Source organism: Podarcis gaigeae (genome assembly GCF_964106915.1).
Source record: "Podarcis gaigeae genome assembly, chromosome: 4".
NCBI classification, from domain to species: Eukaryota; Metazoa; Chordata; class Lepidosauria; order Squamata; family Lacertidae; genus Podarcis; species Podarcis gaigeae.
The window spans coordinates 98,890,989-99,034,483 of NC_139677.1; the positions used below are offsets into that span (position 1 = coordinate 98,890,989).

General features: G+C 46.9%; 2 protein-coding genes across 16 annotated transcripts; one reads left to right on the forward strand and one right to left on the reverse strand.

Annotated features, from left to right (window-relative positions):
• Window positions 1-8,410: 8,410 nt before the first annotated feature.
• On the reverse strand, window positions 8,411-54,392 carry EMSY (EMSY transcriptional repressor, BRCA2 interacting). 15 transcript variants are annotated; one of them, XR_014563558.1, is made up of 24 exons: window positions 54,242-54,392; window positions 46,356-46,464; window positions 44,910-45,009; window positions 43,471-43,545; window positions 41,856-42,037; window positions 40,233-40,385; window positions 38,480-38,739; window positions 36,933-37,227; window positions 34,107-34,412; window positions 33,641-33,790; window positions 32,511-32,684; window positions 31,213-31,248; window positions 30,513-30,649; window positions 29,610-29,783; window positions 28,186-28,384; window positions 24,361-24,525; window positions 23,053-23,208; window positions 20,972-21,031; window positions 18,945-19,091; window positions 18,083-18,237; window positions 16,101-16,682; window positions 13,228-13,325; window positions 12,211-12,717; window positions 8,411-10,196 (listed from the first exon to the last, which is right to left on the reverse strand). XR_014563558.1 is itself a non-coding variant. In XM_083736044.1 (24 exons), exons 3-24 carry the CDS (start codon window positions 46,423-46,425, stop codon window positions 10,005-10,007), a joined length of 4,275 nt encoding a protein of 1,424 aa, XP_083592170.1. In that variant the 5' UTR covers window positions 46,426-46,464; window positions 47,863-47,992; window positions 54,242-54,366; the 3' UTR covers window positions 8,411-10,004. The 15 variants fall into 15 exon arrangements, 10 of the variants coding, with proteins under 10 accessions (XP_083592170.1, XP_083592171.1, XP_083592168.1 ...); XM_083736044.1 differs by lacking the exon at window positions 13,228-13,325 and adding an exon at window positions 47,863-47,992 and having other exon boundaries at window positions 54,242-54,366; XR_014563555.1 differs by lacking the exon at window positions 18,945-19,091 and having other exon boundaries at window positions 41,862-42,037.
• A 7,529-nt stretch (window positions 54,393-61,921) lies between these two features.
• On the forward strand, window positions 61,922-79,666 carry THAP12 (THAP domain containing 12). Its single transcript, XM_083736524.1, has 5 exons — window positions 61,922-62,190; window positions 69,186-69,306; window positions 72,108-72,215; window positions 74,377-74,413; window positions 76,513-79,666. Exons 1-5 carry the CDS (start codon window positions 62,102-62,104, stop codon window positions 78,450-78,452), a joined length of 2,295 nt encoding a protein of 764 aa, XP_083592650.1. The 5' UTR covers window positions 61,922-62,101; the 3' UTR covers window positions 78,453-79,666.
• The last annotated feature ends 63,829 nt before the right edge of the window (window positions 79,667-143,495 follow it).

The following is a 143,495-nucleotide window of genomic DNA, read 5'->3' on the forward strand; positions in this document are numbered from 1 at the left end:
TCTACTTGCACTGGCATGCTTTCAAACTGCTAAGTTGGCAGTAGCTGGGACAGAGCAACGGGAGCTCACAACTACTTACATATAAGCTCTCAACGGGAGCTTATATGTAAGTAAAAAGGTAAAGAGACCCCTGACCATTAGGTCCAGTTGTGACTGACTCTGGGGTTGTAGCACTCATCTCACTTTATTGGACGAGGGAGCTGGCATACAGCTTCCGGGTCATGTGGCCGGCATGACTAAGCCACTTCTGGCGAACCAGAGCAGCGCACGGAAACGCCGTTTACCTTCCCGCCAGAGTGGTACCTATTTATCTACTTGCACTTTGACGTGCTTTCAAACTGCTAGGTTGGCAGGAGCAGGGACTGAGCAACAGGAGCTCCCTCTGTTGCGGGGATTCGAACCGCCGACCTTCTGATTGGCAAGTCCTAGACTCTGTGGTTTAACCCACAGCGCCACCCGTGTCCCTAATGCTATTTCCCATACCGGGAGTCGAACCCAGGCCACCTGGGTGAAAACCAGGAATCCTAACTGCTAGACCATATGGGAGACTATGTGCTGGTACTGCGCCCCAAGTTTAGTCACTTTACTTCTGCAAGAAAATGGATTGTTTGCAAACTGATTACTTCTGGAACCAATTAACATGAAAATGAGCTCAAACAAATTATGGGAATTAACCATCAGGTAAATGTCAGGGAAATGGAATAAACTGTCGTGGGAATGCAGCCACAGTGCATCCTGCAAGCCTGAAATCTGCCTGCCCCTGGTCTACAGTACACTGAATGACAGCAGCTGTCTGGGGCCTTTCCCAGTGCTAAGCAGAGAAGGCAGGACTAGAACTCGCGACCCTCTGCATGCAAAGCAGATGTCTGCCTCTGGGCTAAAGCGGGGGTGCAGACACATAAATGTGTAGAATAATCTTGTATATAACCACACTCCTTCCTTTAGTTTTGTCATGAGGTTAATTGGGTTGTCTTCGCTTTTGAAATCCCATCAAAGCCTTCAAGCTGCAAAGCCCATAAAAACAACCAAGCCAAAGAGATTGTTTAGACTCCGTATAAATGCAAACCATTTGTTCCAGGCATGTGATCCTTCTGTTTGTTAACCAGGGTGAAGCATTCCCCCTGCTCCGCTCCTAATCTCTGTGCGCTGCAAGACCCCCAGTCTTTGCAAAAATAGATGTGATTTTTAGCTAAGCTTGGGCATATACCTGCTAAGGTTTCTCCAAGAGCCTCCCATTAAGTAGATCAAAAAGCTTCTGTTTTCCCAGAGATGAAGGCTCCTTAAGAAAAGAAGCATGACTTAACATCACTTTTGCCAAACATAACAGCCGATGCAAAAGTTCTCCCAGATGTGCAATTTTCACAAATAAGAAACGAAGTGCTGTTTTGACAACAGACTCTCCTCAAAGTGTTACAATCAACTTCAATATATATTCAAAAGGCATGGGGGGGGGGGGAAGGAAGGTTTTCCAGGTGTAAATGGATCAAAGCTGCCAACATGAGGATGAGTTGTATGTTGTTGGCACCTGTCTGTCTTGAGAGACAATGGAGTGTGTTTCCAGGGGTGAACTCAGACTGCAGCACTGAAGGTGCAAATCTGGATGTCATGGGTCTAGCATGAGAATCTGGGTGGGTGAACCTCTCAACATCGGTTTCTACATTTTTGCAACCACAAAGTTCAGTTCTCCGCAATTCCACATCATTTTGTGTTTTCTTAAAAAAATATTTTAAAGGGCTTGGAGAAGTCCATCAGATTTTTTAAGTGTGAATTTCTCCTAACATATATGTTTTTGCAAACCATTTTTCCTAATGTATTTTCACATTACTTTCACCAACATATGAAAGTATGCCTTTTAAAAAGCACACCTAACCCTAGACCAGCCTTTCTCAACCTGTGGGTCCCCAGATGTTGTTGAACTATAACTTCCATCACCCCTAGCTAGTAAGGCCAGAGCTCAGGGATGATGGGAGTTGTAGTCCAACAACGTCTGGGGACCCACAGGTTGAGAAAGGCTGGTCTAGAACATGGGTAGGCAAACTAAGGCCCAGGGGCCGGATCTGGCCCAATCGCCTTCTAAATCCTGCCCGCGGACAGTCCAGGAATCAGCGTGTTTTTACATGAGTAGAATGTGTCCGTTTATTTGTGGGGCATAGGAATTTGTTGCTCTTTTTCAAAATATAGTCCGGCTAACCCACAAGGTCTGGACGACAGTGGACTGGTCCCCTGCTGAAAAAGTTTGCTGACCCCTGCCCTAGAATATGCCAGTTTGTATACATCGCCAGGTTGCAGAACCAGACTGCAAAATTTGAAGGATGTCTGTATTCTGTGTTCTACCCAACTTTGCTTCAATTTTTGCAAGCCTCCTCGAGTCCAGATTCTGGGGAGAAGAGCAGGGTATAAATAAATTAGGGTTGCCATACATTTCCAGAATTTCAAAGGCGGAATTGATGTCTGGGGGGGGGATTTCCAAAAGTTGGTGCTCTGTCCTAGATCTTAGGCTGGTCAATCTATTTTATTTTTCTGGTGTTTTTGTAAAAAAAAAAAAACAAAAAAAAAAAACCCAGCTCAACAGCTCTCATGTTTTCCTTTTAAAAAAACTCAACTATATTGGGGGTTCCTTTAAAAAGTTCAACAATTTTGGGGGCTTCCTAAAAAAAAAGTTCAACAACTTTCGGGGTGTCCTGGCTTTTACTTTTTGAAATGTGGAAAAATAGGAAGAGGAGAGGGGAGATTTAAAGTTCTGTATCATTTGGGGAAAGGGACGCGGGTGGTGCTGTTGGTTAAACCACAGAGCCCAGGACTTGCCGATCAGAAGGTCAGCGGTTCGAATCCCCACGACGGGGTGAGCTCCCGTTGCTCAGTCCCTGCTCCTGCCCACCTAGCAGTTCGAAAGCATGTCAAAATGCAAGTAGATCAATAGGTACCGCTCCGGCAGGAAGGTAAACGGCATTTCCGTGCGCTGCTCTGGTTCGCCAGAAGCGGCTTAGTCATGCTGGCCACATGACCCGGAAGCTGTACGCCGGCTCCCTCGTCCAATAAAGCGAGATGAGCGCCACAACCCCAGAGTCGGTCACGGCTGGACCTAATGGTCAGGGGTCCCTTTACCCTTTACCTTTATCATTTGGGGAAATGTGACTGAGGCAGGCTCACTTCTAAACATTAAGCGAACAGAATCCCCCACCCCGGGGATGTCAAAAGATGTCAAACCTGTGACAGCCCCGCTGCACAATCTAGAGGGTGAGAAAAAGAGCAGAAATGAAAGCCAGGCGAGCATATGAGACTACTTCAGTGGAGGCGAGGTGTTCAAGGAAGGCTTGGAGAAAGTGGAAGCACCCCTAAAGTGTGACAACATCATAAGGCCCAGGGAGGAAATTGCAGCGGCTGCTATAATTAGATGCATAGCTGTCAACTTTTCCCTTTTCTTGCGAGGAATCCTATTCAGAATAAGGGAATTTCCCTTTAAAAAAAGGGAAATGTTGACAGCTACGATTAGATGCTGCGGAGGGGATGCAGGTTCTCAAATTAGGAACCACGCGACTGAAAGCTCTCCGTGGCGGGGGAAATAATGTTGGATTTCCCCCAAAAGAGAGCGACGGTTCCATGTGGCAGAAATTCCCCGCAGTTAAGCGTTTGCCACCTTTCCTGCTGGCCCTGGAACGGCGGCCGGAGAGCCAGAAATCGAACGCGAAGCTTTTCCTTCCTCGCTTTTTACCCGCCAGAGGGGAAAAGCACCGCCGGTCTGATTTCTTTGCAGGAATCTGGTGGGGTTGTTCTAGGGCAAAACTAACCAACAGAGATGGGGCTCTGCAAATATAAGTAACACAAGACAAAGGTTTCAGGAAAGTAAGCCACAATGAAATGAAACAGAATAGGACGGCTATTTAAACACGAGCGTCTAAGTGCATGTGCACGGAATTGCAAAACGCAAACGACAAAATACATTTGCTCCAAACCACAGCCACAATGTGGAGAAGGACTATAGATCAGGGATAAACAATTTGCATGCAGAAAATTCAATCCTCTAGCGCCCCTTGGGAATGCCTAAAATCCTGGACAGTTGTTGCCAATCGGTGTAGACAATACTAAGGTAGATGGATCAATGGTCTGCCTCGGCTTCCTGTGTTTCTATGGCCATGTTGGCATCACACCTTTAAAGCCACTTTAAACAGCCATGGCTCCCCCTCTCCCTAGGAATTATGGGAGCTATAGTTCATTAAGGATGCTAAGACTTGTTAGGAGGGCTCCTATTCTCCTCAAAGAGCTACAATTCCCAGAGCGCTTCAGCCACACTAGGTGCATGCAGCCAGAGCCAATGGCAGGCAGAGAAAACTAAATCGAGCTTTGCCCCCCTGCAGAGTTCTGCAAGGGCAACGCTGAGAGCTCACCCGGATTTGCCCTTGCCCCGTTGTTTCGCTCCAGAGAAAACCGATCTTTATTGCTGAATTGGAGCAAACATCAATGGGTTTTTTCCTCCAGGTTGACATTTGCTCAGATTTATCACTGTTGTTGTTGTTTAGTCATTTAGTCGTGTCCGACTCTTCATGACCCCATGCTGGTAGCTTCAAGAACACTGTCCAACCATCTCGTCCTCTGTCGTCCCCTTCTCCTTGTGCCCTCCATCTTTCCCAACATCAGGGTCTTTTCCAGGGAATCTTCTCTTCTCATGAGGTGGACAAAGTCTTGGAGCCTCAGCTTCAGGATCTGTCCTTCCAGTGAGCACTCGGGGCTGATTTCCTTCAGAATGGAGAGGTTTGACCTTCTTGCAGTCTGTGGGACTCTCAAGAGTCTCCTCCAGCACCATAATTCAAAAGCATCCATTCATCAGCGATCAGCCTTCTTTATGGTCCAGCTCTCACTTCCGTACATCACTACTGGGAAAATCCTAGCTTTAACTATACGGAACTTTGTTGGCAAGGTGATGTCTCTGCTTCTTATCACTAGAGAGCAGGTTTTCCTGAGCGGACTGCTCAGACCTGAGCCTAGAAGGCATGGTAAAAGCAAAAAACCAGTCAGACCCATGCTTTCCAGTCTTGAGACAAACAAACGCATCCCCGTTAACTGCCCGGAAAAGTTGGGACATCCCATTTTTCCCTGCAAGGGAACGGCAACCATTCTTGGGCGCCTTGCTCTAGCAAGATTTCGGAGCGACATCTTGTCCTGAAAAAAGCGTGATTATTTCCGGGTCCATGATCTCGAACAGGTCACGTGACTCACATGGCATTTCAGACCGGGAAGATGGCTTCCCAGATTTGGGCCACATCGTGTTGGAGGGTATGGAAGTGTAGACAGCGCTCCCCCCTAGATTGGTTGAAAGTAAGCAGGCAGGGCAAGTAGGCACTAGCTAAGAGAGACTTAATTTGGCTGTGCCACACTATGAGCCAGACTCTACTGCCTCTTTGTGAGGTGGGGAAGATTGTGATAGTCACTGGTTCCTCTTCTGCAAAACGGTTATTCTGTGGTGCCCGCGACATTTTAAATTTCCAAACTTACCACAGCTCCCAGGCCCGAGAAAGGTTAGAGACTCCTGCAAACCTATTGAACACTCAGCAGCAGAAAACAATTACAGTGGTACCTCGGGTTAAGTACTTAATTCGTTCCGGAGGTCTGTACTTAACCTGAAACTGTTCTTAACCTGAAGCACCACTTTAGCTAATGGGGCCTCCTGCTGCCGCCGGAGCACGATTTGTTCTCATCCTGAAGCAAAGTTCTTAACCTGAAGTACTATTTCTGGGTTAGCAGAGACTGTAACCTGAAGCATATGTAACTTGAAGCGTACGTAACCCAAGGTACCACTGTACAGCTTATTGAACTGCGTCCACACAGGGCGCAAATGAACTTCTCATAGCGCTGCATGGAAGGCGAAGTGCTAAGTGATTTCGGAGCCATCCTTTTAAAAATAAAATAGACGCTGTTTTGCAGCCAGCAGATAAGACGGCTGTTCTTCCTTAAGACGCCTTTTTCCAAGCCTGCCTACACAACTCGGGTTTAACCGTTGCAAGAGTGGAGGGGTTTTCGTTTTGCTTTTGGCTATGCTGATTCTGGTTTCCTGAGAAAGGCTGCAACCGGGGGACAGACAGAAGACAAAAGTCCACGCATCGCGAGGGGCCCTGCGGTGAACAGCGTGGGTGGTGTTGAGAGAAGACACGGATTTAAACGGAGGTAGGAAAACTGGAGTGTCTTTGGCACACCCTGTAGGACAATGAAAGAATTTCAGTCTCAGCAAAAAGTACCTAATACCAGCATGATCGTGTTATTTTAGGATAAGGTGGCCACAACAAACACAGCGCCAAAATAATAATGATGATGATGTTGTTGATGATGATGTATTAGCAGAATACATAAAATCTGCTGTCAGGGGATTGGCTGGGCACTGAGAAGTAATTGCCAGATAGTGAAGAGTGGGTCACTGGAAGAAAGGGGTTTGGAGACCAACTTGGAAAAGGGATCAGGATGAGACACAAGCATCAGCAGTGGGTTCCACCAAGACAGTGGGGCCCTGGCTTCTGCTTAAGGACACCAGGTCCTGCACTGTGGAATCAACTGATCTACACTTTTGATTGAACTAAAGGTAAAGGGACCCCTGACTATTAGGTCCAGTCATGGCCGGCTCTGGGGTTGCGGCGCTCATCTCGCTTTACTGGCCGATGGAGCCGGCGTACAGCTTCCGAGTCATGTGGCCAGCATGACTAAGCCACTTCTGGCGAACCACTTTAGCTAATGGGGCCTCCCGCTGCCGCCGCACAATTTCTGTTCTCATCCTGAAGCAAAGTTCTTAACCTGAGGTACTATTTCTGGGTTAGCGGAGTCTGCAACATGAAGCGTCTGTAACCTGAAGTGTCTGTAACCAGAGGTACCACTGTAACATACATTTTGGTTTTTGTGCATGTGTGTGTGATATACATGGATAGTAAAGGTAAAGGGACCCCTGACCATTAGGTCCAATTGTGGCCGACTCTGGGGTTGCGGCGCTCATCTCGCTTTATTGGCCGAGGGAGCCGGCGTACAGCTTCCAGGTCATGTGGCCAGCATGACTAAGCCACTTCTGGCGAACCAGAGCAGCGCATGGAAACACCATTTAGCTTCCCACCGGAGCGGTACCTATTTATCTACTAGCACTGGCGTGCTTTCAAACTGCTAGGTTGGCAGGAGCAGGGACCGAGCAACAGGATCTCACCCCGTCGCAGGGATTCGAACCGCCAACCTTCTGACAAGCAAGCCCTAGGCTCTGTAGTTTAGACCACAGCGCCACCTGTGTCCATAGACTGAACTAGCCTCCTATTTGAAAAGGTCCACCACATCTCTATTTCCTTTCGCCAATAACCTTTCCCTGCCCGTACATTTCGCAAAGTTTTCACTTTGCCCTTATCCCTCCCTTTCCAGCCCAATCTGTCCTCTAGTTCTTTACATTGGGTTGCCATCCTTTTTAGGCTTACGGGCCAATTTGGGGTTTCAGAGTCCGTCCCCCAAACCCTGCCCGATCGGCCACCCTCCCCCAAGAGACCATGCTGGGTAGATGCATGGGCTTTGATTTTCCGAGGGATCTCCGCAGAAGTGGAATCCGGGAGAACTGATGTGAGCCTCAAAAAGTGAATACAGCTGAAAGAGGAAGTGGGAAGGAGGGCCACTCTCTCCAAACTTCCTCTTTCATCTCTACGTACTTTCAGGGGGAGAACAAAGGTAGCTGCTCTCATGACCAAGGGGGCAGTGAGCGTATGTGCATGTGTGGGTGTTGAGAGCCTTTGTGGGTTCTAGGGGAAGCCTCAACAGCATCTGAAGGAGAAGCTGCAGTTTCTTATTGAAAGAAGCACACCCAGACTGGCCAATCTCTCTTTCATAGGAACATGGGTAGGCAAACTAAGGCCCGGGGCCCGGATCCGGCCCAATCGCCTTCTCAATCCAGCCCGTGGATGGTCCGGGAATCAGCATGTTTTTACATGAGTAGAATGTGTGCTTTTATTTAAAATGCATCTGTGGGTTATTTGTGGGGCCTGCCTGGTGTTTTTACATGAGTGGAATGTGTGCTTTTATTTAAAATGCACCTCTGGGTTATTTGTGGGGCATAGGAATTCGTTCATTTCCCTCCCAAAATATAGTCCGGCCCCCCACAAGGTCTGAGGGACAGTGGACTGGCCCCCTGCTGAAAAAGTTTGCTGGCCCCTGCAGAAGAACATGAGAAGAGCCCCGCAGGATCAGGCAAATGTCCCATCTGTTCCAGAATCCTGTTCTCACAGCGGCCAACCAGATGACTGGGGGGAATGTCACAAGCACGGTTCAAACACGAGCCCTCTCCCCTCCTGTGGTTTCCAGCGGATGTGGATGCAGACATCATGCCTAGCAGACATCAACAGCCCTCTCCCTCTGTGTTCTTCCCCTGTCCTAGAGCAATAAGGAGGATTATCGCAACAGGGGAGAGCGTGGTTGACTTTTTATAGAGATGTTAACAAGGAATGGTCAACAGTGCCACCTGGAGGGGAGGGCCAAGCAATACACACAGATACAAGATGCTTAAATGGACAACAGAGCGTTTTCGGTTATCATACTTCACTTCCCGGAGTGTTCTCTCAAGCGGGCATTTAATTACAAAACACTAAAATCACCATTTAGAAAATATTTGACACAAGTTGTATTAGAGCCTTCAGAGGATATCTACTTGAAGTAGTATTTCAGCACCAAAAAAAAAACAGGGCAGTTCAACTGATATGTATATACAGGATACATCAAAAATGCTTATTTATAATGAAATCTATACAAAAAAAAAATCATCACGTTAAAAAACCAGTTCCTATATACAGTTCTTTCTTTTCTTTTTCTTTTTCTTAAAAAAAGCAACGTCTTCATTACTAAGTTGTACAGACCGTTTCTTACTTTTTACTACGGTTGATTCAGTCGACGCAACACACACACCTTTAAAAAAATTGTATTATTTGTTGTGCAAACAAAAATGGTAAGGCTTGGAAAAGGATCATCTCGGAAACAACAGAAGGTCAGTAATTTTAAGGTGTTTTTTCTTTCTTTGTAAAGTCTCTTAACAGTCATAATTAAATTTCCTCTTTTTTAAAAAGAAAAAAAGCACATAAGAGCAAAAGAAATGTCTGAATGTCACAACCCACAACACAGTTCCTCTCCCGGATTATCAATGCCCTTTGTTCTGTTTTTGAGACGTATTTCTCCCACCCTGCAGCTTAAAGATCAAACCGTTTCTCTTTACAAAAAAGAAAAGAAAGTATTGAGGTTGTTGGGCCTGTTTAACAGGACCAAGGAGCGTGAAGCTGGAATTCTCTCTTCAGGTTTTCCTATTTTGAATAAATAAAAATAACTTTAAATGTGGGACAATCTCATCTATGCCCGGAAGAAATGTGATTTCTTTGTGTCTGATCCAGCAAGAGGATCTCCTCGCAGCGTGTTTTCCCTGTGATCCTGAGTGTTCCTGGACAATACTGCTTTGTGTTTAGAAGTGGCCGATCTTCATAAGCTTACTTGAAAATAAAATGGCACATCAGTGCAGGGAAGCCACAACACACACCAGACAAAATTTCTTAAGTGCTTTCCCAGCACCAAAGGACCTAGGCATGCTACGTTTTTAAAAAATAAAAAAAAATTACAAACATCTTGCGATGGGAGTTTCATTCAACTACAAACGGAGAGCGCTGCTGCTGTTTTCAACTAAGAATGTTTTTAGCAGCCAGTCCAGAACGTCGTAGCAAACGAAAACTTCGGTGACACCTTTAAGAAATAAAAACCGCCGAGTGTTTGTCTTCTTTGCTTGAAAAAAAAAATTACATTCCCACTGTCGTACGGCTAAACCGGCGCGGCAACACCATCTACCTCCAAAATCGTTTCGCGACCACCGCTGTTCTCCGCCAGCGCCCCGATGCTTGGCGAGCCCCCCCAAAAGTGCTTCTGGAGAATACTACAAGGGAGTCTTCGACACCAGCAGCCGAGTCTTTGCTTCGCCTTCCAGGGACCGTCATCCTTTTAAAGTGCACGCCGGCATCCCAGGCACGCTACGAGTGTTCGGAGCTCTGCATTGGGCTGGGCTCGGTCCCGTCCTCGTTGCCGCTGTCGAGGTCCTGTTCCATTGCGGTCTCCTCCTCATCGAGGCGCTGGCTGGTGAAGTTGTTGAGTTCGAGTAGGCCGCTGGGCTCCACAACCACATTGGAGGTGGAATGGCAGGCCACGGAAAACTGAGGGATCGTCTGGAAAAGGAGAAGGGAAACTGTGCATTAACAGCCATACGAGAAATATGTAAAATAATAATAATAATAATAATAATAATAATAATAATAATAATAATAATAATAATTTATTATTTATACCCCGCCCATCTGGCTGGGCGGCTTCCAACAAAATATTAAAATACAGTAATACATCAAACATTAAAAGCTTCCCTAACAGGGCTGCCTTCAGACGTCTTCTAAAAGTCTGGTAGGTGTTGTTCTCTTTGACATCTGGTGGGAGGGCATTCCACAGGGAGGGCGCCACTACCAAGAAGGCCCTCTGCCTGGTTCCCTATAACTTGGCTTCTCTCAGGGAGGGAACCGCCAGAAGGCCCTCGGTGCTGGACCTCAGTGTCCGGGTAGAACGATGGGGGTGGAGACGCTCCTTCAGATATACTGGACCGAGGCTGTTTAGGGCTTTAAAGGTCAGCACCAACACTTTCAATTGTGCTCAGAAACGTACTGGGAGCCAATGTAGGTCTTTTAAGACCGGTGTTATATGGTCTCAGCGGCCGCTCCCACTCACCAGTCTGGCTGCCGCGTTCTGGATTAGTTGTAGTTTCCGGGTCACCTTCAAAGGTAGCCCCACGTAGAGCGCATTGCAGTAGTCCAAGCGGGAGATAACCAGAGCATGCACCAACTAAGCAAGTATTAGACATCACCCCAGAATTGGCCTTACTAAACATCTTCAAAGAGAACAATGCCCATTCACACCACAAATAACTCATAACCCACCTACTTTCAGCAGCCAGAAACACCATAACCAGACACTGGAGAGACCTGTCAGGAGTAAGCATGGACCAATGGTACCAAATAGTCTGGGAAACAGCCCTACTAGAAAAGTTAACCAATAAACTGAAACTGACATGGGGACAAACAGAAGAAGACGCCTTTACCCCGGTATGGCTCCCCTTTATCACATACACAGCCCAACAAGACAATGACAATAATCCACCAACAGCATACAAATCAATATGGCTAACCTGATCCAAAACACCCACCCACCCCACTCACACATGAAAACAATAACCACCACAGCCAATCACAAACAACCAACCACACCCTAGGCTAACCCCAACCTCTCTCACCACCAAAGGAACACAAATGAACAGCAGAGAACCTGCAAGAGGAACGCTGACACCAAACCCTACATACATTAAGCAAAATAGAAACATCGCCACCCAACCCCATCCTCACCCATCTTCCCCCCCCCACCCCTTTTCTTCCTAATGTCTCAACAAGTGAAACTGATTTGTAAAAATGTTACATGGAAAAAATAGGAGAGACATTACATACTTCTGTAAAACAAGAAAACCTTTAATAAAAATTAAAAATTAAAAACATAGCAAAGCTAAAGGGGAGCAAGACAAAGAGAGCTTAAAGGCACTTTTTGTGACAGCTTTCTTTTTTACTTTTTTTAAAAAATTATACTTCTCAGGTACACAGTGGTACCTCTAGTTATGAACTTAATTCGTTCCGGAGGTCCGTTCTTAACCTGAAACTGTTCTTAACTAGAGGTGTGATTTCCCTAATGGGGCCTTTTGCTGCCGCTGGCACACGATTTCCGTTCCCCTCCTGGGGCAAAGTTCTCAACTCGAGATAACTCTTCCAGGTTAGCAGTTTGTAACCTGAATCGTTTGTAACCTGAGGTACTACTGTACAGTGATACCTCGGGTTAAGTACTTAATTCGTTCCGGAGGTCCGTTCTTACCCTGAAACTGTTCTTAACCTGAAGCACCACTTTAGCTAATGGGGCCTCCTGCTGCCGCCACGCCGCTGGAGCACGATTTCTGTTCTCATCCTGAAGCAAAGTTCTTAACCCGAGGTACTATTTCTGGGTTAGCGGAGTCTGTAACCTGAAGCGTATGTAACCCGAGGCACCACTGTATACATTCCACTGATTTTACAATCATTCTGACATTTTAAAATGTGTCTTCCTTCCTCCTCTTTCTGCGGTTCCTTAAATTTTATCTTTTCTCTCCCCCCAGTTTACCTGGATCAAGATCTCCGCAGGAATCTCCTCCACTTTCTTTGGGGCGATGTTCTGGATGCGAATGAAGTGGTTGCCGGCAGCCGGGGTGCCCTGCTTCCTCTCTGGCAAGGGCAGCCTGACAGCAGGGGGGCTCGAGGCAGAGTCCAGGCGCTTGGTCTGCTGGAGGACCGACGCTGCCATCCCGACCGTGGCCACTCTCAGCACCGAGGCGGGCACAGATTCCGCTTCGCCGGGCGGCCCACCAGCAGCGGGGGAGGCCTTGCTGTTTGGCGGGTCCGCCGCCACGCGGTCCACGCTGGTGTCGATCTGGGCTTCCATCATGGACATTTTCAAAATGTCCGCCACCGCTGTCTTTGCGGACACCTGGGCGGGAAAGAGGTTCGGAAGGGGCGGCGCCAGCTTGGGCACCGCGCTGATGCTGGTCACCTTGGAGACGGTGGGCGGCTGGTGGCCTTCAAAGGTTATCTTTGTAACAGAGGATCCTTGGGTTATGATGGGCTGGTGCACCTGGGAATTAAAAGGGGTTTTATGCACGTTACAGGCAGGTTGGCTGCATGGATGGCGCTACTTAAACCTAAATGACAGACACCAGCAACGGGGGCGTGATTTTGAAAGTCAAAAGTGTTGTGAGACAGAATAATCCATAGAAACGTAAGGGGGATAATAAGTTAAGAGGCAGGAGAGGCTTTCAGACTGCGAGGTGCCTTGCTTAGGCATCTACAACCTGAAGTCCCGTATTCCTTTGGGATTTACACCCCCCAAAGCATTTCCCTGCTCAATTCCACCCCTGCCCCCACCTCAAAAGGCTCAGAGAGCCAGTTTTAAAAAGAGAGGAGTGACTTTTTGCCCCTAAGCGTCTATGGCAATCGATACATGTTTTTGTCTGCTGATTCATTTTTCCTTGGTTTCCCCTTCGTGGTTTTGCACCCTTCCCCAAGGAAAAGGAAGTTTGCTCTTCTCAAAGAAAGCAGTTTTTACTAAGCTGAGGGTGATGTAAAACGACAAAGGAAGACGTACAATGGAGGTCCTTAGAGTGCCGCCGGGCCTTCGTCTTTACGTTCCACAGAAATTAACAAAAAAAGGTATTACGGGGACAGAAATCAATAACTTTATACCTAAAAAGAAGAACAAAACAAAAGTGAAAATGAAATAAAATCAGGAAATCGGTCCATGCAATGGCAGTTGCAAAAGATCTGTCTTTAGAAAGCCTCTGAAACTAATAGAAATCACTAGCCTGGCGGGGCTTCTCTTCCTAGCACAGAGAGGGGCCGCTCCTTCCTTGCACCCAGCTCTGACTTTCAAAAAATACAATCCTGGCACAGCATAGCTTAAATGTGAGCTCAATCAAAGCGAAACTATGAAGCTAAATGGGTGGCCTTGGAGCCAGACACTCCTTCAGCCTAAGGGTCACTGCTCAGATCAGCTGCCTTGCATGCCAAAGCTCCCAATTTAAATCCCCAGGTAGCAGCATTCCCAGGTAGGGCTCAGAGATACCTCTGAAACCACGGAGAGCCTCTGTCAAGTCATGTCTGTCAATGCTGAGCTAGGAAGACCCACGGTCTGACTGCATATAAGACAGCTTTCTATGTTCTTCCTATGCTACCTCACAGGGCTGTAGCGAGGATAAAATGGGGACAAGGAGAACCAATAAATCTACCTTGTGCTCCTTGGAGGAGAGAAGTCATCATACATACAGAACGATTGCAACTTATGTGCACTTAACTTGCACAATTTCTACCACTGAAGCCGGGCTGGTTGAAACCGTGCAACTTAAATCCAAGCAAGGTGGAGCATTTAAAAGTTCCTTTGGGCTTCCCTGGCACAGAAAGAGATGTGAAGCTTTCCGCCTTGCTATTGAGGTGGAGGGAGGGCAAAACCCTCTTGGAGCATGGATTATGGGAGGCTCTCAATGTCCCGTAAAGCTATCTGAGATCCGGCAAGATCTCAAATGAGCATCGCTGTGTTACTTTTATTGTTGTTAGCCGCTCTGAGCCCAGCTTCGGCTGGGGAGGGCGGGATATAAAGAAAATATTATTATTATTATTATTATTGCCAGCATTCCAGAGTGGGCACACCGAATAGGCCTTGCCCCCCAAGCATAGAATCGTAGAGTTGGAAGGGACCCCGAGGGTCATCTAGTCCAACCCCCTGCAATGCAGGAATCTCAGCTAAAGCATCTATGGCAGCTGGCCATCTAACCTTTGCTTAAAAACCTGCAAGGAGAGTCCACAACCTCCCAAGAGAAACCGTTCCACTGTCTAACAGCTCTAACTGTTAGAGCAGTTCTTTCTGATGTTTAGTCGGAATCTCCTTTCTTGTAACATGAAGCCATTGGTTCGAGTCCTAACGTCCAGAGCAGGAGAAAACAAGCTGGTTCTCTCTTCCATGTGACAACCCTTTAGCTATTTGAAGATGGCGGATATCCGAAGCAAGGCGGAGAGCTTAAAAGCTCTTTTTGCCCTGGGTTTGCATGGAACGAAAAGAGCGTTTAGCCTCTCTGCTTTGCTTGGAGGGCAAGACCTGCTTGAAAGGCGTGGGCTCTGACAGTGCTGGGCACACTCTCTGTCTCCCACCTGCCCCAAGTTGCCAGACATGAGACGGCTCTAAGGGTCTGAGTTCAGGCGGTTTTGGGGTTTAGTTGGAACCCTTGGACCCAACCCCCTGCGAAAGATGCGACTGTATTGTAATAAAAATTGTAAGAGCAGAAGGAAGGGCGCTTGGGAACGGGAGCACAAGCATGGAAAGCCTCAAAGGCCCTATATATTTGCCATTGATTCTCTGCCCCCTTAGCTCTGTCCTCGCCAAAACCTCAACCTCCTCACAGGCAAATCATAGGAGTGCTACCAAGTGGTATCCATCGACAGGAGGAAACGGTGGCTGCTCTTTTCAACATGGCATTACACAAAAGAAATTACCGTGAAAATCCCTGAAACAAGAAGTAATTGACTATAGAATAGCAAAATTTTTAAAAAAAACAAAACTAGAATTAAACAAAGACTTTACGAGATGCCGGCTACAAAACTCGTTTCACTGAACTAATCAGTTTCCTCAGAAGGAAATAAAGAAACAAACTCAATTTCTTATTACTACTGCTTGGTTCTCTTAAATAAGGTTCATGTTTAAAACTTTTTTGAGTTTCTGCCCTGCTTTTTGAGTTTGTTTGAAACTTTAAAACCTCAATTTCTTATCACTACTGCTGGATTCTCTTAAATAGGGCTATGTTTAAAACTTGTCATTGAGGTTTTTATACCTTTTTTGTAAACTCGAGGAAGCATTTTCAGCCCTGCTCTTGAGCCTGTTTGATCTCACTTAAAATCTTATAATTTCTTTATTTCCTTCTGAGGAAACAGATTAGTTCAGTCAAACGAGTTTTGTAGCCGGCATCTCATAAAGTCTTTGTTTAATTCTAGTCTATTTTTTTATTTTTTTTTGTTATTCTATAGTCGATTACCGTATTTTTTTGCTCTATAAGACTCACTTTTCCCCTCCTTAAAAGTAAGGGGAAATGTGTGTGCGTCTTATGGAGCGAATGCAAGGCTGCACAGCTATCCCAGAAGCCAGAACAGCAAGAGGGATTGCTGCTTTCACTGCGCAGCGATCCCTCTTGCTGTTCTGGCTTCTGAGATTCAGAATATTTTTTCTTCTTGTTTTCCTCCTCCAATAACTAGGTGCATCTTGTGGGCTGGTGCGACTTATAGAGCGAAAAATACGGTACTTCTCGTTTCAGGGATTTTCGTGGTAATTTTTTTTTGCTTTGTGTAATTTCTTGGTTACGTGACTGTCTTTTTTTCCACTGTTCGACATGGCAGCTTCCATGGGGCCCTCAAGGCAAGTGGAATTCTCCCCCCCCCCCACCCCTCGCAGCACCCCCAGTGCCCTGAGTGCTTTACCTGGCTTGCCGGCTGCTTCTCGGGAGGGGTGGAAAGCTGCATCTGTCCCTGGGGCGGCTGGGGCTGGACGTAGATCTTTTGGGCGGTGGGCGCCTGCTGCAGTTTAGGCAGCTGCTGGGTGGTCTTGACGGCCAGGACCTGGACCACCGTCTGCTGGGGCTGGGCCACCAAGGTGGGCAGCTGCCTCTCGCGGGCTATGGGGTGGTGGGGAGGAGGAGGGGGTGGTGCTGCCGCCTGCGGGGCATCCAGCTTGGGCTGAGCCAGCTCCTGCGGCAGCGGGGCGAGCTTCTGGTGCCGGATGGAGAGCTGGGGCATCTGGGGCAGCTTGTGGGGCAGCTGTTCCGCCTGAAGGTGGATGGTCTGCTTCTGTTTGGCCTGGAAGCACTGGAGGGTCTTGACCTGAAGTTGTGTCTGCTCCAGCTGGGGCGGCTGGCTCAGCTTCTGCTGCTTCTGTGCCTGCACCAGCGCCGAGCGGTAGAAGAGGCCCGTCTGGGGGTCCAAGGTGTCCATCTCCTCGACCTCCCCTTCCTCTGTCCCCAGCTGCTCGCTGTGCTTGGTGAAGGCCGTGTGGCTGCTCAGGGCCTTGAGGAGAGGGAGCAAAAAGGCGTCAGCGTTCAATGCATTCTTACGGGATACCACTCCCCTTATGAACTAGCCTGGACCCTGCAATTATGATCTGAGTGTTAGAATTCCTGAACTATGACTGCAGTCATGGGATTGTTGTCTTTCACATGATGGTGTATGTTTTGACTTCACAGAGTGGGAAGTGACGGAGACAGGATGTTTGCGTTATTGTGTTCCGTGAAGTGGGACTATTGTCCTTTTTCTCTTTGCTGTCTGATGCTAGAGAGAGAGGGAGCCATGTTGCAGTGTTCCGTGTGTGTTTATGTGTAAATAAAGTAGATTAGCCAAAATGCTGAGTTGCTGAGGTCTGTTACGCAAGCTGCGAAGACTCTGCAGATCCCTAAGTGTGCTGATGTCTGTTGGCATCGGTCACTGCGATGTTCGGGCAGAAAAAAGCTTTTGAAGCTCCCGAACGATCAACCAGTAGGGAGGGAACATGCCAGTCGGGCATGTGTCTCTGCCAGGGTCCTACTCAAGTGTAGGATGAACTCCTGACACTGAGGTCCTTCTTCACGTGCCTCCTCCATGAGATGTCTGGAGGGTGGCAACACGAGAATGGATCTTTTCTGAGCTGGCTCCCTGTCTGTGGAATGCTCTCCCCAGGGATGTCTGCCTGGTGCCGTCCTTACATACTGTACCCCTAGGTGCCAGGCAAAAACATTCCTTTGAAAAATCTGTGGTCTTTTAAATGTGCATGTAAGGGGTATTATTATTATTATAGTGGTAACTTCCTTCTCAAACTTAATCTGGTCCGGAAGTCCGTTCCAAAACCAAAGTGTTCCAAAACCAAGGCGCGCTTTCCCATAGAAAGTAATGCAAAAAGGATTAATCCATTCCAGACTTTTAAAAACAACCCCTAAAACAGCATTTTAACATGAATTTTACTATCTAATGAGACCATTGACCCATAAAATGAAAGCGATAAACAATGTACTGTCGTCGCACAATCAATCAATCAGTAGCTGAACTGAGTTCCACACAGTCACAAAAACAAAACAAAAAGAGCCACAAAAAAGCAAAATAAATAGCAAAACCAGACAGGCCTCAGCGTAACACTCAAAACGGAAGTGTGGCACTCAAATTGGATGCATAACGCTCAAAATGGAGCACATTTGGCTTCCAAAAAAAAGTTTGCAAACCGGTACACTTATTTCCGGGTTTGCAGTGTTTGGATTCCAAGTTGTTTGAGTACCAAGGCATTTGACAACCAAGGTACTGTATTAGCTTCTCCGGGGAGGGAGTTTCCAAATCTCTAGCATCAACCCCTCAAGAGGGGAAACACAGCTAGATACCAGAGGCCCAATCACAAGAACCTCTCTGGATCGAAAAAGGGCTGCGTTGGAGAGACAGTTACTGACCTGCTGCATGATGTGGGTGATGGCGCCCGTGGAGGAGGCTGGGATGGATTTCACCACGACCGACGTTTGCGTTGCTGTCTGGGACTGGGCCACGTGCTGCAGCAGAGTCCGCTGGGGCTGGGAGGACTGCTGGTGAGGCTGGGACCGGTGGCTAACTGGAAGTGAGAAAGGGAAGGAAGGACAGGAAGGAAGGAAGGAAGAAAAAGATCAACGGTAGCCTCTCAGGGTGCGTCACAAAGCTGCCTGCTCCACTGGAATTCTCATGAAGCCATGGAAAAACTGGTGAGATTTAAAGTAAGTGTGTTCAGCAGCAGTGCTAGTCTTACATGCTGGGGTCAAAGGGGCGTGGATCAGCCTTTGCCTCTGAGTGCTTTGAACTACAACTCCCCACAGCCCTAGGGCTGGTGAAGTCTGATGTACAGCTACAGGAAGGTGGGGAATGTCACCTAAAGTGACAGTGTAGATCTGGGAGGAGTGGGTGGGGAGGAAAGGAACAGAGAGCACCACTTCTAAGTGACCACCATGTTCCAAAACTTGCTTAAGAATGCCAAGGAGTACAGCACAGAGTGGGGTTGTACACTGCAAGGATCCCGGCCTGCACCTTTCTCCTACGTGCACAGACACACACACACACACACACGGGATCTCCGTCAGCAAGTTTCCGGGGGAAAGAGCAGAGACTGTCCTTGATGCATTGTTGACCCCACCTGCGGAGCTTTAACTTCACCCACTATAAATGGAAAAGAGGGTTGTCGACAGCTACTAGCCATGATGGTTATTGCTCTGCCACCACGGCCGGGAGGCAGGGATGCTTCTGAATGCCAGTTGCTGGAAACCACAGAAGGGGAGAGGGGGCACTTGCGTTTGAATCCTGCTTGCGCGTTTCCCATAACGAGCATCTGGTTGGCCACTGTAAGAGCAGAGTGTGGCACTACTTGGGTCATTGGCCTGATCCAGCAGGCTCTTCTTATGTTCTTATGGCCAATTGTTCTTGGCCATTTGTTCATTCCTATGGAGAAAAGCAAAGGGTGGGTGGAATGGGGCCAAATCCGCTCCCTGCCCTGGGATTCCAAGTCTCCTCCTGCTGAGTCTTTTGAGTCACAGTGGAGCTTAATAGAAAGGTTGCAAGCTGGTTTTCCACCACTATCCCCAAAACAGGTGGAGGCTTTTGAAGGCTCAGGAAAACCAAGTCCCCGTCAGAATGTCTCGTTTCCCCGTACTTTGCAGTTCAAGTGAACATGCAAGGGGTCTTCCAAAAGCCTACGCACTAGTAACACAATGGATAACACAATGTTAAGAAAAGCCTGGCAGCTGGGTCAGGTCAAAGGTCAAACTAGCTGAGCATCCTGTTCTCACAGTGGCCAACCAGATGCCTACCAGGAACCCTGTGGACTCATCCTGGTTAAAGGTGCCATGTTTTGGGTCTTTTCTATCATCTTCTGTATCACAGCAATGGCACAAGTGAAACTCCCTCTTGAGTAATTGCTTTAAATAACTCTGCCCTCGCAGAAAATTCTGTACACCAAGAAACTCAAAGGAATCCTGATTAATCATTGTGAGTAGGCAAAGGCCCAGCAATGTTATGCTTTAAAAAACAACAACAACCAACAAGTAATTTGTTGGCACACTCCAGTGAGAGAGAGAAAAAGGCAGTCCTAAATCTTCAAAGGAAGTGTGGGAAATCAATATCCAGCAACAGTTACCTAGGAATTTGCCCAGGCTAAGATCCAGACCATCTCCACACCTCTTCCCCAGTTACGTAGTTTACATAGATGCCTTGTGAACAAGCCTCTATGTGGTCAGAAGCCTCCAGATGACTATTGGAAGCTGTCAATTCTGACAACTGCTACAGTCACCGACAGAAAGCTTCCTTCCAGACCCTAGAGCAGCGGTTCTCAACCTGTGGGTCCCCAGATGTTGTTGGACTACAACTCCCATCATCCCTGAGCTGTGGCCTTGCTAGATAGGGGTGATGGGAGTTGTAGTTCAACAACATCTGCCCACTCCTTGCCAGGCATTTCTTCGCTTTTTGCAATGGTGCAGAGGAACAAGTAGTCACGGCAACGTTCTAGTTCTCTCTGCTACCACAGAAAGGCTAAAATGAAGTGTCCGTGGTTGACAGTAGCAGCTGTCAGAACCAACAGCCAATACAATCAACTGGAGACTTCAAACTGCTAATCTATAAGCATTTGAGCAAAGCTTTCCAATGTAAAAAATACAGGTGAAACTCGAAAAATTAGAATATCGTGGAAAAGTTTCTTGATTTCAGGAATTCAACTTAAAAGGTGAAACTAACATGAGATCGACTCATGGCATGCAAAGCGAGATATGCTTCTACTTCTCAGAGATCCAATCTTGCTCTATTTGCAATCCTTGTTTTGCTGATTTCATTGAATATTCTAATTTTTTTAGATGGTTAATTTGGGGTTTTCATCAGCTGTACGCCATGATCATCACAATGATAACAAAGAAAGACTTAGCGTATCTCGCTTTGCATGTCATGAGTCTATCTCATATATGAGTGTCACCTTTTAAGTTGAATTACAGAAATCAAGAAACTTTCCCACGATATTCTAATTTTTTGAGTTTCACCAGTAGAACAAATCAAGGCTTGACATATCTCACTTTGCATGTCATGAGTCTATCTCATATATGAGTTTCACCTTTGAAGTTGAATTAGTGAAAGAAAGGAACTTTTCCACGATATTCTAATTTTTCGAGTTTCACCTCTAAAATAAAAAATTGGAAACCTAATGTACTGATCCAGATAAAATAACGGATCCCAATGCTGATGCACACCAGCACTTCCATGCTGTGTAAGGTCACCCCAAGGGCCTCCAGAACAGTCTAGAAATTTTGTTAATGTCTTTTAGAAATAAAACATCTAACCTATGTGGCTTTGGAGGTATTCTTCCGAATGTGAAGGAATACAGTGCTGTCTTCCTGAGTCTGCAGATAGACAAAGATGTTAGAGATATGAGAAGAGGCGATTTGCTCTGCTCATCTCCAGCCAGCGCTTGCTCTAAAGCAAAACCAACTATTTATTGTGATCTGTCCAGGACAGGAGTCTTCCCCAGCCCTACCTATAGACGCTGGAGCTTAAACCTGGGACCTTCTGCATGCAGAGCGAGTGCTGCAACCAGCGTGTTGCAAAATGTTCCTCAAATGCAACCAGAGCGCCGGCGAGATCAGAACGAAGACTAACTTACATCTAATCTAACATCCAATGCCAGCTTCAGCACACGTTCTGCAGGAGTCAAGCCACGAAGTGGAGAGGAAGGGTAGGCTATACAGCCGCCAAGGAAATTTTCGAGCGTTAGGGAGGCAGACATCAACTGCTCTGCATTGCAGAGGGCTGGGCTCAAGGACGCTTTGGCTCCCACCCAACTCTACAATTCTATGGTTCTGTTTGACAAGAATCTGTGGCAAGCTATTCCACAGGCTCCATTATTTGGGCAGGGGTGTGTGTGAGAGGGAGAGTGGGCGAGAGGGGAGACATACAGCAGCTGAGAAAAGCAGCCACCTACAACCTTCCCGGATACACACCTTGGAGACTGCCTCATTCCCAAATACAATCCATAAAGCCAGGCAAAAACAGGATCTGCTAGGCATGAAGAAGGGATGGGAAATGGAGAGACCTTCACAGTACTTCTAAATCCTGGAGCTGGGAGTTGGTTGTCCCCCTTTTTCTTGGAGGGGATCAAGTGTGGGTAGTGAGAGAGGCACTCTGCATTTACTCAGAAGCTCCACTCATTCCTGAACATGGTTCAGCTGCAGGCTCCAAGATGGAGCCGTAGTACAAATTACACCCCAACTATTCTCTCTAGCCAATTCCCAGAGTTGGCACTTTCTTCTGCCCAAGATCTGTCAGCGCTCAAAAGAAGGAATTTAACAGCAGCCCTGCTGATCAGACCACAAGGCCTAGGAAGACCTTCATTCTCTGCCTCAAAGTGGATAACCAGCCCACAAGCAGGGCATTAAAGCAACAGTCCTCTTTCCACCGTTTGTCCCCAGGTAAAAAGGTCAAGGTAAAGGGACCCCTGACCATTAGGTCCAGTCGTGGCTGACTCTGGGGTTGCGACGCTCATCTCGCTTTACCGGCCAAGGGAGCCAGCATACAGCTTCTGGGTCATGTGGCCAGCAGGACTAAGCCGCTTCTGCCGAACCATAGCAGCGCACAGAAACGCCGTTTACCTTCCCGCTGCAGCAGTACCTATTTATCTACTTGCGCTTTGACGTGCTTTCAAACTACTAGGTGGGCAGGAGCAGGGACTGAGCAACGGGAGCTCGGGGATTGGAACCGCCGACCTTCTGATCGGCAAGTCCTAGGCTCTGTGGTTTAACCCACAGCGCCACCCACGTTCTCAGGCAGGTTGCCTCTAAACATGGAAGTTCCATTTAGCTATCATGGCTACTAGCAATTGATGCAACTTCTCTTCCTCCAAGGATTTCTCTAATCCCCCCTCCAAACCAAGTGCCACAACCACAATCTGTGGCAGCAATTTCCATGCTAATTTCAGTGACAATTTCCAAGCAATTTCAGTGACAATCTACTCCAAGCACCCCCAAACTCGGCCCTCCTGATGTGCTAGGACTTCAACTCCCATGATCCCTAGCTAACAGGACCAGTGGTCAGGGATGATGGGAACTGTAGTCCCAAAACAGCTGGAGGCCTGAGTTTGGGGGGTGCCTGATCTACTCTCTCTGCCCTGCTCATTCATTCAGAGATCTACTGCATCAAACCTGCTTCCCCAAGTGATTGTTTTTTTTGCGGTAAGGAAAGTGATGGGAATGCAGAGGAAAGCTAGAGATAGCACACCTTCTAAATCAGGATGGATGCTCAATAAACTGGTAGTTGGGAGGTCCCAAAAGTCTGTGAAGTTTTCCACACCCTGCTTGCAATATATATATATATATTTTGAAGTCCCACCAGGACCTTCTCCCCCTCCCATGTCTCCTAGGTGACTCACCAGTGGTGATGTATTCTGCAACCAGTTCTGACTCCACCACGGCGATAGAGGGGCTTTCTGGAGAATGTCGCTTCTCTTGGGTCATCTGGATGGGAACTGCCATTTGGCTCAGATCAATCGTTGGCTGCCTTGGCTTGGATTCCAATTTCTCCTTCACTACTCAGGCATAAAGGAGGGGGGGGGGGAGAGCAGAGATCACGGTTGTTGCTTTCTGTTTTGGACACAAGACTAAGTAAAACACGTAAGCCCCCAATGACACATGTTTATTGCATATCTTTGCCACTTTGTCATTCAAGGAGATGTACAGGCTACGCCCCATTTTCATGCGCAACTGCACACACAGACATTGCTGCAAAGGGGCACGAAAGGGGCAAAGCAGGCCTAAAAGAGCACAAAAAGGGCAAAAATTGTGCGAAAACAGCATCTAGTAATCCCATAAAGGTAAAGGTAAAGGTACCCCTGCCCGTATGGGCCAGTCTTGACAGACTCTGGGGTTGTGCGCCCATCTCACTCAAGAGGCCAGGGGCCAGCGCTGTCCGAAGACACTTCCGGGTCACGTGGCCAGCGTGACAAAGCTGCATCTGGCGAGCCAGAGCCGCACACGGAAACGCCGTTTACCTTCCCGCTGGTAAGCGGTCCCTATTTATCTACTTGCACCCGGAGGTGCTTTCGAACTGCTAGGTTGCCAGGCGCTGGGACCGAGCAGCGGGAGCGCACCCCGCCGCAGGGATTCGAACCGCCGACCTTTCGATCGGCAAGTCCTAGGCGCTGAGGCTTTAACCCACAGTGCCACCTGCGTCCCAGTAATCCCATAGGCCTTTGCAAAAGCAATCCCAGGAGCCTTTGCACCGACGCTTGAGGCCTGTGGAGAGTTGGAGCTTGAGCAAGGAGGTTTGGAGGGAGCAAATGTGTTGCTTTTGGGCTTTTTCAACAGTGTTCCAAATATACGCAATTTCACTTAAACATGCGGTGCCTCAGTACATAACCTCCGTGTAAATGGGGAGTTGCCTGTACGTGGTTCTCGGCTCTCCTCATTTAATCCCCACAACAACCCTGTGGGGTAGGTTAGGCTGAGAGGTAGCGACTGGCCCAAGGTCACTCAGTGAGCTGCATGGCCGAGTGGGGATTTGAACCCTGGTCCCTCAGAATCTAGTCAGACAATCTAACCACCACGCCACACCGGCTCTCTAGGGAAAGGAGGTGAGCAACACACATAGACAGGACCAAGACCTTTTCTGCCACTGAAATAAAAACGCAAGTTAGTTGACGCAAGGGAACCACAGACGCTCCGGAATCAAGAGCGCCCACCTGTTGTCTGCTGGAGCTCCAACAGCGCTTTAATTGTCGAAGTGGCAGACTGGGATTCACTGGAGACGTCCTGGTAGATTATGGTAGGGCTGGAGTCCACAGCAATCTCGTGTTCTGACCAATCCTGGCTTCGGGAGGCAATGACGTGAACCACAGGCTGGGAATCTGAGACACAAAGGAACATAAGATCGTAAGGAGAGCCTGCTGGATCAGGCCAACGGTCCAGCATCTGGTTTTCACAACGGCGAAACAGATGCCTGTGAGCAGGATTCGAGCGTAAGTGCAGTCTAAGTAAAGGTAAAGGGACCCCTGACCATTAGGTCCAGTCATGGTCAACTCTGGGGTTGCAGCGCTCATCTCGCTTTATCGGCCGAGTACAACTTCCAGGACATGTGGCCAGCATGACTAAGCCACTTCTGGCGAACCAGAGCAGCAGCGCACGGAAATGCCGTTTACCTTCCCGCCAGAGCGGTACCTATTTATCTACTTGTACTTTCATGTGCTTTTGAGCTGCTAGGTGGGCAGGAGGAGGGACCGGGTAACGGGAGCTCACCCCGTCGCGGGGATTCGAACCGCCGACCTTCTGATCGGCAGGTCCTAGGCTCTGTGGTTTAACCCACAGCGCCACCAGCGTACCTTTAAGTGCAGTCTATGCTCCTGCAGTTTCCAGCAACTGGTATTCCAGCCATCGATAGCCCTCTCCTCCATGAATCTGTCTAATTGTCTTTTAAGCCATCCAAGGTGGTGGCCACCACTGTGTGTTCTATTATTGTATCTGCCCTGAATCTTCCAATGTTCAGCTTCATTAGATGAAAAAATTATCTCTATTGTCATTGTCCCATACAGAAAAACGAAATTGAAAAAAATCTACATCAGACATTCAAAAACCAACAAGTCTGCTATCCCAGCCTGGTTAGCCCCCTAAAAACTCTGATACCCCATTTTTAAATACAATATACTCCCCTAGGGACTCCTTACACTGCATTTAAAATCAAAACCACATTTGGATAGAAGCTGTTTCTCAGGCGGCTAGTCATTATAACCCTGTACCTTCTTCCAGAAGGAAGAAGGTGAAAGATCATTTCTGGGGTGTGCACTATCCTATGCTATCTCTGCAGCTTTCTTATGGCACTTGGAAGCATAGATTTGATCCAAGTGGGAAGAGTGCACCTAATTATTCTCTCCATGGTCTGGACAGCAGTTAGAAAGGCTGTATAATTAATGGACATCTAATACAGGAAGTTAAGCACTTCAATTATCAAGGAATCACATTTAAAAATAATATGAATTGGAATACACATATATTCTTGGAACTTTGAAGTGTCAGGCATAGCTCTAATGGCTTTAGCCCAAACGTAGCAGAGTTTTCCTGCACAGCGAAGAAGCTAGTTGAGGTGGAAATGACTTGTCAGCTAGACTCAGAATAACTATTTACAGGATTTATTAAAAGGAAAAATAAAACCAGCAGAGTTTCTGCATACAAAACAAAGCAAAATAAATCCTTTCCTTCTCTCTCTCTCTTAACCATACACAGCACTTCTTCTCCTAACACACCCACCTAACACAAACTGTGCTAGCATTCCTAGATAACAGAGTTGAGTGCTGGTCGTTAACCAATCAGAGTAAGTAGCTTCTAGGTCAAGCAGACCTTGGCTTTCTTCCAAGAGTAAATTGACACTGCCTTGAGTTAATTGTGTGAAGCCAGAATCTGTAAGTTTTCATGAGAATCAGTTAACAAAAACTGAACATATATGTGCTGCTATAGCTAAGGCCAAAGTGACAGCCCACCATATAAAATCCTATTTTTTTTCTCCAGTAGGAAACAGATTCATCCCAGCTGTATTCCAAGTGATTGATATGAAACTTTGTGCCCAACTTCTATACGGCACACCAGTGTGGATTTCAGGTGACCTCAAGAGGTTGGATAAATTTCACGCTTCCCTTTTGAGGTCATTATTAGGACTTGCAAACTCAGTAAAATATGAAACAATATGTTGTGAGCTGGGAATATTGCCTTTATCAGTAAGAGCATGGCTGAGGACCTTGAAATATTGGATCTTCCTCCATTATAGAGCCCTATCCCCTAATTCTCTACTTTACGATCTTTTAAGTGATAGTGTAATCTACAATCTATCATTGTAGGAGAAAACTGGATTCTATAGGGCTCATTCTAACTGACTTTGAAATCTCTGATCCCAAAGATACATGGGAAATTATTAGGAAGACTCTCACAGAAAAAAGTGCTCTCGCCATGCTTGAGGTTGCAAAGCATAGCACCTGCTCTCCTATCCACTTAAATCTCCCTTTGTGTAGAGATTTCCAAAAGGGATACATGACAAATCTGAAGAAACATGAATTGTGGTGGTAGTGAGAGGAAGATATTTAGCTATCCCAGAATCTGAGCGTCTCTGCAAATGCAGTAAAAAGGAACTAGATACTCTAGAGCATATATTCTTTTCCTGTGATTTTGGCAGTTATGCCAGAATACAATTATATGAGGCCCTAAAATTCAATAAACAGATTTTTACTCAACCAACTGTTCAGGACATGCTGGCGGACAGCGATGATCAAATTACTTTAATAGCGGCCGAATTTTTAAGAGCTGTCCATGAAGAAAGAATGGGCCATGATAAAGGGACTTAGTGGTTGTTAATGGTAGGTGATGTTGTTGCATTGTATTATTATTTTATATTATATTGTATTATGTTATTCATGTACACCGTTTAATTTCTGGGAGTTAAGAATAGGACTAGGATAAATTGTGTTTGCTGTGCCCGTATTTTATACAGTTTGTATATGATGTTTGTTTGTTAATGTGTGGTGTGCTATGCCTAATAAAGGATTTTGAATTGAATTGACAGCACTTAGAGAAGGGGGCATCTCTAAAGAATTGCTTTTGATATTTCTCCTAGCTAAGCCACAGGCCCATCTTACAGCTTGGGAGTCTGTTGGGTGCCAACTCTTCAAAACGAATTTCATGTAACTTCAGGGATGTCAAAGCTGCTGTTCTTCCCACCTCCTCCAATTTGCACTTTGCTGCTCCCTGTTGGCCATCGATCTAGGAGGCCGTGTTTTCTTACAAAAATGATCACAGACAAAGACGGAAATAGGAGGAAACCAAGTAGTAGAAGAAGAGGAGTTTGGATTTGATACCCCGCTTTATCACAACCCTAAGGAGTCTCAAAGCAGCTAACAATCTCCTTTCCCTTCCTCCCCCACAACAAACACTCTGTGAGGTGAGTGGGGCTGAGAGACTTCAGAGAAGTGTGACCAGCCCAAGGTCACCCAGCAGCTGCATGTGGAGGAGTGGGGAATCAAACCTGGTTCACCAGATTACGAGTCTACCGCTCTTAACCACTACACCAGTCTGGGTCTCTAAGTACTATTGCATTAGCAGGTGCGCGGGCTCTGTTGTGGGTGTGCATGGAGCTGCATGTCCTTTTAAGGCCACTGTGCTTGCATGCTATGATTAAGGAAACGTGGTAACTGGGACTAAGGGGCTGACCACCAACGGGAACTGTCCAAGCCGTAGAGTTTTATGATTCTAACTCCATTGACAGATACGCACTAACAACAGGATCAAAGGACATCTTATGAGAACGCAGAACAGTTGGGGATGCAGAGCTCAGAAGCCGAGCTCATGAGGCCAGCCAAGGCCAATCTGCCCCCAAAGTCTGAACCACAGAATCGTTTTGAGTTGCAAAGGAACCACTAGGATCATTTAGTCTCAGCTCGGAAGTCCCCAAAACTTGGGGATGCAACCTCCGGGAAAATACAAAAACCAACCCAAGCCGCATTACGCTAGGAGATCTATGCAGGTTTAACCTTGGGAACCCTGTGAGGATTCTGTTGAAGAAGAGCTGCTGTCTGTGTACGCCTGGGGCTCCTCTTTCACCTCTGGCAGCAAAGCGTTCCCTGCCTCTACCACCCGGGAAGCCTGCTGAAGGGTTTCGGTGACCAGTTGCCTTGTCTGCTCACTCACAACCGTTGCCTGGAAGGTCACTGGCTTTGGCTTGATAAGGACCTGAAAAGAAGGGGGGGGGCAGTTTACAGCAGGGGTGGACATTTGTTCACACCAAGGGCAACGTTATCCCCATGCAAAGTTCTTGGGGCCCACATTCCAGCACCAAACCCAGTTCTTCCCACAGAAACAGAGGCATATGTTTAATTCCACTAAAGATTCGGCTTTCGTTTTTTCAGGCTTTTCTTTAAAAAGGCTTTTTTATGGGAGGGGGGAAATGCTCTCCATCACCCTTTATCTCTCCCGATTGTGCACTCAGCAATCGAAGTGGAAGAATATAAATACAGTCCATAAATAGCAACACCCTAGAGGTCCTGGGCCCTAAGGAAGTCAGATTAGCCTCAACCAGAGCCAGAGCCTTCTCAACACTGGCTCCGGCCTGGTGGAATGCTCTGACCCATGAGACCAGGGCCCTGAGGGATCTGATTTCTTTCCATGTAAGACAGAGTTGTTCCGCCTGGCCTTTGGCTTGGAATCAACTTGATCCCCTTCCCCTCTTTCCTTTCTCCTTCTGTGATGGAACTCCTATTTGGGGACTTCCCTGGTTTTTTTCCTGGCCCACGTAGGACTAGTCTGGATAGTTGGCCTTGGTGAAGATTTGACATTTTCATCCCCAAAAAGTTTTTGATTTGAGTTTCTACTGAAATGAGGCTGCATTTTAATGTTGTACTTTAATCTTGTTTTTAAGTTGTATTTTATTCAACAGTTTTTATACCTGGTGTTAGCTGCCCTGAGCCTGGTCTTGGCTGGGGAGGGCAGGGTATAAATCAAAATGATGATGAAGATGAAGATGATGATGATGATTACACAGCTGAACTGGCCCCACAGTTAAGTCAAAGCCTCAAACTTCAAAATGCAATTGTGTCCTGGAAAACTGGAGATTGCAAAATCCATGGACTACACAATATGATTTCAAACATACACAGCTAAAAGATGCTGGTTGATATCCTACAAGCAAGGTAGAGAGCTTGAAAGTTCTTTTTGCAGCAGGAAAACTGGGCAAAAAACAGCTGTTTAGCTCTCCACGTTACTGGGGAAGCAAGACTTTCTCCACACGCTGGCTCCAGAAGCCCAGGGATGCTCCCACGAGATCTAGTGGCCACAGCCCAGACCCAGTGCACAGAGAAGGCCTTGTTCGCCAAAGCAAGGCAGAGTGTTAAAAAGCTATTTTTATGCTGGTGGTGAAACACGTTAGCCCTGCCCCCCCGCCCAAAGTTCTTAAGCATACCTGCGTTTTACCCTGCTGCCCATAAACAATTTTGGTCGGGATGATTTTGGTAGCTGGCTGGACGGCAGACCCGATCCCTTTTGGCTGCGTGACGATCATTTTGGTAATGGGCCTGGTGGCAGTGATGATGGCTGGCTTCGCTCCAGCTGGCACCGCTTGGATCGTTTTCTCTCCCTGAGGAAAAAACTTGCAGGTTTGCCTTGGTGAGACTAGGCCAGAAAATTAAAAAATCACACCCATTATGTGACTTAACTCACTTGCTCTGCTCTCATACTCCACCTGCATGGGACCAAGCAATTTCCCCCTATGCAATGCAAAGGGTTAAAAGCCCTGTAACTGCATGCTTAAAGGTAAAGGGACCCCTGACCATTAGGTCCAGTCATGGCCGACTCTGGGGTTGCGGCGCTCATCTCGCTTTACTGGCTGAGGGAGCCGGCGTACAGCTTCCGGATCATGTGGCCAGCATGACTAAGCCACTTCTGGCGAACCAGAGCAGTGCATGGAAACGCCTTTTATCTTCCCGCCGGAGTGGTACCTATTTATCTACTTGCACTTTGACGTGCTTTTGAACTGCTAGGTGGGCAGGAGCAGGGACCGGGCAATGGGAGCTCACCCCGTCGCGGGGATTCGAACTGCCGACCTTCTGATCGGCAAGTCCTAGGCTCTGTGGTTTAACCCACAGCGCCACCCGCGTCCCTACTGCATGCTTAGTGGAGAGCAAACTAAACACAAAACTTAAGGATGGACCATCTGCGTAGTACATTTGGTACCAGCTTGGCTGCAGGAGTTGCCAGAAGGAGGGTCTACTCTATAGCCTTTTCTTCTCCCAAAGGCCTCTTCCACAAGGCAGCGGGTATTGATGATGATGATGAAATAGCGATAATCACACTCCCTCTCTCTTACCCCCGCATTTAGCAACGTCGTGACCACGTTTTTGCCCGGAAGCCCTTGGATGGTGGTTCCTTTCCCCGTCGTCTTCTGCACGACTATCACGTTGGGCTTGGACGTCACGGGGATGGTTGTGATTTTGGTCGTAGTTCCTTGGTTGCCCAAGTGGGAGGGGAAATAGAAAGGAGGTTCGGTTAGAAGCAGCATTACTGCTGCGGTTCCCCCGTGGCATTACAATTTAAAACGGCCTCATCCAAGCACCATTTAGGGGGCACCAAGTACAAGAAAACACCAATGACACTCCCTTCTCTCTATTCCAGGCAGGGGGACCCATAACCACTTCCCCACTCCATGCAATGGAGGGAGCTAAGCTGGCCAGCAGTCACTGGGGAGCTATAGCTACAGGGGCTTCCAGAGCATGCACCAGAGAGCACAGGGACCCTGGGAAGGGGACAGTTTGCTAGGCCCGGGGCACAACCTCATATCAGGTCAGGTCCAAGTGGAAAAACTGACTGGCAAAGCTGTTTTTTACCTGCCAGAGCAGATCTCAGTTAAAAACAGGAGACTGTGTCGTCTCATGTGGCTTTGCAGCTTCTCATCGGTAAAACACCAGCAAAGTCACAGGGTGAGGGGTGCTGTGACGCATCATGGAGGGGGGTGGGGCGGGGCTGGGGAATCATGCAAAGGTTTCTAGAGCACTGCAAGTTTTGGGTACCTTTTTGTTGGAAATAGGTCTTCATCAAGGAGTTACCTTTCAAAAAAAGCGAAAATACAACAGTTTGGTCTACATGCAGTGGTATTTGCTCAGAACATTGCCAGCTTCCAGGGGGAGGGGGTGTTTGAATTAAAATACAAACAGACTAAAAATATGCCACTGTTACAGATCAGCATTCATTTGTCTTTTCGACAACAAAGAAATATGGAGTTTCCATGCGTGTGCCAGTGACTGCCGTTACTGCAAAGATTTATTGCTGATTTGCACAGGAAGCAGGGAAAGGCTTCCTCCATTTTTATTTTTTAAAAATGTATTTTGTTTTGCAACAAAAACAAGACAGCATATATCATCATAAATGTACGAGTAACATATAGTCAAGAGCATTGGTTAAGTCTCTGTCGTACTGTGATACATTTGCTCTTCTTTACTTATGACTGGAATTCTCCTTCTTTGTAAACAAAGACGACACTATAAACAATCGTATTTCAGAGTAGGTCACTTGCTGGCAGCGGTGGGCAGTTACATTCCTTTTGTGCTATGCATTTAATAAACGTGGCTTGCAGCTTTTCTTTGTCATTCTTAAACTGTTCCTTGTACTTCACCTATTGCATCAGTTTCCCCCTCAATGCAATGTTCAAGTTTGCTGGTACTATTCAGACAGCAAGTTGTCTCCTAAATCTTTCCACCTTCTAGCTATTGTCAAGCGTGCTGACGGTAAAAAAATTACTAAGTCCTTATTTGTAACATTGTGACTTCCCTCATCAAATCTGAGTAATAATAACCCCAGGATCTAGGATTTAGAGTTTTTAGGGGGTTTTGAATGTTTTATGTAGTTTTTCAATTTCATTGTTCTGCATGGGAAAATGACAATAAAGATATTGTATATCATATTGTATATTTAAGTCTAGTTTCTGACCAGTGACAAGTCCCATTTCCTAACAGATACTTTCCCTGGAATTCCTCTATCTTTCCCTCCTGGGACTATCTATCGATATCTATATAACTCTATCTTATGTGTTGAGGTGTGTGTGGTTTATTCACCTGTTTCTGTTTTGATTGCGTATTTTGTGTTTTTATATTGTAATTTTACCTTGTGAACTGCCCTGAGACCTGCGGGCATAGGGCAGCATATAAATATAATTCATCAATAATTATAATGATAATTCCTTCTTGCAGCCTCCTGCTGGAGCCCACTGTTCAAACATACAGCAGCAACACACAGAAAACCCAGCCGAAGCTCCACTGACTCCAACTGACCCATCTGGTCCCTGCGTTTGTCGAGACACAGGCCTACCTACCAGAAACGATATTGCTGCTGATTATCTTGCCTCCCAGCGTAGCAAGCGATTTGGGGACGACCGTGATGATGCTGCCGCTGGTGGTTTTGACGTAAGTGGCAGCGCCTGGCGTGCCAGTCATGCGTGTCCCAATGGACGGGCTGACCGTCGGACGAGTGTAGGTTGCCTGAGTTCCTGGTTCAAAGGGGGGAAGGGAAAGGAAGACAGCAGAGGCATCAGCGAGAGGAACCGACACCGTGAGCAGAGAATCGGAGCTCAGCCATTGTATGAGCCGCTGTTCAGAAAGTGGTGCCTGAGTTTCGATTCTTCTCCTCCCGCCGTCGCTTTCCCCTTGTGTGTTGTGCTTTTTAGACTGCAAGCCTGTGGGGAGTGACGGCTTTGTTTTGATTGTATGCAAGCTGCTCCGGGAGCCTTTTTTGGCTGAAGAGCAAGGGTACAGATGTTTTAAATGAACAGACACCAATGGGAGGTGAACACTGCCAAAACTGTGCACATGCACATAAGCACACACAAACCCCGGACAGGTGGCAAGCCTAAGGTCTCGGCGAGCCAGACATGGGATCGCAGCACTTCAATGTCCCTCTCCGCAAATGCTAAATCCCTGCACACAGAAAACCAGCATGCCAGGGAGAAGGCTAAAACTGTGCATGTTATATGCTCACGTTTATTCTGTGAACCGCCTTGAGAGCTGCGGGTATAGGGCGGTATATAAATTCAATTAATCATCATCCTCACCCCTTGCAAATTCTGCAAAAGTGGAGAGGTGTCTTGGCTGTTCCACTTTAACAGGACTGAATGCTTCTCAACACAAACACACAAGTCTTTGGAAATTGAAAATCAGCAGGTCAGGGAGAAGACTAGGTAGGAATCCTTGTCTCCGACATGTTAATTTGACGAAGTGTGGGCCCCACATCATAACGAAGAGAATGGAGTATTTTTTTAAATATTTTTTTTAGTACACAAACTTACTCGTATTCTCATGTAAGTAGGCTAAAAACGATTCAAATATGTCCAACAATCTGTACTGTACAATCATCTTCACTGTGCCCTAGGTACATCACCATTTAAGCTTATTTCCCAAGTTTAAAATGCTTTCCACCCTCTACAGAGCATAGGAAGGAATCACTCACCAGCAGGGGCTGTGACCAGTTTGGTTGTCATGATGGTCCCATTACTGCTCACCACCATAATAGGGGAATTGCTACTGCTGGGCAAAGTTGCTGTGACTGGCTTGGGGAGGATTTTGCTGGGCTGCACTTGCTGGGTGATTATTTTGACCCCTAGGAAAGAAAAGAGGCATCACGAGTGGGAGGTGGACGTAAGAAGCAAACATTAAAAAGGAAGGCCAGATAGCTACAGAAAGACTGTGTTTCCTGTTTGTGGCTTCTGTAGTGAATCTTGTACATAGCTCTCTCAATTTTTGGATTATTAATATGAGATTTAGAACGTAGAATGGTTTGGTAGCGTTTTGTGCGCCGCTTATGTGCTGCTTACTTTATACTGGTCTACTAGGAGAATTGGCAGCACAGGTTCATTGCCTCAATCCCTGACATGGTGGTAGTGGGTTAACGCCCGGAGCAACCCATTGATCGGTACCTGATTCCTGCTTGATCTGGATGGTGGGCTTGATGCCTGGCGGAAGGGGAGACTGCTGGGGGTGCAGGCCTGGCTGCTGCTGCTGCTGGGAAGGCTGTTGTTGCTGTTGCTGCTGCTGCGCGGCCACGGGGGAAGCCTGGGTTAGCTGCTGCTGCGGCTGGGCTTGCTGAAGCTGCTGCTTGGGAGACGGCTGTTGTTGCTGCTGCTGTTTAGGAAACGGTGTCAGGATCTGGGTCGGCGCCCCCACCAGGGTCTTGGGCGAAGGCAACCGGGCCGCTGCGACTTTGATGGCCGATGTGCAGACTCCTTGAAGAGAGGAGGAAGGCAAGCATTTGGTGCTTTGTCCTTTGTTTTGGATCATTACCAACCTCTGAGTCACAGCCAAGGCCCACTCCCACACTGACTTCACGTGACCCGAGTAATAATTATACAGTCATACCTCGGATTGGGTTAAATCTTTTTAGGTTGCGTCCTGCAGCAACCCGGAAGTAATGGAACAGGTTACTTCCGGGTTTTGCCGCTTGCGCATGCGCTCAAAATGACATCACGCGCATGCGCAGCAAATCGCGACCCACACAGATGTGGGTTGCGTTCTGCTCATGATGCAAACACGGCTCTGGAACGGATCCCATTTGCATCCAGAGGTACCACTGTAGTAGTAGTAGTAATAATAAAAATAATATATTATTTATACCCCGCCCACCTGGCTGGGTTTCCCCAGCCTCTCTGGGCAGCTCCCAACAGAATATTAAAAACACAATAGAACAGCAAACATTAAAGTCTTCCCGAAACAGGGCCGCCTTCAGATGCCTTCTAGAAGTCAGGTAGTTGTTTATTTCCTTGACATCTGATAAGAGGGCATTCCACAGGGCAGGTGCCACTACCAAGAAGGCCCTCTGCCTGGTTTCCTGTAACCTCACTTCTCGCAATGAGGGAACCGCCAGAAGGCCCTCAGAGCTGGACCTCAGTGTCCGGGCCAAACGATGGGAGTGGAGACATTCCTTCAGGTATACTGGGCCGAGGCTTCCCAAACTGCAGCCATTGAGTTTCATTCGCGTGGCCTGCGGCATGTCTGGGGGTTTGTGGCTGAAGACGTCCCACCCGTTGCATCCAGCACCCATTTATACAGGCAACCCCCCAATTTGCATGGGGATTACATTCCAGGTCACAGCATGCGATGGTAGAGCACGCATAAGCCAATTTTTTTCCCCATTCCCGGCCACTTCCAGGTTGTAGCGATGCACATGGAGGCGGTCGCATGTCGACTAGACGTATGTAACTGTCGTCGCCTACAGTTGCGTTTTCACCACTTCCTCTATTTCTTACGTTGTTGTTGTTTTTAACGTATTGCAGATTAGAATATGGAAGAAACAAAAGAAGTAATAAAAATGCAACTGGAAAGAATACAGCACCTAGCATGGCACTTGACCATTGCTGCAACAGCAGGAAGTCATGGGACATGCGCAGAGTGCAAATGAAGCAGTGCGCTGCCCCAGGATTTTTGCAGCACTGAAAGTGGGGTTGTCTCTAACTGCCCCATTACCAACAATAGTAAGTAGAACTCATCATACCCTGTTTCCCCAAAAATAAGACAGTGTCTTATATTAATTTTTGCTCCCAAAGATGCACTAGGTCTTATTTTCAGGGGATGTCTTATTTTTCCATGAAGAAGAATACGGTACACATTTATTGTCTAATTGTGAGTCAGCCAGACTCCATCAGGGCAGAGCAAGCAGCAGGCGGTAGCATGTCCTGGCGGCACCCCAAGCTCTTTGATTTAAAGAGACCTCGAACTGCCTGAACAGCTCTGGCTGCGCTGTGGCCAATCAGTGAGCTGCGTGGCGGCGCCCACCGCTATGGTCCAGAGGAGTTAGACGCCTTAAGGTGGTTTCGGGCGCCTTATATTCCTGGGAGGCCTTATGTTCAGAGAAGGCCTTATTATCGGGGAGGTCTTATTTTCGGGGGATGCCTTATATTACAGCGAGAGGCAAAACTGGAAGTAGATCTCATTTTCGGGGGATGTCTTACTGTATTTTTCGCTCCATAGGACGCACTTTTTCCCCTCCCAAAATTAAGGGGAAATATGTGTGTGTCCTATGGAGCGAATACAGGCTCCTTGGCTTCAGTGATAGCAACGCGAAGCCCCCAAAGCACAGAGGGAGCGCTCCCTCCACACTCCGGAGGCTATGCGTTGCTTTCGCTGAAGCCTAGAGAGTGAGAGGGGTCGGTGAGCACCTCTCTCGCTCTCCAGGCTTCAGGGATAGCCGTCTGAAGCCTTTGGAGCGCAGCGGGAACTCGCGTTGCACTCCAAAGGCTTCACAACCTTGCCGCTGCTCCCGGACCTGTTCTGGGGGCTGGGGTTGGGGGAAGCTCGGGCTTCCTCCGCCCCAGCACCATGGCTAAAAATGAAGCCATGACAGCGAGCGGGATCTATCCCGCTCGCTGTCTTGGCTTCTGCCAAAGCCACGCGCAGCCTCTCCTGGCTGGAGAGGTTGTGTGTGGCTAAAGAGGAAGCCAAGACAGCCAGCCGGATGGATCCCGCTTGCTGTCTTGGCTTGTTTGCTCAATGGGGCTGGGAGGGGGAAATAAGATTTTTTTTCTTGATCTCCCCCCCCCCAAAAAACTAGGTATGCCCTATGGTCCGGTGCGCCTTATGGAGCGAAAAATACGGTACTTTCGGGGAAAGACAGTAAGTGCAGCACACAAAGTAAGCCTGGAAGACCCTAATGGGATGTAGCACGCAGTTTTCAGCTGCACCTCTCTTTTCACCCAAGGCAGTGGGTGTTGCAATCTCAGAACCTTCCCCATGCAAAGCCAACGTCTCACCCTGTGCAACTGTGGACATAACCACGGAGGGCGTCGAGGAGACCACGGTGGTCACAGCGACCGTGCTGGGAGCGGAGGAAAGGGTGGAGCAGCCCCCGGTGGAGGCACTGGTAGAGGTGCTGGTGGAGCTGCTAACCAAAGAGGACTGGGAAGCGGTGATGACCACCGGCTGCTTCTGGGTGGTGGAGGCAATGACCGACGTCGGGACGAGCTTGGTGACGGCCGCATAGTTGTGAGACTTGGAGAGGATGTTGGGGACAAAGGTGGAGCTGGGAGACGTGGTGACTATGATCACCTGGAAAAGAGAGCACACAAAAAGGTTTCGATCATCGCCCCTTGTGCCGACAGCCCCTCGCTGCTCCCAAAAGGAACGTTTGTCCATTCGGAGTAAGGGTAACGCTGCCATCGCTCGCAACTGGCTTTGTGACAATAAATCATGTCGCCCAAACTGACTGGTTATTATTGCATTCGCTTATCAATATGCGATTGAATGACAACCTCCAAAACGTGGATGAGGGCTTGAGGTTCACTAAAACTTACTTACAGCCTGCCATTTCTCTTGGGAGCAGCTCTTGAGGTTGCATCCGCAGACAAGGCTATCTCATTTCCCTGCACAGCCACCCTATGAGACAGGCTGTTAGGGGAGTTGGCAGCCTGTGACTCTGCCCTATTTGTGGGACCAAACGTGTGCTGGTCCACAGGCAGCATCTTTTGAAATGTGGTGGATGGGGTTTTACTGAAGGGAGAAGACATCAGCACATAACAGAGGAACTCAGGGAGAAAAAACGACAGACAATTAAACAGAACTGGTGTTGCAGGGTGGTGTCAATAGCAGTTTCCAGTCTGTAGACTGGACTGAGCCTCTACCCCGGTTTCGGGGTGAAACAGCCTCCCCACATTTGTGAGCGTACTGCAATGCGAGTGGCAAACTTACTGGAGCTCCTCACACTTCTGATTGGCTGGCCCCCGCTATTCTTTCCCAGACTGGGAAAGCCAAAATGGTGACAGCAGGTAGCTCTGAAGAGTCATCTGTCAGAAATATATGCTCCTCAATTTCACAGTGGCTGGGACTGCACAGGGACTGTAGACCAGGCACCCCCAAACTCAGCCCTACAGATGTTTGGGGACTACAGTTCCCATCATCCCTGACCACTGGTCCTGTTAGCTAGGGATGATGGGAGTTGTAGTCCCCAAACATCTGGAGGGCAGAGTTGTTGTTGTTTTATTGGAAATTTCAACACAATGGTTTTATCAAAAATACATCATCCACATGATTATTATTTCCCTCCATTTCCCCCCCACCCCCCTCAACAAAAAAAACCCAACCTCCCACCCCACCCCCGGACTTCCCTCAGCTCCTTTCTCTGGTTTCTCAACACATATTTCTAGCTGCATGTTATAAAATTGTAAAGATCCTCAAGTTGTCTATCCATATATTACAATGAACAGTTTGTGAATGTTTATTGGAGGGCCGAGTTAGGGGGTGCCTGCTGTAGGCTAAGGAAACCTCTCGTTCTCAGCCGCACATACTGAACATCCCTACCCACCTTCTGGGTTGTGGTGTTGGTCGTCTGTGTCGACGGCTTCGTGAAGGTGATCTTCACAGGGGACATGTGGGGCGGCAAGGAGTTGGCTATGCTCTGCATGATGCTGTTCATCTTGGGGCTGCCGCTGACAGGCACCGTGATGGTCTTGGTGACCGGCGTGGCGGCCTTGGGGACCTCCTTCAGGAGGACTGGGGAGGAGCTGGAGGAGTTGGTGCGGCGCCGTTTGCGGGGCTTCTCGTCGTCATCTGAGCAGCTCACGCCTGCCAACGAGAGAGACGCCTCAGTCTGGTAGCACTGATGCACCCAGAGCCCTGCTCAAACCTCCCCAGCCCAAGCTGGCCTACATGCCAAGACACAACCTGTTCTGGAAGAAGTTCAAAGAATATCTCCAAAAACATTGTAAAATGTTTGAATGTTAAAATGATGTTGGGTATAAAGATAATATGGCATCAGTGACATAGTAAAAAGAAATATGCAAAAAAGTTTTAAGAAAAAAGGGCATGACCAGAGTAAAATTATGTCGAAGCTAAATAAATGAAATAAGGGAGAAAGGAAAACCGAAGACATAATAGGTTGAAATGTATAATACTAAATAAGATTGGAAAGAGGGTAAGGAATTGCCGAATTTGATTGTGTAAAGGGGAACACAGAAAAGGGAGATGTGAGGAAGTCAGGAAAGAGGGTTATGAAGATGGTTAGTAAAAAACTAGATTTTTATGTTTTTTCTGTTTGTTTTTTCTGTTATGCCTTTTATTGTGTTTAAATGTTTATGTTGAATACTTGTTTTATTATGCAAAATTTTAATAAATATTATATATAAATATATATATAAGACACAACCTGTTGACCACTGACCTCATCAACTGCTACTCTCTAGTGGGGAGGTGAGCTCTTAATATGTCACTATATTTGTATTTCCAGTTCGATTTGGTAAATCTCCCCTGGAAAGGCTAATGTTTGATGCAACCGGTCTGGGAAAATTAATGAGTAGACACCTACAATTGTTTCATCGGAACTGAGAGAAAATGGCGGCTGCCAGCAGCGAAAAGCCTTTTGGATGGATTTGGCAGAAATGCCAACAGTGTGAGGAGATGTTGCATGGACAGAGGGGTATCATACAATTAAATCCACACAGCTCGCTTGTGGAAACAACTCAGAGACAGCGAAAGAAGGAAAACGACAGAAAGAATTAAAGGAACAATTAGAAATGACTATTAAAAGCAGCAGAGATATGAGATGAGTCCCCCCGAACTCGAAGCATGGGAAGCCCTAGCAAAAAAAATTATAATTCGGCAGAATATTAGGATAATTTGAAATGTATATGTATAATTTGGAATATTTAATGTGATTTGATTGTTAAAATGGAAAACTCAATAAAAATTATTTTTTTAAAAAAACAAACCCTGCTACTCTCTAGGTGGTCATTTGGAGACACCCACACACTCCCAAGCTCCGGGGGCCTGGACTTTGGCTGCACCACTGACCAGGAGACTGACCAATGCTTACCAACCAGCATCTCTGAATCTACCCATTTACACAGCTCAAACTGCTGGCTGTTTCAAACACATTATTACATCCATCCATTCATTTTTGCCAAGCCCAAAGGGCAGCTACCAAGGTTTGCAGGACATTGTGAGCAGTGGTGGGGAAGGCCTGGCGTATGACATTCAAAATCAAAGAACCCCCAAGCCATGCTCAAGACCTCATCTGCCTCTGGAGGAGGCTGGCCCTCCTTTTCCTTGGTGTCACTTACTCTTGACGTAAACGGCGCTCCCACTTGGCAAGACGACGACGTTGGAAGCCGGGCTGGCGGGCCTGGGGGATTTCACGGTCGCGACGCTGCCGCTCGGGACTGGAGTGGACGTCGGGGTTGAGGTGGTGCTTGTGTAGGAATAGCAAACCACCACTGAAGAGAGTGAGAGAGAAGAATAGGATGATGCGTAAACCGAAGCGTTTTCCTCTGTCTACTTCATTCATCTCCAGCCTACACTCCAAGGGGCAAGAGGTGGAACACACAGTCTGCCTCCACAATAACCCTGTGAGGTATGTTAGGCTGAGAGGCAGTGACTGGCTCGAGGATACTGCCACCCGTCAGACGTCTTCTGGAGCAAGCACACAGTAAAGGGCCTGAGATGATGATCGCAGGGTCCAGGTTGGATCATATGGGGAGGCAGTCCTGAGCCGTTTACATATAGGTCAAAACTATCACTTCGAATTGGGCCCGGAAACTAATTGGCAGCCAGTGCAGTTGGGTTGAGGTTGGGGCCTTCTATACAAGTGGTAAGAGGGGCCCTGATATAGATGGCAAAGGTTTAAGGATCGAGAGTCCAGCTCCCATCAGCCCCACGGGAGGCAGTGATGGTTACGATGGCTTTAAAGGAGGATTAGACAAAATAATAATAATAATGATAATGATAATAATAATAATCATCATCATAATATATTATTTATACCCCGCCCATCTGGCTGGGTTTCCCCAGCCACTCTGGGCAGCTTCCAACTGAATATTAAAAACAATACAGCATCAAAAATTAAAAACTCCCCTAAACAGGGCCGCCTTCATTTGTCTTTTAAAAGTAAAATAGTTGTTTATTGCCTTGACATCTGCTGGGAGGGCGTTGCACAGGGCAGGCGCCACTACCAAGAAGGCCCTCTGCCTGGTTCCCTGTCACCTTACTTCTCGCAACGAGGGAACTGCCAGAAGGCCCTCGGAGCTGGACCTCAGTGTCCAGGCTGGATGATGGGGGTGGAGACGCTCCTTCAGGTATACAGGACTGAGGCCGCTTAGGGCTTTCAAGGTCAGCACCAACACTTTGAATTATGCTTGGAAACATACTGGGAGCCAATGAAGATCTTTCAGGACTGGTGTTATATGGTCTCGGGGGCCGCTCCCAGTCACCAGTACAGCTGCCGCATTCTGGATTAATTGCAGTTTCCGAGTCACCTTCAAAGGTAGCCCCACGTAGGCGCATTGCACTAGTCCAAGCGGGAGATAATAGAGCATGCACCACTCTGGCGAGACAAATTTCTGGAGGAGAGGGCTATTGATGGCTGCTGGACATGAGGGCTCTGCCCTGCCTCCACAAGCTGGAGGCAGCAATGCTTCTGAATGTCCAGTTGCTGGAACTTGTGGATTTCCCACAGGCATTTGTGAGAACAGGAAACCAAACGAGATGGGCCATTAGCTTGATCCAGAAGGCTTCTCTGATGTTCTCAGAGGCCATCATCAGGGTTGCTGGGACCTGTATCCCAGCAACAGCTTGAGGAAGTGAGGTTCCGCATCCCCGGTAGAAGGCCTAGGCACGGTGTCCCTTTCAAAGCATTAAGAGCATCCTTCTCCCATTCCCAATATCCGAAAGAGAGAAAGGCCACCTACCCTCACCTTCTTTGCTTCCTGTCTCTGCTGGGGAAGGGAGAGCTGCGTTGTGCTGGAGCGCCGCGTTGGCAACCGCGTTTGCCGTGACGGTGAAAGCGGTTTGGGGAACCAGCCGGGGCATCAGAGGGATGAGGCGGCGGCCTTCAATAGACCACTCAGAAGAGCTGTTGGGCCCGGACATACTAAGGAGAAACACGCAGGTCTGTAAACTGTCCGTTCCAAGTCATTCTCCCATTCCTAAATAGGTCTTTCAAAGCAGAAAATCTCTCTCCAGACAGGTGTCATGAACCTCCCCGAATCCACCGCCAGGTGGGGTGGACTGTAAATTCACCCAGAAATGGAAAACATCTAGCTACAGGGTAGAGCACACACTTTGTTGACAGTCCCAGATCCTAGAACCTTCTGCTGAAAATGGATCTCCATCATAGCTGTCAACGTTTTCCCTTTTTTAAGGGAAATTCCCTTATTCCGAATAAGATTCCTCGCAAGGAGAGGGAAATGTTGACAGCTATGATCTCCATTAGCAAGGCCTCTGACCGAAACCTTGGTGAGAGGTCAAAGTCTAATTTACTGGGTGAAAGAGACCAATGGGCTTATTCAGAATATGGTCATTTCATGGGATGGGAAGGGTCCATAGCTCAGCTGCAAGGCACCTGTTTTGCATGTGGAAGGTGCCTCACTTTTCCGGTTAAAAGGATCAGGTCACAGGTGCTGAGCGCTTTTTTTTATTTTTGAGATATTCCGAGAGGGAATTGATCAAGTCCAAATGTCCTGGGTCCTAGTCCATGTACTTCAGCGAATACACCATAGTTTAAAAGTGTACTGTTTAGCAGATTGCAAGTGTCAATTATCACAGGGCAAAATACACTGAAAAGAGACATCTAGAGATGTCCCTTTTGATTGCTGAATTGGGAGTAGGTTTGAAAGAACCAGAAGCAGTGTTCTTGCAGAAAAACTGGCCCATTGGAGTTAACCAGAGGTAGAGCCAAGCAAGGGTAATGCTAATGACAGTTCTCAATCATTTCACCTCTAAAAAAAGTCACCGCCTATCACTCAAACCTCATGCTGGAAGGACATACCTATATGAATTTAGCTTATGTTCCCACCCCTCCCAAAACCTGCTCCTGAGGTTCAGTTGGCTTTTACCAGGGGCCGACCGAGCCTTTAGTGTAGCAAGCCCTGGGTCTGCGAAACTCCTTGCCACTAGAGGTTCAGCAGGAACCATCCTTGCTCATTTTCAGACACCTTCTAAAAACTGTATTATTCAGATGGGCCTTTTGAACTGAAGATTCCTCGTCCACCAGCTCTCACAGGTGTGCCTGCTTTTTTAAAAAATTATAATACTGTTACACCTTGTGATATTTTATATGAAAACGTGGCTTATAAAAACAAACAAATAAAGCAACGGCATAGCAACTCATTCTTTCCAAATCCCAAATATGCAGTGTTATTTTTGTGATATTACCTGTTCATGCATGGCTGCAAGTTTAACTTCTGAAAACCAAAGGTGGTATTCTATTTGTTCATCTCAGACATTTGTATATCACTTAATCGTTTGCATTTCTTAATTAAAAAAAAAAAACTTAAAGGGATTATAATACGTCCCCCTCCTTACTTGTGAGCAATCGTCGTCAATCGCTCATCATTGACAGCCCTTCGAACTTCAGCTCGATGCCTTTCTGTTGAAATGCTGTTGAAAGACACCGAAGTGTTAGACACAGAGGTACAAGCCAGAAGGCTTTGAATGCCTTAAAAATCAAAGTGAAATGGATAGCTGTCAAAAGCAATGCTATAATGGAGCTTAATTAGCCTTGCCAGCAGAGACTGGTTCAACTGTCCAGACTTCAATGCGATATATATCGTCCCCCAATGCCCTTCTGTTTCGTCAGACAAACAAGCTTGTCTCTACACAAAAATAACGAGCGGAACAAACCTAACATTCAATAGCCCAGGGCACTTTGTGGCCAACTTGGAAGTCATCCTTAGCAAAAGAGGTTCCCTGAGATTGCTCAACTGGAGTTCTGAAAATGCATTTGAGTCTACGCATTTTGTGGACCTTTATCGAGACCGAGTTTTTATTCCCCATCTAGTCTTCTTGAGTACCATGTGGTCCCTTTCTCCTCAAATGGACTTCTGCAAGTTTCCATCGCCATCAACAACCAGCCATTGCCTTTGGGACGCATCAACAGCCAGACAGTGGATAGTATCCAGCGTAGTGCAAAATGCCGCATTCCGTCAATGTAAAGATTTCTGCTTGCACCCCCAAATCTGTTCTGGGGTTTCCGCCAACCCTCTGGAGCAGATCTGGAAAGGGCACATGGTGCACATGGGGAAAGGAGGGCGAGAAATTATCGCTGCAGAAGCATAAATCCTTGCACTGACAGAACCACTGGATACTGCTGACTGCGTTTGGGAAATAAATAGACACCATGGTTTGCCAAGGATTCACCATCCTTAACGGACACGGTCTTCCTTTATATTGTAACTGATGGTCATGTTTAATTTTCTCTAGGTCAGCAACAAAGACGGTACCCACTGGGAGCAGACAGCTGCATTTAACATCTTCTAAAAAGCATTTTGCCCTGAATTGGCTTTGTGCTGCACTGGTTGGTGTTTTCGTTTTTTCCTGTGGCGTGTTATTTTATGATGTTATTTTAATTGACCATTGTGCAAGCCACGCTATATATTACTTAAAGGGGAGGTTCTAAATTTAATAAAGAGAAGCTTTCATACGGCATACGGCAAGTCAGGCACTGTATCAATAAATAGGAAAGAAAAGAATAGCAGGGCCTTTTTGGTGATGGCGCTTGTTCTGCGGAATTCTCTGCTACCTTCTATTGAAAATAACAGCAATCCAGTGCAAACTAAGCTAGTCTGCCAGTCCGTTGGCTGTTAGATATATGTGCTTATTTTTTGGTGCTGTTCGTTGCAGCTTTTAAACTTGCATGAATTAATGGGTTTCAAGCATTTAAGGTTTGTAGTACTTTGTTGTATTGCAAGCCACTCCTTTGTGGGGTTGAATGGGCAGGGCACAAATGAGTATGTTCCATCTACCTAAGCACTTTGGAGAGTTCTCCAAGGATGTCTTTCTTTTCCTTTGTGAGATCCCCCTGAGCACGCAAGGCACTGATGACACCGGCATATGCCTCCAATTCTATAAAAGAAAGGAGAAAGATTAAAAGTGAACAATACATGGGAGGGGGGGAAAGAGATCAATAAAAAGATCACAGAATCATAGAGTTGTAAGGGACCTCAAAAGCCCTCTAGTCTAACCACGTGCGGGAAAATCTGCCTCTGCAACATCAGGGGGGAGCCTATGGCCCTCAAGGTATTGCCAGCCTATGATTCCCATTGCCTCTAACCACTGGTCATGCTGGTCGGGGATGAAGGAGTCCCCCAACATCTGCAGGGCCATAGGTTCACTACCAGCGATCTCCAGCATCCCTGATAAGTGGCTGTCCAACTTATGACAGGAAACCTTTAATGGAGGGAAAATACAGCAGTGGGAAAATTTCCACCACATGCTTACATACTGTCACTAACACAAAATAACAACCAAAAAGGAGACAATACTACTACTACTACTACTACTACTACTACTACTACTACTACTACTAATATATTATTTATACCCTGCCCATCTGGCTGGGTTTCCCCAGCCATTCTGGGCAGCTTCCAACAAAACACTAAAATACGATAACCTATTAAAAATTAAAAGCTTCCCTAAACAGGGCTGCCTTCAGATGTCTTCTAAAAGTTTGGTAGTTATTTTTCTCTTTGACATCTGGTGGGAGGGCATTCCACAGGGCGGGTGCCACTACCGAGAAGGCCCTCTGCCTGGTTCCCTGTAACTTGGCTTCTCGCAGGGAGGGAACTGCCAGAAGGCCCTCGGTGCTGGACTTCAGTGTCCGGGCAGAACAACAGGGGTGGAGACGCTCCTTCAGGTATACTGGACGGAGGCCATTTGGGGCTTTAAAGGTCAGCCCCAACACTCTGAATTGTGCTCGGAAATGTACAACAACCCTCAAACCTTTGCTGATTAACATAGTGTCAGCTAGCACAGGGAAAAGTCCCTGATGAGACAGAGACTTAACTACAGTAGTACTTCGGGTTAAGAACTTAATTTGTTCTGGAGGTCCGTTCTCAACCTGAAACTGTTCTTAACCTGAAGCACCACTTTAGCTTATGGGGCCTCCTGCTGCCGCTGTCACACAATTTCTGTTCTCATCCTGAAGCAAAGTTCTTAACTTGAGGCACTATTTCTGGGTTAGTGGAGTCTGTAACCTGAAGTGTCTGCAACTGGAGGTACCACTGTACTGACATCGATTCAGATGAAACACGTTTTTGGGGGTCCTCTAGCATTACCCTAGAAGGTCCCTTCATTCCTACAGTCCATCTTGGGGACCCAGATCTCATTCAGACATGTGTAGCCAGTGTCAGGTCGGTGTAAAGAAGACGACCCGTCCCCCCCCCCCCCAGCAAAGAACCCCGTAGGCATACCGAGTTTGCGAAGGATCCTTTTGCATTCATCCCTGCTGAGATCCAGCAGGGTCGGCCACAACACAGGCATTGTTCCCCGGTCGGTTTGCTCCCACGGAGCTCAGCCTCCCTGCAAATGGACACAAATCAAATGAAGAGAAAAGCAGGCTGATGTTGCAGGCTTCCAAACGCTAACCCACCAAAGCAATACCAGGCGCCTGTGCCACTTAGAGGGGGGACCAAAGTTTGAAGAATTTAACAGTGGTTTAAAAAGTCCCTGGTGCACAAAGGTAAAGGGGTCTCTCTGCCTCGCTTTCCCCAAGGGCATGTTGGGACCAGAAGGAAGTGGGCTGCAGAAATCTGGCCTGTGTAGACTCTCTGGGACTGTGGAACCACCTCAAAAGGGGTATGTTTCATCAAAACTTGAGTTAGAGAACACAGGAAGTTGGCCTTATACTGGGACAGACCATTCGTCCGCCTAGCTCAGTTACCAATATATAGACAACTGTGGCCAGGTTCTCTCTCTATCCAGGAATGGGCACAGACGTAAAGTAAGTCACTTTCATTATCCTCCAAACTGCAGATAGGAAGACAGAGGCAGAGATGCAGAGAGAAAGAGACAGAGCGAAATTGGCTTGACTAAAGCCGCCATGTGAATTCATGATAGAGGCAAGATCTGAATTGGGACTTCATCATTCATGGCTCAGTCTATGAGCCTCTATGCTACACCAGGTCACAAGCCAGGAAGGGGACTGGGGCACATGAGAGGAGGAAATCAAGTCAAAAGCTCAGGGCACAAATGGCTGCTACACCCACAAACCAAAATTGTGACCCGTCCTTTGTACAGTGGAGGCTTAGGTTGCGAACGTGATCCATGCGGGATGCACGTTTGCAACCTGCAGCGTTCGCGATCCATGGCTGTGCACATGCAGGTTGCGATTTGGCACTTCTGTGCATGCGCAAAGCACGATTTAGCGCTTCTGCGCATACGCGAAAGCCAAAACCCGGAAGTAACCCATTCCGATACTTCCGGGTTTCAGCGGTCTGCAACCCAAAAAAACGCAACCTGAAGCAGCTGTAACTCGAGGTATGACTGTACAGTACTGAGATTTCTCTGTTTGTGCAGTTTAAATGCTGTGCCTTCAACCTACGTTTATTTTCCCAAGGCAGCTAGCAGAGCAGTAAAAACAAGAAGCGTACTGTTTAAAATAAATAAATACGAAGCATTAAAAATTAATGCAGCAAATTAAAACAAACTAAAGAAAAAATAATGGATTTACCTAGAGCAGGAGGGCGGGATCGTTTGTCTCTTTACTTTAGAGCTTTTCATTGGGTTGGTTATATTATATATTATATTAGATTGCAAAGCCGGAATGGCAAATCAGTGGGCCTCAAACTTCCATCAGCCCCAGATCAGGAGGTGGTGATGATGGCAGTTGCAGTCCTGATTTGTTGTGCAGGGTCACGCGTCCCTAATTTACTTTCCTTTAATTCCCACACAGACACTTCATGTAGAAAATATATATACCATTGCTTCTTGTTCATGTACCATCATCATGCTTATTTCTGCTCAATCGGGGGCGGGAGGTCAGAAGGGTCAGATTGGAGCAGGAACAGCAGGGTGCATTCGTTTACCAGAAGTGAAAAACTGGGCTGCTCTGAAACACCAAAAGACTCAGTTCTAAACCAATTAAGAAATCAAATCCCCAAACAATCAATTATTTACAGCCAACAATGTTAAGCAAATAAAATACTGGTGCAAATGAGATGCAGGAGATTTAACAGCCCTTGCCTGCCTTTTATCTCAAAGCTCAGGGGGGTGGAGGGGGGAGAAAACTATAATTATAATATTTCTTAAGAGGAAATTAAAGGCATATATAACACGGAGAGAGAAAATGGAGGTGATGAGACTATTGCTGTTTTTGAAATGGTGCTCCAATGGTGCTTTAGGTTGGGTCAACCTAAAAGACCTGTTTTACATGGCACCAGACTCCCAAAGTGTTGTGGAAGCAAAGAGACCCATCTCATGTCCACTCATCTTTCATGGACCCCATAGACAGCAAAAGAAAAAGAAAAAAAAAACCCTCACAAAACTAGCCACTGGAGTACAGGAAGGAAATGCCAGCAACAGGACCGATGCTGAATGGTAAGAGCTGGAAAGGTCATCTAAGGCCATCTAGCCCAAAGCCCTGGATCACGGCAGAAGTCTGCAACTGCGGCATCCCTGGCAGATTGTCACCAACCTGCTGTCTGGTTCAAAACCGCAAGTGAAAAAGAGCCCATTGCCTCCTGAAGATGACCGTTCCACAGCTGAATAGTTCATACCATTAGCAGGTTCCCCCTAATGCTTAGCCAAAATCAGATTCCCTGCGATCTTCCACCCATTTGGTCTGGTCTGGAGCAACAAGTTTGCTCCGCCCTCTGCATGATGGTCCTCCAGGTAAGGACTTCTTGACCAGATCTCCCCTTAAACTTTTGTTCTCCAGATGAAAACCATGCCCAGCTCTTTCAACCGCTCCCCCTAGGACTTTGGCTTCCAGATACAGCAGCATCCTAGTCTCCCCCTATGGACAAGTTCCCTCCTAGCACGACTGTCTGCAGGACACACAACGACAGCAGGACTGTTGCCCTACCAAACTCTGAGAAAAGCCAATGCCAAGTGTCTCATGGCAGGGAAGGATCTGTTCATTAATTTTATTAAGACAGCAGACCCGAGGCAGCACACGAGATATAAAAATAGAATGCATCAATAGAGGCGAAATACAATACAAACACAGCTGAAAATCGGGCATTAGGGCGCAAGCCTGGGCACTGTGTTATGGAGGTCCTGGAGTGCCCAGATGACAGGGCACCCCTCTCGGGCTTGCTGATGTGGTCCAAAGGAAAGGCAAGCCATTCGTTAGGCACCAGCTTGGCAGCCGGGGTTGCCAGAAGGAGCACAAGTACCATCCTAGGGACTCCACTCCCAATTCGTGTAGGGTTTTTACTCCTTAGCCTTCTTCTCCTGAAGATATCCCGCAACACAGAAGAGGTTTAGGATCAGAGCTTTCCTTCCTTCTCCAAGATGGGCTCCCTTACCAGGAAGACAAGCCCCATCTGCCCCTCACTCCCCTCTACAGCAGGGGTTGTCAACCTGGTCCCTACCGCCCACTAGTGAGCATTTCAGGATTCTAGGTGGGCGGTAGGGGGTTCTACGACACAAGCTGAATCCTCCTTCCATCGAGCACTGGTGGGCGGAAAGGGAATTGAATTTTATTATTTCGGTCACAGACCAGTTCCAGCCCACATACAATATCAAGGAAGTCATAAAACATGATAGGGGTACATTTGAATTTGCAATTAGGTATACCAGGGACACTACAGATATAGCAACAGTTAAAAAAATATATAAATTAAAACTTAGTCACTAACATATAACCTAAAATTATCATTTAAGGCCTTAATCATTATGATAGCGTAGCTTGTTCCCTAAGTTTTATGGCATTCGCACAGAATTTGGCTACCCTTAACGTGATCTCAGGATCCTTGTCCTCTACCAGGGATTTTAGACATTGAAGTTCGGATTCATTTGGAGATTTTTGCATAGCAGGGGCAGACTCGTTCCACGTATGGTTTACCCTTGAATCTGCCCTGCAGTAAGGCAGATGGCAGCACGTTGAATCAAGCGAGGGTAAATGACCGCCTGTATTTAGGTATTTGTAATTTTGACAAATAATTTGCTGGGGTAAGCAAAGAAGACAAGCCCCATCTGCCCCTCACTTCCCTCTACAGAAGGGGTTGTCAACCTGGTCCCTACCGCCCACTAGTGGGCGTTTCAGGATCCTAGGTGGGCGGTAGGGGGTTCTACGGCACAAGCTGAATCCTCCTTCCATTGAGCACTGGTGAGCGGAATGGAAATTTTACCATCAAGACAGATGCATTAGTGGGCGGTAGGTATAAAAAGGTTGACTACCCCTGCTCTACAGAACATGCAGAAACTGCCTTCTGACAACTGGACCCATTACTGGCCTCGCCTGCTCGATCCGCCAGAGCCTGTCTCCACATGCAGGGGAAGTCCCCAACATACCGAGGGTTTGACACCCATCAGCTACCCTCACCTGGTTTAGCTGGTCAGTCAAATCTATTTACCATGGTGTGGCTGATGTCACATGCTAACAGCTTCTAAACGGCCTTGGTCCTGTATACCTGAAGAAGCGTCTCCACCCCCATCATCCAGCCCGGACATTGAGGTCCAGCACCAAGGGCTTTTTGGTGGTTCCCTCGCTGTGAGAAGTGAGGTTACAGGGAACCAGGCAGAGGGCCTTCTTGGTAGTGGCGCCTGCCCTGTGCAACGCCCTCCCAGCAAATGTCAAGGCAATAAACAACTATTTTGCTTTTAAAAGACAACTGAAGGCGGCGCTGTTTAGGGAAGTTTTTAATGTATGGTGCAGTATTGTTTTTAATATTCAGTTGGAAGCCGTTCAGAGTGGCTGGGGAAACCCAGCCAGATGGGAGGGGTATAAATAATAATAATAATAATAATAATAATAATAATAATAATAATTCTAAGAGCCACAGGTGGAGGCTGAGTGCAGGGTGGGGACCAAAGGTGGACAAGGCACCCCTGAAAAGCACAACATGTCCCCCACCAGAGATATTCCCCCTCCCCTAAAACCCCACACACCCTACCTTTTGATACTAACATAGTACTACAATCACAGTCCTCATTAAGCCACTGCAAACCTGGCTGGGGCCCTCCTCCACATAGCGATGGGCGGTAGGGGTTAATGGTTAGTTCAGCCTTAATAGCCCCCTGGAGCTATCTAAACAGCATATCCACACCCACACACTGGCAGCAAGGCCCTCAGGTGACGGATAAACCTTCTGGATTTGGCAGCGCAAAAACAGTTACCACCGATCTAAGGATTTTGATTTTAAAACAGATCAGCTACATCTTAACTAGTTGAGCAATTAAACTTGAATACATTTGCCTGTTACCAAAACCTTCTTTATGACACGTGGAAGGAAGAGATGACTTAATGAACAAGACGCTACTTGTGCAGAGAAGAAAAGGTCAGCTTTCGTATTTGCCGTTTCTTCTTCCCATTTTTTTTAAAGTAATAAACCAGAGCCAAAGCAAGTGTCAAAAATTACCGTATTTTTCCATGTATAAGACACCCCCATGTATAAGACTCCAATTTAGGGACTCCAGTTTACGAAAATAGGGGGGAGATTGCCCCGTGTATAAGATGACAAACAGTTTTTCACATAATTTTAAAGTAAAAAAACATGGTTTTATACATGGAAAAGGACGGTAACTGTGTGTCCTTAATTCCAAGCCTCAAAGATTCCAGCTTACTTTCTCTGAATACCAATTAGTTAACAAACAGTGCAATTCTGTGCATATCAAACATTAAGCCCATCTGAGTTCAACGGGACTTACTCTCTGGTAAGTGTGGTCAGGATTGCAGCCTAATTAATACTTTTAATTGAAGGATCTCAGAAGAGTTTGCCACTCTTCCCCACCCCAAATTTATACATGTTTTGTTCAGGACAGAACCAGAAAACAAAGCAAAAAAACAACTTTGATGAGAAGAGGAAGAGGAACACACAAACTGTACATGCAGGACAGGAAATGTGCCATCTGATTGATGTTGCCGAACTACAACTTCCATCAGGCCCTGCCTGGAAGGTCAAGGGTCAGGAAAGATGGAAGCTGCAGGCCAATAACATCTGGAGGACCACAAGTTTTCCATCCTTGGCCTGATGGGTCCATCATGCTACGTAGGAACTGGCCGCTGGGGCATTAAAACTTGATGGCCATAAAAACTGACGCCCAAGATGGAAAATGAATCACTGAATTTGTGCGTGCACGCTGCTGATTTGTGCAGAACCAGATCCTATTTTACTTAAGAGTCAAATCAACCGAGAGCAAGACAACTTCCTCACAAGTAGGCAAACTCAAGGCTGCAGGCTTGGTGAGGAAAAGGGTTCAAAATGGGCTGCCACACTGAGAATGAATCTGCCAAAGCGGGGAAAAGGGGCATATTTCATTCGACAACAGACTAACTACCCACTACTATTTGCCATGGTGGACAATGAGGATTAAGGGGAGAAGGAAAGGGGCCAACAAAAGCAGACCCCAGAGAAGACAGGCCGGAAAAGGGGGCAGGGAGGAGGGGGTGCCACAGAGGAATATCCGGTGGGAAAGAAAGAAATGGGTCCACTTGGCAAGAACCCCTTGGAGGAAAGGAAAGAGAATCAGAGGCAGGAACAGAAAAAGCAGCTAAGCAAATCAATCAAACGGCGGGCAAGGAGGAGGGAGATGGGACACAGAAACGCTCTTTCTTTCTTTCCTGCTCTTAAAAACAAGATAAAAACCACAGAGATGAATTGGGGAAGAGGGAGGCAGGCATGCAAAGTAGCACCTACCAAGGAGTGCTAAACAAGGGGGGCAGTTATTTCCTTATTGCACCCCACACAAAGGTGTGTGTGAATGAATATATATATATATGGGAAGGGAAAGGGCTGGGGAAAAGGAATGCATGTGAAGATCATCAGATGGGGAGGCTGAAGAGGAGAAAGGCAGGGAGAAATGTAACAGTCACAGCTCCAAATCACTCCCCGCCACCCCGCTTTTTTTTTTTATGGGGAAGGGAGACACATGGGAAAGGAGAAATAATCCAAAATCAAGGAAGAGGAAAAGGAAGCTGGGAGGAAGGAAGAGCAAAGGTAGCAAGGGCCCAAATGCACATAAATTGAGAAGCAGGCACCAACCAATCAGCGGTGGAATCCGATGAGAGGCGACGCCAAACAACAATATACACAAATATTACATGATATGGAAAAGAAGGCGATTTGGGGAGGGAGAGACTTCGAGAGGTAGAGAATATCAGTCAAATCGAAACGGAGAAAGGAGGAGGGCAGATAGGAAAAATTACAGTTCTCAGTCTTTTTTGATTCTCCCCCGAAAGCAGAGGGTGAGAGGCAGGAGTGAGGAAATTACAGATAACCCACATATATTCTCTTCTGTGCCCCATTAGCACACCCACACCCCAAAAAATTCAAGGGGGAGGGGAAATGAAATAAAATATTAACGCAGCCAATCAGTGGGGGGGGGGGTGTAGTAGATAGAAGAGATGGAAAGGAAAGAGGGGTGATGGTGATTGTATCCCTATTTTCTCTTCTTCCCAAATATTGGGGGGGGGGGGGGTTTGAAGAGAGCCAGGCGGAAAAGGAGCAGTCCTATATAATTGAGGGTAATGAACTCCTTCGATGTAGGAAGGGAGCTCCATCCACCTGGAAACAGCGGGAGATGTAGATGCAAAAAGGTGGAAGGAAGGAAGGAAGGAAGGAAGGAAGGAAGGAAGGAGGCCATTATTTCTCCCACACACACAAAAAAGAGAGACGAGGGAAGGAGGGGGATGAAGTGAGGCTTGCAGAGGAGCCGCCACAACCAGTCCTGGAACTGAGGCAAATCAGCTCCCATTCAAACTGGGGGTGGAATGGAAGGAGGGAGGCGATCCTTTATTTCACACACAAGAAGGGAAAGCAAAGCTCCCTGAGATAACAGGGAGCTGCCTATTATCCCACTGGGGTTGGAGGGAAGGGAAAGGGCGACGAATAATAATAACAATAATTATAATTATTTTGTCTCCCACCACCCCGCCAGAAAAAAAGAGGAAGAGATGCTGTAAGCGAAAAATAGCTTTTCTCCTAAGTTTCCGCCAATAAAACTCAGAAACGTGAGGAGAGCCAAGCAGGGAAGGAGAGACCTGAGGAACTCCCTGCGACAGGCCTGCCCTTCCCCCCTTTCAAAGGAGGAGGAAGAGGAGGGTCTTGCTCTTCCTCCTCTTCTTCCTCGCTCTCTTCCCTCCCCCCCCCCTCAATTCCCACCTCCTCCTCTTCCTCCTCCCCGGGAGACCCACCTGCCGCTCCTCCCCCGGGGAAACCATGGGTCCTCCCGCGCCGCCCGAGCTCGGCGGGCACCTTCGGCGTCTGAGGCGGCGGGTTTGTTTGGCGTCGGCGCCAGCTGAAGGGAGCCAAGATGGCGGGCAGAAAAGGCCGCCGCGCGCAGGCGCGGGAAGCACGCGCAGAAGGGAGGGGTGGGGAAAGGAGGCCGGCGCCCGAGGCATTCTGGGGGGTGTAGTTTTCTCGAGCCTTGGCTTCGAACGCCGGCGGGTTGGAATCAATGAAGCGCTTCCGGCTCCCGAGCGCAGCGCTTTGGCTGAGGGCGGCTGAAAAGGGGGGGGGGAGGGGGGTTGGGAAATCATAGAGTCGTGGAGCTGGAAGGGGACTTCCCAGGGGCATCTAGTCCAGCCCCCTCCACCTCCTACCAATGCGGGGGTCTCGGCTAAGATAATCCGTGGCAGGATGGCCGTCCAACCTCTGCTTTGGAAACCTCCAAGGAAGGAGGATCCAACACCACCACCACCTCCAGTGGCGAGCTGTTCCACAGTCGAACGCGGTGCCGGATATGCGTATAAGCTAAACAAGCTATAGTTTAGGTCGCCACTCTCTTGCCCCCCCCCCCACAAAAAATTAAAGGGGAAAAACACTGGATGTACGTTTCCAAAATATAAGATAAAAAACAAATACAGTGGTATCTCGGGTTACATACGCTTCAGGTTACAGACTCCGCTAACCTTCTCCTTGTGCCCTCCATCTTTCCCAACATCATGAGGTGGCAAAGTACTGGAGCCTCAGCTTCAGGATCTGTCCTTCCAGTGAGCACTCAGGGCGGATTTCCTTAAGAATGGAGAGGTTTGATCTTCTTGCAGTCCACGGGACTCTCAAATATATATATATGTAACCTTAATTTTTTTTTCATCAGATTTGCTCTGTCCACCCTGTGCAGACTGGGTGCAGCCAGGGGCTCCTTCCGGATAATGCTATGATTCCCCCCCCCCATGTTCCAGATGTGTTCCTCTCTCCCTGTCCCAGTCCAAAGTGCTGACATCAGGCACAACGGACCAGACATTAGCCATGGAAGCCACAGATCAGAGAGCAATGCACAATGCTCATTTAAAGCAGAGGGGGAAAGCCCATCTCGCTGACAGCTTCTCGGTGTCATGCTTGACTCAGGCCAATTTTTTCCCATGGAAATTACCAGATTGGAGTTCCCTGGAAATGCTGCAGGGACCTTGGCACTAATGGAGCCTGGAGGAAAAAGCAATAAAATAAGGAAGCTCCTGTCAGAATCCTGGAGCTCATTGCTGCCACGGGGCAAGTCTTTGGTTCACGACTGTCATCAAGCCGTCAGGCAAACCTGTTTTCCTTTCTTAGAAAAACAGTGAAGGATCCGTTTTCCTCCCATCACCCCGGTTTTTTTCTGCATGCATCGCTCCTAACAGCATGTTGAAATTATCTGCAATTTCCCACTTGGATTGCGTGTACAGGGAAGAAAACGTATAGCTTAGCTACAGCACAGGGAGAGAATGCTGTTCCTCTTCCCTGGTTTAAATTCAGCCCTTGTTTAAGTTTGGGTTTAGCCTCTTAATGGTAAGACCACCAGTGTTGCAATACCAGCTTTTTGTACGTGTGTCCTGGGTGATTGTTGGGAAGTTGTGTTTGTGCAGGTGTCCCTACTCTCCAAGGACAGTCCTGGATTCACAGAAGCTGTCCCAGTTTCTGAGTTGATCCTGAACTGTCCCACTTTTTCTTAAAAAGGTAAAGGGACCCCTGACCATTAGGTCCAGTTGTGGTCGTCTCTGGGGTTGTGGCACTCATCTCGCTTTACAGGCCGAGGGAGCCGGAGTACAGCTTCCGGGTCATGTGGCCAGCAGGACTAAGCCGCTTCTGGCGAACCAGAGCAGCGCACGGAAACGCCGTTTACCTTCCCACCAGAGTGGTACCTATTTATCTACTTGCACTTTGAGGTGCTTTCAAACTCCTAGGTTGGCAGGAGCAGGGACTGAGCAACAGGAGCTCACCCCATCGTGGGGATTTGAACCGCTGACCTTCTGATCAGCAAGTCCTAGGCTCTGTGGTTTAACCCACAGCGCCACCTGCGTCCCTCAATTTTTCTTAGGGCATCCCTATTTTCATTGGAAAAGTGTTGGAGGGTATGGAGTTTTGTGGCCCCCCCGAGCCAAGGAGATACAACCTTTAGAAGACATCTGTTTGCAAAAGAGAGACAGATTTACCAATTTGTTCTTTCCTCCCACCAAAAAAATAATCGGGTGACCTTGACAAAAAAAACCACCACTCAGCCTTGAGCTGAAAACAGGATGCAGATGTTAAACGATGAATTTGAAGCACCTTCTTTTCCCCAAAGATTCCTGAGAACTGTGGCTTGTTAAGCGTGCTGAGAATTGTAGCTCAGTTAGGGGATAAACTACAGCTCCTTTGTTGGAAAACAAGGTGCTTTAAATGTATGGCATATGCTCTCTGGCGTAAGTTTAGCCCATGGGTCGGCAGACTAAGGCCTGCGGGCCGAATCAGGCCCAATTGCCTTCTAGATCCAATATAAAACATGAAGGAACCCCCCCCCCCAAAAAAAAAAACACATCTGGGCAACGTTGAGGTTCCAAGAAGGGTTTTTGCCAAAAAAGTGGGTCATATAATCATGGCAACATGACCCCTGGTTTAGCTTTCTGTGGTTACTGGTTCCGGTGCTGAATAGTCATATACAGTGGTACCTCGGGTTAAGTACTTAATTTGTTCCGGATGTCTGTTCTTAACCTGAAACTGTTCTTAACCAGAAGCACCACTTTAGCTAATGGGGCCTCCTGCTGCCGACACACTGCTGGAGCACGATTTCTGTTCTCATCCTTAAGCAAAGTTCTTAACCTAAAGCACTATTTCTGGGTTAGCAGAGTCTGTAACCTGAACCATCTGTAACCTGAAGCGTATGTAACCCGAGGTACCACTGTATTGTTGGAGAGAGACTGAGTTGAGAAATAAGATCAAGGGTACGTGTTGATATAGGAATGTATTAGATAAAATGTAAAGAAATATAAAATAATAAGAGTACATTCACTTGTAAAAAAGGAATATACAACGGGACAGACAGGAAGTCCAAAGTGTTGGTACATATATGATTTTGGAATAGCTTTTTGTCCTTGTTTTTTTTCCTTTAGGTATATAAACTTTGTATTCTGGTAAGAGAGTCAGGGACAGTATACATGCTGAAAATTGTATTATAATAAGCCTTGTAATGTAATATGATAATGTTTACCAATGTAACATAAGAACGTTAATAAATAAATAAAACTAAAAAAAAAATAGTCATAAATTGCTTGTGAATGGATGCGTGTGTCAGAGAGAGAAAATGAACAAAGAGAAATTAAGTTATACACACGTACAAATTTATGCAGTTCTTATTTCTTGAAATTCAGGAATGAAAATTATCTACTTGTGGCCACTGATCTCTCACTATATCACCTGTATGTGGCTCCGTCAGCGTGGTAGGAATTGCATGGCCATTTAAAAATTAATATTAATAATAATAATAATAATAATAATAATAATAATAATAATAATAATAATTTATTATTTGTACCCCGCCCATCTGGCTGGGTTTCCCCAGCCTCTCTGGGCGGCTTCCACAGAAACCAAAAATACACTAAAATCACACATTAAAAACTTCCCTGAACAGGGTTGCCTTAAGATGTCTTCTGAATGTCAGGTTGTTTATCACTTTGACATCTGATGGGAGGGCGTTCCACAGGGCGGGTGCCACTACCGAGAAGGCCCTCTGCCTGGTTCCCTGTAGCTTTGCTTCTCGCAGGGAGGGAACCGCCACAAGGCCCTCAGTGCTGGACCTCAGCGTCCGGGCTGAACGATGGGGATGGAGATGCTCCTTCAGGTCTACTGGGCCAAGGCCGTTTAGGGCTTTAAAGGTCAACACCATCACTTTGAATTGTGCTTGGAAACGTACTGGGAGCCAATGTAGGTCTTTCAAGACCGGTGTTATGTGGTCTCGGCAGCCGCCCCCAGTCTCCAGTCTAGCTGCCGCATTTTGGATTAATCCACACAACAATCCACACAATAATCCACACAACAAGGAACTCTAGCAGAATTCCTACTTGCCTGCCCCAGAGAAAAGATAGAAACCAATAATGTTCCTTGGACTGTGGCACGATGCAGCTCTGAGCCTCCCAACACGCTAAAAACATAAAATTAAATGTGAATGTACATCTGGAAAGCTCTTTAGAAAAACATACAGCAAATGCATATTTGAATGCTGATGGTTTCAAAGGCAGAGATGTACTAATATTAAGAGTATGCACGTAGAGGGATTTTTTGAAATGTAAAGGGGATTCTCTCAGTTAATCTAAAGCACGCATATACTTAAAAACTCATTACCAAACAGGAAAAAGTCTTTTTAAGGGATCAGCTCTGGATATTTTATTATACAAGAGCCATTTCCAGGACACTTGGGGTGAGTGTGAATGTCTGGAAGCTTTATCACAAAGGAGTTTTGTTTGTTTTTTTAAGTTGGGTTTTGCCTTGCTCTCTTTGCTAAAACAATGGGTTGGAGGCTGTAATGGAACAAATCCTTTTTTAAAAATAAAAATCAGGGCTGGCTGGGAGCAATGGGAATAAATAAATATGGGGCAATAAACTCCAGAGCAGATTTCTGAAGGAGTTCAGCTCGCCACACTCTCAGTAATCAAACCTAAATTTCAAACTGCATTCCTCAGAGGAATCACATACCCTGTGGGATTTTTCAAAGGAAGGAACCTTCCCTGCAACCCAAGGCAGTCAATGAAGCCTCCAAGCCTTCAGCACACATAAATATCTGCAAGTTTGCTTGAACATAAGCTTCCTTGAAGACAGTGGGGCTTGCTTTTGAGAGAACATGGTTAGGAGGAGGTAAGAAAAATCATACTGCCTTCCATCAGGAAAAGCAGGACTGCCCTGACTTCCCTCAAATTAGCCTAAGAATTATTGTTCAGTGGATTATTATTATTATACATTTATTTATATGCCTTTTCCCCTGTCCAGGGACAAGGTGGCTTACGGATAAGATCACAAGCAACCCCTTTTCTTACCATCCTCTAAAAATAATAATCAATAAAATGAATAAATATTTATTGATTATTAATTATTTATTTATATAAACAATTATTTATTATTATTTATTAAGTTTGTTGAAAAGTTAAAGGGACCCCTGACTATTAGGAGCTGGCCGAGGGAGCCGGCGTATCCCAATAACCCCCCCCCCCAAAGGGTGTTGGATGTCAATAGGATCAACCAAAAGGTAAAGGTAAAGGGACCCCTGACCATTAGGTCCAGTCACGGACGACTCTGGGGTTGTGGCGCTCATCTCGCTTTATTGGCCGAGGGAGCTGGCATACAGTTTCTGGGTCATGTGGCCAGCATGACTATGCCACTTCTGGCGAACCAGAGCAGCGCACGGAAACGCCGTTTACCTTCCCGCCAGAGTGGTACCTATTTATCTACTTGCACTTTGACGTGCTTTTGAACTGCTAGGTTGGCAGGAGCAGGGACCGAGCAACAGGATCGCGGGGATTCGAACTGCCGACCTTCTGATCGGCAAGTCCTAGGCTCTGTGGTTTAACCCACAGCGCCACCCGCGTCCCTAATTAAGTTTGTTTACCACCCTATTATACCCGCAGGTCTCGGGGCGGTTACTGTTAGGAAATCTGCCTTATCAGGAGAAACTGCCCACTCTCCAGGCACCCGGCACGATCTCCTGGTGACCTCCCTGTCTGCATTCCCGGCAGATGCAGGCTAGGTCGCGATCGGCGATCCTCCTCAGCGTGAGAAGAACACACCGCTCTTCCCCCCCTCCCAGGTAGGGGGAAAGAGAGGGAGACAGAAATGTATTTACATGCCTTTATTTCTGTCTTTGCAGCATTACAGAGAAACACATCTGCTCTCATCAAAGTCCATCAGAAGAGAGACAAGACTCCACCTCCTCTACTTCCTATACAGGTCATATTACACTCTGAGGTAATTCCGGTGCTTTGCACTGAAAATAGACCCTCCCTCTGTTCCCACAGAACAGAACCAACATTCCCATTATGTTTTGCTTCCAAGCCACCTGCTGCTTGCGGTCGCATTGCATCCATATCGTAACAGTTACAACATAAAATCGGAATATAAAAAACAAAGTATCAAAATGAAAACACAAAATCAATATCCCTTCCTCTCTCACTTCCCAATGTAAATGTTGGTGTGCTCAGCCCCCTAAGTGTCCAGGATGAGCTTGGTGCATCCCAAACCTATTCTTCTTATTATTAATTAAATTTCTATACTGCCTTTCATCCAAACACCACAAGGCAGTTTACAAAATAAAAACATTGGTGAGAGCCTGTTGGGCTTTTGCACATTCTACTGCTCCTCTGAAATGTGGTAGTAGGACACTGCAAAAGTCCATCACCTTTCTGCTGTCCTCGACCTCGTCTTACTATTGTGTTATTCCCCCTGCTCCGACCATCCATTTGTCTGGATTGCCTTTAAAAATCACGTTATTTTCTAGCTCTCCCAACCCTCTCCTTGCGCATGCGCACAACTTTCCCGCTTCAGGCTCCTCCAAGCTCAGGCACGTTTGAACATCCCGCGACAGAAGAGAGGGGTGGGACTCCTTCTTATTTGCATAGAAGAAAGAACACAGGCGCAGGAGCTCTGCATCCGGGTATCCCACGGAAGACCTGAGTCCGCACAGTTAAAGAGAGACAGACGAAAAGTTCCACAGGCAAAGGGCACCAGGGGTTATGGGAATCGTGAGATAATTCCGGTTGCCAGTAAACAACGCAAGCGGCTTTACCACTTGCTTTCCTCTTCCCTCCCCGTTCGTTTTTCCTTTTATGCCGTGTTTCTTAGGTTTCTTCACATCCTTTCTCCCTTGCCTTTAAAAATAAAGTAAAAGTATCGAGCTATGCTGAGCTAAAGAAATATAATTGTCTGGTGGGAGGGACAGGGAAGGCTGCAATGCAGGAATCTCAACTAAAGCACCAGGCATCATCATCATCATTGTAGCTAATAAATATGATAATAAATCATAGCAGTGCCAATTCCACCAACCCCTCCTGTCTCCTTCTGCTCTGTGCCTTGACAGGGACTCCAGGCGGCTTGCTGATAAAAGATAAGGCACAGAGTTGGGGGGGGAGGAAGGCAACAAATTCCATTTTAAATAAACATTTTTACGTATTTAATTTCATTTATTTCATTTACATAAAACCGTTATCGGATTCTCCTGTAGGCCAGTCAGGTTGCGGATTCACTTCCATCTGGAGCTGGATTGGGTGGCTCCTGCAGACCAATCAGACTGCTGCATTCTGGATCCTATTGTTCGAGGCCCAATCAGACTGCTGCATTCTGGATCCTATTGTTCTGGGACCAATCAGACTGCTGCATTCTGGATCCTATTGCTCTGGGACCAATCAGACTGCTGCATTCTGGATCCTATTCAACTCAGTACATAACAAAAACCAACCAATCAAACAGAGGCAGAATTAAAACCAGACGCGTTACTGTATATATTTATTCGTAATTATCATTCAGCGACCCGCACGTGGTGGAGCTCCGAAAGGAATCCGGAAGTCTGGTTCGCCTTAACCTCTCATAAAGGGCGACGTCGTGCGGGGCAGCAGAGGCGCGGCTTGCGTGTGGAAAGTACGCAGGCGCGCGCGCGCGCCTCTCCGCGCCTGCGCGGCCGCCTTGATGGTGGTTGGTTCTCCAGAGGGGGCGGCGCGGTGCATGGTGGGAAGGAGGCGGGAGGGCGGGCGGCGGCGGCGGCGGCAGGGTTCCCTCGCTCTCCTCAGTCCGCGCCGAGGGCCGCGCTCGCTGGGCGTCCGGAGGAGCCGCCGCCGAGGATGCCGAATTTCTGCGCCGCCCCGAACTGCACCCGCAAGAGCACCCAGAGCGACCTGGCCTTCTTTCGCTTCCCGCGGGACCCCGCCCGGTCAGTTTCCTTTTTTGGGGGGGGCAGGAGGATGGAGATAATATGGGGGGGGGGGGTCCCATGGCAAAGTAGAGGAGAAAAACCGGGGGCCCGTGCCTGGGCTGGCGGGGAAGCGGGTTCACACGTTACGCAGCGGCGGACACGTGTTCGTCGTGGAACACATGCGTGCGAGAAAGGGGAATCCCAGTCCCTGCGCATTCTGGTCGTATGCGTGTGTTTGCCGTGAACCTGAAGGTGGGGGTGCGTTTAGGCATCAGAGGCGGGTTCACACGTTACGCAGCGGCGGACACGTGTTTGTCATGGAGCACGTTCGTGCGAGAAGGGGGGAATACCATTTACATATAGAACATGAAAAACAACACAAACGAACCAGTACAGAACCAACATACCAACTGGACACTAACTACACATCATTTAACATCAGACACACTTTTGACTTCGGATTCATCTCGTTGTGCTTTTTACACGTTATTGGTCTTATATATGCACTTCCTTTTTTTATCTGTTACGTATCAAGAGATTTTTACTTTTGTAGTTTCCTTAATATTCAAGATTCAGTCTAGACCTGTCAGGAGATTTGCATTATCGCAGTACTTCTTTAGATATTCTTTATATATGGTCCAATCTTTGCTCACTTTCTGTTTTGAGTTTCCTTTTATTCTCCCAGTCATTTTTGCAAGTTCCAGATATTCTATCAACTTCACCTGCCAGTCAGTTTTTGAGGGGATTAAGTCACCTTTCCAGTTTTTTGCTCTTAAAATTCTAGCCGCCGTAGTTGCATGCATGAAAAAGGTTCTAAAATATTTTTGAATTTCTAGCCGTATGTATGTGTTTGCCGCGAACCTGAAGGTGGGGATGCATTTGGGCGTTACTCAGCGGCGGACACGGGTTTGTGTTGGGCAAAATTTAGCTCCCCTTCCCCCATACTTCTTATTTTCCCATAATTCCTCTGGGTGCGTTGTTTTGTTTCAGATCTTTTCAGAAGATGAAGATATGAGTGTAGATTTTATTGTCATTATTACTTTATGCCCCCTCAGCTCAGCACCCAAAACGCTCTAGACCTAGTGCTGCTGCTTCACACATGTGATGGCCGTGCCCTCAAAGGCGGGTTCCCAGACCTGTGTGCAGCACTTTGCGTCTAAGAGTACAGTGGTGCCCCGCAAGACAAATGCCTCGCAAGATGAAAAACCCGCTAGACGAAAGCGTTTTCCGTTTTTCGATGCGCTTCGTAAGACGAATTTCCCTATGGGCTTGCTTCGCAAGACGAAAACATCTTGTGATTTTTTTTCCGCTTTCCCCTCCCTTTTTCTAAGCCGCTAAGCCGCTAATAGCCTTTTAGCTGCTAAGCCTTTTATAGCCGCTAATAGCTCTAATCCACTAATAGGGTTGCTTCGCAAGACGAAAAGACCGCTAGACGAAGAGACTCGCGGAACAGATTATTTTCGTCTTGCGAGGCACCACTGTAGGTTCACACATGGGTGGGGTGCATGGTCCTTGATTATTTAAGGACAGAAGAAACCTGCAGCCTCCTCTGTAAAGTTGATGGACCGCAACGACCCCCTCCCCCCCCCACTTCTGTGACCACTGGCCATGCTGTGCTGGGACTGGGGGGAACTGGGAGTCCAGCGACTAAACCAGCCCCCCCACTCCCATCCCTTTCTTTAAGGACAGGCTCACCTGTATACAGTCATACCTCATGTTACGTCCACTTCATGTTATGTTCTTTCAGCTTACGTCCCTTAGTGACCTGGAAGTACAGTGGTACCTCAGGTTACATACGTTTAGGTTACATACGCTTCAGGTTACAGACTCCGCTAACCCATGAATAGTACCTCAGGTTAAGAACTTTGCTTCAGGATGAGAACAGAAATCATGCTCTGGCAGCGTGGTGGCAGCAGAAGGCCCCATTAGCTAAAGTGGTGCTTCAGGTTAAGAACAGTTTCAGGTTAAGAACGGACCTCCGGAACGAATTAAGTACTTAACCCGAGGTACCACTGTACCGGAAAGGGTTACTTCTGGGTTTTGCTGCTCATGTATGCGCAGAAGCACAAAAATGACGTCATGCACATGCGCAGAAGAGGCGAATCGCAACCTGCACGTGCACAGATGCGCTGCTGCAGGTTGCGTTCTTTTCATGTTGCGAATGGGCCTCCGGAACGGATCCCATTCTCAACCAGAGGTACCACTGTATTTGCTGCTGCAGACTTGTATACTGTATCACTGGGCAGTTCGCCACACACACACAAAACGAGAACGCAAGAATATAGTGGACGCTCAGGTTGCGAATGTGATCCGTGCGGGAAGCATGTTCACAACCCGCAGTGCCACGTCTGCGCATGCGCAGGCTGTGATCTGGCACTTCTGTGCATGCACAAAGCGCCATTTAGCGCTTCGGCACAAGCGCTGAAACTCAGAAGTAACCCGTTCCAGTTCTTCCAGGTTCAGCACAGTGCGCAACCCGAAATCGCAGAACCTGAAGCGTCTGTAACACGAAGTTTGATGTGCATCATTAAAAACAAGACAGAAGATCGAAAACAGACCAATAACCTTGCCCCCGAAAAACACATTTAAAAGGTCATTTAATGTATTCACTGCTATATTACTTTTTTTTTTATAATAATTTTTATTGGTTTTTCAATTTTTTACAACAAAGCAACACCAAACAAGACACAACAAACACATAAAGAACACAACAAATACATAGATTTTACTTTCTTAACCTCATTTTCATAAGCCTCTTTTCTCAGACTTCCCCATACCTTCCCTTTTTGCATCCTAATTTTACAAATTTTCCAGCAATCCTTTTAGTCAATTAAAATTTAACTTGTTCTCATTTCAAATTCGCTTTAAATCAAAAAAGAAAAAGATAAGCATAGCTGTAATTATACATCTTCCTTCCCTTGACACTTTAACACTCCTCCAGTTTATAGCCATTTTTAAGATATACTTTAAATTTCTTCCAATCTTCCTCCACAGTCTCTTTCTCTTGGTCGCGAATTCTGCCAGTCAATTCTGCCAGTCCCATGTAGTCAATCACTTTAGCCTGCCACTCTTCCAGCGTGGGTAGCTCTTGTGTCTTCCAATATTTTGCTAGAAGAATTATTCACTGCTATATTACTGTTCCCCTTAGGGAAGCATTCGAAACTCCCATTGTTCCAGGCGCATTTTGCGACAGGGAATTTCATAGGCGTGAGCAGTTTTTCATCTCTGCACCTAAAATTTCAGATTAAAACTGCAGAGTGGAAGGAAAGGAGGACCCTTTTCTGCTTCCCAACTTACAGCTACTCTCTGAAGAGTGGAGAAGAGAAGGGGGGTGAACAGAGGAAGGACTAGACCATGAGGAAAATGAACATAGTATTTTGTCTGCAGTTCATTCGTTTTCAGCTTTGTATATTATAAAAAAGCATGCCTAGACATTCTGTTGTTGCGCCTGTAACCTTGGTTTAAGGTGCTATTTAGCTCCTAACTTTCATTTCTCAGTTTCTGACACTGCCTTGGGGACCCGTTTTGCTCATGACAATTACTTGAGTAATAACATTAATTGTGTGTATATGTGTGTGTGTATTAAAATTTATATTTATTTATACCCTACCATTTTCCCTGACAGAAAGTCAACTTGGCTTACAGTTAAAATAAAAGCATTTACTTTTTTGTACCGCTTTGCCCAACATCCTTTGACTCAAACCCACAACCCTTGGATTAAGAGTCCCGTGCTCTAACCAACTGAGCTATCCCAAAATACACATGGATATATTGCTGTTCAGTTGAGGATAGCTTCAGAGACACATTCACATATATGGGTGTACACAGTTTGATTACTGTGCTCTTGCAGCTTGGTTTTCCTGTAATGGTACCTCGGTTTACGAACTTAATTGGTTCCGGAAGTCTGTACTTAAACAGAAATGGTTCTTAAACCGAGGCGCGCTTTCCTTAATGAGGATTCTGTTCTTAGACCGAGGTAAAGTTCGCAAACTGGGACCGGACACTACTTCCGGTTTTGTGGAGATTTTTGGTTCTCTTTCCAGTCAAGAATATTTTGAAACCATTTAAACACAAATGGGAGACAATTAATGAACTAGAGGTTGAATAATTGGTTCACTTTGGTTTCTCAAACCACCTTATAGTGTCAAAAAGAATTTCCACAGCTGTACAAAATAGCAGATGTGGTTTAGTACAAAAATCATATATGTAGTTTGTTTTACACAGATTTAGTTTCACAGCTGAACCTTTCCGAGATGTGGGCAATCGTCCAAAACATACGTGCTGATGTGGCTCCTTAGAATATATTTTGCATGTTTCATCACGGCTTTTGCTTGAAAATTTCAACATCTGTCAATCCAGAAATAGCATGATAAGTGTGACTTCATTAGGATTTGAAAAACTGCACGGATACACCTGGATCTTCTTCCGATTTACCCCCCACTCACCCCAAAAACATATTGACCATTCTTGTTATTGGATCTACTGTTCAGAATTTATAAAATTGTTCCTTAGAGGGCCATCTGGCAACAAGAAAATAATTGAAAATGTCATGTCAGCATCATAGTTCTCTGGGATACCTTCCTGCCATTAAGCTGTTGCTCATTCATCAGCAGGTGCAAGATGGAAATAAATTCTCTCTTGAGATGCTTTCCTTTTTCTATACCTTTCTCACAGGAGGAAGGAACATTATTTGAGGCAATGAATAATCAGACCGAAGCCTGTTTGTTTATTCATTCATACATATATCCCACCATTCCTTCTAGTGAGAGCTTTTTGCCCCAGGGGCGTGAGCCTTTAAGCAAGGGTTGGTTTGTGCTTCATTCCTGTTTCACGAAAGTCAGATGGTTAAAGTTGACTGAACAACCGAGCTAATTCCAGACCTTGACTATGAAAGTGCATTTTTACCCTGACCGTCTTAACTGAGATTTTTATTAAAAAGTTGGTGTTTCCTAAATTTCTGATACCAGTGGCACTACTTTCTGAATTAACAGTGAAGTGAATCTCCAATTTTACTGCTTCCCAAAAGGTTTACATTTATATCAGCCTTGTTAAACAAGCTGCCAAAAGTTACTGTCCCAAAAAATGGACTAGCAGGCTCCATCAGCAGCCTGCTGCATTTCTGCCTTGGGCCTGGGGTTCCTCTGTCTTGTCATTTAGTCGTGTCCGACCCCATGGACCAGAGCACACCAGGCACTCCTGTCTTCCACTGCCTCCCGCAGTTTGGTCAAACTCATGCTCGTTGCTTTGAGAACACTGTCCAACCATCTCATCCTCTGTCCTCCCCTTCTCCTTGTGCCCTCCATCTTTCCCAACATCAGGGTCTTTTCCAGGGAGTCTTCTCTTCTCATGAGGTGGCCAAAGTCATGGAGCCTCAGCTTCAGGATCTGTCCTTCCAGTGAGCACTCAGGGCTTAAGAATGGAGAGGTTTGATCTTCTTGCAGTCCATGGGACTCTCAAGAGTGTCCTCCAGCACCATAATTCAAAAGCATCAATTCTTCGGTGATCAGCCTTCTTTATGGTCCAGCTCTCACTTCCATACATCACTACTGGGAAAACCATAGCTTTAACTATACGGACCTTTGTCGGCAAGGTGATGTCTCTGCTTTTTAAGATGCTGTCTAGGTTTGTCATTGCTTTTCTCCCAAGAAGCAGGCCATCTTTTAATTTCGTGGCTGCTGTCGCCATCTGCAGTGATCATGGAGCCTAAGAAAATAACATCTATCATTCCTCTGTCTTACCTTCATGCAATTCCTTGTTGCCTCTGGCTACCAGGTAAATGCATAGGTCAGGCATAGGCAAACTCTGGCCCTCCAGATGTTTGGGACTACAGTTCCCATCATCCCTAGCTAACAGGACCAGTGGTCAGGGATGGTGGGAATTGTAGTTCCAAACATCTGGAGGGCCAGAGTTTTCCTATGCCTGGCATAGATATTCTCTTGAGCGCATTAGAGGAGGTATTACCTACCTGACCTGTGAGAAGTCCATGCCTTGCGTTTCCGCACCATTCACTGGCCTGGCCTCCTGATTTATGCGGAGAGGCAACAGGTAGCCTCACCTGAGCCCAGGTAACCCCACTGCTTGCCTGCACCGAACGGTCCAGTCATGCCCAATATAAAGGAGTAACTCTAAAAAATCACAAGCAACACGCGGCTAATAATGTTTTAACCAAATATTTGTAACGTATTATTTCACAATTCTTAAACAGAAAATATATAATGGAGTCACAGAAGCAAACAAGCCTTTCAACAGTCACAATCCTGTAGTCGTGCAATAATGGAAGCTCCAAGCGTAGTGATTCTTAAACAGAAAGTATGTAACAGAATCACAGATAATGAAAGTCTATCACTGTTGCATGCTCAACAAATGCAATACAGTGGTACCTTAGCTTAAAGACGCTTCAGGTTGCAGACGCTTCAGGTTACAGACTCTGCTAATCCAGAAATAGTACCTCAGGTTAAGAACTTAGCTTCAGGATGAGAACTGAAATCGTGCGGCAGCAGCAGGAGGCCCCATTAGCTAAAGTGGTGCTTCAGGTTTAGAACAGCTTCAGGTTAAGAACGGACCTTCGGAATGAATTAAGTTCTTAACCAGAGGTACCACTGTATAGTCCACAAGTGTCAAAGAGGCAAACAAGCCTTTCAACAGTCACAGTCCTGTGATTGTGCGACAATGGATACTCCAAAATGTGGAGAACGGAACAGTTCTTCCGGATGACGGAACTGTTTCGATAGTAACTCTTCACCAGCAGTTAAATGGTCCTAACGGGTACATCAAGTAGCATAGGATCAGCACTCACTAAGACATGTAGAAAGCAATATAAAGGAGTGGCATGGTCCTAGTTCCTGCAGAGACTTGGTTGGACTTTTTCTCTTCCCAGAGTCGGCATAAACGCAGCGGGTTCTCTCTTTTGTGGCTCACAGGCACCTCTAAATGACTTTATCTGTTTGATGACGCAACAGCGCCTTCTCTGGCAACTATTGTTTTGGGAGCTAATGGCCTGTTATCTCTCGCAGATGTCAGCGTTGGGTTGAGAACTGCCGAAGGGCCGATTTGGAAGATAAGACGCCCGACCAATTGAACAAGCACTACAGGCTGTGCGCGAAGCACTTTGAAACCTCGATGATATGTAGGAGCGTAAGTAAAAGGAATCGGCAGTAATTGTCTCCTGCTTCCTATGCGACATGAAACTGGATTCCGCCCTCCTCCTGCGTTAACTCGTGTCGGAAGCAGGAGTCCCAGGAACGTCTTATCAAACAAAATGCTTTTGGCGACTTGATTTACTGCCTGTTGCTAATCGACTGGCTCTTTCCGGCAGCTGGAATGTGTGGGTTGCCTTCTGCCCTCTCCTGTGCGTGCCTAACCTGTGTGCTTTCAGTGCTTTTAAGCCTTGCAGGATTACTTAAATATGAAAAAATGCAGGGGGGTGTATTGGTGTTCTGGGAATCGGCATGGTGTGTTTCGGAGAAAAGCAGCGATTGGGCTCTCCCATTGAAAATACTGGGTTTCCTTGAAGAGCCTTGCCTGAAACTCTGCTGGGGAGAATTCCATCTCTAAAATCAGATTGCGTTTTATGGCCTCAAAAACGTTTTTAGAATAATATTTTAAATAGCCAAGTGGATTAACTTGCACATGGGATGCAGAAGCAGCTGGCTTCACTTTTGCTACGTTGGTGTAGAATTTTACTTTAAAACATCAGGTGCCTCCCCCTGCACCCCCCCCCCCCGGGTTGGCAGGTAGCCTTTTGAGGAAGAGCTTGCACGAGAATCACATATGCATTAATAAAATTCCCTGCAAGCAGCTGTTTCCCCCCACTAGTTGCCTTTTAAAATCCTCTTTCCAAGAGTGCTGGATGTGGGGAGGGGATTCAAAGTACAGTCATACTTTGGGTCACACATGCTTCAGGTTGCGCACCTGCTGAACCCGGAAGTACCGGGACGGGTTATTTCTGGGATTCAGCACTCCCGCATGCACAGAAGCACTGAATCGAAACCCGCACATGTGCAGACACGGCGCTGCGGGTTGCGAACGTGCCTCCCGCACGGATCACATTCGCAACCCGAGCGCCCACTGTATAAGTATGGCAAAATTTTGCTAGCCACCTTCCTTGTTGTCTCAGAACTGCAGCATAACAATCACATAAATGAAACTGGGACCAGAAGCCTTAACTATTCATCACTTGCTCGTCTGAGAACCCTAGACTATAACCCAGCAGTGTTCATCCCCTCCTCCACACATGGTTGCAAACTCATGTCTGCCGTTAAAAGGACACTCCACAGAGAGCTGTAGAGGACTGCATGGATCTGTATACCCACAGAATACAGTGGTACCTCTGAATGCGAACGGGATCCATTCCGGAGCCCCATTCACATCCCAAGTAAAACGTAAGAAGCGATTGCGTGTGTCGCATTTTGCTGCTTCCGCGCATGCGCGTGATGTCATTTTGAGCGTCTGTGCGAGCGGCGAAACCCGGAAGTAACGCGCTCCGTTACTTCCGGGTCACGGCGGAGCGTAACTTGAAAACGCTCAACCTGAAGCACATCTAACCCGAGGTATGCATTTTACAAATGTATATGCATTTTACAAATGTGTTTGTCTCATTCATTGGTTGCCCTTTGTAGGAGTGCAGCTGGTGCATTAAAAGTATGCCTCTTACGCAACTTCAACTTGGTTGGTCCCAACATAAAAATACTCTTTCTCCCTGCTGGTGTCTTGGCAGGGAGGCAAGCTTGCCAAACTTTCTTCTAAGAGCAGTTTGGTTTCAATAGCCTCCCATTATCCGGATTGTTTGGTTCCTTGGTCTGACCTGGGGGCAGGGCGGGTGGGAAGAGTTTTTCTGGGGTGGGATGGGGGACAGGAACCCAGTTGCCCTGTTAAGTGCAATGCACCCAGAAATGTCAGTGACATCTGTGAGGAGTTGCTACTTTTAGCTGGATTTATAAGAACTGTTAACTTCGAAAACGTGCATCGTAGTCTCTCTTCCCCCCAGCTCCTTTTTCCTTGTGTGTCTTGTCCGTTTCGCTTGCATGCCTGAGGGCTGGAGTTGATTTAATACTGATTTTTGTAAGCTGCTCTTGAGAGTTTTTGGTCTACAGGGTGGGGTATAAATGCCATAAACAAATTTATTTGTCTCCGTGGCCAGGCAGTTCTGAAAGTTCGCAATATCAAAAGCAACACGATGGCCAGAAACAATAACAATGTGAAAAACTTTATGGACTAATTCAAAACATCAAAACTAACAAACTGAAGTCTCTGAAAGTCCTTAAATGAATCACGGTGCCAGACTTTACCCTGCATAAGTAGAAAGATATGTAATTTCTTCATTAACCAATCTTTTTTCGAATAGATATAATGAAAAAAACAGTGCTCATGCAATTATGTAGTCACTGTGCTACTTAACGAGTGTTGAACTAATTGGCTGATGAAGAATTCAACGAAACAATAGTTGTTATCCAGAAACACTGTTCAGCAGAGTTCAGAGTTGGACATCAGAATTGGACATTTGCTGATTATCCAAAGCTTCACAGCTTGCTCTCCGCCGGGTAAAGTCTGGCGCCGTGATTCATTTAAGGACTTTCAGAGACTTCAGTTTGTTAGTTTCGATGTTTTGAATTATTCCATAAAGTTTTTCACATTGTTATTGTTTCTGGCCATCGCGTTAGTTCTGAGAGTTGAGCAGAATCATACTTAACTCTACTTGGCAGGGATGGAAAAGAGTTAACATAAATCCAAAAGCTAAGGTATATAAAAGCAGATTCGCCACATACTCTCTTGGTGGTTTGCCGTTTTCTAGAGGACTCCCTCCTGATTCTAAATGAAGGATAGTAACCTGGGGTGAGAAATCCCTCTGCACCTTCCCTGGGAACCTTTTTCCCTCCACTTAAAGAAACATGCTGTAAAACAATGAGAGATGAAGACCTTTGCTTTTCTCTTTGCAGAGTCCCTACAGGACTGTTTTACGAGACAACGCTGTGCCAACAATTTTCGACCTCACGAGCCATTTGAACAACCCACATAGCAGACACAGGAAGAGAATTAAAGAGCTGGTAGGTTTGCCTTGGACTGAGATGCTACAACCAAGCCGACTGGTCAGTCTTTGTTCTCTCTTGTGGCTTGAAGTCGAAACAATAAAGAAGTAAGAAAGGAATTATAACAAGACAATATACTCACAGTAGTAGAAAAATATAATTTATTTACTATACTACTGAGGAGGCAGAAAACTGGCTCAAACTTCAGAAACTGCCAAGTCGAGTCCCACCACTGCTAATAGCGTCACCCTGTTTTGTGAAAGAGGGACACGTGTGGCGCTGTGGTCTAAACCACAGAGCCTAGGGCTTGCTGATCAGAAGGCCGGTGGTTTGAATCCCCGCAACGGGGTGAGCTCCTGTTGTTCGGTCCCAGCTCCTGCCCACCTAGCAGTTCGAAAGCATGTCAGAGTGCAAGTAGATAAATTGGTACCGCTCCGGCGGGAAGGTAAACAGCGTTTCCGTGTCCTGCTCTGGTTCGCCAGAAGTGGCTTAGTCATGCAGCCACATGACCCAGAAGCTGTCTATGAACAAATGCCGGCTCCCTCGGCCTATAGAGCGAGATGAGTGCCGCAACCCCAGAATCGTCCGCAACTGGACCTAACAGTCAGGGGTCCCTTTACCTTTCTTTTGTGAAAACACCGCAGAAATTTGTTTTGGGTTTGTTTGTTTTGCAATTCAGATTAACTTGCTTTTACCTCCACAACTGGGTCTAAAAAATGGTGGAAATTTGCAGAAGAAAAATAAGGCAACAGATTGAAAAAAATGAGGTACGTCCTCTACATAACCACAGCCACAAAGACGGAGTCTAAAGTCGCAAAGCGTTTTGACACCTGTTAACATCCTGAGAGAAGTTAGCGCTGCTAAGTAATTTCAGGGAGGCTAGCGATACAGTTATGCCCAAACGGTCTTGTTCAGTACAAGAGGAATGGGAATAGCCCAGGTTTTCTTCTACACTGTATGTTTTGCCGTGTCTTCAATTACAAATCTCTTGTTTGTTTTAGCATCCTCGGTCTTCTGAGAAATTGACGGTTTGATGGGTCTCTTCCAAATGCAGGGTTGAATATTTATTTATTTATTTATTGGAATATATATACATATATATATATATATATATATATGCTTTCGTAGATTTTCACGGGTACAGGAATGCAGGTTTTGGTGTCCTCGGGTGTCTTCCCGTGTAAAAGTTGGGGTGTCTAGGCGACGTTTCGACGAGGTCTCACTCGTCATCTTCAGGCTGGTGCTTTCGGCTTCTTGCAAGAAGCCGAAAGCACCAGCCTGAAGATGACGAGTGAGACCTCGTCGAAACGTCGCCTAGACACCCCAACTTTTACACGGGAAGACACCCGAGGACACCAAAACCTGCATATATATATATATATATATATATATATATATATATATATAGGCAACAGAGGAAAGCACTCATTTCCTCCACTTCCACCTTAGCTGGTGGTGCTCTTAAGGGGTGCACAAGACTTTGCTGAGTTGCCTGTTACTATAGTGGCACTGTCAACGTCCCGTCCCCCAAACTCTCAGGTATGCTTGCAGAGTGCAGACTGGCTTCTTAGTTTGTGGAAGGAAGCCAGAGGTGGAGGAAGTCCCTCTTGCCATTTCTCCAAAACCCAGCATAATATGAGGCACGCCTCCTTCTCAGCATCCCCCAGCTCTCTGTGGACTTGGAAAGTGAGGAGGGTTTGGTTTTTGTGCCTTGCAGTGTGAAATACAGTGGTACCTTGAGTTACATACGCTTCAGGTTACAGACTCAGCTAACCCAGAAATAGTACCTTGGGTTAAGAACTTTGCTTCAGGATGAGAACAGAAATCGTGCTCCGGCGGCGTGGCGGCAGCGCGAGGCCCCATTAGCTAAAGTGGTGCTTCAGGTGAAGAACAGTTTCAGGTTAAATACAGACCTCCGGAATGAATTAAGTTCTTAACCCAAGGTACTACTGTATTCTTCCTCCTCCGTGCAGTTCTCTGAACACTTCCAGGAGGTACTACTATGAAATAAAACCCCATTTCTTTCTGTAGGGTTCCGAAGCCACGTAGGCAAAGACAATTTTATCCCTAATGGACCGGAATATACGTTTGGATTCAAAAGATTCCTGCTTATAAAATTAGTAGATTTCTAGTGACTTGTCGGTGCCTCATAGAATTTCTTGTTTTTCTCTCTCTTCAGAGTGAAGAAGAAATAAGAACATTAAAGCAGCAAAAGAGTAAGTTGATCGGACAATTGAAGGAGGGAAAACCTCTGGAGGCAATTAGCTTATCATTAGAAAATATCATATTTTGGTCCTGTTTCTCCAGGAAGCCGCTTCCTCCTTGCGTAAAAGGCTTGAATGCAAATGTCCTACGTCAATACAATGACTCGATGGTATTAAACGCTCTCTTAACTGCTGGGATTGCGACTTGTTTAAATCAGTGGGACTTTGGCTGAATTGTGTCTGCTGTGTGGTGAACGGTGAAGAGGTCCAAAGCTATCATACGCTGTATTCTTAGCCATACACCAAAAGTATTCCTTGGACGACCATGTGGTTGCAAACACACACAGCCTTCGCAAACCATATATTTGGGACTACAGCCCCAAAGTATATGGAGGGTGTCAGGTTGACACATGCTGGCCTACAGAGACACTTACCAGCAATGTTAAAAACTCAGATATATAAGCTAGGCCCCAAATGTCTCCTTAAACCAGGGTTACAGTAGCCAAAACTGAATGTCTAGTTGCTATTTTGGGGCTTGAAAGTCGTATTTTTCAGCTATGACTTTTGGGTTCCTGAAATTCATTCTGATCGTGCAGATAAAATATAACGGGTAGAATTCTACAGGTTGGGTTGTTAGTATGTGAAAACGTTCCAGATCCAATGACCCTCACTATACACCTCCAGATGGTGGAGATGTCAGGTTAGCCCTGTCCTAAAGTGTGCAGCGGGCTTGAGTCCTTCATTGGGATAAGAAAAAATTATTACATGTGTATCGTGTTCTTCCTAGAAAGTTAATATACCCTTTCACCGTTGAGTGGTTTACATTTGGCAATCTAAAATAGTCATTAAACATGCAAATAAAAAAAAAAGAAACAAGTTACATGTATGTGTATACCAAAATCACATTGCAATATTACCGTATTTTTCACTCTATAGGATGCACTTTTCCCCCTCCAAAAATGAAGGGGAAATGTGTGTGCGTCCTATGGAGTGAATGCAGGCTCCCTGGCTTCAGCGATAGCAACGCGAAGCCTCCGAAGCTTGCGCTCCGGAGGCTTCGCGTTGCTTTCGCTGAAGCCAGGAGAGTCTGGTCTTTGAGGCTGGCACCACCAGCCCCACAGGCTCGGTTGAAAAGCCCGCAGGAGCCGCACGCTCTTGGGGGCTTTTCCCCAAGGAGGGTGTGATGGGATGATGAGCTGCTTGTGCGTAAAAGCTTAGTCCCTCAGAGCTTGGTCCTGGTTGTCAAAGCTCTGTCTATAGCGGAGCCCCTTAAACATGACTCCCTCAGTTACTGGCAGGATCCGACAGTGGGCGTTTGCGGAATCTCTTCCAACATAAAAGTTCCTTAACGGAAACGCGTCTTCGGGATTGTCGGCGTGACAGTTTCCGGCGAGGAGTGGGTGTACCTATAGGAGGTCCTGAAACCTCTCCACTGTTTTCACTGGAAGTGTCCCTGAGCCATCCCTCCGACTCGCTTTCCCTTGGAGCTCCCTCTCTCCCCCTGCTGGTTCCCTCCTCTGCTGCTGAGTCTCTCCTAGCCTCCGTGAGCCCTTCCACTACCTGCCTTTCCGATGGCAAAGGGACTGACCGCAATAGCAGGGAGAAGGTCTGGGAGAGTGCACAGGCTTGATTTCCCCCTCTGAAAACTAGGTGCGCCCTATAGTCAGGTGCGCCCTATAGAGCGAAAAATACGGTAATTGAAAAGTATGTGCAGCTGTTAATATTGTTATACATGCAGTGCTGTCTATTGGCTAAGGCAGTACATCTTTCTCAGCCATTGTTGGGCTACAGCTCCCATCATCCCTGACCACTGGTCCTGCTAGCTAGGGATGATGGGAGTTGTAGTCCAACAACATCTGGGGGCCCATGTTTGAGAAACACCGATCCAAGGGGTCACCAGCACAGTCCGCTTTTGGTGTTCTGATCTCCAGCTCCCAGCAGCCCCTGTCAACCTGGCCAGTTGCCAGGAATGATGGGAATTGTAGTCTACGTCATCTGGAGGGGGCACCATTGTTGACTACCCATGGTCAAAGAGTTCTAGAGCTCTGAAAATGATGAGTTGGGTGTTGCTGGTGTTTCCATATTAAATATATCATTATCTCCTCTCCTAGTTGATGAAGCTTTTGAGCAGGAAAAGATGAACCAGGAATCTGTCGACAACAACATGCGGAACCCAGCCTCTGAGGAAGGAGGCGACGAACCGGTCGAAGACGATGTCCCTTTAACGCAAGAGGAGAGGGAAAACAAAGATTACCTTAAATCTCTGTTTGAGATTTTAATCCTGATGGGGAAGCAGAACATCCCATTGGACGGCCACAGCGCTGACGAACTCCCTGAAGGGATCTTTACTCCAGACAACTTCCAGTCTCTCTTGGAATTCAGGATAAATTCCGGAGATGAGGTTCTGCGGAAGCGGTTTGAGACCACGGCCGTGAACCTCGCCTACTGCTCCAAAGCCCAGCAGAAGCAGATGCTGGAGATATGCGAAAGCTGCGTGCGGGAAGAGACCCTCCGCGAGGTCAGGGACTCCCACTTCTTCTCCATCATCACAGAAGAGGTGGTGGATCTTGCCGGCGAGGAACACTTGCCGGTGCTGGTGAGGTTTGTGGACGATTCTCACAACCTGAAGGAGGATTTCATAGGGTTCTTGCCGTACGAGGCGGATCCCGAAATCCTGTCCGTTAAGTTCCACACGACCATTACCGAAAAGTGGGGCTTGAACATGGAGTACTGTCGAGGCCAAGCCTACATCGTCTCCAGTGGGTTTGCCTCGAAAATGAAGACTGTGGCTACAAGGATCTTAGAGAAATACCCTCAGGCTGTTTATACGCTGTCGTCTTCCTGTGCCTTGAACATTTGGCTAGCCAAATCTATTCCAGTCCTGGGCATTTCCATCGCCCTTGGAAAGATAGAGGAGGTTTGCACGTTTTTCCATCAGTCGCCCCAGTTGCTAGCCGATCTGGACAACGTCATCTCCATTCTCTTTCCGAACAGCGAAGAAAGGGGGAACGAGCTGAAGGAGGTGGTGCGTTCCCACTGGACGGGCCGCCACGACACCTTTGAGATTGTGGTGGACCTCATGCAAGCCCTGGTGCTGTGCCTGGACTCCATAAACGACACTTCCGTCCGGTGGAACAGCTCTGTTGCCAGCCGGGCCTGCACGCTTTCCACCGCCCTGTCGGATTTCGACTTTGTGGTCACCGTCGTGATCATCAAAAACATTCTCTCTTTCACCAGGGCCTTTGGCAAGAACCTCCAAGGTCAGACCTCGGACGTCTTCTTTGCGGCCAGCAGTTTGACAGCGGTCTTGCATTCCCTGAACGAGGTGATGGAGAACATCGAGGTGTACCACGAGTTCTGGTTTGAGGAAGCCACCACCTTGGCCACCAAGCTGGACCTGCCCGTCAAACTGCCAGGCAAATTCAGCCGTGCCCAGCAAGGGAGCTTGGACTCCGAAATCACCCCGGAAAACTACTACAAGGAAGCGCTGAGCATCCCTACCATGGAGCACATCATTCAGGAGCTGAAAGACATCTTCTCTGAGCATCACCTGAGGGCTCTGAAGTGCTTGTCTCTGGTGCCCTCGGTCATGGGGCAGCTCAAATTCAACACCTCCGAGGAACACCATGCCGACATGCACAAAAACGACCTCCCCAATCCAGACACGCTCTCCGCAGAGCTTCATTGCTGGAGGATCAAGTGGAAGCACAGAGGGAAAGACATTGAGCTCCCCACCACCATTTACGAAGCCCTCCATTTGCCCGACATCAAGTTTTTCCCCAACGTGTACGCCTTGCTGAAGGTCCTCTCCATCCTGCCCATAATGAAGGTGGAGAACGAGAAATTTGAGGTGGGCCGGAGGCGCTTGAAGGCCTACCTAAGGAACACCTTGACCCAGCAGAGGTCAAGCCACCTGGCCCTGCTCAACATCAACTTTGACATTAAGCACGACTTGGATATGATGGTCGACACCTACATCAAGCAGTACCCCGAGAAAGTAGAGGAGGATTTCCTTCCCCCTAACAGTTCAGAAGCGACGGAAGAGACTTAACACAGGAACGGGGCAGTTCTCCCTTGTCTGTTTTGGAGACTTGGGTTTTGCCTTAAAAAAAAAGGCAGGTTGGGGGTTCATAGCTGAAAGAGGAGTAGCTGGGTCATAGCAAGGATCTTTCTGTTTCTACGGCGTGTTTCCTCAACAAGCCCTGAGCAATTGCTCAGTATTGTTGCTTCTTGACCTCCCCACCCCACCCCCTCCTGCCCTGATTTACCGTTCTGTAAAGCTTTTATTATTTAAAACTGCACAGAGTCTGCAGTTGCTGTGCCTGTGCGCCTGCTATCTATTCCCTTACAATACGACACAGTTTAATCTCTTCGCTTTAGGGAAACCCAGTACGTGGGTTGCCATACTTCTGCCCAGATAACTAAAAATACCCTTTAAAATGAACAGAATGTGCCGGGCTGTTGCTTATGGGTCTCCCTGAACCCCGGACAGGAAAAACTTTAAAAAATGGTATACATTTAAATTAACTATTTAGAGCAGTTTGAATTGGGTCTAATCCATGCCTTCCTAATGTTACTGGACTCCAGCTTCCATCATCCTTGCTGGCTGGGGCTGATAGGCATTGCAGTCTGTGGTACCAAGAGAACCCTGTGATGGTTACCCCTGCCCTAAACTAATCTGTTGTCGAAATTCTTTTACGTGTCTGGAGTTCAGTTCCCCTGAGACTAGCAGGACTTCCCACAACACTCTGCACAGAGGATTTTAGACAAGGGCTTTTGGCCCGTTCTCATTTCGGTGATCCTAGTCCGGCCGTTCCGGAGGAATGTGTCTTTTTTTCAAAGGGGTGCGCTAACTTAATCTTGTTTCATCTTGCTGCCCTTGTTTCCCTTCTGTTCCATTGACTGTTTGATGGCCCTCTTTGACCTCTCCTCTACTTTTAGGACTGGAAGAGAGCTCTCCACCCCCCAGAAATGAAGCTATCGTGTAAAAGGAACAACAACAGAAAACTATATTCCAAGAGCATCTAAAACTGTGCGTCAGCCAGACTTGCATCTATAGGTTTTTACTAGCCTCCGGAATATGAATTGCAAACCTAGTTAGGCAGAAGAGCAAAGTGGAGGATATGTTCTGTTTTGGTTTGGTTTTTTTAAAAAGAAAAATGTAGAAGTCCTATGAAGATTTTTTTCCTGCTGGTATTTTTTTGGCAAACAAAGGAAACATTTTTGTATAGTTTTATTTCCATCCAGAATAAAATGTGAATTTGCTATTTTGGTATTATCTGTGTGCTGTGGCCATAGAGCAGGCTGTGTGTGTGTGTGTGTGTGTGTGTGTGTGTGTGTACACAAATGATTGGTCTTTTTACAGGGCCCAGGAAAGAGATTCTGCTGCTGGAACACTTTGTGTTGGGTCACCTGCCAAGCAAACCCTGAGTGTCTGCCACAGATCTTGTATGCAGAGAGGATTCTGGTACTTGAGGTTGTGCTTTTGATTCATGGGGAGGTACTAGCAAGGCCTGTTAAAAACCTGAGAAGAGCCTTTCTGGATCAGGCCAATGGCCCGTCTAATCCAGCATCTATGACCAGATCGTAGAATTGTACAGTCGTACCTGGGACGTCGATCGGAATCCGTACCAGAAGTCCGTTCAACTTCCGAAACGTTTGGAAACCAAAGCGCAGCTTCTGATTGGCCGCAGGAAGCTCCTGCAGCCAATCGGAAGTTGCGGAAGCCGTCGGACATTTGGCTTCCGAAAGAACGTTCAAAAACTGGAACACTCACTTCCGGTTTCCGATCGTTCGGAAGCCAGTACTTTCGGCTCCCAAGGCATTTGGAAGCCGAGGTATGACTACAGTTTAAAAATAAAAAGTGTGATTCTGAAGTAGCTTCTGGACTTCAGGGGGTAGGGTTGGGAGATATGATCATGACAAGCATTCCCAGAAAATGGGGATTCCCATAAACAGCTTGTCAGAAGCTGCCAGAGGGTGTCTGAAACATCTAAAAACTTTCTCCAGAGTCTGGAATCTGGCACTGGGATCTTTGGAAGCACTTTAAAAGAGTTTCTTTGGCATGGGAAACACTGCATAAAATCCAAAAGCAACCTGAACGCTTGTGTCACTTAAAAATAAATAAATACAGTATTTATAGATTGCTTTTCAGGTGGACCTCCCAAAGTGGTTTGCATAAGATTATTACAACCAGAAACATTTAATTTTTAAATCACTTGCAGAAGAATAGTAACATGAAGTTTTGCACCCCCAAAGTGCAATGGCAGCGACGTCCTGTTTTGTTTTGTTTTTAAATTCCCGGAGGGAATCAGCGGTGCAGGTGCTGTTGTGTTTTGAAAGTGCTTAGCATAAATCCGAGGATTTGTTTCTTAATGTACTCTGTGTGCTAATTTCCTGCTGCTCCTGAGCCGAATTGAGTGCCATAACCGATTCTCCAGATGCTGTCGTGAGAGTGATCATCTTGTAAGGTTCTGCTGAATGGCATGGCTCTTTTCTCGAGCAGAAATATGTACAGTGGACGAGAAGTGACGTTTTATTAATTGAGCTATTTCTGGAGCTTACATGGAGGTCTTGTGGGATAAAGTTCTGCTAAGTGGCTCCGTGGATGGAACAGCCTCCAGTAGAGAGAGACTCCAAAAATGGAGTTGCGGACAGACAGTTGGAATATCAGAAGAGTGCAGTATATTTAGTAGGGTGGACCATCTTTTGTGTTCCAAATGCTTATTGTTATTTAGTCGTGTCCGACTCTTCGTGACCCCATGGACCAGAGCATGCCAGGCACTCCTGTCTTCCACTGCCTCCTGCAGTTTGGTCAAACTCATGCTGGTAGCTTGAAAAACACAGTCAGCAGGGGGCCAGTTCACTGTTCCTCAGACCTTGTGGGAAGCCGGACTATATTTTTTTGAGGGGGGGGGGGAATGAACAAATTCCTATGCCCCACAAATAACCCTCAGATGCATTTTAAATAAAAGGACACATTCTACTCATGTAAAAATACACTGATTCCCGGACCGTCCACAGACCAGTTTGAGGTGATTGGGCTGGATCCGGCCCCCAGGTGTTAGTTTGCCTGTTGTTTAGTCATTTAGTCGTGTCCGACTCTGTGACCCCATGGACCAGAGCACGCCAGGCACTCCTGTCTTCCACTGCCTCCCGCAGTTTGGTCAAACTCATGCTGGTAGCTTCAAGAACACTGTCCAACCATCTGGTCCTCTGTCGTCCCCTTCTCCTTGCGCCCTCCATCTTTCATCAGGATCTTTTCCAGGGAGTCTTGTCTTCTCATGAGGTGGCCAAAGTATTGGAGCCTCAGCTTCACGATCTGTCCTTCCAGTGAGCACTCAGGGCTGATTTCCTTCAGAATGGATCGGTTTGATCTTCTTGCAGTCCCTGGGACTCTCAAGAGTCTCCTCCAGCACCAGAATTCAAAAGCATCAATTCTTCGGCGATCAACCTTCTTTATGGTCCAGCTCTCATTTCCATACATCACTACTGAGAAAACCATAGCTTTAACTATACGGACCTTTGTTGGCAAGGTGATGTCTCTGCTTTTTAAGATGCTGTCTAGGTTTGTCATTGCTTTTCTCCCAAGAAGCAGGCGTCTTTTAATTTTGTGACTGCTGTCACCATCTGCAGTGATCATGGAGCCCAAGACAGTAAAATCTCTCAGTGCCTCCATTTCTTCCCCTTCTATTTGCCAGGAGGTGATGGGCCCAGTGGCCATGATCTTTGTTTTTTTGATGTTGAGCTTCAGACCATATTTTGTGCTCTCATCTCCCCCCCCCCTCATTAAAAGGTTCTTTAATTCCTCCTCACTTTCTGCCATCAAGGTTGTGTCATCTGCATACCTGAGGTTGTTGATATGTCTTCCGGCAGTCCTAATTCCGGTTTGGGATTCATCCAGCCCAGCCTTTCACGTAATGAATTTGTGGCCAATAGCCAGGTTCAAAATGCGCCTAGCACCTGGCTAATTTCGAACACTGGGGGAACATTTGATCTTCCTGGTGTTGCCAGGCTACAACTCCCATCAGCTCCAGCAAGCATAGCCAGTGGACATTGGGAGTTGTAGTTCAAGAACACCTGGACAGCCAGAGGCTCCCTACACAAGGCTTTGCATAAAACAATAAAAACATATTGACCAAATCTGGCAGTTTAATGCTAAATAAGAGATATGTCATTGGCATCTGTCTCAGGAGACAATGGAGGTGCCTTTACAATGGAGGTGAAGGACAATGGAGGTGAAGTCAAATTGCTGGAAGGTTGCAGCAGCTGTGGCTGTAGAGACTGATATGGGAGAGACATGTTTTGTTGCAGTTGGGGCAGATGAAGGCGTCTGGTTGTGCTGCAGCAGATGCACCATTATTATTATTATTCATTATTTATACCCCGCCCATCTGGCTGAGTTTCCCCAGCCACTCTGGGCGGCTCCCCTCCCAATCAAGTGTTAAAAACATTACAGCGTTAAATATTAAAAACTTCCCTGAACACTGCTGCCTTCAGATGTCTTTTAAAGATAGGATAGCTGCTTATTTCCTTCACATCTGAAGGGAGGGTGTTCCATAGGGTGGGCGCCACTACCAAGAAGGCCCTCTGCCTGGTTCCCTGTAACCTCACTTCTCGCCATAAGGGAACTGCCAGAAGGCCCTCGGAGCTGGATCTCAGTGTCTGGGCTGAACGATGGGGGTGGAGACGCTCCTTCAGGTCTACTGGTCCAAAGCCTTTTAGGGCTTTCAAGGTCAGCACCAACACTTTGAATTGTGCTCGGAAACTGGGAGCCAATGTAGATCTCTCAGAAGCAGTGTTCTGTGGTCCTGGCAGCCACTCCCAGTCACCAGTCTAGCTGCCACATTCTGGATTAATTGCAGTTTCCGGGTCACCTTCAAAGGTAGCCCCACGTAGAGCGCATTGCAGTAGTCCAAGCGGGAGATAACCAGAGCATGCACCACTCTGGCGAGACAGTCCGCGGGCAGGTAGGGTCTTAGCCTGCGTACCAGGTGGAGCTGGTAGACAGCTGCCCTGGAGACAGAATTGACCTGCGCCTCCATGGACAGCTGTGAGTTCAGAATGACTCCCAGGCTGCACACCTGGTCCATGGCGCTTCTTCTCCGCATTCCTCCCAGCAGTCACTCCTCCTCTGGTCACTGCTACAGATGCATGACCTGACTGACTGTCTCCAGGCATTGCGGTCATCTATAAGGGTTTCCAACATGCTGGGGTTGATGTTGCCACCCTTCTTGTCTCATTTGCAGACATCTTTGTAGCACAGAGTTGGGTCAGCTGGTGTCTGAAGCCAGCTCCTCGTAGAGAACATCCTTGGGTGTCCTGCCATCTTCCATTCTGTGGACATGACCAAGCCAAGATAAACGTCACTGAGACAGGAGCACAAACATGCCGGGATAAAGCTGATGGGAATTGTAGTCCTAAACATATGGAGGAAATGAAGGCTAGGATAAATCTTGGAGATGAATTGCAGTAGCTTGCAGCACCAAAGTACTGGGGTTATATTCCAGGCAGCCGAAGTGTGTTGCAGCAGGCGAGGTTAATTGCTCTTGCCATTTTGTTAAATTCGTAAGCTCTCGTTTCCCCTCAAACAAAACAAAACCCCACCCTGAACTGGTTTGTAACCAGCGACGCATGGGGGGTTAGAAATTAAAGTGGAACAGCTGCCTTTGGCGCAACGGGTAATGCAAAAGGAGCAAAGAGTGCCAAGCACCGTCAAAGCGCAATCTGAAAAGTTCCTAACGAAAACCATATTGGCACAGGGCAGCTGAGGAGGGAGGAAAACCAGTTTTGGAGTGGAAGGAGAATATCCCATCAATCAACAAGGAATAGATGCATGTGGCCAAAACCTAAGTGGAAGCAGGCTTGAAACAGGCAGCTCTAAAGCCCTCGATAATGAGATCCCATAAAGATCGGGATGGGAAGCCTGTGACCCTCTAGATCAGCGGTTCTCAACCTGTTGGTCACCAGATGTTGTTGGACTACAACTCCCATCATCCCTGAGCTCTGGCCTTTCATCTGGGGACTCACAGTTTGAGAAAGGCTGCACTAGATGATACTGGACTACAAATCCCATCAGCCTTGGCCATAGCCCACACTGATGGGAAGCTAGCCCTGGTGACTATCTAATGCTTATTAGATGGATTTTCCCCAAATTGATTTCTGAACTTTGAATTTTATTGTTATTCATGTTTTTATACTGTATTTTATGCTGCTTTTACAATTAAGTGTTTTAAATTTGTTGTTAGCCGCTCTGAGCCCGGTTTTTGAACTGGGAAGGGCGGGGTATAAATTAAATTATTATTATTATTATTATTATTATTATTATTATTATTATTATTATCCCTAGCTAACAGGACCAGTGGTCAGGGATGATGGGAGTTGTAGTCCCAAAACATCTGGAGGGCTGAGTTTGCCTATGCCTGGTGTAGGCTTCACTCCTTAACCTTTTCTTCTTTTGAAGATGTTCTGCAAGTACCAGGCAAGTTTGGCAGTTTCCCCAACGCAAAGAGAAACATACCTGCACATTCAGGTTGCACAATTATCATTGATGCTGTGCTCTTGCGAAAGATATCCACTACCCCTTGCCAATTTTGTGTGTGTGTGTGTTTGCAATGTGGAAGGTATGGGGAAATGCTTGCTTGATGCAATATCATCTAACCTCCCCCCACAACTTCCCCAAGTCCGCCATAAACCTGTTGGGTGCTATTTCAGTCCTAACAATAGCCTCCCATCGCATCCCCAACCATGGGGATCTTAGAAGCATTATTTTGGCATCGGAAGAAGCCCAACCCTCTCCCCGATCATCCCTGCTTTTCACCTCTCCGTTGAGCTGCTCCTTTGTCGGGACACTTCTTGGCCTGCCGGAAAGTGCTGGATGGATTTGCCAGCTCTCCTGCTGGGCTCTGCTGAACCCAGAGCCTCAAGAGACACTTCTCAGCATTATAACTTGGTCTCCAAGACGGAGGATCTCGGCCAACAGTAATGGAAACTGTTTAATCCAAATGCACCAAGGGTTCCCTATAAGATAAATAACCCTGATAATCCAACAGCCCTTGCATTTTATAGGTTTAGTTGCTGGGCAGAAAGTGTGCAGGAGAAAACTACGTTAAAAGCTCCCCTCGGGTGCGTATATATTTTCTGGCCCTCTGCTGGTTCTTGGCCCGGCAAGTGCATGGTTTGTTTAAGCAATCTATCCCCACCCATAATTTATCTCCAGCTCCACTTGTCACTAACACCTCGCCTTCAGTACTGTTGTACCTTTAGCTAACTTGCTTTGAGGACAAGTGTTCTATCTAGCCAGTCTTTAATTTATCCGCAACTCTGCAGCTTGGCTCAGTTTAGACACGGGTGGCGCTGTGGTCTAAACTACTGAGCCTCTTGGGCTTGCCAATCAGAAGGTCGGCGGTTCAGATCCCCACAACGGGGTGAGCTCCCGTTGCTCTGTCCCAGGTTATGCCAACCTAGCAGTTCAAAAGCACGCCAGTGCAAGTAGATAAATAGGTACCACTGCGACGGGAAGGTAAACAGCGTTTCCGTGCACTCTGGTTTCCGTCACTGTGCCCCATTGCGTCAGAAGCGGTTTAGTCCTGCTGGCCACATGACCCAGAAAGCTGTCTGTGGACAAATGCCAGCTCCCTCAGCCTGAAAGCGAGATGAGCGACGCAACCCCATAATCGCCTTTGGCTGGACTTAACCGTCCAGGGGTCCTTTACCTTTTACCTTACAGCAGCACAGGCATTTATCTGCTAACCAGCAGGTGGAATTATTCCATGTTCATTATCTCAGTGCAGTTGGTATTGTTCTCAGCAGGAACGCGGGTGGCCCTGTGGTCTAAACTACTGAGCGTCTTCGGCTTGCCGATCAGAACGTTGGGGGTTCAAATCCCTATGACGGGATGAGCTCCTGTTGCTCTGTCCCAGCTCCTGCCAACCTAGCAGTTCAAAAGCACGCCAGCGCAAGTAGATAAATAGGTACCACTGTGGCAGGAAGGTAAACAGCGCTTCTGTGCGCTCTGGTTTACGTCATGGTGTCCCGTTACGCCGTAAGCGGTTTGGTCATGCTGGCCGCATGACCCAGAAAGCTGTCTGTGGACAAATGCTGGCTTCCTCAGCCTGAAAGCGAGATGAGTGCCACAACCCTATTTGAGTGAACTTAACCATCCAGGGGTCCTTTACGTTTGTTGTTGTTGTTTAGTCGTTTAGTCGTGTCCGACTCTTCGTGACCCCATGGACCAGAGCACGCCAGGCACTCCTGTCTTCCACTGCCTTCCGCAGTTTGGTCAAACTCATGCTGGTAGCTTCGAGAACACTGTCCAACCATCTCTGTCGTCCCCTTCTCCTTGTGCCCTCCATCTTTCCCAACATCAGGGTCTTTTCCAGGGAGTCTTCTCTTCTCATGAGGTGGCCAAAGTACTTCAGGATCTGTCCTTCCAGTGAGCTCTCAGGGCTGATTTCCTTCAGAATGAAGAGGTTTGATCTTCTTGCAGTCCATGGGACTCTCAAGAGTCTCCTCCAGCACCAGAATTCAAAAGCATTAATTCTTCGGCGCTCAGCCATCTTTATGGTCCATCTCTCACTTCCATACATCACTACCATCCAACCACCAACACCATTACCTAATCATAATTACCAGGGGCGTGCACTCAGTAGACTAGGGGAACTAGGCTAGCCCCCTAAATGTTCTACTGATGTTTCCTTCCCAAAGCCTGGAAAGCTTTTGCCCAGCTGAGGGGGAAAGGCATGACTGATGAGTCCAAGAGCCCTTCCGCCACATTCCCAAAGCCCACCTGTCTTTGGGAAGGGGGCAAGAAGACTTTGAGGAAGAAGAGTTTGGATTTGATATCCTGCTTTATCACTACCTAAAGGAGTCTCAAAGCGGCTAACAATCTCCTTTCCCTTCCTCCCCCACAACACACACTCTGTGAGGTGAGTGGGGCTGAGAGACTTCAGAGAAGTGCGACTGGCCGAAGATCACCCAGCAGCTGCATGTGGAGGAGCGGGGAAGCGAACCCGGTTCACCAGATTATGAGTCCACCGCTCTAAACCACTACACCACACTGGCTCTCTGAAGAGTCCTTTCAGAGGCCTGGCGTCTCCTTCCCAAAGCCCAGGAAGTTTCTGCCCAGCTTAGGAAGGTGTGATGCTCACATGAATGACATCAAGACATCACATGCGAGGCGCCCACCCTCTGGCCTTGCAACCTGATATCACGCCACTGATAATACTGATGGCCCATCTAGTTCAAGTCCATAGTTTGGAATTTTAGGGAAACTATAACAGTGGTGCTAAGCAGGAAATATTGGCAAAGGGCAATTTAGTTTCCATTAGCAGACACCAATACCAGCAATATTTTGCTGCAAACAATAAACCACCCTTTCTTCATAAAATCTTTAAGCCTGCCCGGTGGGGCTTTTCATCCCCATTTAGAAACAAGTTTTCCATTAAATCCTTCATGCAGATAACTCCTGTACGAGGAAGTATATATATTCAGGCTCAGGTAACGCGAATGCACTTTCCAGAGCCATAATAATGAAATCACCGTTTTTATTCCCGAGCTGAGCTTGTGTCCGATTCGCCTCCAGAGACCATAAAAATCGTTCAACGGAGTTCTGAAGCCTCCTTTTTTTTAAAAAAAAGAAAGGAATTGGGCCATTAATCGGTACAGTAAAAAAAAAAAAATCTTCCTCTTTTGGAAAGATCACTTCCCCTTCCCTAATAAACTTGTTCAAAATGTATTTATTCTTTAGCAGTTCTGGGGTGGGGGTATCGCCCCTATAAATTTCACTATGAAGTCATCCTTTTCTTTGTCGATCTTCCGGGAGGACTTGCTAATAGAAGGCATTGAAACAGGCACCAAAATTGGGGGCATGGCATTCACTTTTATGTGCTCCATCCTGGATAAAACCAGGTTTAATAAACCAGGTTTCAATAAACCCAGATTTAACAGTGCCCTTGTTACATGGTTTTCTCTGCATTTCGCTAAGGGTATGCAATCTATCTGAGATCAATTTTCCTTTTCTCTTAAAATTAAAACTTCTTGCGAGGAATCCTGTTCTGAATAAGGGAATTTCCCTTTAAAAAAGGGAAGCGTTGACAGCTGTGGGTCCTATTCAGTTTTACGATTCTATGATTCTAAATAGAGAACTGTCCTCTGGCAGCCCTTCAAAATAGAGGACTGCCTCCCCCACCCTAAAGGAACCAGTGAAATTGCTTTTAGATTCGTTTTCTGCTTATTTTACCACTGAGTAGCCTCTTGGGCTGCCTGGAGGGATGCTTAATCCATATTTCCATAGGCAGCAAAATCCATTTCATGGCGGCAATCCCAACCAGACTCTCCTACCTGCTCCTAAATCACCTGCAGGGCACCCACAATCTGGTTTTGCAGTTTGCCTGGATCAAGTTTCCACGGTGCAGATGTCCAGTATCGATTCCCTGCCAGCTGCGAGGTTCAGAAGTGTCAACTTGATACAGGCAGAATTGCGCAGTAATTCTTTGGCGCTGTTTGCAGCTGAAGTTTGGGGACGGAGGGAGAGATTGCACAATTGAGAAAGTTTGTTTTGTTTCACTGATCTTAGCTTTAAATGCAAGAGAACTATTTGTCATCATCATCATCAACTTGTACAGTCCTTCTCTCATAGCACTATAACTCATGGCCCTCCCATGAAACGGAATAATACTAATATTTTTCTTATCTACATAATATTATACAATATACTTTTATTATCTATATAATTTTATTATCTGTTATCTATTTTATAATCTATATGGTGGACACTCCTTCCTTGGAGGTTTTTAAGCAGAGGTTGGATGGCCATCTGTCATGGATGCTGTAGCTGAGATTCCTGCATTGCAGAGGGTTGGACTAGAGGACCCTTGGGGTCCCTTCCAACTCTAAGGTTCTATGATTCTGTGCTGTTCATCTGACTGGGTTTCCCCAGCCAGGTGTTAGAAGATTCAAGACAGGGCCTTCTGGCGGTTCCCTCATTGCGAGAAGCAAAGCTACAGGGAACCAGGCAGAGGGCCTTCTCAGTGGTGGCGCCCGCCCTGTGGAACGCCCCTCCAGCAGATGTCAAAGCGATAAACAACTACCTGACATTCAGAAGACATCTTAAGGCAGTCCTGTTCAGGGACGCTTTTAACGTGTGATATTTTACTGTATTTTTGGTTTTTATGGAAGCCGCCCAGAGTGGCTGGGGAGGCCCAGCCAGATAGGCGGGGTATCTCAAGACTGATGGATGCCAACAAAAACCATTATTGAACATGTGGTCTGTCCCTCTGCTTGCCCCCCCCTCCCCAATTCCCAACTGACAGCCCTAGATTGCTCTGTGCAGACCCGATCCTTCCCTGGGTGAAGTGGAATTGCCTCAACCTGCTGCATCCAAATCGTGGGTCAAACTGAATTAGGCTGATTTGGTTTAGAATCTGGGATTTGGCTCGAGTGTTTGCACAGCCATAGTTATTCTGCATTTTAAGTTTTTATAATTTTTTAAAAAATAATAAATTTTATTAGTATTTTCCAAACAGCAAAAAATAACGAAAAATAACAATACACAAAACACAGAAACAAGCATGCAAAAAAACAAAACAAATCCAAATATTACAAGTTAATAATATAAACACTAAAAAGAAAAACAAACATTGACTTCCACCAATCCCACAGCACCTCCTTTACCTCTCATTGTATCTTCCTGTTTTTCTTATCATCTCTATCCTAACATCTAAATATAAATCCCTTTTTCTTATCCTTTCACTTCACAAGGTTATTCCAGACTCAGCCAGATTTCTGTCCTCGTACCTTAGCTTTTAAGGTATTCATTTAGGCACTCCCATTCCTTTTTCACTTCACTTTTTGGTTTTTATAATTTTATTATGTGCTAATGGTTTTATTATGCACCATCGTGATTTTTCTTCTTCTTTGAATGACTAACTACCTGTATGAATCCATAAACAAATAGGTAGAGATCTCTAGGTACTCCTCCCAGAATTACAATTCAGAGGGAAGGTCAAATATTTTGTAGTTTTAACACGTTCTTTATGCTGCATCATCAAACTTTCTCACACACAAACCCTTGAATGCAGTTTCCATTAAAATAATATAAAATATGCACGAGAAAATGACGATAACAATCTTTCAAAACAAGCAGACATAATAAAGTTACCAAACTGTAGATAAAACCGACAGACTCTCCAAACAAGCAGACATAATAAAATGATCAAAATGCAGATAAAAATCAAGGAACTTTGAAGGCAAACAGACATAATAAAATTACGTGTCTGGTTAAGAGTGCCTAGACAGAGGAGTTTTCCGTAGGGGTCAGAAATGATATGTTGAAGGGGCTTGACTAATATTAATATTAATGTCTTGTTATTTACATATTTCATTTATGAACTGCTTTCTGTGATGCCTCTTGAAGCAATTTCACAATACGGTAAAAAAAACCTATTGACAAAACAATTGCATGCATATATGAAAACTATTGCACATCTAAGAATAAAATTATGCCCATTGAATATTTCAAAACATTTGTGTATGTCAGAACAATTTGAAAAATGTCCAGATACTTCCTGGGATAAAGTAATAATAATCTCCACTTATTGAAAGAGAAAAATGGAAGAGAAACTCAGGACCTTCTGTTTCTCCTTTTCAGCAAGCATTGTGGATTGCATAAATTGATTTTCTCCCCATAGAACCATGAGGTGGCAGACTACTCCTAGCTATTGGCTCACGATGGAGAAAAGCCAAGCCCTCAAGATACCTGCTTGCTCCTGGGGAAACACCCCAACATTTCTCCCTACGGAGTTTTGTGTCCTCGTCTCCAACTTCGATTGCTTCAAATCCCAAAACGAAACAGTCTCTCAAAGTGGGAATGCTGGAAATAAAATGGAATCTATAATGACCATTGCAAGAAGCTTCAAGCCAGAAAGTCCCTGAGGGTTTATTTCCATCTTTCGGCTTTCAGTTCTGCCTCAGATCACAAGAGCCATGGCCGGCTCAGCCATGGGGCAAGGCGAGGCGACCACCTTGTGTGGTAGAAGCCACAGGGGCCTCCAAGGAATGCATCGTGGCAGCAATGGCTGCCACAAACTTCTTGGAGACAGGATCTGCAGCCTAGGGTTTAAAAAGGTAAAAGGTAAAGGACTTGTGGATGGTTAAGTCATGTCAAAGATACATTATTTCTGGTCCATACTGAAGAGTTGATGAGACCTTACAGGCAGTGCCGGATTTACGTATAAGCTAAACAAGTTATAGCTTAGGGCCCCACTCTCTTGGGCCCCCCAAAAAAATTTAAAGGGGAAAAACCCCCGCATGTACATTTCCAAAATAAAAGATAAAAAACAAATAAAACAAAACCTACATACAGCAACAGTGTTTTGTGTTGTGTAGGCTCCTATGATGTAAGTCATGGGCCCCACCTGCTAGCCTGCTCCCAAAAATATCACTGGTTTGCTCTTTTCTATATATAGGGTGCCTCCATTCTGCATAGACTGCTTTCATGGCAACATGTGCAAATGGCTTGAAATACCTATTGTTGTCGTTTAGTGATGTCCGACTCTTCGTGACCCCCTGGACCAAAGCACGCCAGGCACTCCTGTCTTCCACTGCCTCCTGCAGTTTGGTCAAACTCAAGTTGGTAGCTTCGAGAACACTGTCTAGCCATCTCGTCCTCTGTCGTCCCCTTCTCCTTGTGCCCTCCATCTTTCCCAACATCAGGGTTTTTTCCAGAGAGTCTTCTCTTCTCATGAGGTGGCCAAAGTCTTGGAGCCTCAGCTTCAGGATCTGTCCTTCCAGTGAGCACTCAGGGCTGATTTCCTTAAGAATGGGTAGGTTTGATCTTCTTGCAGTCCATGGGACTCTCAAGAGTCTCCTCCAGCACCATAATTCAAAAGCATCGATTCTTCGGCGATCAGCCATCTTTATGGTCCAGCTCTCACTTCCATACATCACTACTGGGGAAACCATGGCTTTAACTATAGGGGCCTTTGTTGGCAAGGTGATGTCTCTGCTTTTTAAGATGCTGTCTAGGTTTGTCATTGCTTTTCTCCCAAGAAGCAGGCGTCTTTTAATTTCGTGACTGCTTAATTATTATTTTTAAATAACTTTTTTTTCTCATTTCCCCCCAAAAAGTGTCCCCGGATTCTTTGAAAAAAAATCTGGTAACCTTATGATAGGCAGGATTGTGATACTCATACTCCACAGTAGGGGGCAGCAGTGCTTCTGAGTCCCAGTTGCTGGAAACCACAGGTGGCAAGAGTTGCTCTTGTGCTCAGATCCTGCTTACAAGGTTTCCCATCTGGTTGACCACTGTGAGAACAGGATGCTGGACTAGACGGGCCTTTGGTCAGATCCTGCAGGGCTTTTCTGAGGTCCTTCCTGCCACCAGCTGTGGAGTCAGAGCAGAAGTCATCTCCCAAGGCTCCCGATCCGAGATGGATGTGTCATGTCGTGCGACGTTGTGGGCAGCAGAGACCACCCAGCCTTGCACGCTCCGTTCACAAGAGGCCCTTGGCTGATGCGCACGAGCCGAAATGAGGGTATACGTTGGAACATACGGCAACATGAGTTTCAGCCCTTGCATTCCCAGCCTCCTCGGGCGCCCGAGCCCTCAATGGCGTCACGCTCGCTGGCAGAACCCCCGGCAATTAGCGGTGTTTGTCTGAGGAAACTCATAACTCTTCACTTGCCGATGATTTATGAGATCCCCCCGGTTCCGGCCTTGGCTGGAAGCAAGAGAGGTTTCCCAGGCAAATTTCCAGTCCGTCGTCCTTTGCTGGAGCTGAGGTGGCTCAGCGGGGGAACTGTGGACCAGAGAGGCCGTGACTCTCTTCCCCGGCTCTAACAGCCTGTTCTTCAGCCCGGAGAAGCCTGAGGCGCTGTGCTTTAAGCCAATTTATTGCCGTGGAAGTCGGAGGGGATGAGATCGACTTAAATCCAAGACCTCTGGCTTCGGGAGATTAGGAACGGGGTCGTGGAAAGCCCAGAAATCTGCGGCGATGACAGACGACTAGGCTGAATGTTGTTTTGTCTTAGAAAAATAACAGCAAGGGGACCATTTGGTGTGAGGTATTAGGGGAAGATCAGCAGCAAGGCTCCCTCAAGTGGAGCAGATGTTTCCGAGCACAATTCAAAGTGTTGGTGCTGAACTTTAAAGCCCTAAATGGCCTCGGTCCTGTATACCTGAAGGAGCGTCTCCACCCCCATCATTCTGCCCAGACACTGAGGTCCAGCTCTGAGGGCCTTCTGGCGGTACCCTCACTGCGAGAAGCCAAGTTACAGGGAACCAGGCAGAGGGCCTTCTCGGCAGTGGCACCCGCCCTGTGGAACGTCCTCCCACCAGATGTCAAGGCAGTAAACAACTACTGTATTTTTCCGTCTATAAGACGCTCCCATGTATAAGAAACCCCTTATTTTGGGGGACTCAGATTTAAGAAAACGGAGGGAAGATGTATCTGTGTATAAGACGCCCCCTAATTTTTGACATTATTTTTTAGGGAAAATACCTAGTCTTATACACAGAAAAATACGGTATTTTACTTTTAAAAGACAACTGAAGGCGGCCCTGTTTAGGGGAGTTTTTAATGTCTGACGCTGTATTGTTTTTAATATTCAGTTGGAAGCCGCCCAGAGTGGCTGGGGAACCCAGCCAGATGGGCAGGGTATAAATAATAAATTGTTGTTGTTGTTGTTGTTATGGAGCTAATGATATACCTGCCTTGGAAGAAGAACATATTTTGGGCAGCTGGATGGAGTCTAGGAACACCTCTATTCAGGACTTCTTGGCCAGTGTTTGATGGCCACCTTCTTTGATTAAGAACATGAGGAAGCCCTATAGCATCACGCCAATGGCCCATCTAGTCCAGCCTCTTCCTCTCACAGTGACCGATCACATGTTCCTAGAAAGCCTGTAACCTTGGGCGCACCTGCCAAAACTGACCTTCCCAGCCTCTCCACCTGGCTCTTAGGACCTTCTAAGAACAGGCCTCCTCCCCAGGCTACATCCCTCTCTTGCCCAGCTCTGTGCTCTGTGTGGGATAACCAGCTTCATATAACCATCATGCTTAATTCTAGTTGATGCACGAAGGGGTTAAGACCACAGAGTAAGCTCTCCTACCAGGCTTGGCTCACCTTTGGAGGAACTGGGTAATCAAGCTGTTGTTCCCCCTTCCAGTCTACTTGTGAAGCTCAGCATGTGAAGAGACTCAGCTGGTTGCTCCAGCCCAGCTGCATGGCTTTCACAAGCCATTCTTTAGTTCCTACACCAATAATTTAGGAACTCTCACTGCTCTAACTAAGCCAAGTTTTACTGCCTGTGCAACGTTTTCCGAATGCTGTATGGAAAAGCACATGAATCTGACCTTTGGAGATTTTGTAAGTAAACCATTTTAAAATTACCGAATGTGTGGTCTTTTTCTACGCTAAGGAAAGAGGGAAGTTTTGGAACTCACAAGGGTATATTTTAAAGATCTAGCAGCCTATATTTCCAGGCTTTATTTTGCTGCCTATTTTGTGATTTTAAATCTCTGCCGGGGTTCTCTCACCAAAGAGGACTTTCCCCAAATGTGGATCTTGGCATCCAGGAAGTCTCTTTTCTCCTCTATTTTTCCCTCTTGCACTAACCTTCTGGGACAACTGCAACTTCCAAACCCCTTTGACCTTTCTAAGCAGAAGAAAAGGACATGTGCTCTGTGGGCGTACGTGTTTACATTTCTCGACGTGGCTTCTGAGCGGCAATTTCTTTCCAGAAATGCTAATAAAAGTACAACCTCCTTGGCTGCGGAACTGTCAAACTGCAGCCACGCCGAGGAAAGTTACCTGGGGAAAATTGGCTGAGGAAAAAGGAGTGTGGAGTCTTTTTAATTGGGGCCTATTATCACCTCTCTCAGAGCCTGCGAGGAGAATGGAGCATGCTGAAGTAATTAATTGGGTGTCAAGTCACTACCCATGCCAAAACTTGCTTGCTCAGAAGGAAACACACAAGACATCTCAATCGGGAATCTACCTGTAAGGCCAGTCAGATGTCTGAAAATGTGACTTAAGGTAAAGGGTAAAGGGATCCCTGACCATTAGGTCCAGTCGTGGCCGACTCTGGGGTTGTGGCGCTCATCTCTCTTTATTGGCCGAGGGAGCCAGCGTACAGCTTCCGGGTCATGTGGCCAGCATGACTAAGTCGCTTCTGGCGAACCAGAGCAGCACACGGAAATGCTGTTTACCTTCCTGCCAGAACGGTACCTATTTATCTACTTGCGCTTTGACGTGCTTTCGAACTGCTAGGTTGGCAGGAGCAGGGACCGAGAAGCGGGAGCTCACCCCGTTGTGGGGATTCGAACCGCCGACCTTCTGAACCGCCTGACTCCCAAACCCTCTCACCATGGCCAACCAGATGGAAAGCCCTCTAGAATGAGAGGTATGTATGTCAGGTGTGGAGGACCACAGGCCGTGTGGTCAAAGGTGGCCCTCGATGTCTCTCTGCCTGGCCCTCACGCTTCTCCCACAGACCATGCCCCCTCCCTAGACCACACCCCTTACTGGCTTGCTTGGCACCCTCCTTGAGTGTATCTGCCTGGCTGGGATGTGTCCTTGAACGATGATCCTAAGCACCAGCCCTGCCGGTTGGGGCTGATGGGACTCAGAGTCCAACCACCTCTGGCCTGCCACAGGCTCCCGATCCGGGCTTGCTGTGTCTTGCTCTCGACTGCAGCCAGGGCAGCAGAGATCTCCCCTCCACGAGCACTTCACCATCACAGCTCGACAAAAAGCTTTCTGAGTTATTATCCCAGTTTTGGATCAGACCTTTGAGCAGCTGTTAGGCTGGGCGTAGATTTCTACCAGATGTGGAGGAGCTTAAAAAAAAGAAAAGTCCGCACGCGGGGCTGAAAATGGAGGTCAGCAGAGATAAGATTTATGGATTGAATTATCCTTGAACCGAGCTATTGTATGGGCTGGGGGAGAGGGATTTAATATAGAAATATTGCCCATAATGCTAAACTTCTGTTCCCCTCGCTCCGTGAGACCCGGCTGGGTACATTGGGGTTATCTCAGAGGGCTTGGCATTAAGCTTCAAGGGGGGGGGGGGGGCTCTTCCATCTTGCCCTGGCTACTTTACCAGCCCCACCTCCCCCAAACAAAGCCTTGTTTGCTCCCATCACCTCCATGTGAGCCCTGGGTTTCTGCAGCCATTCCGTTAACAGCAAATACTTGCATTAGGTCCAGTTGTGGTCAACTCTGAGATTGCGACGCTCATCTCGCTTTATTGGCTGAGGGAGCTGGCATACAGCTTCCGGGTCATGTGGCCAGCGTGACGAAGACGCTTCTGGCGAACCAGAGCAGCGCACGGAAATGCCGTTTACCTTCCCGCCGAAGCGGTACCTATTTATCTACTTGCGCTTTGACGTGCTTTCGAACTGCTAGGTGGGAAGAAGAAGAAGAAGAAGAAGAAGAAGAAGAAGAAGAAGAAGAAGAAGGAGAGTTTGGATTTGATATTCCGCTTTATCACTACCCAAAGGAGTCTCAAAGCGGCTAACATTCTCCTTTCTAGTACTGGCTCCTTGAGAGCCAGTGTGGTGTAGTGGTTAAGAGTGGTAGTCTCGTAATCTGGGGAACCGGGTTCGCATCTCCGCTCCTCCACATGCAGCTGCTGGGTGTCCTTGGGCCAGTCACACTTCTCTGAAATCTCTCAGCCCCACTCACCTCACAGAGTGTTTGTTGTGGGGGAGGAAGGGAAAGGAGATTGTGAGCCGCTTTGAGACTCCTTCGGGTAGTGATAAAGAGGGATATCAAATCCAAACTCTTCTTCTTCTTCTTCTTTCCCTTCCTCCCCCACAACAAACACTCTGTGAGGTGAGTGGGGCTGAGAGACTTCAGAGAAGTGTGACTAGCCCAAGGTCACCCAGCGGCTGCATGTGGAGGAGCGAAGATGGTCCCCCAGATTACGAGTCTACAGTTCTTAACCACTACACCACACTGGCTCTCACTGGCAGGGACCAAGCAACGGGAGCTCACCCCGTTGTGGGGATTTGAACCACCGACCTTCTGATCCTAACCCCTCAATGGTTAAGTCCAGTCAAAGGTGACTATGGGGTTGTGGCGCTCATCTTGCTTTCAGGCCGAGGGAGCCGGCGTTTGTCTGCAGACAGCTTTCCAGGTCATGTGGCCAGTGTGGTGGCAGGACTGAACCACTTCTGGTGCAACGGGACACCGTGATGGAAACCAGAGTGCAGGGAAATGCTGTTTACCTTCCCGCTGCAGCAGTACCTATTTATCTACTTGCACTGGTGTGCTTTCGAACTGCTAGGTTGGCAGAAGCTGAGTGGCAGGAGTCCAGGTTCCCAGCTTGATAACACAGTCAGTGTAGGTAATTAAAGAGGAGGATTTATTGCAAAACAAACAGATAACTCTGGATAGCTCTAACAAAGGGAGCTGGCATTTGTCCAAAGACAGCTTTGCGGGTCATGTGGCCAGCATGACTAAACTGCTTCTGACGCAATGGGACACTGTGACGGAGGCCTGAGCGCATGGAAATGCCATTTACCTTCCCGCCGGAGGGGTACCTATTTATCTACTTGCACTTTGATGTGCTTTCAAACTGCTAGGTTGGCAGGAGCTGGGACCAAGCAACGGGAGCTCCTTCCGTCGCAGGGATTTGAACCGCCGACCTCCTGATGGGCAAGTCCAAGAGGCTCAGTGGTTTAGACCACAGCGCCATCCGTGTACATATAGGAGGATTGACAGTGGTCTATTTGCCAGTTTGTGAGGATGTGAATTTATCTTTCTCAAGGACTGGACCAGAGAACTGATATAAAAATTGAACCAAGTGGGGGCCAGGACACACCCCTTTCTTATAAGTGGGTATTAATCCTGTTGAATGACCAGCATGCCTGCATCTGACTCTCAGATGCGTGTTTTCATAGAGACTCCACGTGAGTGTGAGCCTATCGATGTTAGCAGCCTCAAACGTTTCCCATAACCTGCTTCTGGGAATTGAAGCAAAGGCGAATTCAAAGTTGAGAAATGCAGTGTGAAGGCTTTCTTTGGTTGTTGACGCAAACTTTTCAGCAATAACTGCAGCTATTTGGGGTCCCACAAGAGCATGTCATACAATCATGTTTTTGTCAGTGTATTCCTCCTGGCCTTGGATGACCATCAGGTCAAAAGGTGGGGTGTAAATGAAATAATAATAATAATAATAATAATAATAATAATAATAATAACAACAACAATAACAATAACAATAACAATAATAATAATAATAATAATAATAATAATAATAATAATAATAATATAATTTATGTTGGAAATGTAAAGAAAAAGAAGGTACCTTTTTCCATATGTGGTGGACGTGTCCAAAGGTGAAAGACTTCTGGGGAAAGATATATAATAAACTGAAAAAAAATGTTGAAATACACATTTATTAAGAAACCAGAAGCCTTTCTACTTGGGATAATAGGAATGGAATTGCCCAAAAGAGACGTTAGATTGTTTTTGTACGCCACAACTGCAGCAAGAATTTTATTAGCCAAAAATTGGAAATCACAAGAAATACCAACAGTGGAGGATTGGCAGATGAAGATGTTGGACTTTTTGGAGCTAGCTGACCTGACCAGAAGAATCTGCGACCAGAAAGAGGAGAAATATCAAGAAGATTGGAAGAAATTTAAGGAATATCTAGCTAAATATTATAATACAACGTAAGTGGAAATACTTGCAAGTATTAAATTGGTTTAGGATTAAAGTATGCTGAATTGCATAATACTATGGATGGAGATTATGATGAAAAGAAAGGAAGTTAGTAATTTTAACTAGTTAATTTTATTAGAAAGTGAATATTGGAAAATTGCTAAAATGAGATTTAATGAAAATCAGTTAGGAAGGATTCGAGGAAGTCAATAATGGAAATAAATTTGGACTTTGATTGGAAGAAATTTTATATGTGTGTCTGTTTTTCTTTTTATATGTTTTGTTTTTTGTGTTGTGTTGTATTTGTTATAAACTTGGAAAATTAATAAAAAATTTTTTTTGAAAAATAAAATAAAAATAATAATAGTAAGGTTGTCAGCCAATCAACGTTGTGCCAACCAGTCAGCAAAGTGTCAGTGCTCCCAAACCTCCAAAACTGATATTTCCTTTGCAGTCTGAAGAGGGAATAAGCATGTATTTTAATATAATGACATGTTTCCAGAGCACAACAACTCCAGTTTCATACATATACGCCTGTATATGTAAGGAAATGAGGAGAGCAAGAATGTCAAGTATTGGAAGCAGATTTAAATGAGGAGTATTTCTTTCCTTTTTTTGGTTTTTTAAAAAATGAAATTCCCCTCTGACTCATTTCAGCTCTGAAGATGATCGGGGCCAACACTCCAAGGCAAGGGGCATTTTATTCATTTGGGAGTTTGCACCATAAAATCATAATATCCCAGCGTCTCATCTTCCCAAACCGTAAAGCTGTCAGAGGCCTTCACAGTCCACGTTCCCCGACGCCAGCAACGAGTTCATTAAGAGCTCTCCTTGTGCCGCTGCAGGAGTCGGCAATAACCGCGCTGAGCTTTCATCTTGCCGTTCCTCCGTGTCTGTGTCACGCTGTGCAGAAGGAGCCATCGCTTTGAAAAGCATCTCTGCACCACTCTGGGCTCCCCTGCCGGCTTCTGGGGAGGTTGCCCTGTCAGAATGCAGCAGCAGCAGAAGCAGAAACAATCTGTAAGGATGCCAAGTTCAAAGTTGTTCTCTCTCTTGTCAGTGGCTTTGAAGTTTCGGAGATTGAAGCTGGGTTTATGTCTCCTGGCTCCTGAACATCCGGTCCTTGTCCATCGCTCTGGCACCGGAAAAATGCACGCAGTGGAAGGGTTTGCTTTTCAGGTGAGTTACAGGTGCGCCCAAAATATTGGGCCAGATGGAAGAAATGGGCAAACTCCCATCAGCCCCAGCGAGTGTGGCTTTTGGTCAGGTATGATGGGAGTTTTAGTCCAGTAACTTCTGAAGGGTGTCATGTTCAGGGCCGGATTTAGGTTTGAAGGAGCGTCTCCACCAACATCGTTTTACCCGGACACTGAGTTCCAAAGCCAAGGGCCTTCTGGTGGTTCCCTCACTGCGAGAAGCCAAGTTACAGGGAACCAGGCAGAGGGCCTTCTTGGTAGTGGCACCCTCCCTGTGGAATGCCCTCCCACCAGATGTCAAAGAGAACAACAACTACCAGACTTTTAGAAGACATCTGAAGGCAGCCCTGTTTAGGGAAGCTTTTAATGTTTGATGTATTATGGCATTTTATTATTTTGTTGGAAGCCGCCCAGAGTGGCTGGGGAAGCCCAGTCAGATGGGCAGGGTATAAATAAAAAACTATTATTATTATTATTATTATTATTATTATTATTATTATTATTATGGTGCTAAGCTACTGAAGGTAATGGGGCCCTTTATATGTCCAGCTGTCCTTTGTCAACAACAAATGGTCACTGTTTTTGTGTGTTGAATATATGCTATATGGTAATTTATGGACCTAATAGGTATATCAAGCCATTTGCACATAACAAATAGGAACCCACGCAACACAAAACACTGTTGCTGTATGTAGGTTTTATTTTATTTGTTTTTTATCTTATATTTTGGAAATGTACATCCAGGGTTTTTTCCCTTTAAATTTTTTGGGGCCCCCAGGAGACTGGGGCCCTAAGAATCTGGGGAACCGGGTTCGCTTCCCCGCTCCTCCACATGCAGCTGCTGGGTGACCTTGGGCCAGTCACACTTCTCTGAAGTCTCTCATCCCCACTCACCTCACAGAGTGTTTGTTGTGGGGGAGGAAGGGAAAGGAGAATGTGAGCTGCTTTGAGACTCCTTCGGGTAGTGATAAAGCGGGATATCAAATCCAAACTCTTCTTCTTCTTCTATAGCTTGTTTAGCTTATATGTAAATCTAGCACTGGTCATGTTGACTGCTCTCTGGGTTTGATGGAAGGATGGTTTTCGTATGTGTTTCCTATTGATGCTTTGCCTGTAGGGATGGACGGAGCTGTCAAATCTGGTTTCTTTCGGTTCCTCGTTTTTGCAGCCAGCAGATTCACTTTCTTGTTCTTTTCAGTTTTTTATTGAAATTTGTAAATTATGACAAGAAAGGGAAAATTTCCGTGCAAACGAAAGAAAGCAACAAGAAGGCACTAAAATCACATGGAACCTAAGATCCAGCAGGAGAAGACAAAACAATTGCAATATTTTCCTTGCAATTGGGCATTTCCTTAAACTAAGGAATTCGTATACAGACTTGCCAAATGAAGGAATTAAGAACTAACATCATTGTTTCCCTTTCTCCCCAATTACTAATAGTCCAATGTAAATATAAAGAGCCCATGTCTGCCTCAAAATGCTTTCATGAAATCGACATTGGCTTGCAACACTTGCAAGCACTTTAAAAACAAAAACAAAAAAGGCTTCATAAAAAAAAACCACCAGCATATTTCTCCTAAGAGCCACATTTTTGAAAGCTATTTCCCCTAACCGAATGCAGTTTATCTGCTCACTAATTAAAAGACGCCTGCTTCTTGGGAGAAAAGCAATGACAAACCTAGACAGCATCTTAAAAAGCAGAGACATCACCTTGCTAACAAAGGTCCGTCTAGTAAAAGCTATGGTTTTCCCAGTAGTGATGTATGGAAGTGAGAGCTGGACCCTAAAGAAGGCTGATTGCCGAAGAATTGATGCTTTTGAATTATGGTGCTGGAGGAGACTCTTGAGAGTCCCGTGGACTGCAAGAAGATCAAACCTCTCCATTCTGAAGGAAATCAGCCCTGAGTGCTCACTGGAAGGACAGAACCTGAAGCTGAGGCTCCAAGACTTTGGCCACCTCAGGAGAAGAGAAGACTCCCTGGAAAAGACCCTGATGTTGGGAAAGATGGAGGGCACATGGAGAAGGGGACGACAGAGGACAAGATGGTTGGACAGTGTTCTCAAAGCTACCAGCATGAGTTTGACCAAACTGCGGGAGGCAGTGGAAGACAGGAGGGCCTGGCGTGCTCTGGTCCATGGGGTCACGAAGAGTCGGACACGACTAAACGACTAAACAACAACAATAAATGCATTTTCACACACACAAACTTTCCTGTCACACACCTGCTTTTTCTTGGCTGTTTTTGGCTGGGGGAACTGCATCACGAAATTTGTAGCAATGTGAATTTCAAAGCGCACCTGTGTCTTGGGTCACCTATTGTTCTGTGAACTGCAAATTGGTTAGATCTACCTTAAAAAGCAAAGCCAAACCAAATTCCTGCCCGATCCCTCCTTGCAGGGAAGATCAGGCAAGCTGCTTTTTGACCCTTAAGGGCAACTGTAGAAAGGTATTGACTGTGTACACCAGGCATAGGCAAACTCGGCCCTCCAGATGTTTTGGGACTACAACTCCCATGATCCCTAGCTAACAGGACCAGTGGTCAGGGATGATGGGAACTGTAGTCCCCAAACAGCTGGAGGGCTGAGTTTGACTATGCCTGGTGTACACAATACACTTTGAAAGCACATTCAGAGCACATTCTTCCTCCTGGGCACTGTAGTTTACCCGTCGCAGCGTTGCAGATCCCAGCAGCCCTTGATGAACTACAGTACCCAGAATTCTTTGAGGTGAGGAATGTACCTTGAATGGGCTTTAAAGGTACAGTGGTACCTCGGGTTAAGAACTTAATTCGTTCCGGAGGTCTGTTCTTAACCTAAAACTGTTCTTAACCTGAAGCACCACTTTAGCTAATGGGGCCTCCTGCTGCTGCTGCATTGCCGCTGCATGATTTCTGTTCTCATTCTGAAGCAAAGTTCTTAACCTGAGGTAATATTTCTGGGTTAGCGGAGTCTGTAACCTGAAGCGTCTGTAACCCGAGGTACCACTATATAGTGCATACTCAGGATTAAAGCCGTTGGAACAAATCATAGTCAGTTACTGGTTGCACAAGGAGACCAGCTTACAAACGCATATACAAGGTGTGACCAGAAAGTTCGGTGAATGGTCACAGAAATCAGACGGCGAGAAGTATACAACCAGCATCAGAAACCCATGAAATGCTCACAATTGTGTACAGAGATGAAGCTGTAACTCAAAAGACAGTGGATGAGTGGCTCAAGAGTTTCCATGAAGGGCGGTAAACCATCAAAGATGACCCTCAGTCTGGCAGACTGTTGAGGAGCAGAATGGCGGCAAATGCAAACAGAGTTCATGAGTGGGATTGGTGTTTGTCCATCTGAATAATGGTGGAAGAATTGCATATTCCACGTGAAATACTTACTGAGGTTACTGAGTTGTCCCACCCTCCATATTCTCCCCATTTGGCCCCACCGGATTTCTTTCTTTTTCCAAAACTGAAATCAGCACCAAAAGGGCACAGATTTTCCAACATTTCACACATCCAAGCTGCTGTGATGAGGGAACAGAAAGCGGTACGAAAAGAGGACTTCTACAGAAGTTTCTGGAATGCGGGTGGTGCTGTGGGTTAAACCACAGAGCCTTGGACTTGCCAATAAGAAGGTCGGCGGTTCAAATCCCCATGACGGGGTGAGCTCCCGTTGCTCGGTCCCTGCTCCTGCCAGCCTAGCAGTTCAAAAGCACATCAAAGTGCAAGTAGATAAATAGTTACCGCTCCAGCGGGAAGGTAAATGGCGTTTCCATGCGCTGCTCTGGTTTGCCAGAGAAGTGGCTTAGTCATGCTGGCCACATGACCCGGAAGCTGTACGCCGGCTCCCTCGGCCAATAAAGCGAGATGAGCGCCGCAACCCCAGAGTCGGCCACGACTGGACCTAATAGTCAGGGGTCCCTTTACCTTTACAGAAGTTTCCAACAGTTCAGTTGTATCAAGGGGGGTCTACTTTGAAGGCTTGTAAGATAAATATGTTCAAATACTTTTCGCTGTCCGATTTCTGTGACCATTCACCGAACCTTCCGGTCACACCTTATACAGTGGTACCTCAGATTAAGTACTAAATTTGTTCCGGAGGTCCGTTCTTAACCTGACAGTGTTCTTAACCTGAAGCACCACTTTAGCTAATGGGGCCTCCTGCTGCTGCCGCTGCACGATTTCTGTTCTCAGCCTGAAGCAAAGTTTTTAACCCGAGGTATTATTTCTGGGTTAGCGGAGTCTGTAACCTGAAGCATCTGTAACCTGAAGTGTATGTGTCAGAGCCGCCCCTAGGTCCCAGCTCACAAAGGACCAACGCCCGGCTGTAGTTATTTACAAAAGTCTTTATTGAAGTTCAGTTTCCATTTCAAAGCCGGAGTGTGCTGCTCTACGTCTTAAAGTCTAGACCGGCAAAGTTCTGTCTGAGTCTCCTCCCTCCTGACACCAGTTTAAGACCCTAGCCTTGCTCCACCTCTTCCTTAGCTCCTTCCTCCTCTGGGCCCTCCTGCCCGCTGGGGTTTCATCCTTTCTGGACTCTTCTGACGCTGACCCCCCTGATTCTTGCCCCTCCTTCTGGCGGGCTTTAGGACCTGGTTCCCTATCCGGGCTACCTGCTGTGCCGCTCGCCTGTACATTTGAACTTGGCGCGCACGCGCGTAGCCGGTAACCTTCCTCTCGACCGTTCCCTCGCTCTCCGATGGAGGCGTGGTCAACCCTGACTCATCTTCTCTCGCTGGTGGTGAATACGCTGGCCCTGATACCTGGGACTCTTCCCCCCCACTACGCTCTGGTGGGGAAGCTGGTCCTGATTTCCAACTGCTGCTCTGGGAGTCCCCGCTGGCCCCTTGCTTCTGGGGTGTCCCCCTTGGGGGCCCCCTTGCCCTGGCCATCGGCGCCCCCTTCTGTGAATCTTCCGATTCGCTGGAGAGGCTCATGGAATCTCTCGGGCTACTGTCCTCTTCTCCTACGCTCCCCTCGGATTGCTCCCCCTCGCTCTCCATCTCCTCCCCTCCCTGCGCTCCCGCTGCGTCCCTGACAGTATGTAACCCGAAGTACCACTGTATATCCAAGCCCATGATGGTCTGCAATTCCTTTCCCCATCTCGGCCAGGTTTAAATCTACCAAGGGAACTTTCCCATCAGATGACTGACGCTGACGTTGGGTGATCTCTTCCCTCTGTCGCAAACCTCATCATGCCTGATGGGTCCCTTTCGATTAGCTCATGGAAACCGAGACACGGATCGCTTCCTTCTGCGTAGGACAGTCTTGTCAGCACCTTCTTCAGCTGGGATGGTTCTCAGGCACTCGGCGGCCCTTGCTAACACTCGCTCCCAGATGCCAAGGGGAGTTTAAACCGTCTGCCGATAAGCAGACAGCATCTCTGGCATCCTTTTGCCCTCCTCCCTCATCTTAGGTGGGTTGAATGCCCCCCCCCCAGGTGCAAATGATGCACGGGAAATTGTGTGTTTTCACGGATGTGGAGGCGTGCCAGAATTTTGCAAGGTCGGCCTGCAGTGAGCCGGATTCCTTCCAGCCTCCGTAAATTAAAACTCAATCAGGTCCGAACATCCCCTTTACGTTCCCCAACCCACACTCTCTGGAGGGGGTCCCCCCTCCCTCTGCATGTGCTGTTTTGTCAGAGGGAAGATGTTGGTCCATAATTATAAACCAATCCTGATGAGCACCCCAGGCCTTCAGCTCAGTTCTTGTTGTAATGCTCGCCGATTCCGGAACAGCCCGGTCCAAAGAAAACAAGCAACTGTTAGCACTTAGCCGCCTGCGAAGAGCGACTTTCCGTTCCTCTCTTGATTTCGTCAGCTCAGATCCATCCTAGCGCAGATCGGGGTGACAGGGAGTTTATAATGCTCCTCAATCTCCATTTTCCCCAGGCGTCCAGAACTTTCTGATGGTCACTGCAGAAGGATTGCTCCCCAGTGAAGAAAAGTCCTGAAGCCCACAACAATAATCTGTATTGATGAACGCTCAGGCTGAGCACCTATGATGTGCGAAAGGCACAAGCTGGCCACCAGAAATAAATAATTTTATTGAGTTTCAGAACAAACACACAGAATTTGCAGCATAAAACCATGCTGTATCCAGAACTCCCCCCCAACCCCCCCCAAAAAACAACAACCCCTGAATATCCACTGACTCTCCCACCACCCCTTTCCAAGAGAGCATAATGTCATCAGCATATCCAAAGCTTATTTGGTTACAGCAAGACAGATTAAAGAAAGGGAATTAAATATATACATACATGGCAAACAGATTTGCACAGGGTTGGAACTAGGCTGTTACTGTCCTGTGTATTCACGTATCCCATAAAGGTCCCCACAAATGGACCTCACTTTCTCTTACCTTTAACTACTCCCATCTTGGGACGTGGGTGGCACTGTGGGTTAAACCACAGAGCCTAGGACTTGCCGATCAGAAGGCTGGCGGTTCAGATCCCCACGACGGGGTGAGCTCCCGTTGCTCGGTCCCTGCTCCTGCCAACCTAGCAGTTGGATAGCATGAAGTGCAAGTAGATAAATAGGTACTGCTCCGGCGGGAAAGTAAATGGCATTTCCGTGTGCTGCTCTGGTTCGCCAGAAGCGGCTTAGTCCTGCTGGCCACACGACCCGGAAGCTGTACGCCGCTCCCTAGGCCAGTAAAGTGAGCGCTGCAACCCCAGAGTCCGCTGCGACTGGACCTAATGGTCGGGGGTCCCTTTATCTTTACCTTTTGTTTGATCTTATTGACATCCAACACCCTTTTAGAATGTTGTTGTTGTTGTTATTGTTGTTGTTGTTGTTGTTATTTTCTTCCGTCTGACAGTCCTTTAGATATCCTTCATCAAATGTTCTTAAACAGCGGTTGGGTGGCCATCTGTCATGGATGCTTAGTTGAGATTCCTGCATTGCAGTCCATCCCAACTTTACAAATCTACGATTCTATGATGGTTAAACCCTTCTGAGAATCGTAGCTCTGTGAGGGGAAATTAGGGTGTCCTGGCAACTCTCATCAGACTGCACCTCCCAGATTTCTTTTGGGGAGAAGGCCAGGACTGTTTAAAGTGCCATTGTTCACTGTTTCGTGTGAATATGGTCTGACCGCAAGGCCTTGTCATCCGCTGGGCGCGTGCCACGAAACTGTGTCCTGCAACTTCTATCGCACACTAGGCAAACACCTTTGGAAATGTGGAATTATCTTCAAGACGGCAGCAAATGTGCTGTGTTAAGAGCCTCTGAAGTGGGAGACAAAACTCCCAGCGCATTCTCAAAATAGTGCCGTATTTATTTTCTTTAAGGCCAGAAGGGCCTGTTACATTCTTCTGCTCTGATCTTCCACAGAACCCAAAGGCGAGGGGGGATTTCGCCCAGGAGATTCTTGCATCATCCAGCCTTGATGCCCCACTGAAGAAGATTTTAACACTCCCCTCGCACCCAGCCCGATTATCCCAATCCCTCAATGATTTTAATATCTCAGGGATTCATGAATCACCAGAGGGATCAGTGGTTTTCAGGAGCGGAATATGCAGAAGAGTTAAAGTAAAGGTAAAGGGACCCCTGACCATTAGGTCCAGTCGTGGCTGACTCTGGGGTTGCGGCACTCATCTCGCTTTACTGGCCGAGGGAGCCGGCGTGCAGCTTCCGGGTCATGTGGCCAGCATGACTAAGCCGCTTCTGGTGAACCAGAGCAGCGCACGGAAACACCGTTTACCTTCCCGCCGGAGCGGTACCTATTTATCTACTTGCACTTTGACAGGCTTTTGAACTGCTAGGTTGGCAGGAGCAGGGACCAAGCTCACCCCGTTGCAGGGATTCAAACAGCCGACCTTCTGATTGGCAAGTCCTAGGCTCTGTGGTTTAAACCACAGTGCCACCCACATCCCTATGCAGAAGAATTACTAAGGAGTAAATATACTGCCTCGGTACTATTCACAAATTCTCTGTGTGCATAAATCCAGCCAAGGCCTCACATTAGCCACCTAAATTGGTAGCCATCACTGTGTCTTGTGGCAATGAGTTCCTTAGTTTAACTATGTTCTGCGTAAATAAGTCCTTCTTAAAAATCTGTCCCAACATTCCCCTTCGCTGGATGTTCATGAGTTCCGGTGTTATGAAAGAGGGAGGAAAACCTCTTCTCGATTCACTATCTCCAAAACACGCAGGATTGCAAAAACATCTATTGTGCTGTCTTTTACTTGCTTTTTCATTAAAGCCAGATCTTTAATGTTTAAATTTCTTAACATGCCACATGGCTTCCCCTGTTTGTGTCTTGGGGATGGGGGAGAATTTCATTTCAGTTTGCAATTTTAATGCAAGGCCACCTAAGGGGACTTTGACAGCTAAGGCAATCTGTTTTGCGGGATCCACCTCTGTTGCAAACCCTCCAACACGTTGAGTCCCAAAACTGGGATGTGTATTTTTCTGTCTGTGCTTCTGCACAGGTCAACCGACCCACGGGAGATCACAGAGCCCAAAAGACACACTTTTTCATGTGTTTCAGGGTGCCATGCAAGATCACAGTCCCGAAAAATGCTTTTTTAAGGGCAAGATCTTACCCAAAAATGGCCTCCATACTGTTGCATGAAAAAAACGGGCTGTCCCAATTTCTCCAGGACCCTTGCTGGGCATACTGTTACTGAATTTGTGCTGCTTTATTCCATCATGTTGGTTTTTGAGTACGTTTCCGAGCATAAGTCAAAGTGTTGGTGCTGATCTTGAAAGCCCTAAATGACCTTGGCCCATATATAGCATCTCCACCCCCATTGTTCAGCCCGGACAATGAGGTCCAGCTCCGAGGGCCTTCTGGCAGTTCCCTCCCTGCGAGAAGTGAGGTTACAGGGAACCAAGCAGAGGGCCTTCTCGGTGGTGGCGCCCGCCCTGTGAAATGCCCTCTCATCAGATGTCAAGGAAATAAACAACTATCTGACTTTTAGAAGATATCTGAAGGCAGCCCTGCTTAGGGAAGTTTTTAATGACTGATGTTTTAATGTATTTTAAATATTTTGTTGGAAGCTGCCCAGAATGGCTGGGGAAACCCAGCCAGATGGGTGGGGTATAAGTAATGAATTATTATTGTTGTTGTTGTTACTATTATTTACTTGTCTTGTAATTCTGGCGGTTTTATTTGTTTTGAGAATTATATGCTGTATTGTTGCAACCCATCCTGGAATTGGGTAAGCAACATTATAAAGAAAGAAAGAATAATCTGCGCTTCCTGAAACAGAACGCAACCTGAAAGGCAGCTACACTTCGAAAAGTCACACCTTGCGATGCAGTTTGTCAACTGACCACAACCAAAACTGCACGCGATTATATATATTAGGGAAAGTAGCATGCAGAAGAGCATCGGGTTATGGAAAATGGACTTTGGAAATGTGTGTTGTTGTTTTTGTTTAGTTGTTTAGTCGTGTCCGACTCTTCGTGACCCCATGGACCAGAGCATGCCAGGCACTCCTGTCTTCCACTGCCTCCCGCAGTTGGGTCAAACTCACGCTGGTAGCTTCGAGAACACTATCCAACCATCTCGTCCTCTGTGGTCCCCTTCTCCTTGTGCCCTCCATCTTTCCCAACATCAGGGTCTTTTCCAGGGAGTCTTCTCTTCTCATGAGGTGGCCAAAGTATTGGAGCCTCAGCTTCAGGATCTGTCCTTCCAGTGAGCACTCAGGGCTGATTTCCTTAAGAATGGATAGGTTAGATCTTCTTGCAGTCCACGGGACTCTCAAGAGTCTCCTCCAGCACCAGAATTCAAAAGCATCAATTCTTTGGTGATCAGCCTTCTTTATGGTCCAGCTTTCACTTCCATACATCACTAATGGGAAAATCATAGCTTTAACTATATGGACCTTCATTGCTTTTCTCCCAAGAAGCAGGTCTCTTTTAATTTTGTGACTGCTGTCACCATCTGCAGTGATCATGGAGCCCAAGAAAGTAAAATCTCTCACTGCCTCCATTTCTTCCCCTTCTATTTGCCAGGAGGTGATGGGACCAGTGACCATGATCTTAGTTTTTTTGATGTTGAGCTTCAGACCATATTTTGCACTCTCCTCTTTCACCCTCATTAAAAGGTTCTTTAATTCCTCCTCACTTTTTGCCATCAAGGTTGCGTATCTGAGGTTGTTGATATTTCTTCCGCCAATCTTAATTCCGGCTAGGGATTCATCCCGCCCAGCCTTTCTCATGATGAGTTCTGCATATAAGTTAAATAAGCAGGAAGACAATATACAGCCTTGTTATACTCCTTTCCCAATGTGTACAGCAGGCTAAATTGCACACAAAAAGATGCGTCTTTGGATAAATGTGCATGAAAACGCATAGACATTTTCATGTAGAATTTTTTTCCTTTGGTGGTGTGGGGGAGGGGAAATTGCACACACAGCTAAATGGGATGAGCTCGATTTAAGATTGGAAAAAGGAGAAGCTGAGAGACACTGTAAGTGACAGGTCCTTCCAGCCTCACTCCTCCTCTTACTCTTAATAAAATCTTCTTTTAATTTGTCTTTGTGGTTTGGAGTGCCAAACTCAAGGGGCCATGTTCCCCTCCTGTGCTAATGGATTTACCACTCCCTCGTTGTGCTTATGAGGCTTCACTGTCCTAGTCTTGTCTGGATATGAATCCACTAGTTGGATGTTCCCTTGTCCAGATATTAAGTCGGCCCTAGCTCTGAAATTCCTCTCGGATCACAGTTAGAGGAAATTTAGTTTATTATGTCTTAACGTTATGTGTGGTAGCTGGGACAGCTCAGGCGGCAGAGCCATGAGGCTCTTAATCTAGCACTTGAGAAATTTAGGTTCAAATCCCACTCCACCACGAAGCTTGCTGGGTGCTCCTGGGGCCACTCGTTGCCTCTCAGCCCAACCTACCTCACAAGGTTGTTGTTGGGGATTAAAGGAGGAGGGGTGAGAACCATGCACGCCAAAATCTTAATCTTAATCCTCTTGCTCTCTTATCATGTGTGCATGGGTGTGTTATATCTTGTGAACTTTATTTTCATGTAACCCAGATTTTAGCTCAGGCTGGAAGAACCATATGCCTTATTCGTAAACGATACAAAATTGCATATTGCAAAAAGCCCCTATCTTTTCCAGTAGACAGTCCCTGTCCCCCCTGGAGACTTTCAGTTTATGGGATGTTTTTTTCTAAGAAGGCTGTCTCTGCCAGACTCTTAAGTAAAGTAAAGGTAAAGGGAGCCCTGACCATTAGGACCAGTCGTGACCGACTCTGGGGTTGCGCGCTCATCTCGCTTTATTGGCTGAGGGAGCCGGCGTACAGCTTCCGGGTCATGTGGCCAGCATGGCTTAGCCACTTCTGGCGAACCAAAGCAGCACACGGAAATGCCGTTTGCCTTCCCACTGGAGCGGTACCCATTTATCTACTTGCACTTTGACATGCTTTCGAACTGCTAGGTTGGCAGGAGCAGGGACTGAGCAATGGGAGCTCACCCCGTCGTGGGGATTCGAACCGCCGACCTTCTGATCGGCAAGACCTAGGCTCTGTGATTTAACCCACAGAGCCACCTGTGTCCCTTGACCCTTAAGTACCAATAGTGCAAATTAACTGAAACATTTCCCAAATCCTTCTATAGACATCCTTGCTGTACTTAGATATGTATGTTTCATGTTTGCCCTGAGGCTGCAGAATGCTTTGTTTTTCTGTGCCCTCTCTCTCCCTCCTTTCCTATTTTCCCTTCTGTTCATATTTCTCTTCCTTTTCATTTTTAAACTTCACACACACATGCAGAAACCAGGCATCCCCCAAGAACTGAGGAAGTGACCTATATTGATGCAAGGAAATGAGAGTTTCTCCTCCGAAAGGTCTGGACGCTGCTAGCGCAAAGGAAACCAGGAGGAAGCAGGCGAGAGAAGGCTTGCTAATGAGGATGGGTGTGCAGGATTGGCCGCTGACAAATGAGGTGTTGATGGGCAGCGCTGCCCAGTGGTTATGTGAGATGATACCTTGGAAGATCAGGAAATTAACTGCATGCAGCCGTGACTGGGTGTGAAGGGACAGAATCCTGAGAGAGGAGAGTTTTCCCCCCTTTACAATCATCTGGAAGGGGACGTCTTCTCCATACTGGAGCGGGGCCGGTCCATTGGGGCAAATGAGACAGTGGCCCACCAACACCATTCTCCATTCTTTCAAGCCTCCTTGTGTTCTTAGTCATGGTTAGTCATGATAATAATAAACTGCATCGCAAGGTGTGAATTTTCGAAGCATAGCTGCTTCAGGAAGTGTCTGCTTCAGGTCAAAGGCCTGGAAACGATGCCTTATGAGGAACGGCTAAGGGAGCTGGGCATGTTTAGCCTGGAGAAGAGGAGGTTAAGGGGTGATATGATAGCCATGTTCAAATAAATAAAAGGATGTCACATAGAGGAGGGAGAAAGGTTGTTTTCTGCTGCTCCAGAGAAGCGGACACGGAGCAATGGATCCAAACTACAAGAAAGAAGATTCCACCTAAACATTAGGAAGAACTTCCTGACAATAAGAGCTGTTTGACAGTGGAATTTGCTGCCAAGGAGTGTGGTGGAGTCTCCTTCTTTGGAGGTCTTTAAGCAGAGGCTTGACTACCATATGTCAGGAGTGCTCTGATGGTGTTTCCTGCTTGGCAGGGGCTTGGACTCGATGGCCCTTGTGGTCTCTTCCAACTCTATGATTCTAGGAAGCTCAGATTATTCTTTCTTTCTTTATAACGTTGCTTACCCAAAGCCAGGATGGGTTGCAACAATACAGCATATAATTCTCAAAACAAATGAAACCACTAGAATTATAAGACAAGTAAATAATAATAATAATAATAATAATAATAATAATAATAATAATAATTCATTACTTATACCCCACCCATCTGGCTGGGCTTCCCCAGCCACCTTGGGCGGCTTCCAACAAAATATTAAAAATACAATAAAGCATCAGTCATTAAACCTTCCCTAAACAGGGCTGCCTTCAGATGTCTTCTAAAAGTCAGGTAGTTGTTTATTTCCTTGACATCTGATGAGAGGGCGTTCGAGAGGGTGAGTGCCACCACGAGAAGGCCCTCTGCCTGGTTCCCTGTAACCTCACTTCTCACAGGGAGGGAACCGCCAGAAGGCCCTCGAAGCTGGACCTCAGTGTCCGGGCAGAACGATGGACGTTGGGCAAAAATGAGCAAGCAGGGTTAGAGCGCAAGAGAAATGGTGGTCTGAAGCAGGATCATGGCACTTTAAGCAGCCACAGCTTCCCCCAAAGAATTATGGGAAGTGTAGTTTGTTGAGGGCGCTGGGAGTTGTTTGGAGGCCCCGTTCCCCACGCAAAAGATTTGGGATGGATAAGAGAAAGTGCTTCTTCAGGCTGTTGTTGTTGTTTTGTTGTTTAGTCGTTTAGTCATGTCTGATTCTTCATGACCCCATGGACCAGAGCACGCCAGGCATTTCTGTCTTGCCCTGCCTCCCGCAGTTTGGTCAAACTCATGCTGGTAGCTTCGAGAACACTGTCCAACCATCTCGTCCTCTGTTGTCCCCTTCTCCTTGTGCCCTCCATCTTTCCCAACATCAGGGTCTTTTCCAAGGAGTCTTCTCTTCTCATGAGGTGACCAAAGTCATGGAGCGTCAGCTTCACGATCTGTCCTTCCAGCGAGTGTTTGGGGCTGATTTCCTTCAGAATGGATCGGTTTGATCTTCTTGCAGTCCATGGGACTCTCAAGAGTCTCCTCCAGCACCAGAATTCAAAAGCATCCATTCTTTGGCAATCAACTTCTTCAGGCAGCACAGAGTTAAAGCACAGAGCTTGCAGTGATCGTCCCCAGCCTAGATGGCTTTAAAAGAAAAGTCATAGAGGGAGGACTATTGGTGGCTACTATTACTATTTATTATTATTTTCATTTGTTTGTTGGCATCCGTCTGTGTCGGGAGACGGTGGAGGAGTGCGCCTTTTGGGGGTGAAGTTGTTGCAGGAATTTATGTCCAGGTTGCGGGGGGGGGGGTTGCCCCTCCAGCAGATCTCATGCACATGCAGCCCACTACCCAAACCAGCACAATCACTTTTCTGACTTTTGTGATTTGTCCCCACAAAACACTTCATCGCAGTTTCTTCCTATCTATTCAAAGGGCCTTTGCTGCACGATACCAAATGTAAGAATTTCCTGATAAATGTATCTCTGTACTGGCTCACTGGAAAACTTCAGAAATTCATATAGACATGTGAGCTCAGCTACTCAGCAGCCCCTCTGCCTGAGTGATAATCCCTGGCATCCTGATACCTGAGTGCCAGACAAGTAGCCATTCCAGAAATCACAAACCCAGATGAAGAGAAAAGGGTGTGATTAATTTGGCTGGGAAACAGGGAAATGTAAATATATCTTTTGTTACACTTGATGGGTGTTTGGTGGAGGAGAACCATGGGGCAGGGTCCAGGATGCTCAGATTACTGCCACCAGACCTCCCCTTCCATGATGTAACCATGATGTATGAGTGATGTAGTTTGGGGGGGGTGCAGTGGCGTAGCGTGGGTTGTCAGCACCCGGGGCAAGGCAAGTAATTTGCGCCCCCTAACCCGTGGATTTGCGCCCCCTAGCCCTAACCCCCAGATGTTGCGCCCGGTGCGGCCGGCCCCCTCCCTGCACCCCCCACGCTACGCCACTGGGGGGTGTAACATAGGGATTAGCAGCTAATAAAAGTTTGGGGGCTCTTTTGTTCGGGGCTTCCATCTTGTTTCACCTTGTGGCAGGTGGGAGTCGTGTCTCGACAGTCTTCAATAAAGACCAAGCCTACTGGCTGCTGTTTTGCTCTGGTATTCCTGGCTGGTGTCCTTGTTTTTTGCCCAAGGGAGCCCTCAGATTTCTCCATTAACAAAGTCAAACCATTTGAGAGTTACAGCGCCGGCCGTGACTGTGGAGACTGATATGGAAGAGACATGTTTTGTTGCAGCTGGAGCAGATGAAGCTGTGCAGTTGTGGGGTGCAAGGCAAGCGGTTGGGCTTGATGATCCTTGGGGTCCCTTTGAATCCTACAATTCTACAATTCTATGACTAGATGGGCCATTGGCCTGTTCCAGTGTCAAGGAGCTGTCAACAAGCCAGGTGATCCATAGGGCAGGCATACACATGGAAGGCGTGGAAGGCAGTTAGTGTTTTATTAGCATCTTTGGTGTCATCTTCAGATCCCTTCCTGGGGGGCTGTTGGGGGGCAGATTTCCACCATTCTTTTTCATTCAGCCATTCTGAGCTGGGAGCTTTTGGGTTGGCAGCTCCCAGCTCTCCTCATCCAACCAGGCCCTGACATCCAGCAGAGCTCTTCTGTTGCTGTTTAATAATAATAATAATAATAATAATAATAATAATAATAATAATTTCTACCTCGCCCATCTGGCTGAGTTTCCCCAGTCACTCTGGGCGGCTTCCAATCGAGTGTTAAAAACAATACAGCATTAAATATTAAAAACTTCCCTAAACAGGGCTGCCTTCAGATGTCTTTTAAAGAGAAGATAGCTGCTTATTTCCTTCACATCTGAAGGGAGGGCATTCCACAGGGCGGGTGCCACTACCAAGAAGGCCCTCTGTCTTGTTCCCTGTAACCTCACTTCTCGCAATGATCTCAGTGTCTGGGCTGAACGATGGGGGTGGAGACGCTCCTTGAGGTATACTGGACTGAGGCTGCTTAGGACTTTGAAGGTCAACACCAACACTTTGAATTGTGCTCAGAAACGTACTGGGAGCCAATGTAGATCTTTCAAGACCAGTGTTATGTGGTCCCGGTGGCCGCTCCCAGTCACCAGTCTAGCTCCCACATTCTGGCTTAATTGCAGTTTCCGGGTCACCTTCAAAGGTAGCCCCATGTAAAGCACATTGCGGTAGTCCAAGCTGGAGATAACCAGAGCATGCACCACTCTGGCGAGACAGTCCGTGGGCAGGTAGGGTCTCATCCTGCGTACCAGATGGAGCTGGTAGACAGCCGCCCTGGACACAGAATTGACCTGCGCCTCCATGGACAGCTGTGAGTCCAGAATGACTCCCAGGCTGTGCACCTGGTCCTTCAGGGGCACAGTTACCCCATTCAGGATCAGGGAGTCCCCCACACCCGCCCACCCCCTGTCCCCCCAAAACTGTACTTCTGTCTTGTCAGGATTCTACCTCAATCTGTTAGCCGCCATCCATCCTCCAACCTCCAAGATTATTCTATCCTATACCTGTGGATCTCAGGATGGTTCACAATATTATATATATATATGAGATGCAGTCTCTGAACCTGAAAGCCCCATATAACCACCACAACCATCAGATTTCTCCATTCGAAATTCTGCTTCCAAACTTCAAACCCTTTCAGAGGGGTGTGAAGTTTCACCTGGGCTCTGACGACCTGAAATATCACTTCTCCTCTTCGTATTTATCCCCGACGTGTTTCCGCCCCGCTTAAATCGTCTGCCAGAGAAACAGCATCATGTTGGGGAACGAAAGCAGGAGCCAAAATAAGTAAATAACGCAAATTAGCCCCTCGGCATTTCCAAAGACTTGTGATAGTGCTTGTCGATCTCCTCCCACATCATTAATCAGCACGGCGTAGCTGTTAAAACAGTTGCCTCCATCTAGCCCCAGACAGAGGTTGTGTTTCAATGACGTGTGAAGCGATTTGGCCCTCTGTCGTGCACTTTATCGCAGGTTGTTAAACTTGTAACTTGGAGCGTCTTTGGGCTGACAGGTCCTGGCAAGAAACACGAGTCGCCACGAGAAAGGGAGAGTCTTGACAATTTCACAGCGGAAGGGAAGACGTCCTTTTCCATCCTTCTCGTAGGGACAGGGCAGAAATTTGACAAAGTTTTTGCATGCAAAGGTGACGCTTCCTAATTTGCACGTTTTGAAAGAAGGTGCAAACCGAAACTCGGTGATCCGTTGAAATTTGTACTTCTCTGAATTTTGCAACGCGATTCTCCAGCCAAGTAGAGTGGACACAAAATGCACATGCTTCATTGAAGAGTTATTTAAGGGTAAAGGGGTGGCAGGAAGCGTGCTGGAAGTGTGAATGACAACCAGACTTTGAAACGCTGGTATCGCTGGATCAAGTGCTTTAGTTTTGTTGAATTAATTAAACTAAATAATTCCAACAGGATTTGTAATAAAAGTGCAATTAATTGTTCCTGCTTTGTTTTACAGTGGTACCTCGGATTAAGTATTTAATTCGTTCCAGAGGTCCGTACTTAACCTGAAACTGTTCTTAACCTGAAGCACCACTTTAGCTAATGGGGCCTCCTGCTGCTGCCGCACCACCAGAGCACGATTTCTGTTCTCATCCTGAAGCAAAGTTCTTAACCTGAAGCACTATTTCTGGGTTAGCAGAGTCTGTAACCTGAAGTGTATGTAACCTGAAGCATATGTAACCCGAGGTACCACTGTATTATTGTCCTTAGTAGACCATGCAAACCGCTATTCTGAATAATACATTGCATAGGATAGGGGGCCCTAGGGATGAGTTTATGGAACAGCCAAAAATTTGGGGACCCCTAACTTAGTGATAAGAGACTTGGGTGGCGCTGTGGGTTAAACCACAGATCCTAGGACTTGCCGATCAGAAGGTTGGCGGTTCGAATCCCCACGACGGGGTGAGCTCCCGTTGCTCGGTCCCTGCACCCGCCAACCTAGCAGTTCGAAAGTAGATAAATAGGTACCGCTCCAGCAGGAAGGTAAACGGCGTTTCCATGCACTGCTCTGGTTCGCCAGAAGCAACTTAGTCATGCTGGCCACGTGACCCAGAAGCTGTACGCCGGCTCCCTCGGCCAGTAAAGCGAGATGAGCGCCGCAACCCCAGAGTCAGCCACGACTGGACCTAATGGTCAGGGATCCCTTTACCTAATCTTGTGATATGCAGAGTGTGAAAAAGTTCTTGCTTTTGCCTGTGCTGAATCTTCAAACATTCAACCTTCCGCAAAGGCCTAATAATCTTTGGAGTTATTCTGAGGGTGGAGTAAAGGCAGTTTAAAATTAGATGCAGAATATATGTTTATCTCTAGACGGGTCCGGCAGCTTTATCCCACTAAACTGCTCCCCTTGTGATAATCCTCCTTTTCAACCTCTTGAATTGCCCACTTTGAACAGCGGGGAGGAAAATGCCGTGCTGAATTTGTTTCTGTGGGAACAGTGGAAAGGAGATTGTCGTATCCACATCTTCGCCTCCATCTTACCTTTTGTCCCTCGTCCCATTTCCCTTTCCCTTTCCCCTCCCCCACCCCTGTCCCTGTTTTTTTGCACAGCAGGTAATTATTACAAGCTTCAACAATTAGTTTCACTCCACTTCTTTCAGGAATAAAAATAATAACACAAAAAAACCACACACACCCAGAAAAGCGCCTTTAAGTCCACCTAGGAGCACATTATCTAGATTACTTCAAAAGAGTCATTGATGCCACAAGAATTGGTTCCCGCCTCAGGCTCTTGTTCTTTCAAGTCCATTTGTAGCCGTCCTTAATGTTCGACTTCAAGGTAGGAGGGGGATGCCTTTGAAGCCCTGCCAGGAATGAGGCAAAAGGCTATCCGCGTCCCGGGTTTCACGAGGGCTTTAGGGAAGGTTGTGTGGGAGGCAGAGACCGAGAGAGAGGGAGAGAGAGAATGGAAGAAAAGCTCAGGTGTTGGTTGCATCAGGTGAAATGGACCATCTTGCCCAGCTAAGCAGATGTCCCAATGGGAAGCCTGTTGCAAGCAGGACTCAAGTGCAACAGCGAACTTCCATCTTGTGATTCCCAGCAAATGGGTTTAACTCACACTGAAACGGGGAATGCCCTGGTGTATTGGTGAAAGAGTTTAACCCGAAGGTTCTGCTGAAGCTGAATTAAGAGCAAAAAAAAAGGGTTCTCTGAGCTGCCTTGAATTGATATTTACCGTATTTTTCGCTCCATTAGACACACTTTTTTCCTCCTAAAAATTAAGGGGGAAATGTGAGTGCATCTTATGGAGTGAATGGCGCTGCGCAGAGAGGGAGAGCTGTGCAGCGCCCCTTCAGCAAAGCGGGAGGAGGAACGGAGCCCCTTCAGGACTGGCCATTACCCCGACAGAGATAAAAGACTGTCAGACCCCAGGTTGTGGGAGCAACATTGCTGTATGCCAGATCCTGCCTGAGATCCTGTGCCTGTCCTTGTCTGGTTTCCTGCCTCATGTCCTGCCTTGACTCTGTCGGACTGACTCTTAGCAGAACACTGGGATTTGGGACCGGACCTGGACCGCGTTGCTCAGGTTACCCCTGGGCCCAGCATAGCCTCCATTGTTGGCAGCAATGTCTCTAAATGCTAGGAAACCACAGATGCTCTGACAATTGAGTCCTGCTTGGTGGTTTCCCATGGGCATTGGCCACTGTGAGAACAGGATGCTGGACTAGATGGGCCATTGGCCTGATCCTGCAGGCTCCTCTTATGTCCTTACGTTGCTGCCCTGAGGCCCTGAGAATCATCCTCCAAAGGGGAGTCTCAGAGCCTGATCTGGCAACTTTACCTTTCTCCGCATTGTTTGTGGGGATGAAGGAACCCAAGGCAGCTTCTCTTGCCTTTGTGAGGATGGAGAGAGAGAAGGTGGCAAGGGTCAGACCCATGTGAAATAGTCTTCCCTTCTTCCATTACCGGCCTATAAATAATTACAGAGAGGCTGAATGTTATCAGGAGCGAGAATCGCTCCTTTAGAACTCTATTTTATATAGTAACTCCTTTCTACCGGACTCCGGATTAGATTTCTGGTAGCGCTCACATATCGTCCCTTAATTAAAAGCAAATGTCTCCGTGGGGAAAACAACCCAGTTAAATGTGAACTTCGGCGCTCCTGCCGAGGTTGAAAATGAGAATAATCAAATGCAGCCCCAGAGATTGCCATCTCGGGACATCGTTCTGGCTGGCAAACACAATATAAGCTCAAATGGAACACCAGCGCTGCCATGTTGGTTTCTGAAACCAAAGAGATGGCTGGGAACTCAAGAGACCGTCTAGCAGAGCCTCCATATGTCATGCCTGACGGATACAAATGTCTGCAAGAAATGAGTCATTTCGGGCGGAGTCTGTGTAGAAACTAGCCTGCAATACAAAGGTGAAATTCAGATTCGTTGCTCCGCTCACATTTACAGTGGAACCTTGGTTCTCAAACTTAATCCGCTCCAGAAGTCCATTGGACTACTGAAACTGTTCGAAAACCAAGGCTTGGCATCTGATTGGCTGCAGGAGCTTCTGTAATTCGCAAACCGGGACACTTACTTCTGGGTTTTCAGCATTCGGGAGCCGATTTGTTTGTCAACTAAGCTGTTCAAGAACCAATGTTCCACTGTATTTATTTCATAACATTTATATGCTGCTTGTTTGGAAAAAGACAACAACCCTCAAAATAGTTGTTTTTTTTAAAGGAGATCAAGTTATCACTTAGGAAAGTTAACAACAATAATTCAAGACTTTCAGAAAGTTAAAATGTAAATAGACTAAAAATAGATTTAAAATCCCTTCAGCTTTCTAAACATCTGGGTAAGGCATGTCTAATAATAATAATAAATTTTATTTATATCCCGCCCTCCCCAGCCAAAGCCGGGCTCAGGGCAGTTAACAACAATAAAACAGTACAACAGTACAACACAACACAACACAACACTCTAAAATCAGTCATTATAAAATTAATTCAAATCAAACCAATGGCAACCATTGGGCCAGAGCTCCGTGAAGATTGCCAAAGGAGGGAGTCAGGCTGTGCCCTGTCCAAAGGCCTGGTGGAACAGCTCTGTCTTGCAGGCCCTGCGGAAAGATGTCAAGTCTTGCAGGGCCCTAGTCTCTTGTGACAGAGAGTTCCACCAGATCGGAGCCACAGCCAAAAAAGCTCTGGCTCTAGTTGAGGCCAGCCTAACCTCTCTGTGGCCTGGGACCTTCAAGATGTTTTTATTTGAAGACTGTAAGTTTCTCTGTGGGACATACCAGGAGAGGCGGTCCCGTAGGTACGAGGGTCCTAGGCCGTATAGGGCTTTAAAGGTTAAAACCAGCACCTTAAACCTGATCCTGTAGTCCACTGGGAGCCAGTGCAGCTGGTATAGCACCGGGTGAATGTGATCTCGCAGCGAGAACCCCGTAAGGAGTCTTGCCGTGGCATTCTGCACCCGCTGGAGTTTCTGGGTCAGTCTCAAGGGCAGCCCCACATAGAATGAGTTACAATAATCCAGTCTGGAGGTGACCGTCGCGTCGACCACAGTGGCTAGGTCAGGGTGAGAGAGATAAGGAGCCAACTGCTTAGCTTGGCAGAGATGAAAATGTTTTGGGCAGGTGCCAAAAGGAGTACAGGGAAGGTATCAATAGGCAGGGAGTTCCAACGTGTAGCTGCTGCCACACTATACAGGTAGGTTGAGTTCTCACAAATGTAAAATGGGTATTATGTTGCACCTGTAACAGTTTGTTGCGCAGGACCGCCCAATAAGCGATTACCGAGCTATCTTAATTTACCGGCATGAGATTGAATCCCACCTGAAAATATAGCCCCCTGACCCGAAAATATGCATCTTCTGCTATTGTTCCCATACTGTGCAATGTCCTTCCTTCTGCCATTCTTGAAGCGGCAACCATCAGTTGCTTCACACATCTTGTAAAAAGTTTTCCCCAGGCTTTTTCTGACCCTTAGGATGGGCTCCTGGTTTTCATTTGTTTGAATTCCCTCTAAATAAAAAAATTAAAAAAATAGTCCCGTAGCAGCTTAGAGACCAACTAGGTTAGTTGTGGGTATAAGCTTTAGTGTGCATGCTTATCTGAAGAAGTGTGCATGCACATGAAAGCTTATACCCAGAACTAATTTAGGTGGTTTCTAAGGTGCTACTGGACTATTTTTTAATATTTTATTTCGGCTGCGTCAGACCAAAATGGCTACCTACCTGAATTCTGAATTCCCCGAACTCCTCTTTTTCATTTGTTTTCATTTGTAGCATTGACCCTCCTCTTTTAATGATATTATTTATCATTCGGTGTTGTAAACCCTTTAGAGAGTTTTTGCAATGCTAAGTGATTTATAAATGCTTTTAAATAAACCAATGTCCCTCCTCTCCCACCCGCTGCTCTTTCTAAGGTTCGCAGAAAGAATGTTGGTCCATCAAAAATAGACCTACGCCCTGGGGACTCCCTGCCCTTTAGGGGTAAGGCGGACACTATTTTTGGCGTCTGATAAAACTTTTTTGTTCAGTGATGCCAACCCGGACATGTAACTTGAACATGTGATATCAACATGTATCTTTTCCCCTTCTATACATATATATATGTAACAGTGTCGTCACGCAGCCTCCATTGGAGGATTTGTAGTATTTCATCACAATACTGGGTTTGCATGAGGTTGGGGGAGAGGAGCCAAAGAGAATGGAGGTGCCATGAGTAGAATTTCCCCCGTCGATCTAAGTCAGGAATGTTCAACCGGTCGACTGTGATCGTCTGGTCGATCCCTGGGCAGTTTGGGTCGATCGCGGGCTCTTTTTCCTTTGCGGAGGAAAAAGAGGACCCGCCCCCTCACCCTGTCCTCCATTCGTGCATCCTCGCTAGAACGGAGGACGGAGTTTTCGCTGCGAGGCTGTTTGTATCCCGATCGATTGTTTGGTGAGCAATTTTTCCCTTATGCCCCCTGTAATGGTTATATGGGGTTGCTCGTGCGTCAGTTGCTGCCACTCCTGGCTAGGTAGCCTGGTTAAACCTTTCCTGGCTGGACAGCCCTTCACTTCGTGGCTGTTCAGTCGCTAGCAGAATCCGTCAGTGTGTGTTTCTTGAATTTCTTCCAGCAAAGAAGTTCTTTGACGCCAAGTCTACGCCTACTTTCCCTGCGCGGACGTCTTCTGCGCAGGGTGGGTGTGGGCAGCGGAGGACCCGTGCTCTCCCCGCTGGTCTCCGGCGAGGAGTCCTGGAGCCCCCTCGCCGATTCCCCCATCTGCCCCCCTTTATCCCTGGTGTTACGCTGATTTCCTTCCCCAGCCGATGAGATCCCTCTCTCCCTGCTTGGCCCTTCTCCGGCATCGCTTGGGAGCCCTGCCTCCACTTCTGGCTCCGATGGCAGTTCCCTGACACCCCCAAAGAAAGCTAAAGATGTTTTACCTGCCACACTAAAGAAAGGTCAACAACTTTGAGTTTTCTCCCTAAGAAAAGCTCAACAACTTTGACCTGAAACCCCCCCCCCCAAAAGGGGGTAGATCACTGCCAGTTTTTTGTTCTGTGAGTAGATCACAGTCTCTTGGGAGTTGGACATCCCTGATCTCAGTGATCTATACAGGGGCAGGTGTTCTGACAGGTAAGCTGGTCCCGAGTTGTTCAGGGCTTTCTATATTAGCAACAAGATCTTGAACATGCTCCAGTAGCTAATAATAATAATAATAATCCTGGGTGGCGCTGTGGTCTAAACCACAGAGCCTAGGGCTTGCCGATCAGAAGGTCGGCAGTTCGAATCCCCATGACGGGGTGAGCTCCCGTTGCTCGGTCCCTGCTCCTGCCAACCTAATGGTTTGAAAGCACATCAAAGTGCAAGTAGATAAATAGGTACAGCTCCAGCGGGAAGGTAAACGGCGTTTCCGTGCGCTGCTCTGGTTCTCCAGAAGCGGTTTAGTCATGCTGGCCACATGACTCGGAAGCTGTACACCGGCTCCCTCAGCCAATAAAGTGAGATGAGCGCTGCAACCTCAGAGTCATCCGCAACTGGACTTAACAGTCAGGTGTCCCTTTACCTGTTAATAATAATAATAATAATAATAATAATAATAATAATAATAATATTTGTACCCTGCCCATCTGACTGAGTTGCCCCAGCCACTTTGGGCAGCTTCCAGCATATATAAAAACACAACAGAACATTAAACCTTAAAAAACTTCCCTAAACAGGGAAATAGATGGAATCTAAAAAATGCTAGGAGAGTAAGCAATTCAGCTATGCTCTGCCTTGACAGCTGTGCCTCTGAATATCAGTTTCTGGAGAGTGCAGGAGGATAGAGTGGTTCTTGTGCTCGGATCCTGCTCAGATCTGTGTGGACCAGATGTGGGACTAGAATGGGCCATTGGTCTGATTCACCAGGCTCATCTCATACCCTCCAACCATCCCTATTTGCCCAGGACATTCATGGAATTACAGAAGCCATCTTGGCTTCTAATTTGATCTTGGAAAGTCTTGGAAATGAACCAGCGCCAGGCACACATCAAAAGACACACATCTCAATTTTTGTTAGAATAATGTGGGAAGTTATGCTCTTCTTACTTTCTTAAAGTCTCACATTTCTCTAGGAAATTTGGGCACGGGGAATGTCTTTGGCAGCCCAAATCGTTCTCTCTCTTCCTCAGCCTCCGTCCTTCTTGGACTCTCTTGAAACGACCTATTATGCCAGCGGCAGCCCTTTTTACAACGTGGGCAGACCCCAGGAACCTTTTGAAAAGGGGACGCTGAGAAGTCACCCGTTTTCCAGAGAGCCTGTCGCCTCCGCTGTTTCCACAGTGCAAACTGGGAACCGCAGACCGAAAGCTGGTGACTTGCCCCAAGCTGGGAGCCAGATGGGCCTCTGCAATTTCGACGCAACTTCCCACAGAAGTCCTTTTGACACTTAACTTTTCTCTCCACCCCCCTTGCAACTCCCACCCAGCTCCAAAGTAGGTAGATGAAAGCCCATCCTCAGCCAGCCCCCACCCAGTCTGCCTGGACTTGAAACAGTGGGTTCCTTTAATAGCTAAGGGCAGTGTGTTTGCTAAGGAGAGTTAAGTTGGCATCTTCTTCAAACAAATTCTAGTCGCTTCTGTATTAACCGCGTCCCCCCTCCGCTCCCCAACACCACCCCCTCCTTGTCCTTTTAATACTATAAGGTTTTTTTTATTTATTTAAAAGCAGCACTTTGAAAGCTTTATAAACGGCATGCACTGCTAGTGCATTTTAACATCTCCGAGCCAAGGGATCTCCACAAAGCCTGGGTTTGTTGAATTTTGTGAGGGGGTCGCATCCGAGCCGTGCCCGGCCTGAACAAAAGGCAAATATGCAAAGCGAACCGGGACAAGAAATGAAAGCTACAGCGGGGTCACGACACCCCCTCCCCAATTACGGGATGGTCTGAAGATCTAAGGCGGTCCCCGGATTAGTTCACAAAGAGGCAGCGTCAGCCCTGTGAAAAGGGGAGAAATGTGAAAGCATCGCTTTACAAGGTCCCTCCGAAACCGTTTCCAAAAACCGGAGAGTTCCCATAACATGAGAAGGCCCAGAGTACACACACACACACATACAGAGGACAGGCTGGCGGGAGAATTGGCCCCGGCTTTAAAAAGGTAAACAAATAATTACGAGAGCAAACTTTCTCCCTCGGAATTTGGCACAGCTGTCCAGGTCAGGCTGTAAAGGGAAGGAAAAGAGGCTTTTGGAAGAGGGCTTTCAAGAACTCAAAACAGGTTGGGTGGATTTCAGGGCCTGGTTTGTGAACGGCCTCGATGACTGAGCTCACCATTGCAAGAGCAGCTGGAAGGAGGTGGAAGAGAGCTGAGGAGGTTGGAGGCAAAGGGGACTGCAGACTGCAGGTGAAGGATAGTATCTCCTGAGCATCCGTCCTGCTTTGCTTGCACAAAGCTTACATGGAGGCTAGACTACGGGCAGTCTTGATTAGAGTGTTCGTTCTGACAGTCAAGCTATGGAACTCCCTCAGTAATGGTCGCCAACTGGGATGGGTTTTAAAAGAGGATTAGACAAATTTATAGGTGTATGATTGTATAATTCTAAAATTCTTTGAGCGTGGCTGTGCTCTGCTGCCACAGTTGGAGGCAGCAATGCTCCTTAATAGTCAACAACAACAACAACAACAACAACAACAACAACAATAAATTTATTACTTTCCCCAGCCACTGGGCAGCTTCCAACAATAGATTAAAAATACAGTGGTACCTCGGTTTACAGATGCTTCAGGTTACAGATGCTTCAGGTTACAGACTCCGCTAACCCAGAAATAGTACCTCAGGTTAAGAACTTTGCTTCATCATGAGAACAGAAATCACGCAGCGGAGGTGCAACGGCAGTGGGAGGCCCCATTAGCTAAAGTGGTACCTCACGTTAAGAACAGTTTCAGGTTAAGAACGGGCCTCCAGAATGAATTAAGTTCTTAACCCGAGGTAGCATTGTACATTAAAACACCAGTCATTAAAAACTTCCCTAAACAGGGCTGCCTTCAGATGTCTTCTAATTTTCAGATAGTTGTTTATTTCCTTGACATCTGATGGGAGGGCATTCCACAGGGCGGGCGCCACTACCGAGAAGGCCCTCTGCCTGGTTCCCTGTAACCTCACTTCTCACAGAGAGGGAACTGCTAGAAGGCCCTCGGAGCTGGACCTGTGTCCGGACTAGATAATGGGGGTGGAGAAGCTCCTTCAGGTATACTGGACTGAGGCCGCTTAGGGCTTTCAAGATCAGCACCAACACTTTGACTTGTGCTCAGAAACGTACTGGGAGCCAATGTAGGTCTTTCAAGACCAGTGTTATGTGGTCTCAGTGGCCGCTCCCAGTCACCAGGCTAACTGCCACCACATTCTGGATTAGTTGTAGTTTCCAGGTCACCTTCAAAGGTAGCCCCACATAGAGCGCATTGCAGTAGTCCAAGCAGGACATAACCAGAGCATGCACCACTCTGGCAAGACAGTCTGCAGGCAGGTAGGGTCTCAGCCTGCGTACCAGATGGAGCTGGTAGACAGCTGTCTTGGACACAAAATGGACCTGCGCCTCCGTGGACAGCTGAGAGTCCAAAATGACTTCCAGGCTGCGTGATTGGTGGCTGTGGCGAGGGCTGCTCTTGATTGGCTGTTGTTGCGGCAATTGGATGGGCATTTGGCGGCTTGTGGGCAGATGAGCAGATGATTTGTGGCTTCTGCTACATGTGTTATTGGCAGTGTTGGCTCAACAACTCTGGCCAAACTCCCCCCATTTCCTTAATTTTGAGTCCCCCAAAATAGGGGACATCTTATACATGGGGCGTGTTATACACAGAAAAGTACGGTAAACCTGTGTCCTTTTTTGTGTCCCCCCCCTCTTTTGGCAATATCTTAATCAGTACCCAATCTATGGTTATTCTTACTTGCTGGCTTTTATGTATGCAAAGTAGGCGGAGAGGGGAGGGGAGGTCACCCCCCTCCCCAAACTGTGGGTTGAAGTGCTTTCTTTGAACCACAAAAAATATTAAAACATTTGGGGGTTTCTTACAGCAGAATATCAACCGTAGAGACTCATTTAAAGCCCCAAACTGTGGGCTTTGAAGTGCCAGGAATAGCTTCTAAAATCATATATCCAACACCTGGAAATATGCAGACGTTAGAAGGGTGGGGGGTGGGGAAAAAAACCTAGCAGATCTCTGAACCAGCCAGACCCCCGATAGATTCCTGAGGCCGCAGTGAGGGATGCCATCTGTATGGCAGGATATAAATAACTCCGCCAAAGTCTCTTGGCCCCAGCGTGCCTTTAAATGTATATACCATTTGTCCTTTCCAAAGGGCAAAGCAAGCCGTTAATGATTATAAACACACACCCCACCAGGCTGCGATTCCTGTCCTCAGACTCTTTTGTCTGCGAGGCGAAAGGTTAGGAGGAATTTGGGGGTGTTGGAGATGGCCGCATTTCTGGTGGCAGGATGCTCAATATTTGCCCATCCGTCCCCAATAGCTGAGCAAAATTTTTTTTGGGGGGTAAACATTAGTTTGGGGTGCTTCCCCCGCAAAAAAACACACACATGGAATTTTGTTGTCCTCTGTACCAGATCCTCATTTGTCATGTCTGCTGTGTAAGATATGAGCTCACTCCTTTGAGTGTGGCACTCAAATTGGAAGCGCAACACTCAAAACGGAGCACGTTCGGCTTCCAAAGAAAGTTTGCAAACCGGAACACTTACCTGTATTTTTCGCTCTATAAGACGCACCAGATCGTAAGACGCACCTAGTTTTTGGAGGAGGAAAACAAGAAAAAAATATTCTGAATCTCAGAAGCCAGAACAACAAGAGGGATCGCTGTGCAGCGAAAGCGGCAATCTCTCTTGCTGTTCTGGCTTCTGGGATAGCTGTGCAGCCTGCATTCGCTCCATAAGACACGCACACATTTCCCCTTACTTTTTAGGAGGGGAAAAGTGAGTGTTACAGAGCAAAAAATACGGTACTTCCAGGTTTGCAGTGTTTGGGTTCCAAGTTGTTTGAATACCAAGGTGTTTGAGAACCAAGGTACCACTGTACTTTTGTACACGAAGCTGAACTTCACAAAAATCTGGTGCGATGCTCATCAGTCACGCTGCAGTCTTTAAGACCATTGCCAGTTGAAGACCAGCAGTGGCAACAAGGAATAAACTCCCCATCCTGCGGAAATGTAAGCAAAGAAAAACAAAACTCAGGAGGGGCAAGGGGTGGGAAGGAAGACCTCTTCAACCTTCTGAATTCTGAAGGAACAGCTGAACCTTGCCAAGTCAGAGGACCCTGAAGCTGTTTCCCACAGGTGAGAAGGTTTTCAAAGGCTTAGGAGTCGGACTGCTGGAAGCTTTGCTGACTGCTTCGCTTTTAAAAGCCATTTCCTCTCTCCGTGAGCTGGGAGTATTCCCCAAAATCTCTCTCTCTTGCTTCAGACCCATAATGGACCTTTCTTCCCCTTAAATCTTGTCCCTCCCACCTGCCATAAACCTGGCTCTTTTTGGCAGAGAAACAGGCAGCTCTGTGTTCTATTACTCATCCCCAATGATAGCACAAAGGCAAGTCTTTTCCATTCATGTTCTGTGGTGACCTCCTAGTCTCCATGCATCAACTGAACAAGCGGCGTGGTCATGTCTCCTGGCCCTCTGCAGGAGAAGCGAGAGAAATGGAGGCCAGGATTCCCAGAGGAGCGCTAAGAGCTTTCTTCGCTTGTGCCAAACTTTAAGATGGAAAATAGTTAAGAACCGTTTTGCTGGATCAGGCCAAATCTGGGCCAACATCCTGCTCTTGTGGTGGCCAACCAGATGCCTGTGGAAAACCCTCAAGTAGGGTCTGAGCACAACAGTGCCCTCCCCTCCTGAAATTTTCAGCCACTGACTACTGCCTTGAGAGAATTATATGCCCCAAAATTGTGTGAGGAGGCAGTACCCATGAAAGATGAGTGGTGCAGGTGGCACCGTGGTCGAAACCACGAGCCTCTTGGGCTTGCTGATCGGAAGGTCGGCGGTTCAAATCCCCGCGATAGAGTGAGCTCTCAGTACGATATCTTTATTGTCATTGCCCCATGCAGAACAATGAAACTGAAAAATCTACATAAGACATTCAAAACCCAACAAGCCAGCTATCCTAGCTATCCCAAACTTGTTAGCCCCCTAAAAACTCTGATACCCCATTTTTAAATACAATATGCTCCCACGTTGTTGTTTGGCCACCTCATGAGAAGAGAAGACTCCCTGGAAAAGACCCTGATGTTGGGAAAGATGGAGGGCACAAGGAGAAGGGGACAACAGAGGACGAGATGGTGGGACAGTGTTCTCGAAGCTACCAGCATGAGTTTGACCAAACTGCGGGAGGCAGTGGAAGACAGGAGTGCCTGGCGTGCTCTGGCCCAGGGGGTCACGAAGAGTCAGACACGACTAAACGACTAAACAACAACAACATGAACACTGTGTATCCTGACCGACTGAAACCAATGAAGCAAGCCAATCATAATGGAAGGTTGTTGATTTGAATGGGGCTCAAGTGTGAGAAACCTCTGGATTGGGGCCTCCAAGTTCTCTCTCTCTCTCTGCATGCACAAACATGTAGATTATGCCGGAAGCACACGAAGAGCAAGGCAGCAGCTCTCTATTTTTGGGAACGCCTTAATGTTTTCCGATTTCCGAAGCTCAGTGGGACAACATTCCTTTAATCTTTCTCGTAAGATAAATATTTTTGTCATCAGATTCATTGCTCCCCCTCCTCCAGTTCTTCCTGTTTGAGTGGAACATTGTTTACGAGAAATAATGTAATTCCTGCTCTCGGTGTTATGATCTTGTCTTGTCTTGATTACAATGAACTGGCCCATCGCTGGGGTGGTTTTGCCCGAAGCAACGAGGGGATGGGGAATCATCCCAGATTTAAGCAGTGAATTTGTCTTTAATGGGATGTTTCTGGAAGGAGCAGCTCACCAGAGTGGGATCTCCTGGTCCAGAACTCTGCAGGGCAGTGTCTTGCAGGAGAAACCCATAGTTTGCCGTGGAGAGATCATGTGGAAGGATTTCAACGAGCAAAAACTTGGGTTTTCAGCCTTAGGAGAGTTCCTTGAGGGGGGCTCTACTTGTCTGTGGTGCGGGAGCCTGTTTGCCTCCCCTGAAACTTTGCTTATACCTTTATAAAAAGAGTATATATATGTGGTATGAAAAGGTGAAAGTACATAAAGGGTTTCTGCACCACATCATTAGAAAATCCCTGTATGTAAAGGTAAAGGTAAAGGTACCCCTGCCCGTACGGGCCAGTCTTGACAGACTCTGGGGTTGTGCGCCCATCTCACTTAAGAGGCCAGGGGCCAGCGCTGTCCGGAGACACTTCCGGGTCACGTGGCCAGCGTGACAAAGGTGCATCTGGCGAGCCAGAGCCGCACACGGAAACGCCGTTTACCTTCCCGCTGGTAAGCGGTCCCTATTTATCTACTTGCACCCGGAGGTGCTTTCGAACTGCTAGGTTGGCAGGCGCTGGGACCGAGCAGCGGGAGCGCACCCCGCCGCAGGGATTCGAACCGCTGACCTTCGATCGGCAAGTCCTAGGCGCTGAGGCTTTAACCCACAGCGCCACCTGCGTCCCAGGTGGTATGAAAAGGTGAAAGTACATAAAGGGTTTCTGCACCACATCATTAGAAAATCCCTGTATGAGGTATGGAATAAACATAAAAATCTGCTAGAACGAAAAACCCTGTGGTGGATTTCGCCACTGGAGGCATTTGCAGTAAAAAAGAAGGACATGGGGAAGGAGTGGGCGACATATAGAGATTTAGTTGTGGAAGTCGATGGCAAATTAAAACCATTTGAAGAGTTGAGGGGAAAACTAACCGATTGGTTACAATATCACCAAGATGTCTTTAGGAAAGATTATAAAAGCAATGGATTTAGCAATACTAAATCCGAAATTGAAACAGAACTGTTGTGCAGTAAAAAGAAAGTGATATAAAAAATGTACAAAGTATTATTAGAATGGAATACAAAGGATGAAGAGGTAAAGAGTGTGATGATAAGATGGGCACAGGATTTGGGACATAATATTTATTTTGAGTGATGGGAAGTAATGTGGAATAAAACAATCAAATTTACTGCATGCGTGGCTCTTCAAGAGAATTTAATGAATAAGATGTACCATTGGTACATCACCCTGAGTAAGCTTGCCAAAATGTACAGGTGTCAGGACAAATTCTCTTGGAAATGCAAGGTGAAGGAAGGGAACTTCCAGCATATGTGGTGGACCTGCACCAAAGTTAAGCTTTTCTGGGACATTATTTACAATGAATTAAAAAAAGATATTAAAACACAATTTTAGTAAAAAACCCAGAGGCATTCCTACTGGGGCTAATTAGTGAAGAAATTCATTAAAAAGATGTAAATCTATTTATGTATGCCACAATGGCAGCGAGAATTCTCCTGGCCCAAAGATGGAAGCAGCATGAACTCCCCTCATTGGAGGACTGGAGGACAAAGATGGTGGAATTTGAGGAGTTGGCAAAGTTGACGGGGAAAATTAGGAATCGACCCAATGAAAAATTCCAAAAGGACTGGAGCAAATTTATTTATTACTTGAAAGAAAACTGTACTTATACGAAAACGTTTGTAGCATTCACGCGAAATGTTTAGTAATGTGAAATTAAGATGCTGATTTATAAATGAGAATGTGATCCCTTATGGTTAATATATGATAAAGAAGTGATTATGGAAATGCGATAGATATGTTAAATGTTATAGGGATGTCAGGAAGAGGGAGGGAAGGAAGTCAATGTTCATTTTGAGCAAATAATATAAGTTGTGAATATATGTATAGAATTGAAATGAAATATGGAAAACTCAATAAAAATTATTATATATATATATATATATATATATATATATATATATATGAGTGCATATCACAAAAATGCAATCTTATCTATCATCTATCATCTATCTATCATCTATCTTCTTCTTTGGTGATCACTTGTAGCCGAGTAAGATTGTCTTCCATAAACACCGTTTTAACAGTGAGTCCGTAAGTGACTGTGGAGGCCAATTCTGGATCCACACGTCCTTCCACAGTGGAGACATTGGTTTCCGGGTGGGAGTTGATCACGGTGTGGATTTACCAAGCATGCCTTCTTATATATTTTTAGTTACATTACATTTTCTTTACATTTCCAGCATATATTGGCACTTGTTCTATACATTTTTGCTAATTTTACTGGGGTTAAGTCCCACCGAAACATCACTTTCATATAGTTTTCTTTCAATGAAGAACATGCCGTAAATTTCAGGTCTGTTTTCCATAGCCTCTCCCAACCTGTCATTTGTATATTATGACCCACATCCTTTGCCTGTTGTATCACCACAGATTTGACCTGTTCATCTTTTGTATACAAAAATGCAGTTTTCAATTGGTCCATGAGAGGGACTGAGTTTGGGCGCCACTGGCGCCACTGGTCTACACCAATGGGTAGAATTTGGACAGGATGTCTCTCCCAGTCGTACCTGGAAATGCCATGGGTTGGAACTAGGCCTATCTGCATGTTCAGCCTTCAGGACTCTTCTTCCGAATACTTTCTGGCTCCATGGAAATTCTGTGCTTTATCTCCTGCTCTCCATCTTCTGAAATTGAGGGTTTGTGCCTTACGGCATCTATCTTATCCAGGGCCTGTTTCATGACAAAAAAAAAAAAAAAAAAGCTTGCCACAAAGCTGTATTTATTTACTTATACTTGCATCCTTTCTTTCTGCTTCACCATCCAGAGAGAGGAGAGATTCATGGCTTGACCCTAAAGGAATTATTAACACCACATCTCCCCACCGCTGCTTTAATAAGATTTAAATCCAGCTTTTCCTTTTTGACTATGTCGCCCAAGACATAAATCAGAAGCCGTAAGTCAATTTTACAGCGTGCTAAGCGCTGGGAGTGATTGAGAGTCCAAGTGTTTTGGGGGGAGAGGGTGGGTGGGGGGTGGAGAATTCCATAAGCATCATTGCCGCCTCAGCTTTTTGACAAGGAGAAAGTCTCCTGATGATTTGATTGGGCTCTCGATCAATCCCGAATCCGTCAGGGAAGAGGATGGAAAAATACTGAAATTGAAGAACCCATCAGACGTCCTGGTGTTTCAATGGGCTGTGATTTACTGGCCGAATCTCACGATCCCTTAGGTAAATTTCTGATGACTGGACTTGATCTTACAGCCTCTCAGGTTGGAATCCAACAGCTGACCCCAGCAGAGGAGGCTGCCTAAGAGATGATAAAGAGGAAATGACAGGTTGGGACAGCTTGGCTCAGAGGACTAGGAGGCCCCCAAAAGAAAATGTCTGGAAAAGAGAAACCTTCTCTCCCTGAAAAAAGCAACACACACCCAAAATCCAGTATTGGTCCAAGAGTAAAGTAGTTTGGCTTGAGAAAGTTGTGTGTCACGTTAAGAAATGCACAGATGCTCCTTCGGGGTTTTGCAAAGACGCCTTTCTCTTTGAAGAATTATTCCCTCAAACTGTTTATTTCCTTTCCAGGATAAGCAAATGTTTTATGTGCTCCCAAGAAGAAGGCTTTAAAAACAAAATAAACAAAACAAAACAAAAAAAACCCGACCTGGGGGAAAACAAGGTGGAATGTGACATTTCACAAGAGTCAGGTAAATGGAATCTCATCTGAAGACTGGGACTATCCAACACAGAAACGATTCCGTGGCTACTGACTCTGGATTTATGGAAAAGAAACATGATGCAAGATGCCAGTGATGGAGATCCCTCCCCTTTAGTGTAATGGATCCCTTGTCTAGAGTAGGAATAGACAGATAACTGTTAGCACATTTGCAAAGCTAAGCAGGGTCTGATACGGTTTCTAATTGGATGGGAGACTGCGTGTTGAGATGCCTGAATTGCTAAGGCTTGGACTCTATGATCCTTGGGATTTCTTCCAACTCTACAATTCTATGCTAAATTTAGGTTTGCAGAATTAAAATTAATTAAAGAGCTTTGTAGTGGTGTATGGAAGCGAGAGCTGGACCATAAAGAAGGCTGATCGCCAAAGAATGGATGCTTTTGAATTCTGGTGCTGGAGGAGACTCTTGAGAGTCCCATGGACTGCAAAAAGATCAAACCTCTCCATTCTGAAGGAAATCAGCCCTAAATGCTCACTGGAAGGACAGATCCTGAAGCTGAGGCTCCAATACTTTGGCCACCTCATGAGAAGAGAAGACTCCCTGGAAAAGACCCTGATGTTGGGAAAGATGGAGGGCACAAGGAGAAGGGGACGACAGAGGACGAGATGGTTGGACAGTGTTCTCGAAGCTACCAGCATGAGTTTGACCAAACTGCGGGAGGCAGTGGAAGACAGGAGTGCCTGGCGTGCTCTGGTCCAGTGGGTCACAAAGAGTCAGACACGACTAAACGACTAAACAACAACAACAAAGAGCTTTGATGCTCTAGTGCAACAAATCCACTTAAAAAGTTCTGTGCAGTTTGGTTTCTCATTTTTTCCAGTCATAAGCTGTTTACCACATTCCTGCATAGGTTTGCATTTTTTAAAGTTACTAAAATTTGCCAGCATTTTTTGAGCGTATTTCACTCTGTATAAGCAGTTATTCCACAGTTGTTTAAAGAAAAGGCAAGTAACAGGTAACATGGTAGAAATTAGGCTTCTACGTCCCAACTACAGTTATCTCCTCCCCAAGCTACAATTCCCAGAGTTCCCTGGGAAGGGGAATTGATTGTTAAACCACTAGGACCCTCGTACCTACGGGACTGCCTCTCTCGGTATGCCCCACGGAGGACCTTAAGGTCCATAAATAACAACACCCTAGAGGTCCCGGGCCCTAAGGAAGTCAGATTAGCCTCAACCAGAGCCAGGGCCTTTTCAACACTGGCCCTGGCCTGGTGGAATGCTCTGTCTCATGAGACCAGGGCCCTGCGGGATCTGATTTCTTTCCAAAGGGCCTGTTAGACAGAGTTGTTCCGCCTGGCCTTTGGCTTGGAATTAGTTTAATTCCCTCCCCCTCTATCCTTTTTCCTTTCTCCTTCTCTGATAGAAGTCCTATTTGGGGACTCCCCTGGCTTTTTTTTCTGGCCCACGTAAGACCAGTCTGGATAGTTGGCCTTGGTGAAGACTTGACGTTTTCATCCCCCCAAAAGTTGTTGATTTGAGTTCCTACTGAAATGAGGCTGCATTTTAATGTTGTACTTTAATCTTGTTTTTAAGTTGTATTTTAATCAATTGTTTTTATACCTGGTGTTAGCTGCCCTGAGCCTGGTCTTGGCTGGGGAGGACAAGGTATAAATAAAATTGATGATGATGAGAATTATAGCTCAGGGCGAAATTAGGCATCTCCTAAGAACTTTCAGCACCTTTAACAAACTATAGATCCCAGAATACTTTGGCGGAAGTCATGACTGTCTATAGGTTGTAAACCACTTTGAGATATGTTTTTCTTAACTATATAAAGAGGTGTAGAAATGAAATGAATAATAATAATAATAATAATAATAATAATAATAATAATATCATAATGCTTTAAATGTATGTTGTGAATGTAACATAAGCCACACTAATTCAGCGGAAGAGTTTGAAGTAAGCACACTATTGGCCATAGCTCTGGGGCAGAACACTTCCTTTGAATGCAGAAGGTAACAGGTTCAATCTGTAGCATCTGCAATTGAGCAGGAAAAAAAGTCTGATTAAACCTCTGGAGTTCCTCAACCTGGTGCCATCCAGATTTTCAGACTACAACTCCCATGAGCCTCGGCCAGCATGGCGGTCAGGTTGGGGAAGGGTTGAGCTAGATGGGCCAGTGGTATGACTGATGATAAAACAACCACCTAGGTCCTTTGGGCAAAGCTTCACCTGAGCTTCAAGCCCTAGGATCTGATTTCCGCGCCTGTACTGATCAAATCCATCTCAGCTGCAACTGTTTTATAAGCAATTTTGTGATGGCCTGGGAATCGGATTCAGAGGCTGAACCTGAGGAATCCCAGCCTGCACAGGAGTCCCCACCTCCAGGACCAGCTGAGCCGGGGCTGGAGCTTGAACCTGAAAGGCCCTCACCTGTGCTGGATCCTCAGGTGCAGGCACCAGCTGAATCTGCTCTGGCTCCTGAGGGGATGGAGGACCCACTGCCTGCAGGTGCTCCACTCTCAGCCCCGTCAGGGGAAGCTGAGGTTGCCTCTGGGTCCAGGAACCCTCCAGCCTCTCCTGAGCTGCAGAGGCTCAGGGCAGAGAGGCGGAGGGAACTAAGTTCCTGCAGGAGGAGTGCACCTCCAGGCCAGGAGAGGTGAGTCACCTGTGGCTGCCCTATGCCTTGGGGCAGATAAAAGCCAGCCAGTCTCAGGTTGCGGGAGCAACATTGTTGGTAGGCTGTTCCTGCCGGCACCCTGTCTTGCTCTTCTGCCAGAGTTCCTGACCATACCCGACTCCCTGCCTTGGACCCTGCTTCAGCCTTCACGGACAGCCTCCATACCACACCCTTGACCTCGGACTAGACTCGGACCACGCTGCACGGTAACCCCCCTGGGACCAGCACAGATTTGCTCCATTTAAAAAAATGTGGGTTTTTTTGCTGTTGCCTGGTTCGTATTTATGACATTCCCTACCCACCGAAAACATGGACCGCAGGTGGGCTGTCACCAGATAGAACTAGCTGAAGCTAAAATGCAACACGGCGAACTGTCATAAAACAGCACATTTTGAAGATGACATCACACCATTCCGAAAGAGGAAAATCTTCACAGTGTCTTGGAAGGAACTCAGAGCTTGGACCACACGACTCTCCCGGGGCAGGAAGCTACACAGCTGTGGCGCCGCATTTCCTGGGTAATGAAGTCAAGCAAGCAGGTTGATAATTTCCCGTGTCTTCCTGCTTTCTATTTAAAACCATCAAGATTCTACACTTTGGTCATCTCCAGCCTTCAGGGACTTGGCTTGCTGCTCAGAAAATAGGCAGCTGCCTCATAGCAAGTCCGACCGTTGGTTCATCTAGCTTCTAGGTTTGATTACTGCAATCCACTCTACATGGAGATGCCCTAGAAGACAACCTGGAAATGTCAACTGCTCCAAAATGCAACAGCCAGGTGACTGGCTGGGTTGCCTTCAAAACTCACATAACCATGTTGTGCTGGTCCGGGGGGGGGGGGGTTCCCGTGCAGCATGGTCCGTGTCCAGTTTGAGGCTGTAGCGGGGTCCATGGCAGGGAGTTGGGTGAGGTCAGGAACTCTGGCAGAAAGCAGGACAGGGTGCCGGCAGGAACAGGTAACCAACGATGTTGCTCCCGCAACCTGGGACTGGGAGGGCTGGCCTTTATCTCCTCTGAGGCATAGGGCGGCCCCGGTCCACAGGTGACTCGCCTCTCCTGGCCTGGAGGTGAGCACTCCTCCTGCGGGAACTTAGTTCCCTCCGCCTCTCTGCCCTGAGCCGCTGCAGCTCAAGAGAGGCTGGAGGGTTACCGGACCCAGAGGCAACCTCAGCTTCCCCTGACAGGGCTGAGAGTGGAGCACCTGCAGGCAATGGGTCCTCCATCACCTCTGGAGCCAGAGCAGATTCAGCTGGTGTCTGCTCCTGAGGATCCGGCACAGGTGAGGGCCCTTCAGGCTCAGGCCCCAGCCCCGGCTCAGCTGGCCCTGGAGGCGGGGACTCCTGTGCAGGCTGGGATTCCTCAGGTTCAGCCTCTGAATCAGATTCCCAGGCCATCACACATGTTCTAAAATAGCTGCATTAGCTGCCAGTTCATTTCTTGACCCAGTTTAAGGTGCCTATGCTAGTTTTTAAAGCCACAAGTGACCTGGGCTCCAAATATCTGAAAGATCACCTTCTTCCCCCACAGGGGGTGTTAAAATTAGTAGAAGGGACTTTCTTACAGTGGTATCTCAGTTTTTGAACAGCTTAGTTCACGAACAACTTGGAACCCGAACGCTGTAAAACTGGAAGCAGGTGTTCCAGTTTCCGAACTTTTTTCTGGAAGCTGAACATGTTCCATTTTGAGTCCCCCTGTGTTTCCTGTTGCACTGCTAATTTACGTTCCCCACCCCCCCATTGTAATTCAAGCCTTCCGTTTCCGATTGCAGTGTTCTGAGGTGATATTTGGAGCTTATATTTGGTGCTTTTGTTTTTGCTATTTATTTTGTGTTTTTTGTTTTGAGGCTTTTTTGGTTAATTTGTTTTTGTGACTGTTTTGATCCCAGTTCAGCTACTGATTGATTGATTGATTGATTGTGTGACTGCGGAAATGGTTAAAAGCCCCCAAACCCAAACAATGACTATCATCAGCGCAGGTAAGATTTTTTTTTTTTGAGCGTATGCTGGAGAATGTTAGCCACTTAGGGTAGTGATGTAGCGGGATATCAAATCCAAACACCTCCTCCTCCTCCTCCTCCTCCTCCTCCTCCTCCTCTTCTTCTTCTTCTTCTTCTTCTTCTTCTTCTTCTTCACACCAATGATTCTAGCTAATCAGGGATCCAAAACGAACACTTCTTCAGACCTTCCACCACGATATCTGAAAAACAATTTTGATTCTGATATATTGTCAAGCAACAACCCCCCATTTTCAAATCAGTCCCTAGCCATTTGGAATTTGTGAAATCTGGAAGCATGCAGCGTGTGAATCTGAATCGTGACGTTTTGTAAAATTTATAAAATTTGCCTTGGGACAGTCTTTAAACCTCTTTTGTTGACCACCAGCATTTTAAAGTTGGGAATAGAGTGGTTGCTTTGGAAGACCATCATCAGGCATCCTCACAACTTGACCAGTCCAACGAAGTTGATGTTGAAGAATCATCGCTTCGACACTGGTGATCTTTGCTTCTTCCAGTTCGCCTGTCTTCCCAAGTGATATGTAGAAGTTTTTGGAGACACCGTTGATTGAATATTTCGAGGAGTCAGAGACGGCGTTTATAAGTGGCCATGTTTCACAAGCATACAGTAGGTTGGTAGTACAATAGCTTTGCAAACAAGCATTTTGGTTTCCCTGCAAATTGGGAGAAAGCCACATTCACCGAGCTCAGGTGATGCTGGATTTCAGCATCATGCTGACCCACCCAACTCAACCAGGGAGAACGTAGATGCCTGGCTGATTCCCTCAAGGTGACCGCAATGCTGTTCTCTTCTTCCTGGGCATGCCATCAAAAGATGACGCACTCTGTTGCCCTCTGTCAAGAAGGATGACATAATTGCCTTCTTCAGGAGTCCTCTTTCATCCTTCTCTGAATAATCATATTGGCTACAGCCAGAGACAACATAGAGCTCTAGACAGATCACCAAGATCCTGAGACGCAGCAGTTCCTTTGCTTCCAGATCTGAGAGGATGCCTTTAATATATGTGTCAGCGTGCATTTAAGGCTTTAATATAATTAATAATCCTAATTTATCGCCCAGCTCCACCTGTAACTTAAACAAAGAGAGAGCTCTTTATCATTCCCCTCCATCTCTGCTGCCCTTGGAGCAATTTAGCATTTGTCAAGAAGAAATAAGAGCAGCAAAGACCTTTCTACATTGCAGGGCAATCCGGGGACGTTCCAGAAATGGATGGGAAAAAGAGAAAGGATGGGAATAAATCTTTGGCACTCAAAGCTCCAGATCCCCTTTTCTCTATTTAATAACAAAAAGATTTACTTTGCAGACTTCCCCCCACCGAAAGCAATTCTGTGTGCGCTCGCGATGTTAATAATGCAAAAAGGGATTTGACAACGTAGGGCTGGTTCAGACCCTATTTCTTCCACTTGTCCAAATCCCTGCTCAGTTTCTCAAGGAAACAAAACTTCATAGGACCATAATAAACCCAGTCGGATTTCTCTGGAGCATAAGAAGATTAGAAAAATCTGCAGGATCAGGCCAGAGCTCATCTTGTTCAGCATCCTGTTCTCACAGTGGTCAACCAGGCGCTTATTATGGGAAGCCTGCAAGCAGGACTTGAGCACAAGAACAACTCTCCTGTGGTTTTCAGCAACTGGTATTCACAAGCATTGTGGTCCACTTGGGGCTACCTTTGAAGGTGACCCGAAAACTACAACTAATCCAGAATGCGGCAGCTAGACTGGTGACTGGGAGTGGCTGCTGAGACCACATAACACCGGTCCTGAAAGACCTATATTGGCTCCCAGTACGTTTCTGAGCATATGGAGCACTGTTATACAGTGGTTCCGCTCCTTCCTCCTGAGCCGTGTTCAGAAAGTGGTGTTGGGGGATGAGTGTTCAGACCCCTGGGCTCTCACTTGTGGGGTGCCTGAGGGTTCTGTCCTCTCCCCCATGCTTTTTAACATCTACATGCAGCTGCTGGGATGGATCATCAGGAGGTTTGGGCTGGGTGTCCATCAATATGCAGATGATACCCAGCTCTATCTCTCTTTTAAATCGGAACCAGTGAAGGCAGTGAAGGTCCTGCGTGAGTGCCTGGAGGTGGCTGGAGGATGGATAGCAGCTAATGGATTGAGGTTGAATCCTGACAAGACAGAAGTACTGTTCTTGGGGGACAGGGGGTGGGCTGGTGTGGAGGACTCCCTGGTCCTGAATGGGCTAAGTGTGCCGCCGAAGGACCAGGTGCGCAGCCTGGGGCTCATTTTGGACTCACAGCTGTCCATGGAGGCGCAGGTCAATTCTGTGTCCTGGGCAGCTGTCTACCAGCTCCATCTGGTACGCAGGCTGAGACCCTACCTGCCCGCAGACTGTCTTGCCAGAGTGGTGCATGCCCTGGTTATCTCCCGCTTGGACTACTGCAATGCGCTCTGCGTGGGGCTACCTTTGAAGGTGACCCGGAAACTACAACTAATCCAGGATGTGGCAGCTAGACTGGTGACTGGGACTGGGCACCGAGACCATATAACACTGGTCTTGAAAGACCTACACTGGCTCCCAGTACATTTCCGAGCACAATTCAAAGTGTTGGTGCTGACCTTTAAAGCCCTAAACGGCTTCAGTCCAGTATATCTGAAGGAGCGGCTCCACCCCTATCGTTCTACCCGGACACTGAGGTCTAGTGCCAAGGGCCTTCTGGCGGTTCCCTCACTGAGAGAAGCCAAGTTACAGGGAACCAGGCAGAGGGCCTTTCCGGTGGTGGCGCCCACCCTGTGGAACACCCTCCCACCAGATGTCAAGGAAATAAACCGCTATCTGACTTTTTAGAAGACATCTGAAGGCAGCCCTGCTTAGGGAAGTTTTTAATGTTTGATGTTTTAAAGTGTTTTTAATATTCTGTTGGGAACCACCCAGAGTGGCTGGGGAAACCCAGCCAGATGGGCAGGGTATAAATAAATTATTATTCTTATTATTCTGACAGTAGGAGCTGTTCGGCAGTGGAACAGGCTCCCACGAGAGATGGTGGACTCTCCTTCCTTGGACATTTTAAAGCAGAGGTTGGATGTCCACCTGTCACGAATGCTTGAGCTGAGATTCCTGCATCGCAGAGGGTTGGTTTGGATGACCCCTGGGGGCCCCTTTCAACTCTACAATTCTATGATTCCACAGGCTCCATTCATTGCAAAGCAAACTCACGCACTATCTAAGTTACTCATTTGGATTGGTTCAATCAGTTGCCCCCGAGGGAGGCTCATAAAACCCGAGATTAACTGGGCTGCTAAAACCTTCTCTGAGCACCTTCTCTCCATTTACCTTCCAGCCTGTGCGGTTTCTCAGATCCACGCAGCCTAAAAGCGGTGACTTGGGGGTTGCCAACAGATTTCTGAATGGGCTCTTGTGCCTTTAACAACACCCTGGTGCACAGAAACCTAGAAGCTTTTCCTGGCGTGCAGATGAAGAAATGGGCAAAGCTTTCCCCGTGTCGTTTCAGCACATGGGGCGGTTGTTAGCGGCACCAGTCTCTTGCCAGAAAAGAAAGTGAGGAAAGCTGGCGACCCGATTGCAGCCCTATAAAATAACTGATTGTGGATGGTGTCGAAACTGCAGGGTGGCTGCCACTTTCCTGCATAGAAAGCAGGCTGGCTGTAGCATTTGTTTCCTGGCATCACAGTCTGAACCAGGTAATAATAATAATAATAATAATAATAATAATAATAATAATTTTTATTTATACCCCGCCCTCCCCAGCCAAGGCCAGGCTCAGGGCGGCTAACAAGCAATAATAAAAACATGTTGGATGAATACAACTTAAAAACAAGATTAAAATACAACATTAAAATATTGAAACAATGAAATATTAAAATGCAGCCTCATCACAGGAGGAGAAAGGAAAAAGAAAAAAGAAAGAGGGGGAGGGAATCAAATTGGCTCCAAGCCAAAGGCCAGGCGGAACAACTCTGTCTTACTGGCCCTGCGGAAAGAAATCAGATCCCGCAGGGCCCTGGTCTCAGGAGACAGAGCGTTCCACCAGGCTGGAGCCAGTGCTGAAAAGGCCCTGGCTCTGGTTGAAGCTAATCTGACTTCCTTAGGGCCTGGGACCTCTAGGGTGTTGCTATTTATGGACCTTGAGGTCCTCCGTGGGGCATACCGGGAGAGGCGGTCCCATAGGTATGAGGGTCCTAGGCCATGAAGGGCAACGCATCCCCCAGGTGGGATTGGATAGCTGACTGAGGTAGGCGGAGACCTCCAGGTATCCCACCTGAGGGAAGGCGAAGCCAAGCCTATGCTGTTGGGGCCGCTCCAGATCCAGGGGCTGCGCGCGTCCACACAAAGGGCTTCCCCCGTTTTTATGTGGGGAGCGGTCATTCCTCTCTGGCTGCATACACACAGCATACATTGAATGCACAGAGCTTTCCCCCAAAGAACCCTGGCAGTTTACCCATCGCCAAGCTACAATTCCCAGCACCATTCACAAACTACAGTTCCCAGGGCAGTCCTGTGCTTTTAGCTGAACTTTAAATGTGTGGTTTGTGTGCACAGATTCTCCCTTCCTTGGCAGCACGCGTTCTTTTCATTTTGGATCTGATAGCTCCGTCAAAGAGATCTTCTGTTCGGCTTGGGTCTCTTTTGCCCACACATCCTGCTTGCCTGCCAGGATCTGCTCACAGCGGGAGCCAAAAACACACCAAGGATGTTGAGCCAGCCAGCGACTGGATCGCCTTCAGACAGCATCACCCACTTGGAGTCAGGGCTGGCTAGCATCTCCGTGAGGAATGCCATTTTGCATTTGCAATATCCTCATTACCATCTTGGCAAGCTTTTCCCCTCCAAGGCCTCTTGCCAGGTCAGGAGCAGAATCAACTAGCAA

What these genes read in the sequence shown, in the direction of transcription:
- THAP12 (XM_083736524.1), top strand. Translation starts at nt 62,102, where the DNA reads ATGCCGAATTTCTGCGCCGCCCCGAACTGCACCCGCAAGAGCACCCAG. An exon ending in TTCCCGCGGGACCCCGCCCG is followed by an intron (nt 62,191 to 69,185) that starts GTCAGTTTCCTT and finishes TATCTCTCGCAG; the next exon opens with ATGTCAGCGTTGGGTTGAGA. An exon ending in CCTCGATGATATGTAGGAGC is followed by an intron (nt 69,307 to 72,107) that starts GTAAGTAAAAGG and finishes TTCTCTTTGCAG; the next exon opens with AGTCCCTACAGGACTGTTTT.
- EMSY (XM_083736042.1), bottom strand. Translation starts at nt 46,425, where the DNA reads ATGCCTGTGTTGTGGCCGACCCTGCTGGATCTCAGCAGGGATGAATGC. An exon ending in CCAACACCACAACCCAGAAG is followed by an intron (nt 37,228 to 38,479) that starts GTGGGTAGGGAT and finishes TCTCTTTTCCAG; the next exon opens with GTGATCATAGTCACCACGTC. An exon ending in GGAGCTCCAGCAGACAACAG is followed by an intron (nt 23,209 to 24,360) that starts GTGGGCGCTCTT and finishes ATGCCTGAGTAG; the next exon opens with TGAAGGAGAAATTGGAATCC.